Below are 126345 nucleotides of genomic sequence, written 5' to 3'. Positions count from 1 at the left end.
ATCATATAGTTTGTAAACAAACCTCCGCCCGTTTGGAATGAGAAGTCATGAATGTATTTTACCTTTGAGTGCCCTTGTTTGCCGTCTATCTCTGTCGGAACCAAGCCTTCTTAGGAAGGAAGGAGGAAGTTTGGCCTTTCAACGGCACGTTGTAAGGTTCAGGACGTATCTCTTCTACTATTGTTCACTTTGGAAGACAGCCAGCTGTGTCGACGATTCCCCTTGGTGAAGATAGTCAGAGAATATGGGGATTTGGGGATTTGAATGGGGCCATGGGGCCATACTTATTTTCCACCATAATTTGCAAATTAATTAATTAAAAATCCTGCAATGTGATTTTCTGGATTTTTTCCCCCCTCATTTTGTCTGTCATAGTTGCAGTGTACCTATGATGAAAATTACAGGCCTCTCTCATATTTTTTAAGTGGGAGAACTTGCACAATTGGTGGCTGACTAAATACTTTTTTGCCCCACTGTATATATACAGTTTTGTAACAATGTGCAAATGGTTAAAGTACAAAGGGGAAAATAAACATAAATATGGGTTGTATTTAAAATGGTGTTTGTTCTTCACTGGTTGCACTTTTCTTGTGGCAACAGGTCACAAATATTGCTGCTGTGACGGCACACTGTGGTATTTCACCCAGTAGATATGGGAGTTTACAAAATCGGGTTTGTTTTCAAATTCTTCTTTTTTGAATATCTTTAAAAAAATATTATTTATTACAAAAAACAAAAGGAAGGGGTAACATTAAAGTATTAGAACATGAAGGACAAACAATACAGCATCAGTACACTATCAAACATGCATCAGTCTTTCCACAACAGAGCCATCCTTATGTGTGAGGGTGCGTGTGCATGAAAGTGATATAAAATCTATGTCATAGTTTCCTTTTACATGATCACAATCTTGTGAAACCTGAACCCTCCAAGATCCCCCCACAGTTCCCCAATAGCTGTCCCTCAACCATTCGAGACCCCTCCCACAGTCCCCCCCCCCCCCCGAAGAAAAAATAAATAATAATAATTCCATTCCCCACCCCCAAGAACCCCCCAATGCACCAACAACCAAGAGAATGAACTAAAGAGAAACAAGAAAAGACAGAAGAAAACAGCAAACAACAATGCAAAACAATAAACAATAATAATACATGTGAAACAAAGGACAATGTATATGTTTGTGTGCATGTCTGGCATTAGTACATGTATGTGTGTGTTCTTGTATGTGTTTATTTGAATGAGAGTGTGTGTATATGTAACAGTTTAACTTTAGTCCGTCCCCTCGCCGGGCTCGAACCAGGGACCCTCTGCACACATCAACAACTGCCTGCCACGAAGCATCGTTACCCATCGCTCCACAAAAGCCATGGCCCTTGCAGAGCAAGGGGAACCATTACTTTTAAGGTCTCAGAGCGAGTGACGTCACCGATCAAAACGCTATTAGCGCGCACCACCGCTAACCAGCTAGCCATTTCAAAGTGGAACGTTTTGTCCAGGAAGTTATCTAAAAGGGATTTAATTTGTTGTTGCCTTTTTTGGTAGGTTTCCACACTACATTCCTTCCAGCTACAGCATTTCTTAATATTATTCAATTCCTTTGGCTTTGATGCCTCATGATTGAGTATTGCTCTGTTCAAGTAGACTGTGATTTTGCTGTGGTCTGATAGGGGTGTCAGTGGGCTGACTGTGAACGCTCTGAGAGACTCTGGGTTGAGGTCAGTGATAAAGTAGTCTACGGTACTACTGCCAAGAGATGAGCTATGGGTGTACCTACCATAGGAGTCCCCTCGAAGTCTACTATTGACTATTGTCATGACGTTGCCCTCTTTGGGTACAGCAAGCCCCATCCCCCTCTCCCTGCCTCCTACACACAGGCTGCTGTGGTCAGAGAGAGGTCGTAAATTCCCGAGGAGATGATCTCCTCATGGCCACACTATAGAGACAGAGTGAAGTTTCATAGAGAACAAAGGAATTTCTTCCACCTCACAGAACTTGAGGTCCGAACAACATTTATGTTCCGGAGAAGGTATAAAAGATTGGTGAAGAATCCGTTTGGTACAAGTTTGTAAAACTCATGAGAGACGGTGCGACCACATTACCATAACACTGTTTATATAATAGCCTCAGATATGAGGTTTACATCTAATTGTTGTATAAGATGAATGAGTCAGAATGATACTGTTTGTAAAATTGTGTAATGTAATTTTGGACTGTTTAATGAAGGAAACTCCAATTCCCTTTTGAGTTTAACTAAATCAGAGGACCGCCCATGAGCCCAGTTAGGGTCGGACAACTTGCCTAGTTAAATAAAGGTAAAATAAAAATTTAAAAACCAGAGAGGTGATGGTGGAGGAGTTTCCTACCAAGTTGTTGTGCTTAGCTTATCTGTACAAAGATGAAAGTGAAAGCTCTCTCTCTTCAGTACAGGCTTGAGGGGCAGATTGTTCTGTAAAAAATGTGTAGATATGTGTATAGGACATTCTTGTGTACAATATGTTTGGTGAATTTTACAGCATGGTTATGGATTTAAAACAACAAGACCAGTAAAGGTAATAGGAGATCTCAGTATATTTCACTTTCCAAACTAGACACAACACTCCTGTTTTAAAACAATGAGGACTGGAGAAAGAGGAAGTGATGTTTGTATCTGTGTGATTGAGAAAAAGAGAGATTTTTATGAATAGATGGTGTAATTATGTAAATATAAAGTTTTTATATTATATTAGTCCAAAGTTCATAGTAAGTCACCATGCTATAATTGTGTATCTGGGACAACAGTACAGGCAACTATTGAAAATGAAATGTGTTTGTGGTTTTATTTTTCTTTATGTGTAAATGTGTGTCATTGGAATAAATGTGTTAGGAACATGAGGAGTTGTAGCTGAGTTTGTGTCTGTGAGAAAAAGCTCTACTGCTCCACAGTGACCTCTCCCTCTAAACATCTCCTTTCATTATATAACCCATTTAACCTAATCAATCACAATGCTGAAGAAAAAAACACTTTTTTACTTCACAGGCTTCCAGAGAAATTAAAGTTGTACTTATCCACAAATAAGTTACATGATTTATCCAGAGTGACTTACCGTACAGGAGCAATTAGGGTTAAGTGCCTTGCTCAATGGCACATCGACAGGTGTTTTACTTAGTTGGCTCAGTGATTCAAACCAGCAGCCTTTTGGTTACTGGCCCAATGTTCTTAACCACTAGGCTACCTGCCACACATTTGTGACCAATGGGAAAATACAGGGGCCCTAATTTATTATATATATTTAATTATAGCAGATTATTTATTTTTTCTGAAGATTTAAGTTGAGTTGGGTAATGGATATACTTGATCAAGATGATCTTACAGAATATTTTACCATTGCCTTTACACATGTTTAAATCAATGATTTTTACTGTAGAATGCCATGTGTAGACCGATAAACTGAATTAGTATAATTGAACAACTATTTAATGTCAATAGGTGTGTTTAGTATTTATTTCACAAGGATAGACCTGGTTTATCAGAGTACTGGGACATAGCCACAGGTGTACACCTGGCTTTTATGGGTATTTGGGCGGAGATATGGAGGTGTAGATCTGGTTTAAATTAGTATTGGGACTCAGTCAAAGGTGTAGACCTGGTTTGTACTGGAACTGAGGTGCAGGGGTAGACCTGGTTTACAGTTTCTGAGTAATCAGGTGTCAACATATTTAGACTTGGCTTTGTTGATTAATTGGGTTCAAGCACACAAATAGGATCTGAAGTATAGGTGTAGGCCTGGTTTGTATGAATATTGGGGATGAAATGCAGCAGTAGATCTCTATATTGGGTTAGACGTGCAGGTGTACACCTGGTTTGTATGAATATTGGGGATGAAATGCAGCAGTAGATCTCTATATTGGGTTAGACGTGCAGGTGTACACCTGGTCTGTATGAATATTGGGGCTGAAGTACAAGTGTGGACCTGGTTTGTATAAATGTTGAGGCTTGGGTACTGGGGTTGACCTGTTTTATATGAGTATGCCCATGGATTTACCTGGTTTAAATGAGTAATGGGGTGTAGAGATACACAAAGCTCATACAGGTAATGGTGCTGGATGGACGTCTATTGCCCATTCAAATACTTTTAGGCAACAACTTTAGTGGTAGGGGGAAAAAAGTGAATGGGGCTGGGGCACATGTCTTATACCACTGAACTATGAGCCCATCTATGAAATGATTAGTGTATACAGGTCAGAGGTCACAAGACTAAGAAATGCAAATAACAGTGTTGGGGTGTAAATCGAATAGATGGAAATAGGTTACTGTTGGTCAATTGGATAATACGGGCCTAAGGAAAGTGGCTAACAGCGCTGAGGTGAATTGACAAAGGAACTGGGGTCTTAAGTAGCAAATAGGGCATTTAGGGCTAAGATATGGGTGTAACGGTACTTAATTGTACACATGTGGGTGTTAGGGTTAGGTCATGGGGGTAACAGGGCTGGGGTGTGTGGGTAATTGGGTGTACTGTAGGTGTGTGGGTAAGTGGGCTGAGGTACTGTATACACAGTGCCTTGCGTAAGTATTCGGCCCCCTTGAACTTTGCGACCTTTTGCCACATTTCAGGCTTCAAACATAAAGATATAAAACTGTATTTTTTTGTGAAGAATCAACAACAAGTGGGACACAATCATGAAGTGGAACGACATTTATTGGATATTTCAAACTTTTTTAACAAATCAAAAACTGAAAAATTGGGCGTGCAAAATTATTCAGCCCCTTTACTTTCAGTGCAGCAAACTCTCTCCAGAAGTTCAGTGAGGATCTCTGAATGATCCAATGTTGACCTAAATGACTAATGATGATAAATACAATCCACCTGTGTGTAATCAAGTCTCCGTATAAATGCACCTGCACTGTGATAGTCTCAGAGGTCCGTTAAAAGCGCAGAGAGCATCATGAAGAACAAGGAACACACCAGGCAGGTCCGAGATACTGTTGTGAAGAAGTTTAAAGCCGGATTTGGATACAAAAATATTTCCCAAGCTTTAAACATCCCAAGGAGCACTGTGCAAGCGATAATATTGAAATGGAAGGAGTATCAGACCACTGCAAATCTACCAAGACCTGGCCATCCCTCTAAACGTTCAGCTCATACAAGGAGAAGACTGATCAGAGATGCAGCCAAGAGGCCCATGATCACTCTGGATGAACTGCAGAGATCTACAGCTGAGGTGGGAGACTCTGTCCATAGGACAACAATCAGTCGTTTATTGCACAAATCTGGCCTTTATGGAAGAGTGGCAAGAAGAAAGCCATTTCTTAAAGACATCCATAAAAAGTGTTGTTTAAAGTTTGCCACAAGCCACCTGGGAGACACACCAAACATGTGGAAGAAGGTGCTCTGGTCAGATGAAACCAAAATTGAACTTTTTGGCAACAATGCAAAACGTTATGTTTGGCGTAAAAGCAACACAGCTCATCACCCTGAACACACTATCCCCACTGTCAAACATGGTGGTGGAAGCATCATGGTTTGGGCCTGCTTTTCTTCAGCAGGGACAGGGAAGATGGTTAAAATTGATGGGAAGATGGATGGAGCCAAATACAGGACCATTCTGGAAGAAAACCTGATGGAGTCTGCAAAAGACCTGAGACTGGGACGGAGATTTGTCTTCCAACAAGACAATGATCCAAAACATAAAGCAAAATCTACAATGGAATGGTTAAAAAATAAACATATCCAGGTGTTAGAATGGCCAAGTCAAAGTCCAGACCTGAATCCAATCGAGAATCTGTGGAAAGAACTGAAAACTGCTGTTCACAAATGCTCTCCATCCAACCTCACTGAGCTCGAGCTGTTTTGCAAGGAGGAATGGGAAAAAATGTCAGTCTCTCGATGTGCAAAACTGATAGACTGATAGAGACATACCCCAAGCGACTTTCAGCTGTAATCGCAGCAAAAGGTGGCGCTACAAAGTATTAACTTAAGGGGGCTGAATAATTTTGCACGCCTAATTTTCAGTTTTGATTTGTTAAAAAAGTTTTAAATATCCAATTAATGTCGTTCCACTTCATGATTGTGTCCCACTTGTTGTTGATTCTTCACAAAAAAATACAGTTTTATATCTTTATGTTTGAAGCCTGAAATGTGGCAAAAGGTCGCAAAGTTCAAGGGGGCCGAATACTTTCGCAAGGCACTGTAGACATTGCGGCTGAGGAATAGGGGTGAATGTATTTTCATCTTATTATAAGCAGAGCATTGTATGTCACAATTGTGACCGAGAATAAAACATACTTTTTTACCTACTTTTCAATAAATAAAAAATAAGCAAAATGGATTACATGTTAGGGTTACTGGTGACATAAGATTTGCATAGTGGCATGCCTGGGAAAGATTTGGGAACAAATGGGATAATATCACTCTAGATAGTAGCATTCCCATTCTTCTAAGACATATTCATGTATATATACTTTTCTCCAAATGAATATGTCTGTCTGGAATTGTGTGTGTTGCATTTCAGAATTGACATGGTCCTGGTATGTACTGTTGTATGTATATTGTAGTTTTTATTCAGCTGTGTTTATAAATGTACTGAGAGGATTCATGTTCCTGACAAAGGGCAGAGTGAGTCTGAACACCCAGAATCTGGAGAGAGGCGACGTGTCTCTGGGGCTGAGAGACATCAGGTGGTCAGACAGAGGAGTCTACATCTGTCAGGTCATCTATGGAGAACAGGAGGAGGAGGCTGCAGTGGGTTTAAGGGTCAGAGGAAGTAAGTGTTCTGTAACTCCAGTAATGTTTATAAACACCTAAACAACAACAATAGCAACCAGCGTCTTTCCCTGTACAGAACACTCCTACTTTATCATGTAGGTAGGAGTTCAAAGTCGGAGTTACAGATGAATAGACTAGATGAATTCTGAATATCAACTAGTTAGAATGCATATTACAATCATTTGAGCTTTGTCCTAAAAGCATTTGAACCAGTTTAACATTACTGGTCACATCCCTTGATTGTCATTAGTAATGAATGTGATGAACACTCACACCCCTCTGATGTATATCACATCACTGTGGTATTTGATTGGATAATGTGACAGATGGGGATTTGAAGGTAATGAGAATAACTAACACATTATGTTTCACATGATCATTATTCATGACTCTCCATCTTGGATAATCAGCACTAGGTTAGTAATAACTTATTTGTCTTTTTTGTTGATTGACAACCAATAACACAAGACAAGGAACAGACCAGCGTGTTAATCTGATACTCTAAAGAACAGCAGTGTGTCTTCTTCAAGATTTCTAAGTAAATATGGTTGTTTACATGTTTCGGCACTTGTCCCAATTGTTTCAATGGTAGCTTTTATTATGATGAATATCTAGAAAATATTCTCCTGAATTGACATACTGCAGCCTTCCCACAATATGTCTGCCATAGAGCTCAACATTTCACAGTCCAACATTAAAATGGAATCAGCTTGAATTAAGTTTGATGTTCTATTATGAAGCACTCAGTCATTCTCAGACTGCTCACAGCACTGCTGACACCCCTTTCCATTGATGCACATCAGTAAGGAATGTGACAGTCATTCTCAGACTGCTCACAGCACTGCTGACACCCCTTTCCATTGATGTACATCAGTAAGGAATGTGACAAACAGCCATTCCAATATGTTGTATGGTATTTGACTAAATTATGTAATAAGACAGAAATTGGATTGAATGTAACTATAATTATATGAATACATTTTGTTTTTCATGACCATGATTCATGACTCTCCATCTTGGATAATGGATGATCAGCACAGAGAGCAGGTGAGTAATTACTTATTTGTCTGTTTTGTTTATTGACAACAAATAACACAAGACAAAGAACAAGACCAGAGTGTTAATCTGATGCTGTAAAGAAGCACAGGCCTTGTGAACAGCAGTGTGTCTTCTTCAAGGCTACAAATTACATCAGTTTCTTTACATTTATTAATACTCTCCCCAAATGTTCTCAAGGTAGGTTGAATTATGATGATGCAAAGACATTCTTCAAATTATACTGAATGTACAGTACATACCATAGAACCCTGCCTCCTGCCACAATAAACAGTATCTGCCATCGAGCCCAATGCTGGTCTTCACAAAAAATGAAAATAATTCATTTGAACAGAAATAGGCCAATAAAAATAATAACATTATTAATGAAATTAACCAGACCTCATTGGTGCCCACAAGGGAGGGTTGAGTGACAGGAGAAATCTGATTGGTCCTGTTTGTTCTGTATATAGTGATGTAGTCTACCACACAGAACTCACCTCTCTGTTTTACACAATCGACTCAGGTACAGTGTATTTACAACGTGAGACCCAGGAGGACAAGTTGAAAAGTGAGGGATCAGCTGGCGAACTTGGTAAGTATGAGAGAGTCTGGAAGAGGGAGGATTGGTTCAGGGAACATGAGGGATGCCATTTCGATTTTCAGACGTATTCATTTGGAAATGTATCAAATAGTCAATAGATCAGCCGATGATTGGTTCAACTGAGATAACTGTTGACTGTAGAACAAAATAATTGTACCACCTCCATCAAATGATAATGTGCCTTTATAGGCATACTATTGAATGAATGAATTCATGAATCAAACAACCAATCCAATATGTTAAATGCTCTCTCAGAGTTGACAATGGAAAAATAATGAAAAGAGATATTAAGACAGGAGATGAGGAAACCACTAGAGGAGAAAGACACACACCTGGATGATAGGACCCAGGAAGTGAGAGAGACGGAGAGACTCCTGGAGGGGAAGAACCAGATAATGGGACAGAGGGAGAAACTATTAGAAGAGAGAAGCAACTAAATGATAGAGAGATTCAACTAGAGGCAGTTAGAAAGAACCTGCAGAACAAGAACAGCCAAGTAGAGGAATTTAGAGTTCTATTGCAGGAAAAAGACCTTCACCTAGAGGGCAGGAACCACAGACTGGGAGAGAAGGACAAACTACTACAGGAGAGACAAACGACTACAGGAGAGACAAACTACTACAGGAGAGACAAAAGCAGTTAAAGGAAAGAGACAAACAGGTGGAGGATGTCAACAATGAAAATACTGAACTGGGTATGATTATTCCAACCATTAATACATTTAGCCGACTGTAATTTCCTCAATTCTCAGGTTATTGTAGACACTCCGCTGTCTAAAGTCTTTAACATAGAATTCAGATCTTAGTCCTCCTTTGTTATTTCAGCTCAACAGATATGTGATGTGAAGACTGAGGTAGAGAGACTGAGAAGACAGACCTCGGCCCAGATGACTGGTAGGTGAGATGCACAATATGTGATACTTAGCATTAACATTTCACAAGAAACGCAGACCTACCCTTAAGTACTGTAGGTATATGTGCCTTCATGTGTCACTGAGGTAAATTTTCCCATTCTAAATGGTTGTTATTAGATTTTTTAGAACATGGGGAGACACCTCAGATACAGGTTCCATACTCCCAATCAGGAAGAGACAGAGCATGGATTGTCCTCCACTCAGAGAGTTATCAATATTGTCCTGCTTTCTCCTACTGTTTCCAGTCTATAGTGGACTATCCTTCACTTAGTGAGTTATCAATGTTGTCTCAAATTAACATCAATCTTGATTTTCACGATATTCTCCAATAATTTATATTTTACTATGATGTGTAATGTATTTGTAGCTGTTCTGTCCTATGTTTTTTAATGTGTCTCTGATGTGAGTGTCATGGTGACCATGGGGGAAGACAGGTCAAAATAATGTCTGGTCCTGTCTACTGTGTCAAGAGAAGGAGGGGAGCGAGGTCTGTAAAGATCTTGATGAGACTTATGCCAGAATCCATAACCAATGTAGATTATTGAATGTGTGTTATGATTTGTATGAATAATGACTAAATGATTTATACATTTAATGTAGAACTAGAACTAACAGAATTCTACCGTGTCTTTCTATAATGATAAATAATGTTTGTTCATAAGAAAGGAATGTGTGTGTGTGTCGAAAGAGAACGAAGAGGAACGTTAACCCATGTTTGAACCGACCCAGCTATAACTCTGGGAGATAGGACAGGGAGAGCCCCTCCAGGTTTCTCCTGTCAGCTGAGTGGTAATAAACTGTGGTGGGACTTCGGGAGAAAAAGAGAGAATCCAAAAGTTACTGTGTATGTACTGTATATCACAAAGGTGAGTACACACCTCACATTTTTTTTTAAATATTTTAGTATATCTTTACATGTGACAACACTGAAGAATTTACACTTTGCTACAATGTAAAGTAGTGAGTGTACAGCTTGTATAACAGTGTAAATTTGCTGTCCCCTCAAAATAACTCAACACACAGCCATTAAAACCTCTTACAGCTACCCCCCGACTTTTTTCAATTTCCGCCTGAAGACATACCCAAATCTAATATTCTGCATATTCTTGGTTTCATTTGAATGTGAATTGAATGTAGGAGAATATAACACAATAGATCTGGTTTAGATAATACAATGAAAAAACCATACGTTTCTTCATTTTTATTGTTGTATCATTATCTTTAAAATGAACAAGACAAAACAAACATTCAGATAGGATGATGGGGACAATTTCAGTGAAAAACATAAGATGGCAACATAACTTCCAAAATGAGTGTGCTACATGACATTTATCATGAAGTCACCCAGGTGTCCCACACAAGTAGCCCAAATGTACCCAAGTGGCCAAATTGGTGAAGTTATACATTTTGAATGGAATAACTATATACAAAATACCAAAATGGTATTCTAACACCCCCCCCCCCCCCCCCAAAAAAATGGAGAAAAAAACATGAAAAAAATGTATATACATTTACAAAATAACAGTTTCAATATTTGGAAGACCCTCAGTCTTGTGCTGAGGGACACAATATTGTGCTGCTGATGCCAGGTGCCATAGCAGTCTCTTTCTGCTGTATAGCAGAGGGTCACCAAGCATGTGGTGCAGGTGATGGGGGACTTCATTTTGCAAAGAACACAGCGACGCCTCTATGCTGTGCCCTTTTGGCCGTGAGGCACATCCATGCTTGCAGAAATACATTTGGGCAGATGAACACCACTTTTGGCAGGAGCTGGATAAACCAGCTTCAGTGGGGGATGGACACCTTGGCACTGGGGGCTCCCATTCGGAGTTAGTGTCACTGTGAAAGAAAATGTTCAGTTAAAATAGTTTCACATATGAGCACTGTATCAACAGGTATAATAAACAGATATACAGTGGGGCAAAAAAGTATTTAGTCAGCCACCAATTGTGCAAGTGACCCTCTTTACGCCGGAGTATACTACATGGGTTGGTCTTCCAACACATAACCATTACATATTGCCGTTTACCTCAGCTCATTGGCTATCCACCCAGCTAGATTTCAAGACTATCAGTGGTCATTGGGTTAAAATACAGTCAATCAACGAAACAGAGGTCATATCACTGGTGCACAGTGATGTCATTACTTGTTGTCTTCAAATCAGTTTATTTTAGTCAATATGTCCCGCGAAATGACCCATCAAGTTTGGTTGTGTTACAAACAAACCAGTTGATTGCAATGAAACCAAACATGACTGGAAAAGTCACGATTAGTGTTTGTATTTACATCGAATGTGTCTGCGAAAATTGAATGAGACGGAATTCACGACACAAGCAGTTCACAAAAATGTTTCGTGTTAGGCTATAAAAATGGATTTTATCAAACAAAAGACCATTCATTGTGTAACAGTGAGCATTGGGATTGCAAACAGAGGAAGATCGTCAAAGGAAAACAATTTATTTTATTGCAGTTTGTGATGTTGTTACGCCTGTGCTGGTTGAAATAGCTTTTTTTATGGGGCTCTGTCCTCAGATATTTGCATCGTATTCTTTCGCAGTAAATCCTTATTTAAATCTGACAACGCAGTTGGATTAGCAAGATTCTAGGCTTTCGAAACAGGAGACACTTGTATTTTCATGAATTCTTAATGACTATTTATGTAGCGATCACCGTATGTTGTCGAATTTAATCCCGCTAACGGGTTCGGTGCGCAGAGAGGTTAATGTCTAAACCGCTGGCAACAAAAGTGAGTACACCCCTAAGTGAAAATGTCCAAATTGGGCCCAATGTCTCAGGCCTGCCACATCTGTTGACTCATCCAGCTGTAACGCATATAATCCAGCTGTAACGCAGACCAAAGCACAGCATGGAATCGGTTCAACATTTTTTTATTTTAAGGAGAACCGAACAACAAAATAATAAAGAATAAACAATACGTGACGTTCTGTAGAGCTCACAGGCATCAACACAAAAACAAGATCCCACAAAAACAAAGTGGGAAAAGGCTGCCTAAATATGATCCCCAATCAGAGACAACGATAGACAGCTGCCGCTGATTAGGAACCATACCAGGCCAACATAGAAATACAAAAACTAGAGTACCCACCCTAGTCACACCCCGACCTAACCAAAGTAGAGAATAAAAGGCTCTAAGGTCAGGGTGTGACAGCAGTAATTGTTTCAAAATATCTCCTGCCATGTCACTGATACATCCTGAAACAGTGTTGTTTGATGAAGATATTGTCTGTATGTGTTTTTGGGCCTTTTCCCCCAGCATTGTCCCAGCCATATCCATGGCAGCAGGAAGAATTAAGTCCTCCAAAATAGTATGGGGCTTGCCTGTCCCAGCCACTCGGTAGCTCACCATATAAGAGCTTCTAGCCCCTTCTTATTAATGGTATCTGTTGCTTTTATTCATGTCTTACTACTCAAAAGTTGTGTTTATTCAAGCTCAAAAAACTTCCATGGCTTATTTTTTAAATTGTCATGGTTAGTTTCATAATGTCTACCCATGAGTGAAGGGTTCCCTTTAGAGAGTAACGGTTAATGTGATTGGATGTTAATTATTTAACTAGACTACCTGTATTTGACATTGTGTTGTTATTTCGCTGAACACTAGATTGTTTAATTTTATTTTTGGCAGTGAATCAAGTCTATTCAGGCGAGACAAAAACCTCACCCAAATGGAAAATATAAATGTACTGTTTGAAAATGTGAAGATTTTTATGTACCCATGGGTACAGTACTCACTCATGGACAGACAGTTCAAGATTCAGAGATCACAATGCATGACTGATGAGTAATACATATGTTATTATGGTCTGTTAGTTGATCCCATTACCCAGTGGGTAGTAATCAGTGTTTTGGATATTCAGTGCCTTGCAAAAATATTTGTCCCCCTTGGCGTTTTTCCTATTTTGTTTCATTACAACCTGTAATTTAAATTGATTTTTATTTGGATTTCATTTTCATGTCAAAATAGTCCAAATTGGTGAAGTAGAAAAAAAAAAACGTGTTTCAAAAAATAAATAAAACATTTTACCATATATTTTCACCTTTTGCTATGAATCCCCTAAATAAGATCTGGTGCAACAAATTACCTTCAGAAGTCACATAATTAGTTAAATAAAGTCCACCTGTGTGCAATCTAAGTGTCACATGATCTCAGTATACAGTGGGGCAAAAAAGTAGTTAGTCAGCCACCAATTGTGCAAGTTCTCCCACTTAAAAAGATGAGAGAGGCCTATAATTCTCATCATAGGTACACTTCAACTATGACAGACAAAATGAGAAAAAAAATCCAGAAAATCACATTGTAGGATTTTTTATGAATTTATTTGCAAATTATGGTGGAAAATAAGTATTTGGTCACCTACAAACAAGCAAGATTTCTGTCTCTCACAGACCTGTAACTTCTTCTTTAAGAAGCTCCTCTGTCCTCCACTCGTTACATGTATTAATGGCACCTGTTTGAATTTGTTATCAGTATAAAAGACACCTGTCCACAACCTCAAAAAGTCACACTCCAAACTCCACTATGGCCAAGACCAAAGAGCTGTCAAAGGACACCAGAAACAAAATTGTAGACCTGCACCAGGCTGGGAAGACTGAATCTGCAATAGATAAGCAACTTGGTTTGAAGAAATCAACTGTGGGAGCCATTATTAGGAAATGGAAGACATACAAAACCACTGATAATCTCCCTCGATCTGGGGCTCCACGCAAGATCTCACCCCGTGGGGTCAAAATGATCACAACAACGGTGAGCAAAAATCCCAGAACCACACGGGGGGACCTAGTGAATGACCTGCAGAGAGCTGGGACCAAAGTAACAAAGCCTACCATCAGTAACACACTACGCCGCAAGGGACTCAAATCCTGCAGTGCCAGACGTGTCCCCCTGCTTAAGCCAGTACATATCCAGGCCCGTCGGAAGTTTGCTAGAGAGCATTTGGATGATCCAGAAGAAGATTGAGAGAATATCATATGGTCAGATGAAACCAAAATATAACTTTTTGGTAAAAACTCAACTCGTCGTGTTTGGAGGACAAAGAATGCTGAGTTGCATCCAAAGAACACCATACCTACTGTGAAGCATGGGGGTGGAAACATCATGCAATGGGGCTGTTTTTCTGCAAAGGGACCAGGACGACTGATCCGTGTAAAGGAAAGAATGAATGGGGCCGTGTATCGTGAGATTTTGAGTGAAAACCTCCTTCCATCAGCAAGGAAATTGAAGATGAAACGTGGCTGGGTCTTTCAGCATGACAATGATCCCAAACACACCGCCCGGGCAACGAAGGAGTGGCTTCGTAAGAAGCATTTCAAGGTCCTGGAGTGGCCTAGCCAGTCTCCAGATCTCAACCCTATAGAAAATCTTTGGAGGGAGTTGAAAGTCCGTGTTGCCCAGCAACAGCCCCAAAACATCACTGCTCTAGAGGAGATCTGCATTGAGGAATGGGCCAAAATACCAGCAACAGTGTGTGAAAACCTTGTGAAGACTGTCATTGCCAACAAAGGGTATATAACAAAGTATTGAGTTAAACTTTTGTTATTGACCAAATACTTATTTTCCACCATAATTTGCAAATAAATTCATTACAAATCCTACAATGTGACTTTCTGGATTTTTTTTTCTCATTTTGTCTGTCATAGTTGAAGAGTACCTATGATGAAAATCACAGGCCTCTCTCATCTTTTAAAGTGGTAGAACTTGCACAATTGGTGGCTGACTAAATACTTTTTTGCCCCACTGTATATACTGTATTCTATAATATTCTACTGTATCTTAGTCTATGCCGCTCTGACATTGCTCATCCATATATTTATATATTCTTAATTCCATTCCTTTACTTAGATTTATGTGTATTGTGTATATGTTGTGAAATTGTTAGATGTTACCTGCTAGATATTACTGCACTGTCTGAGGTATAAACACAATCATTTCGCTAAACCCGCAATAACATCTGCTAAACACGTGTATGTGACCAATATAATTTGATTTGAACAGTGAGCTGGTCTCTCTCTTTACCTGCCACGCAAGCACTCACGCACACCTACTAATACTCTAGGACAGCAGTTTAAGAAGACCAGAGGAAGTGATGGAGCCTCAATCTGAATGGAGATGTCCAAATGACTGACAGGTGAGGATTAAAAGAGACATGCAGTAACCTTCTCTGACCAGAAGATGTCTCTGTTACAACACCAGAGGGGCAGGAGGAACCATGAGGAGCATAAGAGTAGCAGTAGACCATTCAACCTGATTCCAACCCTTTTTGATTTGGTAACCAAACAGACAGAGAGAAATACAAGTATTATGTTGCTTGTTTTACTATATAGAAAGTATATATATATGTTACTTCAGTCAATATTTTATTAAATCAGTATCAATAAATTCCATGTCACTGGTTATGTTGTACAGTAGTAAGCACACTTCGGATTACTTTTCTGTCTGAAAAAAATACCTTGATTCTCCCAATAATGCATGAATAATGTTGTAACTTTTCTTTTACAATGTATCTAGGATGTCCCCTTTCAAATGTTATGGTTATTTAGTGGAGCTTTGTGCTTTGAGAGGGCTGTTTTTTCATCAGGAACTGTGGCCCTTAGCATTCAGGGAGGGAACAGTCAAAGATTGGCTATGGAAAAGTTAACCCTGTATTGTTTGGCACTACAACAGTTGGAAATGGTATCACACAGGAGGATGATATAGTTAAACACACTGTAAACCAATCAAATCAAAATCACTTATTGTGATCTTTACATCCAAATACTGTCAGACACACGGCCACTAAAGCCTTGTTTATAGCTGGTGCTAGCATGTGTGTCACGCCCTGACCTGTGTATTCCTTGTTTTCTTTATATATTTTGGTTAGGTCAGGGTGTGACATGGGTGATGGGTATGTGTTTTTGTGTTTTTGTACTTTCTAGGGGTTTTGTAGGTTTATGGGGTTGTTATGATGGATGTTAAACATTTATGTACATAAAAGTGTCTTATTGAAAGTTGAAAGCGTACATTATTCTTAATCTAACTGTACTGTTCAATGTACAGTAGGCTTTACAGCGAAAGCATGCCATGCGATTCTTTGAGGACGGCGCCCCACATCTAAATATTTTTCCACCAGCACAGGTTTCATAAATTCACAAATAGCGATGAAAAATTCACTTACTTTGAAAATCTTCCTCTGATTTGTCATCCAAAGGGTCCCAGCTATAACATGCAGTGTAGTTTTGTTAGATACAATCATTCTTTATATCTCAAAAAGTCTGTTTAGTTGGTGCCATCAATTTGAGTAATCCACTCGTTCAACATGCCAAGACAGGAATCCGAAAATCTACCCTTAAACTTTGTTTCAACAAGTCAAAAGACGTTTCTATTTAACCGTCACATACCCTGAAATGTAATTAAACTATAATATTTAATAGGGAAAGAAGTATGTTCAATAGGAAGGTGATATTAGCAGGTGCGCGTCCTCTTCATCACGCACGCATACACAAATTTCCAAGTCTCTGTCCCTGTAGTAAAACTGATATTTCTTACTTGTTTTGAAAGAAACAAGCCTGAAACATTAAACAAAGACTGCTGACGATGAAGGGCAGGAGACAGGTTAAAGAAGGATTTTTTAAGTCTTGAGACAATTGAGACATGGATTGTCTCTGTGTACCATTCTGAGGGTGAAGGGGCAAGACAAAAGTTTGAAGTGCCATTGAACGATTCCAGGTTCCAGGCGCACCGGTTTGTAATGCTTTCAGCACCTTGTAGACTCCATGCCCCGACGAATTAAGGCTGTTCTGAGGGGAAAAGGGGGTGTGCAACTCAGTAGTAAGAAGGTGTTCTTAATGTGTTGCACAAATTTCAATCAAAAGTTTACTGAAGATGTGATGTCAGAGAAACAATTACTTCTGGTTATTGATTACAGAAGTTTAAGCCTCAGCTGTGTTACTTTAAATCGATAGATGATAGTATTATGATTAGGTTGTTATAATAATGTTATAAAAATGAATAATTTATTAATCAGGAACAATAGTCAACTACTAAAAACACATGTTGAAACTGTGGAAGCTGAACAACTAAAGGTCCTTGATTCCTGTTTTTGAAAAGTTGGACAAGCTGTTGCTAAAACATATCCTGGGGAACACACACACACACACACACACACACACACTCACTCCAATATTTGTTTAACCACCTGTTTCCTCCATGTCAATGCTTTTAACTACATAAAAGTGTGCCCTGTGTGTGTGTGTGTGTGTGTGTGTGTGTGTGTCTGGAGCCTGCTTTCCCAAAAATAATATTCTGTCACTACAGCAGGTCAACAGTGAGGGCCACAGACCCTGGCCATAGTGGAGCCACTCAGTCTCACATCAGAGAAACACACACTGAGAGAGGCTGTTGGACTAACAGCTATACACACACATTCTCTCGCTTCCTCCCCTTATTCACTGGAATCCTCAGCCACTCTGCTGGTTGAACACAATTATGACAAGCTGTTCCAGGATCAACCAGCTACAGATAGAGAGACAGTGATTGAGCAACTCCATATGGAGAAACAGAAACATGCATTCAGTCACCCAACCTATCTGATATCCACTCAAACGAATGTCAGACACTGGTTGTTGTTTTGATACGGTCTCATTCCATCTCACTACACATCATGGAGATTGAAGCCAAAACGCAGGAATCCTCTCAGAGAGAGACATGGGGAAAGAACAGTCCTGTTCCTCTCAGCCTCAGAGAGAGACATGGGGAAAGAACAGTCCTATTCCTCTCAGCCTCAGAGAGAAACATGGGGAAAGAACAGTCCCATTCCTCTCAGAAAGAGACATGGGGAAAGAACAGTCCTATTCCTCTCAGCCTCAGAGAGAGACATGGGGAAAGAACAGTCCTATTCCTCTCAGCCTCAGAGAGAGACATGGGGAAAGAACAGTCCTATTCCTCTCAGCCTCAGAGAGAGACATGGGGAAAGAACAGTCCTATTCCTCTCAGAGAGAGACATGGGGAAAGAACAGTCCTATTCCTCTCAGCCTCAGAGAGAGACATGGGGAAAGAACAGTCCCATTCCTCTCAGAGAGAGACATGGGGAAAGAACAGTCCTATTCCTCTCAGCCTCAGAGAGAGACATGGGGAAAGAACAGTCCCATTCCTCTCAGAGAGAGACATGGGGAAAGAACAGTCCTATTCCTCTCAGCCTCCGAGAGAGACATGAGGAAAGAACAGTCCCATTCCTCTCAGAGAGAGACATGGGGAAAGAACAGTCCTATTCCTCTCAGCCTCAGAGAGAGACATGGGGAAAGAACAGTTCTATTCCTCTCAGCCTCAGAGAGAGACATGGGGAAAGAACAGTCCTATTCCTCTCAGCCTCAGAGAGAGACATGGGGAAAGAACAGTCCTATTCCTCTCAGCCTCAGAGAGAGACATGGGGAAAGAACAGTCCTATTCCTCTCAGCCTCCGAGAGAGACATGGGGAAAGAACAGTCCTATTCCTCTCAGCCTCCGAGAGAGACATGGGGAAAGAACAGTCCCATTCCTCTCAGAGAGAGACATGGGGAAAGAACAGTCCTGTTCCTCTCAGCGTCCAAGAGAAACATGGGGAAAGAACAGTCCTATTCCTCTCAGCCTGAGAGAGACATGGGGAAAGAACAGTCCTATTCCTCTCAGCCTCAGAGAGAGACATGGGGAAAGAACAGTCCTGTTCCTCTCAGCCTCAGAGAGAGACATGGGGAAAGAACAGTCCTATTCCTCTCAGCCTCAGAGAGAGACATGGGGAAAGAACAGTCCTGTTCCTCTCAGCCTCAGAGAGAGACATGGGGAAAGAACAGTCCTATTCCTCTCAGAGAGAGACAACAAAGACAGAGACAGATGTCATTTCCAACGAACTCAAATTGTTTGAAAGTTTTCTAATCAAGGTGGATAGAAATGTTCTTCTTTTCTTAGTAGTCTGTATGGCGCCAAGGAGGTACAAGTGTCAAAGACACATAAGCAACGATACAGTTGACAGGAGCCCAGTATTTTGTATTGACGCATATATGTTATGCGTAAAGAAATGTAGGCCTATGTGTGCACTGAGTGTCATGGAACGAGAAATGCAATTTATGATATCAAGCTTCTGACCCCATCCTAATTAGAAATATTGTTGTTTAGAATAATAACCAAGCATAGCCTCCCCTCCCCTCCCCTCAATAAAGGCAGTTTATTTTTGTCCTTCCCAATGTAATTGCCAAATAGCAGTCTCTCAATAAAGGGGTTTGCTCGTGAGACTGCTTTGAAATTAATATGAATGACCATAGCTTATTAAAAGATCAAGTTTGGGAGCAGCAACACAGTGAGCTGACATCCTCTTTTCATCAGTATTCTAGCCAGCTCCCCTTATTATTTTGGATGTGTGTAAACGCCTCCATAGTCTACCTTAATATTATATGCCCACAGGGAGCAATTATGGTGTTTGACCAGGGGCGCAACTTTCAATGAATATGGGGGGACTGTTTGGAGTGTCTATCTGATAGGATAAAATAAATAAAATAAATAAATAATAATAATTATGTCCCCCCCACTTCTAAAACCAAACTTGTGCCCCTGTGATTATTCACTCTCCCCACTGGGCACAGACATCAATTCAACTTCCATTCCACTTCGGTTCAACGTAATTTGTTTGAAATTATGTGGAAATAATGTTGACTCAACCAGTGGGTCTTTTTAAGCCTTATCAATAGTACATGTAATCCTGCTTATTGACAACCTTAGGCATGTCCATTGCATAGACATGGCAGACATAATGCAATTTAAAGTAGGCCTAGCCCTTATAACAGTTGGAATGCTATGTTTAACAAAATAATTCCATATTGAAGTCATGCAATTAGGTTTCTTATAATTTTGACTGCAAACATGTTAAACATGTTTAGCAATGATGGGATGTGCCTACATACAGTTTGTTATTTTCTTTCTGTAGGTAATTTAACAAACTAGGCTGTAACCGGCTAACATTCAAATTGGAGTTGATGACAATGCAATATAAAAGACTGTAAATACACAACGTCAAGCAACTACATATTTAGCTTTGAACCACGTTCTGATTGGCCAGTGAGAGGTCAAGTCTCACCACAACTCCAACTTGTTTATTAATCAGCTACTGTGCCCATAATTCTGGTTGTGAAATTATTTGTAAAAATTCCGACACACACTCACAGTGCTAAGATTTACCGTTGTGTTAGGTTTGTTAAAATGGAGCCCTTAAGGGCCTCCCGGGTGGCGCAGTGGTTAAGGGCGCTGTACTGCAGCGCCAGCTGTGCCACCAGAGACTCTGGGTTTGCGCCCAGGCTCTGTCGTAACAGGCCGTGACCGGGAGGTCCGTGGGACGACACACAATTGGCCTAGTGTCGTCCGGGTTAGGGAGGACTTGGCCGGTACGGATATCCTTGTCTCATCGCGCACCAGCAACTCCTGTGGCGGGCCGGGCGCAGTGCACGCTAACCAAGGTTGCCAGGTGCACGGTGTTTCCTCCAACATATTGGTGTGGCTGGCTTCCGAGTTGGAGGCGTGCTGTGTTAAGAAGCAGTGCGGCTTGGTTGGGTTGTGTATCGGAGGACGCATGACTTTCAACCTTCGTCTCTCCCGAGTCCGTATGGGAGTTGTAGCAATGAGACAAGATAGTAGCTACTAACAATTGGATACCACGAAATTGGGGAGAAAAAGGGCTTTAAAAAATATATATATAAAAAAAATAAATAGAGCCCTTAGTGTGTTGTGTCAGTACACCAATGTGGATATGTGTTAAGCTACTGTACTTGCAGCAGAGCTTTTGTCAAAATACCTTGTTGGAATGAGCTCTTTGCCTTGGAGATGCTATTAGAAGGAATGTGGTTTTCTTTACGCTAGTCTGCTTGGGTCAATAGTAAGTATTTATGCTGCAATAGTTTATGTGTCGGGGGGCTAGGGTCAGTCTGTTATATCTGGAGTATTTTTCCTGTCTTATCCGGTGTCCTGTGTGAATTTAAGTATGCTCTCTCAAATTCTCTCTCTCCTTTTCTTTCTTTCTTTCTTTCTTTCTTTCTTTCTTTCTTTCTTTCTTTCTTTCTTTCTTTCTCTCTATCTCTCTCGGAGGACCTGAGCCCTAGGACCATGACTCAGGACTACCTGGCCTGATGACTCCTTGCTGTCCCCAGTCCACCTGGTCGTGCTGCTGCTCCAGTTTAAACTGTTCTGCCTGTGGCTATGGAACCCTGACCTGTTCACCGGATGTGCTACCTGTCCCAGTCCTGCTGTTTTCAACTCTCTAGAGACAGCAGGAGCGGTAGAGATACTCTGAATGATCGGCTATGGAAAGCCAACTGACATTTTCTCCTGAGGTACTGACCTGTTGCACCCTCTGTCACACCCTCTACAACCACTGTGATTATTGTTATTTGACCCTGCTAGTCATCTATGAACATTTGAACATCTTGGCCATGTTCTGTTATAATCTCCACCCGGCACAGCCAGAAGAGGACTGGTCACCCCTCAGAGCCTGCTTTCTTTCTGGCCTTTCTAGGGAGTTTTTCCTAGCCACCATGCTTCTACAGCTGCGTTGCTTGCTGATTGCTGTTTTAGGCTATGGTTTCTGTACAGCACTTTGTGACATCAGCTGATGTAAGAAGGGCTTTATAAATACATTTGATTGATTGATTGACTGATTGATTGATAATGCCTGCGCTCCCAAGTGGCGCAGCAGTCTAAGGCACTGTGTCTCAGTGCAAGAGGTGTCACTACAGTCCCTGGTTTGACTCCAGGCTGAATCACATTAGGCCGTGATTAGGAGTTCCATAGAGCGATGCCCAGTGTCATCTGGGGTAGGCTGTAATTGTAAATAAGAATTTGTTCTTAACTGACTTGCAAATAAAGGTTACATTTTTAAAAATGCCATCTTTTTGTGGGCACTAACTCCGCCATGGTTCATTGGTTAAAGCCTATGGGGAAATGAATGGAGTTGTTGTAGGGTTTTTGTATAAACTCAAAAATATGGTCTGTGGTTAACACAGGTTTAGGAGATCCTATATGTTTTGTACTATGAGATAATCTTCATCAGCTAAAGTCACTTTTTGTGAATTTTTTTGAATTTATGTAATTTAAAAAAGCACAAAAACCACATAAAGACTTCTAATTCATAAAGGTTATGTTAACTGACTGATAATATCTCACAGAACAAAACGTATAAGATCTCCTAAACCTGTGTTAACCTCAGAACTTATTTTCATCGTTTATCCCAAAACCATATTCTTTCTCCATTAATTTCCGCCATAGGGACGGCCGAACGAACCAGAGGTAACTCATTTCCAGGTTTTAGGACAAGCTGGCGAGCTTTATGTCAGCTGCAAATTGGCCCAGAGTCTCCTGTTATTTGACACTGAGCTCCAACGTGAATTTCTACAGGCCTAATAAGAGCAGAAGATGGATGGCCCTGCATACCGGTACTATCCCTATGAACCTGGAAAGCTGCATACCCAGCAGAGCAGTGAGTCACAGTCAGCACTATAGTGATATTACTCTACCACTGGCAGGTCCATATAGGACTGGGCCTCGCCTCCATCTCGTTGCAATCTGCTCATTCACACAGAACACAAACCGTAGCTGAGAATCCAGCTGATGTATTGGAAAGCCATAGAACTATACAGAGGGATATCCTCTCTCGATGGACAGATAGGGTGACCACATTGTGAGGGAAAGTCCTGCATTTTGGCCTTTTGTCCCACGACCAAACAATTATGTCCCAACACATTCAAACACCATTAATTTACAAAAAAGGTTGATTAGTCCTGTATTTCAGTCAGACATTCCAACCTGTCTCTTTTGCAGCAGAGAGGAAGAGGTGAAGCGAGAGGTTTCACTCGCCAAAATCTGTCCAAAATAAGCCCAATGCGTTTCCGTGGGCTTATTTTGGAACTAAACTTGTCGCCTGCCTTCCCGCAGGTGACATCCGTGAGCTTCTCGTCATTATATACATATCTCTATTTGCCTTCACGCTCCGCTTTTGACAAGATATACAGTACCAGTCAAAAGTTTGGACACACCTACTCATTCAAGCGTTTTTCTTTATTTTGACTATTTTCTACATTGTAGAATAATAGTGAAGACATCACAACTATGAAATAACACATAAGAAATCATGTAGTAACCAAAAAAGTGTTAAACAAATCAAAATATATTTTATATTTCAGATTCTTCAAAGTAGCCACCCATTGCCTTGATGACAGCTTTGCACACTCTTGGCATTCTCTCAACTATCTTCATGAGGAATGCTTTTCCAACAGTCTTGAAGGAGTTCCCACATATGCTGAGCACTTGTTGGCTGCTTTTCTTTCACTCTGCAGTCCAACTCATCCCAAACCATCTCAATTGGGTTGTGGTCGGGTGATTGTGGAGACCTGGTCATCTGACGCAGCACTTCCTCACTCTCCTTCTTGGTCAAATAGCCCTTACACAGCCTGGAGGTGTGTTTTGGGTCATTGTCCTGTCGAAAAACAAATGATAGTCCCACTAAGCACAAACCAGATGGGATGGCATGTTGCTGCAGAATGCTGTGGTAGCCATGCTGGTTAAGTGTGCCTTGAATTTAAAATAAATCACAGACAGTGTCACTAGCAAAACACCCCCACACCATCACACCTCCTCCTCCATGCTTCACGGTGGGAACCACAAAGGCGGAGATCATCCGTTCACCTACTCTGCGTCTCACAAAGACATGAACCAAAAATCTCTCATTTGGACTCATCAGACCAAAGGACAGATTTCCACTGGTCTAATGTCCATTGCTATTGGTCCAAGCAAGTCCTTTAGTAGTGGTTTCTTTGCACAATGGGACAACTATGCATTGCCTCATGGGTCTCCCGGTCAGCTGTAACACAGCCTGGGATTGAACCCAGGTCTGTAATGACATTTACATTTTAGTAATTTAGCATACACTCTTATCAAGTGCAACTTAAAGTAGCAAGTGTAGACATTTTATCTCTGGTCCCCCATGGGAATCAAACCCACAACCCTGGCAATGCAAGCACCATGTTCTAACAAATGAGCTACACAGGACATCTTGTGATTGTGGTGCCTAAGACTGCTGAAGTCTTAAGGGTCTCTCTTCCAAGCTTAAAAGGATAAACATTTACATGCAACACCATGGGCCAGAAAAGGTTGAATACAGCACGAGTGAATGAGTTCTTTACATCTTTGTTAATTTACAATAAAACAGTTTTTTATCCGTGTTGACGGGCTCTTTGTTTAAAAGGGGAAACTCTTTTGTCGCACTTCCCGTGAGTGCCGCTATCAGCTGGAGTACAGGGAATAATCTACACCGGATAAAACGCAGGACAGAGGAGGTCAGCACTGCGGTGGGGTTGATTTGGATCAAATTCATTTGGTAAAAGAGGTGAGTTTGGATTTTACATTGTAGCGAGTTTTCTATAGTGTCAAATTCTCAATAATATAAGCTAAGCTAATGTTGGCGCAAGCGTCTAACGACAATAACAGAGTTATAATGGTTTGTTAGGCTAATATTATTGAATATTGTAAGAGCATTTATCATTATCTGCTTATATGCCCCCTTTATTTATCCTACAGTTCTGACTTGGTGTACAGGAAAAATACTGTAAGAACGGCCCATGTTCTGAATTCTGCCGCTCGTCATCCCCTTATGCCATAATTTGTACATTTCAATTGTCAGTAGAAACCACATTTGTTTAAGAAAGTCAGCCATATCAGCTATGTTTTTTTAAAAGGCAGTAATAAGGCTGAATGAACTGTTTCGTTGCCAGACAAGGCTCCACTGATAGGCAGGTATAGCAGCGGTAAGGATTCAGTCCATGGTACTGAAAAGAAAGCTCTGCTGTTGGGACAGCTTTATGTAGGACCTAACAGTGTGGTACACGTTTTGTCATTGTTACAGTGCAATTAATGTATTGTTTAGTGTTGTATAGTGGCTTCGCTGGCATGCATTTACAAAAAAAATGTATGTTGAGTTTGCCACACCAATATATATATTGCCACACTCCATGCTCATTAGTTGCGTCAATATATTTTCTGCTCACTCAATCTGGTTTTCAAAGTCTCCCTTCCTAACTGTTTTTCACTTGCTGAAACCAACCAAAAATGGTACCATGGCCAAGTATTCCCAGATGTTCATATAACAGCCAACATTTGGTCTCTCGTTTCTGTACGACCAAATTTTGCACGAGGCAAAGGATTAGCCTATAGGCCCCTGTCAATTATTTTCGGTGCAGCGGAAAGGGGATTTTTTGCTGCCCCAAAAAATTATGAATGAAAGGTGACACTGTCCCGCAAAATCATCCCTTTGTCCCGCATTTGGGTATTTTAAATGTGGTCACTCTATACCAGTAACAATTTTAGTATGTAAATCTTGGTGGAGCAAACTCAAGAAGATGCATGCCAGCAAAGCCACTACACAACACAACATTAAACAATACATTAATTGCACTTTAAAGGCCACAAATGGTGCCCACAAACTGTTAGGGCCTAAATAAAGCTGTCTCAACAGCAGAGCTTTCTTTCCAGCACAATACAGTGAATCTTTACCACCGCTACACCTGGCTATCAGTGGAGCCTTGTCTGGCAGCGAAACAATTCATTCAGCCTCATTTACTGCCTTTTTAAAAAACATAGCTGACATGGCTAACCATATCTCCCTGGCATATAACATAATTTATGCAGCAGCATATAAGGACTCACCTTGTGTGCGGCGGTCCTTTGTCAGCAAATTTAGTCATCAAAAAAAAGTTTACAATTGCGAGTTGGATGACCGTTCAAATCGGATTTTTCCAGTCTGGCCTCCCAGTTGCAATGCTTGCGGTTAGCCACTGTCACCGATTCCTTCCAAACAACTCATTGTTGAATGTGCGATATCCAACTTGTTGTTTATGTCCAATGGCTGATATGTATTATCTATAATTTATCTTCATTATTTATCTTCACATGACAAGGATTATAAAGGATTTGCCAGTAGATTGTCTACTTGGTTTATGATGATGATGGCTAGCTAAGATTTTGAAAGTATGATGTTCAGCCCAATCAAAGCTACTGTAGATGATTTGGAAGTGATTTTATTTTATTTGTGGCCTATGACCTTGAGCCTTCTCGGAAGGGCACTTCTAATGTAACTCTATGGCAGCCCCCAAAGGGCTCACATTCTTTATGTCTACCCTTACTAAAGGGGAGGGGGGGGGGGGGGTAATGTAGTGTCCCCATGAGTGACAGAACACTGAGCTAATCACGGTGCGATGCTGAGCCAATCATAGTGCAATGCTCTTATTTTCTGCTGGCCAGCCCCACCACAACAGAAAGCACTGAGCTAGGCTGAAACACCTGCATTTGGAGCTGCCTGTTTGCATGTGGCTTTATTAACTCAATGATCCTCCCCAAAAATGACATTTTTTTGCAAACTGATATGTGACACGCATTAATGCCAAAACAGGCAAGCCCCCCCCAATTTAAAAAAAGATGACGTCGCCACTGCCCTATGCACAGAATATGAGTGTTCAACTTCTGGGTCTATGTTCTTGCCTGGTGGGAGATGACGTCAGTTTATACAGTTCAACAACAAACAACATGCACGGAACTGTGACATGTATTTATTTTCTTACAGTAAGCAAGGACAGTCATAACATGTATTCTATAATATGTTACTGTAGAGTAGGCTGAGGTGGGAAGCAGAGACAAATGCAGTATGTTGGAAGCCATAGTGACTATAGCAGTTTGGATGAAGATCAATCCATTCTAGTGGACATTCATTTAGAGAGTTGTGACTGGATAGAGCCAGTCTAAACAGGCATTGACTTGTACTTGTATTTAAAGTGCGAACGAGTAAACAACAGTTTCTAGAGGACACCAGGTATGTCCAGAGCACTCACAAACACATACATCCACACCCACACAACTGTGCACACAGACAGACATAGACAACCACACGAGTGCACAAACAAGTACACACACACTATAAATCATTTATTTAAAACTTTATCTCTGCAGACTATTGTTGAGCTGCAGTAAACAGTCATGTCAGTTAAAAAAAATATACAAAATAATGCTAAAAATAAACACTGAACAGAACATCTAAAGAGAACAGGTGATGGACACCTGCAACATGCTTCTTCTGATCCTCATATTCACAATTCTGTCCATTTATGTGTGCAAACAGCAGTACAGAGGAAAGAAAAAACAAATTCATTCATCATCTCAATATTTTTGCCTTTCATTTGAACATGTAGGGCACATCTTATTTATTTATGGTACGATTCATAAATATAATCTTCCATATAACCAACGGTGGACGATGCACTCGAGAGATCATTCCGTTTTGCTTTGAGAAAAATGGTTAATCTCCTCAGCATCTGTCTCTGGTCACCTCTAACACGACCTGACAGAGGAGGCAATCAGTTCATCAGCTGCCCAAACCCTCCCAGACAGACAGACTGTGTGTCCTCTCCCCAGCTCCCAGCCCAGGGCAGCTCGACCCAGAACTCGCCGGCTGAGGCTCACTCAGAGTTTCACAGCCTCATCGGGGTTGCTCCACTTGGAAAATAAAAACTCTTCTTTGATGAATGGGATTCTGGTGAATTAAAACCATCTGTTCTGAAATCAGCGTTCAATGTCAATGTTGTGTGTTGTGCAATAAAACACAGCAGCATATTTATGCAAACAAACCCTCCCACTGTGTGATCCAGTCTGCATGTGCTACATGAAAGTACCTCAAATACACAAGAAAAAAGGTACTTGACATTAGAAAGCCAAAACAGTCAGGTGAAATCTAATCTGTCTTGTTCCTGTTGTTTAAGATTCCTTTGCTCATAAATAATGACATTCGGAGGACGACACAGTAACAACGTCACTGCAGTTCCTAGGATAACAATGTCTGTACCAACAAAAGAACTGTACATTTTCCTGAAACTGTCTTTAGCTCTCTGCAATCGGAACATACAAAGGGACAACACAACACAGTGTTTTCTCTTAGTGGGTGTTTTATGAAATTGGTGACCCCAAGCTTCTCCTGTCATGATGACGCATGCTGACACAGGAGGCAGCACTCAGGGCAAGGTGAGGGTACAGTAGGGTACAAAGATTTGTCAATAAACAATGCTGGCTCTGACCATTCACCTCTCACAGTAGTGCAGAGCCACATTTGTGGATACAACCTTCCCCCCAAGCTTCTCTCCAACACCCCACGCCTCCAGCTCCAGCTTATCCTCATCCTCTTCTCCTTCCTCCTCCTCCCTCTTTCCCCCCACCTCCTCTCCATACAGGCTGGGTTCTTCAATAGAGGTCTCCAGGGTATAACTACTATAGGCCTGCACCTCACTGTACTCATAGATTGTGGGCAGGCTACTCCGGAGGCCGAAGCGTCTGCGCAGGGCCACTAGGAGAGGCTGTGGCACGGTGAAGATGTCCACGTTGTTGCCCAGGTCCACCCAGGCCAGGCTGGGGAACTGCAGGGGGTTCTTCACCATCTCCGTCAGGTCCTTCAGCACGCCCACCGTCAGACGGTTGCCGTTGATGGCCAGGGTGGTGAGTTTGGGCATGGAGCCCAGGTGGGGTAGCAGCAGGCGCAGGCTCTCATCCTGCAGCTCGGTGAAGCTGAGGTCCACGGCCGACACAGAGTCGCCGTTACTTCGGAGGTAGAAGGCCACCCGGTGGATGTCTCGGCCAGACAGAGGGATGCCAGACAGGTTGACCACATCGTTGGTCAGTTTCTTCTTCAGTGTGGTTTTAAGACTGTGAAAGGAAAGACCAGAGACTGTTAGAAACTACACAGAGAATAGAATTGAAAAGCCAATATTGTTGATATACAATATACATGATAACAAAGCTGAGACCAAGCATCCTATATTGGCAGTTAGGTATCCTCTAGCGTACAAAAACAAATTATCTTAACTTAATGATCCTGTCTTTATCGATGTACAGAGAGCCCTGTTATGGGGGGCTATGGATGTTGTTTAACTTGACATGGGATCAGAGGTCCCACTGCAACCAGGCAGTAAAAACAGATTATAAGGGAACTGGGAGAATTGTTTTAAGAAGTGTTTTTGGTGAATGTTATATATTCGTGTGTGTTTCTCTCTCTCTCCCTCCCTTCTTCCTTCAGAACAGCCCAAAAAATGCCAAATGTCACTTTCCACAGGGCACGGCTGACATTGGCTATACTGTCCCTTTTCCACAGAGCTGTCAGTGGGCAAAGAGGCATCAAACTGGCACTACCGAGAACATGATTTACTCAACTCTATCTCTGCATATAGTAGAAGAGCAATCTGTTTTAAAAGAGGATGGGATCTGTGCTGATGGCAAATTAAGAATATGGCATTTAATGATCATACCAATCTTCAAATGACTGGACTAGTGAAATAAAAAATAAAAGTGTATGGAGAGTTCCAAGTGTATGGAGAGTTCCAAGTGTATGGAGAGTTCCAAGTGTATGGAGAGTTCCAAGTGTATGGAGAGTTCCAAGTGTATGGAGAGTTCCAAGTGTATGGAGAGTTCCAAGTATATGGAGAGTTCCAAGTGTGGTGCTACTGGACCTTTGACACTGTCATGGTGAATAATCACATCCCTCACTAGCTCTGAGACTAGGCAGAATAGAAGCACTAAACAAAAACCTGCTCCCTGCCATAGTCTGATTAAAAATTCATTTAAAAGCTCCGAGGCAGCTGTACCGTGCGGAGGTGGCACTGGAGTGCAGGACTCTAGATGTGCCATGGAAGAATATGTTATGGATTTGGGGAGAGGGTTGAGCTCCTTTCTCTAGCCTCCAGTAGGCCATTACAGTAGGAGGAAGTCAGGGGGAGGAAGTCTTTAAAACAATTGACAATGACAATGTGGGAATGGAGAGAGATTTACATACACACACAGCATTTCTGTAGTCCGCTGGGAGGATGTACTAGGTTACACTCCAGACGTGTATACATTAGCCCTTCTCTCTTTTTAGCCAGTCCTATTTGCCTGGGGGTTTGAACCCCCTCTCCTCTTAGTCAGTCCTGTTTGCCTGGGGTTTGAACCCCATCTCCTCTTAGTCAGTCCTGTTTGCTTGGGGGTTTGAACCCCCTCTCCTCTTAGTCAGTCCTGTTTGCCTGGGGTTTGAACCCCATCTCCTCTTAGTCAGTCCTGTTTGCCTGGGGTTTGAACCCACTCTCCTCTTAGTCAGTCCTGTTTGCCTGGGGTTTGAACCCCATCTCCTCTTAGTCAGTCCTGTTTGCTTGGGGGTTTGAACCCCCCCCCTCCTCTTAGTCAGTCCTGTTTGCCTGGGGTTTGAACCCCATCCCCTCTTAGTCAGTCCTGTTTGCTTGGGAGTTTGAACCCCCTCTCCTCTTAGTCCGTCCTGTTTGCCTGGGGTTTGAACCCCCTCTCCTCTTAGTCAGTCCTGTTTGCCTGGGGTTTGAACCCCATCTCCTCTTAGTCAGTCCTGTTTGCCTGGGGTTTGAACCCCATCTCCTCTTAGTCAGTCCTGTTTGCCTGGGGTTTGAACCCCCTCTCCTCTTAGTCAGTCCTGTTTGCCTGGGGTTTGAACCCCCTCTCCTCTTAGTCAGTCCTGCTTGCCTGGGATTTGAACCTCCTCTCCTCTCCCCTCCTGCTCCTAGGTTGTGTGGGAGCAGGAGCTTCATAAATGGGCTGCCTGTGGTCCTCACATCTGTCAGCCTCTCTGCTCTGGAGCAGCCAGGGAAAGGCCTGCAGCAGCTAACTGGAGCTCAGATTTGTGAAGTTATTGATTCCTCGAGTGGGCTATAATTCAACTCCCTCTCTCTACTTCCTACTCTCGCTTTCCCTCCTTCCCTCGATCACCATCCATCCCGCTCTCCCTTCCTCTGCAATGCCAGTCTGGGCTGTTTCAGGTTATTTTGCTCTGTATGTTGTAAGATCTATTTTTATCTTGCTACCCTTTTCTCTCTAACAACCCCTAAGGATTAGAATGGCAAGCTGATTTCCCCACAGAAATATAAGGTGTACTCTGCACCACCTCTATATGGTCATTAACGTCATTGGCATTGACTGGTTGCTCCTTCACTCTCCCCTCTAAATGCCAGGGAGCCCCATCTGTCTCTCCCTAGCTCTCCTCAGCAGAGTGGCTCTGGGGCTTTTGCTTTGTGCAAGATCTGCAAGATGTAGGCTACACTTTCTGAGCCAACAGAGCCATGCATCAACTTTCGTTTTGTGTTGTTCTGTATTTTGGCAGCTTGAGGGCTCAGAGGATGTGGGTATTTCCCAGTTCCTGCTGGAGCAGCCTGCTTTCTCTCCTCATTGTGTGGGCGGAAAGAGATAGGAAAGAGAGAAGGGGGAGTAGAGCGAAGGGGGGATAGGAAGAGAGAAAAAGAGAGTACAGAGAAAGAGCGAGAGAGCGAAAGAGTGAGAGAGAGAGATAAATAAAGAAGGAAAGAAAGAGCCTGTTCCAGTTCGACTGCGACGGGGCGTGTGGGTGGTGTAGGGCAATATTCTCTGTACTATTGTTTTAATGAGGCTGAGAAGCAGAGACGGTCTCAGACCGCCATCCAAATCCACTGCCTCCTAGCAAGGTGGGCAGAATGCCACCCACAGGCCTCCGCTTGGTTCAGACTTATGGGCACAACCAACCTTTCTCACTGCCCGTTACCATGAAAAGATAAAATAACTACAAATGTCTTCTCTCTTGTTCTAATTTAATGCACCCACTTTGCCTGTGGCCAGCAGTATCATTTTACTTGGACCTGCAGTTTCTACAACATAAACAAAGGACTTCAAAGGCAGCCAGATTCTGTCTGCATAATAAGCAAGATGCATCTCAAGAACACTGAGCTTTTCCTGTATTAGGTCTCATTTAACAGCAAATGAGCGAGGGATATCCTTCTATCCACTCCAGCAAGAGGGATTTGATTATGCAGCACAGGAACCTAAATGAGAATGGAGTCCCCTTTGTAAAGATATTAGCTGGTTAAGTCCCTTATTTAGGGGACTTTGAGCAGTTCTGAACCGGTTCCGGACAACATTTTTGTGTACAGAGCTCTCTGGTTGTCCCTCATCTCATGCCGCTCTCCGCTTTCAGCTGAGATGCAGTATGTGAAATCTGACACCTCATTTACATAGGGAGCGACACGTCACATTTTCTGGCATAGCCAGACAAATGATCGATTTCCTCTGGCTGTGAACCTTGCAGCTCCGCTTGCAATACTGCATATGAAAAGGAGCCTAGCGATTACAGATAAAGTGGTCTCATCTCGCTGTAATGTTCTCAGATGGATTTAGAGCTCACAACATGAAGAACTACCAAATAATTTAGTCAAATTGAAACAAGACCACTTTCTCTTGGTCACAGAGGGATGAAATCCCTTTGTGCTTAAAGCTAAAATTATATAGAGTCATCAGCCATTTGAATGGCGAGAGATGGTGAGATGTTAGCATGTCTTGGGGGTATGATCTTTGACCCTCTTCTCACTCATCCTTATTCACGATTCATTGAGGATTATCCATAATCATGGTAGCATTCACATTAATGTAGCAGTGTTTAGAAACATATTATATTCTTATTTACAATAAAAGTGACTACAAAATTACACAATACATTATTTACGATTCATTTCTATTGGGCACAACATAATCTGAAACACAACCAACATTTCTGCAGTTTGCTGGGAGGATGTACTACAGTGGTTTGTCCTTTAAAAGTTGCAGCGTACTGCGGCACAGCTTGCATGGTGCCGCAGAATTCTATGGCACATTATTTAAGTGCCAACTACTGGTAACATTAATGCTAGTTAGTGCTAGTTTCACCACCAGAGGGCATCTTTGAGAAGCATTTGATAGCCTTCAAATCAAATCAAATCCAATTTATTTGTCACATACACATGGTTAGTAGATGTTAATGCGAGTGTAGCGAAATGCTTGTGCTTCTAGTTCCGACAATGCAGTAATAACCAACGAGTAATCTAACCTAACAATTCCAAAACTACTACCTTATACACACAAGTGTAAAGGGATAAAGAATATGTACATAAAGATATGAATGAGTGATGGTACAGAATGGCATAGGCAAGATGCAGTAGATGGTCTTGGGTATGTAAACATTATATTAAGTAGCATTGTTTAAAGTGGCTAGTGATATATTTTACATCAATTTCCATCAATTCCCATTATTAAAGTGGCTGGAGTTGAGTCAGTGTGCTGGCAGCAGCCACTTCAATAGTGGCTGTACTAGAGAATTTAAAACCTTTTTTGTAAGAACATAGTATATGGGACTGATTTAAATAAGTTTTGCTTAATTAATTTGATTCAAATTATTTTGTTTCTAACCCTCTGGGTTTCCATTAGGATAGATCGGAAAATATGGCACTGTATAACGTGACAGTCGGGAGTAGGCTACAGTACTTGGCTATTTAGATAAAGAATTGTTGTGCGGGCATGTGGGAGGCCGGGTTTCAATTCCGTGACGCGGAGGAAGGACTAGGCTGTCCTTGTAAATAAAAATGTGTTCTTAACTGACTTGCCTAGTTAAGTAAAGGTTGCACTAAGAGCATAACATTTATACACTCTAATTTTATAATTGTAGTATAACCAATATTCAAACAGAGATTCAGTGAAAATAAAAAATCTCATTGATTTATCAAGACCAGCAGACCAAACAGTGCTAAAATAGTTGAAGGCACGGTTATCTGTAGCAACACATTTTGCATTGCGATGTGGTGACGGGGGCTCCACTCCGGAGCCCCCGTCCACAAAGTATCAAAATACAGAGAGGTGCTGGTAAAGGTATATTGTCCTGCTAATAGCCCTAAATGGGCTATTATAATACATACATGGGGTCCATAACTAAATAAACATTGTTATTTTGAAAGAGTATTTTTATCATTATTTCATTAACAAAAGCATAAAGATGCCATTATTAGTTACATTGTTTTAGTTTGAATGTGCGGACTGGCACTAAGCACAGCGGAAATGTTTCCCTAGTCAGTGCCACTATTAGTGCAATGCCCCTTAAAGTGTTGCTCTGTGCTAGCAGTGTGGCGGGGTGGGGGTCCACCCTCCCTCCCCCTCCCTTCCCCATGGGCTAGGTCTGTCTTCTGTGCGCGGCTCTGTGGCCCATCCCGTGCCCCCTGCCCTTCTGCCTTGAACCTTGCGTGCTTTCAGTGGATACAGCTGGAGAACTGCAAGGCAAAACCATTGTGCGCCACTCGGGAGCCATGATATATTGTCCTGCTAATAACAGGTGTCACGTTCTGACCTTCATTCCTTTGTTTGTCTTTATTTAGCATGGTCTGGGCGTGTGTTGGGGTGGGCAGTCTATGTTCGTTTTTCTATTTCTGTGTTTGGCCTGATATGGTTCTGAGGCAGCTGTCTATCATTGTCCCTGATTGAGAACCATATTTAGGTAGCCTGTTTTCCTTTGTGTTTTGTGGGTGGTTATTTTCTGTCTTTGTGTGTCTGCACCAGATAGAACTGTTTCAGTTTTCAATTTGTTGTTTTGTTTTTGAAGTATTCAGTTTCATTAAAAGAAAGATGAACACTTACCACGTTGTGCTTCGGTCCAATCCTTCTTTCACCTCTGAATGCCGTTACAACAGGGTTAATCATAAATCTGTGAAAATATCCAATGGGCTTTTATATAATTCTAAATTAATAATAATAATAATCGCTTTGTTTAAAAAATAACATTATTTCGGAGATGATTTTGTTTTCAAATAACGGAAAATGAGTGAGAAAAAGGCCATGCGGTGAGACATTGTTACTAGTTTGTAAATAAAGCCAGTTTGTTATTTAGAAGTATTTATGCTAACATCTCACCATTACCAATAACAGAGACGCCATTCATGTAATCATTGCGTGCTAGGAATATGGGACCAGATACTAACATTTTGTGTCAATAATTTGGAACCCCACCGTGTTTTTATTACTTCTGAAACAAATGTCTTTCTCTGAGCAATTAGTATAAACAAATATAACTAGAAAGCACTTCAATAATTTCAAGCCCTATTTTGTTGAATAGGGAGAAAAAAAATCATACGATTTTCACATTTTCACTGTGTTCTTGAGCTTCTGTCCTCAAAAGTGACTACACCTCAGCAATTCAATCTTTGTTCCTGTTCCCAAGAAAGCTAAGGTAACTGAGCTAAACGACTACCACTTCCGTCATCATGAAGTGCTTTGAGAGACTAGTCAAGGACCATATCTGGCAGTATAAGCATTACTTGGTGTTGTTTACGGCCCTCTCATGATAACAAAAGGATTGGTTATGTCTAATTATGTGGAAATATACATTTTGATATTACATTTAACAGGTTAACATTTAACAGCTGCTCTGGCTGATTGCCTTTCATAGCTGTTCTTTCCTATAGGAAATAATCCTCTTTTTAATATGGATGTCTATGGGCACTCATTCTCATTATATGACAATCTATGTTATCTATTGAGGAATAGGGCTGTAGAGTCTACGGTAAAATATCCTCAAACACTGGTGTATAAAGCTGAGATGGTAGGCCAGAACTAAAGATCTTTATCAGCTTCAAAAGCTCTGAACAAACAATCCATTCAGTGAAATAGGGCGAGGCCATCACCTGTGATTTAGTGTCAGTTTAAACAGATCTGGGTTGAGATCATACAGGCTAAGTTATGGCAACATCCATTTCAAGACCTGCCGCCACAAATCCAGAGATTTACAGAGCGGGCCGCGACAGCACAGATAGCATGACGTCAACTCATGTCTCAGCCAGAGGAGCTCTCTTCATGCAACCCCTATTCCCTATTTCAGCACACATCAGCATTCATGTGAATTTGTATTCAGGATGTTGGTTAGCATGTGTATTTGTGTACTGTGTAAGTGTTGCTTTTAAACTCTGGTGGTTGAGTTCATTCTGGTGACTTAAAACTCTTCCTGGCTGTGGTGATAGCAACTCCAGTAAAGACCTTAGCGGACCCATTGATTTATTTCTTTACCTTCACCCTTTCTCATCCTCTCCTTTAATCTCTACCACTCTACTACTGTCTGTCAGGGTAATTTTAGACCCATTGAGGCTAATGGCTATGTTCAGTGTAGCTGCTCTCCTGGTGGACAGAAGGTAAGTGGTCATAAGTGTTGGCCTTCTTTGTCCCTCCCAATTATTTCTCCCTGGGAAAACCCTGGCACCACTTAACTCTCTCAAGGTACGCAACCTATCTTGAAATGGGAAAGTTGGGGATGAACATTTCTGTCACCACTAAAAACTTGATTTGGAAAGAAATGTGGTGAACTTTTACCAGACACTTTTCGCACAACACCTAAAGCGTCTGGGGGTGGGTGGTGAGTGATAAATGCAAATGTCGAAGGAATCTTGAAATCTGTCCAACCACATAGAATACACATTCCCCTTCATCTACCCCCATAAATCAGCATAGAGAGCCTGGGAGTAAAGTTATAGTGTTTCAGTGGATATAGACTAATTCCTACTGACCAGTTTTTGTGCACTTCAATATCCAAATCTACTCTAAATGGTGGGATGACTCAGTCTCATATGGTAAATGTAAGGACTTACAGAAACTCACACTTAGTCATTTTTTTTAAACCTTTATTTAACTAGGCAAGTCAGTTAAGAACAAATTCTTATTTACAATGGCGGCCTAGGAACAGTGGGTTAACTGCCTGTTCAGGGGCAGAACGACAGATTTGTACCTTGTCAGCTCGGGGGTTTGAACTTGCAACCTTCCGGTTACTAGTCCAACGCTCTAACCACTAGGCTACCCTGCCGCCACAGACACTCTTATCCAGAGCGACTTACAGGAAAAATGTGGGTTAAGTGCCTTGTTCAAGGGCACAGACAGATTTTTCACCTAGTCGGCTCAGGGATTCAAACCTTTGACCTTTTGGTTACTGGCCCAACACTCTTAACTGTTAGGCTACCTGCCAGCGTAGCAGGTCACTCCAGCAATATGCTCGAAAAGGTGCTCAGGCATAAATAATATGCACTATGTGAGTCTCTCAGGGAACTGGGTCTAACTAGGTAATACTAATTAGAATCATCCAGGCGGTTACACTTCAGCTGAGCAACGCAAAGACACATGTCAGCCGAATTAAATAAAGGCACTTGAGAAATATTGGATGTGGATGCTATCCCAGAGGCCCGGTGGATCCAGCTGGATCAATGTCTGCTTCATCAACACTTTGGTCCTGAGTCATTTATTCAGGATATGGGTATCACATGATGGACGGTCTGGGTATCTGTATTATATATGGGTATTATTTATTTAACTAGGAACAAATTCTTATTTTCAATGATGTCCTAGAAACAGTGGGTCATCAGTGGCAGAACGACAGATTTGTACCTTGTCAGCTCAGGGGTTTGAACTTGCCAGTTACTAGTCCAACGCTCTAACCACTAGGCTACCCTGCCGCCCCATTATACATGATGGATGGTCTGGGTATCTGTATTATACATGATGGATGGTCTGGGTGTCTGTATTAAACATGATGAATGGTCTGGGTATCTGTATTATACATGATGGATGGTCTGGGTATCTGTATTATACATGATGGATTGTCTGGGTATCTGTATTAAACATGATGGATGGTCTGGGTATCTGTATTATACATGATGGATTGTCTGGGTATCTGTATTAAACATGATGGATGGTCTGGGTACCTGTATTAAACATGATGGATTGTCTGGGTATCTGTATTATGCATGATGGATTGTCTGGGTATCTGTATTAAACATGATAGATGGTCTGGGTATCTGTATTAAACATGATGAATGGTCTGGGTATCTGTATTATACATGATGGATGGTCTGGGTATCTGTATTATACATGATGGATTGTCTGGGTATCTGTATTAAACATGATGGATGGTCTGGGTATCTGTATTATGCATGATGGATTGTCTGGGTATCTGTATTAAACATGATAGATGGTCTGGGTATCTGTATTAAACATGATGAATGGTCTGGGTATCTGTTTTAAACATGATGGATGGTCTGGGTATCTGTATTAAACATGATGGATGGTCTAGGTTGGCTGAGCCTTGTGAGAACCAGGGCTTTCTGCTAACTAATCTATTCTTTCAACACCAAACCAGGTATGGAATTCTCTCGTTGTTCTGTATGTTGTTCTTTCTTTCAGTCTGTGTCATGTATATTGGCGAGATAGGGCACAGATTCCCAGGCCAGGGTGGTTTTAAAAGGGGACACCACAGAGAAGCTTTTCAGAGTGAAAATATTTGACTACATTTTAGTACTGCTGCTGGGCCCGTTGCACAAATGGATGTGCATGCAGTGATTTAAAACTTCGCCACAGGGCCTTGGAAGCTAACATTCAGCAACATGTTTGGTTTGAGCTAAGCTATCATTCCGATTGGGCACGCATATGAACATACACACACAGGCTTTCACCCCTAAACCCACCGCTAAGTAAGTCTCTTCCAACAGCCTCTGAAGGAGTCCTATCCTCCCACCAACCCTTCATGATTCAGCTCTATGAGACCCCCCAGGCTTATCCACAGGTGTATGCCAGGGTTGCTTTAATTAGCCCAGAGAAGGGCACTGAGGTCTCAGAGGGAGGGGAGGAGCAGACTGTATCAGTGCCAACCAACGCCTCCTTCCCTCCACTAATACGCCAATCAGCCACTTCTCATGGGCCCTCCTGACACCAGCACGCCACCGGGTTCCCCTAACAAAGGCTGGAGTGGCAGCTCAGCTCAGTGTGCAATGACACGCATCACAACACAACAACTTGAGGGATCAGAACACAACATGAAGGAACACACGTACAATAACACAATTCCAGGTAAAGCAAAGCCATGAACTATAAACCGTAATAACCTTTCTCCCACACTCGCTGTTTCCCTTGCTCTCCTGCCTAATAGGATATACTGTATCTGTACTAAGTTCACAAAGGTTGTTATTTCCATTGAATGTATAAAGTGAATCATTAATAAAGTGAATAATTGACAGTTGCTTACTCAGTATCTGGAGCTACAAAACCCTGGATCATTGTTATTCTAACTTCCGCGACACATATAAGGCCCTCCCCCGGGGGGATTTTTGGAAAAGCTGACCACGACTCCATTTTGTTGCTTCCAGCCTACAGACAGAAACTAAAACAAGAAGCTCCCGCGCTCAGGTCTGTTCAACGCTGGTCCGACCAATCTGATTCCACGCTTCAAGACTGCTTCGATCACGTGGATTGGGATATGTTCCGCATTGCATCCAACAACAACATTGACGAATACGCTGATGCAGTGAGCGAGTTCATTAGAAAGTGCATCGGCGATGCTACACCCACAGCAACGTTTAAAACATTCCCAAACCAGAAACTGTGGATTGATGGCAGCATTCGCGCGAAACTGAAAGCACAAACCACTGCTTTTAATCAGGGCAAGGTGACCGGAAACATGACCAAAATACAAACAGTGTAGCTATTCCCTCCTCACGGCAATCAAACAAGCTAAGTGTCAGTATAGAGACAAAGTAGAGTCACAATTCAACGGCTCAGACACAAGAGGTATGTGGCAGGGTCTACAGTCAATCACGGATTACAAAAAGAAAACCAGCCCCGTTGCAGACCAGGATGTCTTGCTCCCAGACAGACTAAATAACTTTTTTGCTCGCTTTGAGGACAATACAGTGCCACTGACATGGCCCACTACCAAAACCTGCGGGCTCTCCTTCACTGCAGCCGACGTGAGTAAAACATTTAAATGTGTTAACCCTCGCAAGGCTGCAGGCCCAGACGGCATCCCCAGCCGTGTCCTCAGAGCATGCGCAGACCAGCTTGCTGGTGTGTTTACGGACATATTCAATCAATCCTTATCCCAGTCTGCTGTTCCCACATGCTTCAAGAGGGCCACCATTGTTCCTGTTCCCAAGAAAGCTAAGGTAACTGAGCTAAACGACTACCGCCCCGTAGCACTCACTTCCGTCATCATTAAGTGCTTTGAGAGACTAATCAAGGACCATATCACCTCCACCCTACCTGACACCCTAGACCCACTCCAATTTGCTTACCGCCCCAATAGGTCCACAGACGACGCAATCGCAACCACACTGCACACTGCCCTAACCCATCTGGACAAGAGGAATACCTATGTGAGAATGCTGTTCATCGACTACAGCTCAGCATTTAACACCATAGTACCCTCCAACTCAATCATCAAGTTTGCGGACGACACTACAGTGGTAGGCTTGACTACCAACAACGACGAGACGGCCTACAGGGAGGAGGTGTGTCAGGAAAATAACCGCTCGGAGTGTGGTGTCAGGAAAATAACCTCACACTCAACGTCAACAAAACAAAGGAGATGATTGTGGACTTCAGGAAACAGCAGAAGGAGCACCCCCCTATCCACATCGACGGGACAGTAGTGGAGAGGGTAGTAAGTGAAGTTCCTCGGCATACACGTACAAACTGGATTGGTCCACCCACACAGACAGCGTTGTGAAGAAGGCACAGCAGCGCCTCAAGAAATTCGGCTTGTCACCAAAAGCACTCACCAAAAGCACTCACTGCCTGGTACGGCAACTGCTCCGCCCACAACCGTAAGGCTTTCCAGAGGGTAGTTAGATCTGCAAAACGCATCACCGGGGGCAAACTACCTGCCCTCCAGGACACCTACACCACCCGATGTCACAGGAAGGCCATAAAGATCATCAAGGACAACAACCACCCAAGCCACTGCTATCATCCAGAAGGCGAGGTCAGTACAGGTGCATCACAGCAGGGACAGAGAGACTGAAAAACTACTTCTATCGCAAGGCCATCAGACTGTTAAACAGCCACCACTAACATTGAGTGGCTGCTGCCAACATACTGACTCAACTCCAGCCACTTTAATAATAGAAATTGATGGAAATTGATGTAAAAATGTATCACTAGCCACTTTAAACAATGCCACTTAATATAATGTTTACATACCTTACATTACTTATCTCATATGTATATGTATATACTGTACTCTATATCATCTACTGCATCTTGCCATCTTTATGTAATACATGTATCGATAGCCACTTTAAACCATGCCACTTTATGTTTATATACCCTACATTACTCATCTCATATGTATATACTGTACTCTATACCATCTACTGCATCTTGCCTATGCTGTTCTGTACCATCACTCATTCATATATCTTTATGTACATATTCTTTATCCCTTTACACTTGTGTGTATAAGGTAGTGTCATGTATTGTCATATTATGTCTTGTTCCTGTTCTTTCTCTTCACTCCGCCTCCCTCTGCTGGTCGTATTAGGTTACCTTCTCTTCCTCACCTTCCCCAGCTGCTCCTCATCTTCTCTAACTACCTCGTTCACCCTTTTCCCACCTGTTCCCTTTTTCTCTCTGATTAGGTCTCTATTTCTCTCTCTGTTCCTGCTTCTGTCTTTGTCAGATTCTCGTTTGAGTTTCTCATGCCAGAACCAAACTATCGTCTCGTCTGCTTCACCCTTGTCCTGTCCTGTCGGAATCTGCCTGTTCATCTGATGCTACGTGTGATCAGGTACCTCTGTCCTCTACGACCCGCGCCTACCCAGAGAGACCAGCAGTCTGTCGCCGCTAACCCAGCTATTCTCCTCTCCCGCCGGAGCAGGGTTTTTTTTTGTTAAGAAGAAGGACGGGTTCCTGCGCCCCTGCATAGATTATCGAGGGCTGAATGACATAACAGTGAAGAATCGTTATCCGCTCCCTCTTATGCCTTCGAGATCCTGCAGGGAGCCAGGTTTTTCACTAAGTTGGACCTTCGTAACGCTTACCATCTCGTGCGCATCAGGGAGGGGGACTAGTGGAAGACGGCGTTTAACACTCCGTTAGGGCACTTTGAATACCGGGTTCTTCCTTTCGGCCTCGCTAACGCTCCAGCTGTCTTTCAGGCATTAGTCAATGACGTTCTGAGAGACATGCTGAACATCTTTGTTTTCGTTTACCTTGACGATATCCTGATTTTTTCACCGTCACTCCAGATTCATGTTCAGCACGTTCGACGTGTCCTCCAGCGCCTTTTAGAGAATTGTCTTTTTGTGAAGGCTGAGAAGTGCACTTTTCATGCCTCCTCCGTCACATTTCTCGGTTCTGTTATTTCCGCTGAAGGCATTAAGATGGATCCCGCTAAGGTCCAAGCTGTCATTGATTGGCCCGTCCCTAAGTCACGCGTCGAGCTGCAGCGCTTTCTCGGCTTCGCAAATTTCTATTGTCGTTTCATCCGTAATTTCGGTCAGGTGGCAGCTCCTCTCACAGCTCTTACTTCTGTCAAGACGTGCTTTAAGTGGTCCGTTTCCACCCAGGGAGCTTTTGATCTCCTCAAGAATCGTTTTACATCCGCACCTATCCTTGTTACACCTGACGTCTCTAGACAGTTCGTTGTCGAGGTTGACGCGTCAGAGGTGGGCGTGGGAGCCATTCTTTCTCAGCGCTCCCTCTCTGACGACAAGGTCCACCCTTGCGCGTATTTTTCTCATCGCCTGTCGCCGTCGGAACGTAACTATGATGTGGGTAACCGCGAACTGCTCGCCATCCGCTTAGCCCTAGGCGAATGGCGACAGTGGTTGGAGGGGGCGACCGTTCCTTTTGTCGTTTGGACTGACCATAGGAACCTTGAGTACATCCGTTCTGCCAAACGACTTAATGCACGTCAGGCTCGTTGGGCGCTGTTTTTCGCTCGTTTCGAGTTCGTAATTTCTTATCGTCCGGGCTCTAAGAACACCAAGCCTGATGCTTTATCTTGTCTCTTCAGTTCTTCAGTAGCCTCCACTGACCCCGAGGGGATTCTCCCTGAGGGGCGTGTTGTCGGGTTGACTGTCTGGGGAATTGAGAGGCAGGTAAAGCAAGCACTCACTCACACTCCGTCGCCGCGCGCTTGTCCTAGGAACCTTCTTTTCGTTCCCGTTCCTACTCGTCTGGCCGTTCTTCAGTGGGCTCACTCTGCCAAGTTAGCCGGCCACCCCGGCGTTCGGGGTACGCTTGCTTCCATTCGCCAGCGTTTTTGGTGGCCCACTCGGGAGCATGACACGCGTCATTTCGTGGCTGCTTGTTCGGTCTGCGCGCAGACTAAGTCCGGTAACTCCCCTCCTGCCGGCCGTCTCAGACCGCTTCCCATTCCCTCTCGACCGTGGTCTCACATCGCCTTAGATTTTATCACCGGACTGCCTTCGTCAGCGGGGAAGACTGCTATTCTTACGGTTGTCGATAGGTTCTCTAAGGCGGCTCATTTTATTCCCCTCGCTAAGCTCCCTTCTGCTAAAGAGACGGCACAAATCATCATCGAGAATGTTTTCAGAATTCATGGCCTTCCGTCAGACGTCGTTTCGGACAGGGGTCCGCAATTCACGTCTCAATTTTGGAGGGAGTTTTGCCGTTTGATTGGGGCTTCCGTCAGTCTCTCTTCCGGCTTTCACCCCCAGTCTAACGGTCAAGCAGAACGGGCCAATCAGACTATTGGTCGCATCTTACGCAGTCTTTCTTTTCGTAACCCTGCGTCTTGGTCAGAACAGCTCCCCTGGGCAGAATACGCCCACAACTCGCTTCCTTCGTCTGCGACCGGGCTATCTCCTTTTCAGAGCAGCCTCGGGTACCAGCCTCCGCTGTTCTCGTCTCAGTTCGCCGAGTCCAGCGTCCCCTCCGCTCAGGCTTTTGTCCAACGTTGCGAGCGCACCTGGAAGAGGGTCAGGTCTGCACTTTGCCGTTATAGGGCGCAGACTGTGAGAGCCGCTAATAAGCGTAGAACTAAGAGTCCTAGATATTGTCACGGTCAGAGAGTTTGGCTCTCCACTCAGAACCTTCCCCTTAAGACAGCTTCTCGCAAGTTGACCACGCGGTTCATTGGTCCGTTCCGTATTTCTCAGATCATTAATCCTGTCGCAGTGCGACTTCTTCTTCCGCGATATCTTCGTCGCGTCCACCCGGTCTTCCATGTCTCCTGTGTTAAGCCCGTTCTTCGCGCCCCAGCTCGTCTTCCCCCCCCCCCATCCTTGTCGAGGGCGCACCTATCTACAGGGTCCGTAAGATTTTGGACATGCGTCCTCTGGGCCGTGGTCATCAGTACCTAGTGGATTGGGAGGGGTACGGTCCTGAGGAAAGGAGTTGGGTTCCCTCTCGGGACGTGCTGGACCGTTCGCTGATCGATGATTTCCTCCGTTGCCGCCAGGTTTCCTCCTCGAGTGCGCCAGGAGGCGCTCGGTGAGTGGGGGGGTACTGTCATGTATTGTCATATTATGTCTTGTTCCTGTTCTTTCTCTTCACTCCGCCTCCCTCTGCTGGTCGTATTAGGTTACCTTCTCTTCCTCTCCTTCCCCAGCTGCTCCTCATCTTCTCTAACTACCTCGTTCACCCTTTTCCCACCTGTTCCCTTTTTCTCTCTGATTAGGTCTCTATTTCTCTCTCTGTTCCTGCTTCTGTCTTTGTCAGATTCTCGTTTGAGTTTCTCATGCCAGAACCAAACTATCGTCTCGTCTGCTTCATCCTTGTCCTGTCCTGTCGGAATCTGCCTGTTCATCTGATGCTACGTGTGATCAGGTACCTCTGTCCTCTACGACCCGCGCCTACCCAGAGAGACCAGCAGTCTGTCGCCGCTAACCCAGCTATTCTCCTCTGCTGCTAAGAAGGGGACTCTAACCCAGCTATTCTCCTCTGCTGCTAGAAGGGGAACTCTTCTGTGAATATCAGAAGGACTTTATGATTTATTTGTCGCCCTCTCTGCGGGTTGTTTATTTTGCCATTATATACATTTGAAGAGGATCTATGTCTTACCTGTGTTTTGACATTAAAGGACTCTGTTTTTGTTAAACCGCTTTTGGGTCCTCACTCACGTGCATAACAGGTAGTAGTTGTGGAATTGTTAGGTTAGATTACTCGTTGGTTATTACTGCATTGTCGGAACTAGAAGTGCAAGCATTTCGCTACACTCGCATTAACATCTGCTAACCATGTGTATGTGACAAATAACATTTGATTTACAGGTGTTAACTTCTTGCTCCTACTTGAGACGCAGATGTCTCAAGTAGACACCTGGAAATGCAAATGCGCTACGCTAAATGCTAAATGTACTCGTTAAAACTCAAACGTTCATCAAAATGCACATGCAGGGTATTGAAATAAAGCTACACTCGTTGTGAACCTAGCCAACAAGTCAGATTTTTTAAATGCTTTTCGGCGAAAGCATGAGAAGCTATTATCTGATAGCATGCAACACCTCAAAATGCCTGAATGCGACGTAAACATAGATTTAGCTTACACAAAATGCAGAAATAAAATATAAAACATTCATTACCTTTGACGAGCTTCTTTCTTGGCACTCCTATATGCCCCATAAACATCACTATTGGGTCTTTTTTTCGTTTAAATCGGTCCATATATACCCAAAATAGCTTTCTATGGAAGCTGTGTCATTCAGAAAAAAACATTGTTTTTAAACGCTGCGTCATTTTTTAAAATTAAAAAAGTTGACGATAAACTTTCACAAAACACTTCGAAATACTTTTGTAATCCAACTTTAGGTATTAGTAAACGTTTATAATCTATCAAAATGATTACAGGGCGATGTGTATTCAATAGCTCCTCGTCTTCAAATCAATGGCTGCCAATGTGCACATTCAAAACATCCTGGTGGAGACCGGAAGAAATTGAATCCAGTTAGTTGGATTTACCAAGAAAAAACTCCCTGGAAAATGATGACAATGGCGACATCGTGTGGAATCCGTAGGAATTGCATGCAGGTCCATAATTAATTTTGTGCCCTTTTAACAACCCATGAAAGTGACGCATGGAAATTATTTTTAGCTTTCAGAGAGCAGTTTTTCTTGCGTTTTTCGATGAAACACACGATCTGTTATAGTCACAGCCGTGATTTAACCAGTTTTAGAAACTTCAGAGTGTTTTCTATCCACACATACTAATCATATGCATATACTATATTCCTGGCATGAGTAGCAGGACGCTGAAAAGTTGCGCGATTTTTAACAGAATGTTCGAAAAAGGAAGGGGTAGACTTAAGAGGACATATTTCTGTGAGTATGTATTCTACACTCTTAGAAAAATCTTGTGCTATCTATAACATAAAAGGGTTGTTTGGCTGTCCTCATAGGAGAACCCTTTGAAGAACCATTTTCTGGTTCCAGGTAGGACCCATTTGGGTTTCATGTAGAACCCTTTCCATAGAGTGTTCTACATGGAACCCAAGAGTTCAATCTGGAACCAAAAAGAGTTATCCTATGGGGACAGCCAAAGAGCCCCGTTGGAACCCTTTTTTCTAAGAGTGTATGAAAAAACAAAAACTATTCCAGAAGTTTATTATTTGCCATGTTTTCAGTTTCCATGGAAAAGAGTTTGCGTTACATAACTGTAACTGGACACCAGGAAGAGTCGCTGCTGCTTTATCCTGATAAAATACTGAATACTAAATCATGGAAGACTGCGTGCCTGTCTGCAATGTCAAGGCCCGGTTATGAAACCAACATTAATGTGCAGCGTTGCAAAGGGACACAGTGGTGCTTGATGGTAGTTGGGAGGCAATGGGGATTTGCTCTGTGTAAACGTCAGACCAGGCAGCAACAAAAATACTCTTTGATTCATTCTTCAGGTTTTCTCTCCCTCCATATTTTCCTGTAATCCCCAATGTTTTTTTCTATGCAAGGCCCAAATCAAAAGCTCTAATATCAGATCAATATGTTTTCACAGATATAATCAATGGATCACAACCACAGAGAATGTGGATATCCTCATTTAGAATTTGGCTAACAGAGCAAAAATGCTGTAGGTAATCAAGGTCATTCTTGCAGGTACATGTGGTGTGGGAGAGCCCTACCACTCAGAGGGGAGTATGTGGTGTAGATGTCTCCCACACTATCTCCAGAGGTAGTGTGGGCGACATCTCTTCAAGAGAGATTTGAATCTAGATCCGTCTCTTTAGACTACACAAGTATCTCTCCTGGACTTAGTTTGTGTCGTCAAAGAAGTGTAGTGTAAAGAGGCCCTAAGAATGCTGGGCTCATTGGGAAATGTGCCATTCATTATGGATAAGGACCATGGATGACTCCTTAAGTTTCTCTACAAGGTGGAGGCTAGACATTTGTTTAACAATTATTTTACCAGGTAAGTTGATTGAGAAAACATTCTCATTTACAGCAATCACCTGGTGGAATAGTTACAGGGGAAACTACAAACTGGGGATGATTAGGTGACCATGATGGTATGAAGGCCAGATTGGGAATTTAGCCAGGACACCAGGGTTAACACCCCTACTCTTACTACAAGTGCCATGGGCTTTTTAGTGACCATAGTGAGTCAGAACACCTGTTTAACGTCCCATCCAAAAGACAGCAACCTACACAGGGCAATGGGATATTTTTTTTAGACCAGAGGGAAGAGTGCTTCCTACTGGCCCTCCAACACCACTTCCAGTAGCATCTGGTCTCTCATCCAGGGACCAAAACTGCTTAACTTCAGAAGCAAGCCAGCAGTGGGATGCAGGGCGGTATGTTGCTGGCAAAGAACAATGAGAGATTGATTGGATCACCTAGCGTATACAAGAAACTAGACCGACTACTTAATCTATGAGAGGAGGAGACTTTTATACCCAATCAAATGCGTAGGGGAGGGACAACATGAGGCAATGTTCACAGATAAGGTACTTACAATGACATACCACTCTGTTACCTGCTAAGACATTTCCCTTTTTCATCCTCTATTTCATTCTAAGTAAGCATTTCACTCGACTCTAAAAGGAAGTCTATATTTAGATGTATATTTTCCTCCCACATGTTGTTTACTCATTTCACCTCCTTTTCTCACCTTGAGCATGTCTCTCAGGTTATTAAAGGGTCAGGAGGGATGAGTCAGAGTTGTCATGACCTTTTTGTAGAGAGACCTCAGGGGATGCCTGCCGAGACTCCCTGGAAATAGTTTAAACACATTGAAACAGCCAACACTGGGGAAACAGGCAGATGAGTGATGTAAATAAATAAATGAAGTAGAAGTGCTTCAGTATTATGAACAACTTTGTCCTAGACTCACAAGTCTACTGGAGTCACTGAACAATGGTAACGACACAACAGGTAGTGGTAGCAATAGAATGACAGAACGCTGTTGTGCTCCTGAGCAGGGTAGCTAATTAACCTGAACTGCTTGAGTAAACCAACGTCAACTTGTATACAATACTGCATGCTTAGCTGAACAAGCAAGCCAATGAAAAGCATACTACAATGTCCTTGTGAGTGTATGAGTGAATTCAAGGGACAAAAATAGGCAAGAAAGACCTATTAAGTTACATTGCATGGGATGTGCAAAAGTAACCTTGGCAGTATCTTTTTCTTCGCACTGTATCAAGTCGTTTCACACCTTTGGATCAGTGTGAAATTGACAGTCAATCAAACGGGGCTTGACACGTGCTGAGTTGACTGAAATCCTACCTACTCCACCTGCCTTGGATAAACCTGTTACCTCATGTCACAGCCAGAGTGTATGTGGAAGTGTCTAGATGTGTGGGTGCAAAGGTTTGTGTGTGCAAAGGTAAGAGTGCCAGCAGTGTGCTAGGGATAGCAGTGAGGAACAGGCTGTCAAATGGTTGGTACTATATGTAGCCGTGTCGTCTGATTCTGTAGCCTGTGTCTGGGTCAGATATCAGAGCCCTGGTGGACAGCCTCACGTGTAGCAGACAGATGGAGTCAGAGTGGATATATTCACCCACATGCACAGCTGTTAAGACCTGTGCGAGGTCAGTACAGGTGCATTCAAGCTGGGACCGAGAGACTGAAAAACAGCTTCTATCGCAAGGCCATCAGACTGCTAAACAGCAATCACTAACTCAGAGAGGCTGCTGCCTAGATAGAGACTCAAATCACTGGCCACTTTAATAAATATATCACTAGTCACTTTAAACAGTGCCACTTTAATAATGTTAACATATCTAACATTACTCATCGCAAATGTATATATTGTACCTTATACCATCTATTGCACTTACCCTATGCCGCTAGGCCATCGGTCATCCATATATTCATACAGTTGAAGTCGGGAGTTTACATAACCCTTAGCCAAATACATTTAAAGTTTTCAGTTTTTCATAATTCCTGACATTTAATCCTAGTAAAAATTCTCTGTTTTAGGATCACCACTTTATTTGAAATTTCAAAATAATAGTAGAGAATGATGCATTTTAGCTTTTATTTCTTTCATCACATTCCCAGTGGGTCAGAAGTTTACATACACTCAATTAGTATTTGGTAGCAGTGCCTTTAAATGGTTTAACTTCTTTGGGGTACCCCCTTCTTCTCAATTTCCGCCTAAAGACTTTCCCTAATCTAACTGCCTGTATGTAGCTCAGGCCCAGAAGCAAGGATATGCATATTATTGGTATCATTTGAAAGGAAACACTCTGAATTTTGTGGAAATGTGAATTGAATGTAGGAGAATATAACACAGTAGATCTTGTTGAAGAAAATACAAGGAAATAAACATACGTTTTCTGTTTTTTATTGTTGCTGCATCCTCTTTCAAAGGAACAAGAACAGCCAAACATACAGATAGGATTCTGAGGATGATTTGAATGAAGAACATAAGATGACAACATTAGTTTGGCAAAGTTTTAGACAGGTAACTTCAAAAATGAGCGAGCTACATGACATTGAGCATGAAGTCACCCAGGTGTCCCACCCACACAAATGTACCCAAATGTACCCAAGTGGCCGAATTGGTACAGTGATACATTTGGAAGGAAAGAACTATATAAAAATACATAAATGCTATTCTAACACACCCCCAAAAAATATATATTAAAAATATTAAAAATAAATAAATAATAATAATTAAACATAAACAAATATCAAGGGTAACTATTTACACATTTTCTATTTACAATATTGTCAAGACCCTCAGTCCTCTACACAATATTGTGCTGCTGGTGCCATGACCCATAGCAGTCTGCTGTAAAGCATAGGCTTACTGAACAGGTGGTGCTGGTGATGGGGAATTTCCTGTGACAAAGGGCACAACGACGCCTCCCTACTGTGCCCTTTTTGCCCTGAGGCACATTCATGCCTGCAGAGTGGGCAGGTGAACACCACTGGTTGGAGCAGAAGGGACAGAGGTAGAGGGGACAGAAGGTGCTGCAGTGGACTTGCTGTAGCTAGCAAGCTCCTGGATGAGCAGCTCCCTGAAGGCTAGCTGTGAGATGGGGGGCTGTCCACAGCTCTTGGCCATTTCCTTCTGGAGGATGAAGGCATTCACCACAGCAATATCAATGAAATTATAGAAAAATGTCTTGTACCATTTCATGGTCTTGTGGACAACATTGTAGTATCCTATCAGTGCATCTGACAGGTCCACACCTCCCATGCCCTTGTTGTAGTCCTTCACAGCAGCTGGAATGGGGACATTTTTTGTGGTCTATGCCCCGCTACCGTCCTTCACACGCCTGACGACGTGATCGCCACTGAAGGACTTGTGGATAGTTGTGCACATGACCACCTCTCTGGTATCCATCCACTTTACAAAGAGCAGGCCATTTTCACGAATCCATCGCATGGTACCCCGCTCAGCCCGCTTAGGCATGTCGTTCACCTTTGTTTTTGGAAAGCCCACTCTGTTGGTCCGAATGGTGCCACAAGCCCACACATCGCGCTTCCTCTGCTCTGTAAACAGAATAGGGCTTGTGTAGAAGTTGTCCACAAATAGTTTGTAGCCTTTCCCCAGCAGTTGAAAATCCAATAACTCCATAACGGAATCAGAACTCTGTCCATTACCGGTAGCAAAACTGAAAGATTTATCTTCCTGAAGCAACTCCGTCTCGCTTTCTCTATAAATATCCTCAATCATTTGGGTTAAATCTGTATACCTAGACTTTGTTTTAGCATTTCCTGATTTATTCGCCATAATTTAAATATATAAACTTGCCGAAAATGCTATTGACTCTGTACTGCTATGCGTAACACTCGTGGCTCCGTCAAGTAGGATTTGCAATGGCGAATGAACTTATTTTACGGCAGAGTTTACAACAAAGGCTGGTCTTCGAACGTATAACCATTACATATTGCCGTTTACCCCAGCTCATTGGCTATCTTCCAAGCTAGATTTCAAGATGATCAGTGGTCATTGGGCCAAAATACAGTCAATCAACGATAGACCGGTCCTACCATTGGTGCGCAATGACGTCATTGATTGGTGTCTTCAAATCGGTTTGTTTCGGTCAATACGTCCCGGGGAAAGAACCATCAAGTATGGATGTGTTAATAACAACCAGTGGATTGCAATGAAACCAACCATGACTGGATAAACGTTTGTTTAGTGTGTGTAATTACCACGAACGCTTCGTCCAAAGTTGAATGAGATGGAAATCACGACGCAAGCGGTTTACAAATATTTCGTGTTAGGCTATAAAAATGGATGTTATCAAACAAAATGAACATTCACTGTGTAGTTAGGACACTTGGCATTGCCACCAGAGGAAGATCTTCAAAGGTAAGCAATTTTTTTTTTTTTGTTATTTCTGACTTCCGTGACGCTAATGCTTGGTTGGAAAATGCTAGTAATACTTGTGTGTGCGGGGTGCTGTCCTCAGAAAATCGCATGGTTTGCTTTCACAGTAAAGCCTTTTTGAAATCTGACACAGCGGCTGGAATAATAAGACGTTCATCTTTTAAATGATGTAAGATACATGTATTTCCAAGAATGTTTAATTTAACGAATGGTGTATTTAGAATGTTAGCGCTCTGCAGTTTAACCGGATGTTGGCCTGGTGGGACGTTAGCGTCTCACCTACCATAGAGAGGTTAACTTGGGTCAAACGTTTCAAGTAGCCTTCCACAAGCTTCCCACAATAAGTTGGGTGAATTGTGGCCCATTCCTCCTGACAGAGCTGGTGTAACTGAGTCAGGTTGGTAGGCCTCCTTGCTCGCACACGCCTTTTCAGTTGTGCCCACAAATTTTCTATAGGATTGAGGTCAGGGTTTTGTGATGGCCACTCCAATACCTTGACTTTGTTGTCCTTAAGTAATCTTTGGAGGTACATCCACAGGTACACCTCCAATTGACTCAAATTATGTCAATTAGCCTATCAGAAGCTTCTAAAGCCATGACATAATTTTCTGGAATTTTCCATGCTGTTTAAAGGTACAGTCAACTTAGTGTATGTAAACTTCTGACCCACTGGAATTGTGACACAGTGAATTATAAGTGAAATGATCTGTCCGTAAACAATTGTTGGAAAAATTACTTGTGTCATGCACACAGTAGAAGTCCTAACCGACTTGCCAGAAATATAGTTTGTTAACAAGAAATTTGTGGAGTGGTTGAAAAACGAGTTTTAATGACTCCAACCGAAGTGTATGTAAACTTCCGACTTCAACTGTATGTACATATTCTTATTCCATCCCTTTAGATTTATGTGTATTAGGTAGTTGTTGGGGAATTGTTTGATTACTTGTTAGACATTACTGCACTGTCGGAACTAGAAGCACAAGCATTTCGCTACACTCACATTAACATTTGCAAACCACCTGTATGTGACCAATACAATTGTATTTGATTTGCTAACAGCAGGACAGCCATAAAAGCACTCAACGCCAGTATCTTACTCTTTTAACCATTCACATAAAGCTAATAATGCTTTCTATTGAGCTGCTTGGATAACCGTTGGCCCATGCAGCTGATAATGCTTCTGAATGATGAGTTTAGTGTGAGTGTAGTACCATATAAAGTTATAAAAAAGAAGTATCAATTGGGTTAGAAGTAGAAGTAGTATTTATTTACTGAGCATGCACACACAGCATAGAGCATTTAACTCATATCCACTGACGTCCTTTATAACTTCAAACCCTCATCAGCTAGTACTGAGCAATACATTTATTACTACATGGGGAAGGTTGACTAACGGTATCTACTAAATTGGCTGCAGGCAGGGCTTCTTCCTATTTTTACTGAGCTAGATTCATCATTGGATGTCGTTATTAAGACCTCAGATGACGGCGTCAGTGATTGCCTGGAAGTAAAGATAAGTAATGAAATAACATCTGCTATATGAGCGAATTCTCCTCCGATTGTGCTGGAAGAGCAATTTCAGGGTATTAAAGAATATGGAGTTGATTAATTTGAAATCCAATGCAGATGTAGAAAAGATTATAAACATGTTCAGGGGGACTCAGTCATTTATTATAAGGAGGACACAATAACATGCTATTGCGGACTTTCAACTCTCCTGGGACATGATTCCAAACAATAAAGGACAAAACTGGCTCTGCACCTTACACAGTGTTCTAGAACTGAGCTGACTGAAGTAATACATTTTATGCATGAGCTCTGAAACGAATACAATGGATTCTATTCCTTCTCTTCTGTGAAAATAATGACATTTTCTGTGGCTGGAAAGCATGCTACTGCACATGTAATAAGTATTTTCTTTCCTATACATGAGAGAACAGATCTATAGCTGTAACCTATTTACTGTAAGACGAGGTGGGAGGAATGAAAGAAACACAGGGGTTCTAATGGGTAACCTTGTAGTGCCCCCCCCCCTCTCCCACCCACCCACCCTCTCTCTTTCTTTCTCTTCCTCTCTCTTCGCTCTCTCCCTCCCTCATCTCTCTTCTCATCTCTCTATGACAGAAGGTTTTCTCTAGAGCCCCAGCTCAGACCGCATACTTGCTCTGTTCTCTCTGTGAGGCAACTGTTGAACAAAATGGACTCTTAAAAGAAAGAAAAAATAGAAAAAGATCGATGTGAGAAAAAGGATTTTAAAATAGGACCAACCTGAGGGAGCGAGAGAGAGGGAGCGTGAGAGAAACAGAGAGAGAGAGAGAGAGTGAGAGAGAGAGTGAGAGAGAGAGAGTGAGAGATAAAGAGGATAACAGAGGAAGGATTACTCAAAATCATAAAGACATCAATTGAGGAAAAGCATCACTTTAAGTAAAGTATACCCATTATCAAACATCGTTAAATACCTATTATCATTGGAACAGTGAAACCCTTATGAATTCTAAATGCTAAAGTCTGCTAAAGTCTTCTGAGATGTTTCATTAAGCCTGGAAATGTACTTGAATAGAAATGGGTTGACGGCAGGGTTTCCGTTAGAAAAATGTGGCGCTGGATATTTGCCCAGCAGCATTTTCATTTACCGCAAACTTGAGAAATCTACCAGACCCATATGCATTTGGTGCGTAACCTGATTAGGGCGTTCATCCAGGGTGCTCAGAATAACAAAAATCACATTTAGATTATGGTAATTCATATGAACAGGACATACAAGTCGAGGATGCAACGATGTGCGATACTTCTTACCGAATTCTGATGTACACTTTGAAGATGTTAGAATTCCTTTCCACATTTACTTTTCCCCAGCCAAGAAGATGAGTAATGAACAGCAAAATCACTAGCCTATGTCAATCTACTATCCCCCATAGAACAAAATCGACCTATTCTATTGGTCAGTTTGTTGAGAAAGAAATAGCCTATTCCAAACAGACTCTGGAACAGTTGTGGGACGATAGTGCCCAAATTCATACAACCAGAAGGCCTAGTTTACATATAAAATATTAAAAAGCAACAAATCTGATGCAACAGATCAGAACGTTTAGCTTAAAATGTTGATAAACTATACTTTCTTCACATTATAGCTAAGCACAGCGATGCACACTGCAATGTTTGTTCCATAATGCAATTAGCGGGAAAACACCGTGCATGTGAGTGGTTTCATGTGACAGAGATTTCATTGGGAAAGAGGGGAGATCTAATATGCAACAACTAGCATCTTGCTGCTAATAGGACTAGTATTCTGCCTTTGGCTACAAGACAATGAAAGAAAAGTTGATATTAAATCATTGTCCACGGATATGGTATGACTTTGGCTAGGTTACTTGAAAGCAAGGTAAGACATGCCTCATAATAAACACAGCAAAAAAAGAAAAGTCCTCTCACTGTCAACTGCATTTACAGTGCCTTGCGAAAGTATTCGGCCCCTTGAACTTTACAACCTTTTGCCACATTTCAGGCTTCAAACATAAAGATATAAAACTGTATTTTTTTGTGAAGAATCAACAACAAGTGGGACACAATCATGAAGTGGAACGACATTTATTGGATATTTCAAACTTTTTTAACAAATCAAAAACTGAAAAATTGGGCGTGCAAAATTATTCAGCCCCCTTAAGTTAATACTTTGTAGCGCCACCTTTTGCTGTGATTACAGCTGTAAGTCGCTTGGGGTATGTCTCTATCAGTTTTGCACATCGAGAGACTGACATTTTTTTCCCATTCCTCCTTGCAAAACAGCTCGAGCTCAGTGAGGTTGGATGGAGAGCATTTCTGAACAGCAGTTTTCAGTTCTTTCCACAGATTCTCGATTGGATTCAGGTCTGGACTTTGACTTGGCCATTCTAACACCTGGATATGTTTATTTTTGAACCATTCCATTGGTTCCATTCCATTCCAGTATCTCGGACCTGCCTGGTGTGTTCCTTGTTCTTCATGACGCTCTCTGCGCTTTTAACGGACCTCTGAGACTATCACAGTGCAGGTGCATTTATACGGAGACTTGATTACACACAGGTGGATTGTATTTATCATCATTAGTCATTTAGGTCAACATTGGATCATTCAGAGATCCTCACTGAACTTCTGGAGAGAGTTTGCTGCACTGAAAGTAAAGGGGCTGAATAATTTTGCACGCCCAATTTTTCAGTTTATGATTTGTTAAAAAAGTTCAAAATATCCAATAAATGTTGTTCCACTTCATGATTGTGTCCCACTTGTTGTTGATTCTTTACAAAAAAATACAGTTTTATATCTTTATGTTTGAAGCCTGAAATGTGGCAAAAGGTCGCAAAGTTCAAGGGGGCCGAATACTTTCGCAAGGCACTGTATTTTCAGGAAACTTCACGTGTAAATATTTGTATGAACATAACAAGATTCAACAACTGAGACATAAACTGAACAAGTTCCACAGACATGTGACTAACAGAAATTCAATAATGTGTCACTGAACAAAGGGGGGGTCAAAATCAAAAGTAACAGTCAGAATCTGGTGTGGCCACCAGCTGCATTAAGTACTCCTCATGGACTGCACCAGATTTGCCAGTTCTTCCTGTGAGATGTTACCCCACTCTTCCACCAAGGCACCTGCAAGTTCCCGGACATTTCTGGAGGGAATGGCCCTAGCCCTCACCCTCCGATCCAACAGGTCCCAGACGTACTTAATGGGATTGAGATCCGTCGCCCATAGGCGACGTTGTTGCCGGTGATGTCTGAGGACCTTCCTTACAACAGGCCTACAAGCCCTCAGTCCAGCCTCTCTCAGCCTATTGCGGACAGTCTGGGCACTGATGGAGGGATTATGCATCTTTCTTTTGGTGTTTTTCAGAGTCAGTAGAAATGCCTCTTTTAGTGTCCTAAGTTTTCATAACTGTGACCTTAATTGCCTACCGTCTGTAAGCTGTTAGTGTCTAACGACTGTTCCACAGGTGCATGTTCATGAATAGTTTATGGTTCATTGAACAAGCATGGGAAAAAGTGTTCAAACCCTTTACAATGAAGATCTGTGAAGTTATTTGTATTTTCAAAGAATTGTCTTTGAAAGACAGGGTCCTGACAACGGGACATTTCGTTTTTTGCTGAGATTATGTATTCAAACGATTCAGTATATGTTTTCAAAATGCATACTGCCTCCAGTTCATTGCAAAGTGGTGTGTGAAGCGCTGATGAAGCATGCCTTCTGTTGCCTATGCATTTGCTGTTTGAGATTTTCCATTCAAAGGCTCTGTATTTGTATGCTGTACGCATGTGATAAATAAGATACATAACGAATATACTGTACACGTGCCAATTTAATTCCACTAAATTATGCAAATGAACCTATACACCAATAAGCATGACCAGTCAAATGTATTTAAAGTACATTGACTGGTATTTCCATCAATGAATAGACTAAAAAGCATCATTTCGCAATTTGATTTTTTTTTCTTCTCCCAGACAATTGGTCGGCACCAATTTTATTTATCGGCTTTTCTATTTTTTTATCGGTCAAAATGCGGCTACTACCAGTTGACGGGTTCCATCGCAGTATGGCTGAGGCTGTCTGGCTGGGTAGTTAGTTAGGGTTGAGGCAGTGAGGAGAGAGGCTGCCTGGCTGGGTAGTTAGTTAGGGTTGAGGCAGTGAGGAAAGAGGCTGCCTGGCTGGATAGTTAGTTAGGGTTGAGGCAGTGAGAAGAGAGGCTGTCTGGTAAGAAGGTTGAGGCAATGAGAAGAATAACGGTTTACAGCGAGGAGCCTGCTGCCAGAGCAGAGTCTGCTAATGAACACAGTGGGAGAGCCAGCCTCGTTATTGTTGACACATCTTTTGAAACGTTGCAACAAGGAGACAGGCTAGGAGGTTCGACTGGGGCTGTCAAACATCTCACAAACTAGTTTAATTGCTCAGGGAGATAGAAACACATGTAGATCATTAGATTGTTTCCTTCCTTCTTCCCCTCAAATGCACCTGCTTGGCAATTAGAGCTGGAGAGCATTTGCAGTTCTGTCTATTCTTTACACAGCGTTTCTCGAGCTGAATCTGTCTGATATTTTATTTCATTAAAACCTTTCTGTTATTCATTATGATTGATTTGTTCATTTATTTCTGGGTGAGATAAGTCTACAGCACCATGGCAGTTGTCAAGCTGTGCAGTGAGGCGACAGTACACTCCCCAAGAAACTGAAACTGACCAAGTGAACATGATATCCTGCCCCCAAAAATAGGCTACTACACAGGTCTATATTACAGGACCCCAATACAATAACTTATTAGAATTTGTGGCAGCTAGTGCTGCTGTATAATTATCTAACACGAGGCTCTCCAAACGTGTTCCTACCATCCTCCAGGTTTTCACTCCCAACCCTAATTTAGGGCACTTGCTTCTACAAATTAGCTGGTTGATAAGCTGAGTCAGGTTCATTACAAGTGGGGTTGGAATGAAAATGTACAGAAGGGTAGCTCTCCAGGGACAGGGTTGGAGAGCCCTGATCTAGCACATTAAATCCTAGCAGGTATTGTACAGTAAAGCGCCTTAGCCCAATGTCAGGAGTGACTTATCTCTGACACACACTGAACACGAGACTGTCTTGTTTTAGAGATGCTAGTGAGTTTTGAAGGTTCTAGGCCATGCGTACCGTATCACTGCTCTGATGTCAGTTTGCTGTTAGCTGTTTATTTGTTTGCGTTGGTGTTATGGCAGTAGCTGTCCCGGTGTGTGGATGTGCAAACGGGCAGACGGACGGACTCACCAGGCCTGCGACTTCCTCCTGGGCACGCTCTGTCTCATCCACTTGGAGTGAGGGGTCAGGTGGAATATCAGCTGTCTGCAGATCTTGTCGGACGACTTCAGCGTGTCCTTCTCCTGTAATACACACATATACAAAAACACACAAACCCACACACTTTAATCTCTTCTGCTGGCGGCTACAGCTGAAAAAAGGCCTCAAAAGGTTTCAAAGGGCTTAAAAAGTGTCTGGCATTCAAATAGAGGAATAATCAAATGACTGCTCTATTTGACTTTCTGAAGTGAATTAATGTAACGAAAACATGATTATTTTCCTTTCCGACATCATGAACAACTGAATTTGACCCCTTTGTTGAGAATTGGTTGATGTACATTGTATATGTAAAAGTACATATCTTTACTAAATCATATCCAATCGAATGACCGTGTCCATAATATACAGTGCTGAATATCTTGCAAGAGATTGAAAACTCTTAGGAATGTGTTTACAACAAATGCACCTGTTGTTCTGATTTCAAGGTAGTCTTAACCACATTTAGCACAATAGGTAAACTTGTGACTCCATAGAATGAATTTATACATTTAGAAGCCAAAGGCAGAACCTCTTGGATACACATATTTCAATGGACCATTGTATCACTTACGGCCTTGTAACCCCTATTATGACACATTGAGCTGTGGAGAGGAGGCTGTTTACTTTGTTCCTAGAATGTTGGTTTAAAAGGTAGTTATTTATAATTGTCTGATCCCCTTCACTTATCACTCTACAAACAATCCAACCTTTTGACTGCTTTCACCAAATGATCTCAAGGCTCTTCTCATTTGTCCATCCAACATGGTTGCCTCAAGCATTTTATACATAAAAATATGCTTTAGCATCTCTGTCAGTCTCCCTCTCTTCTCCTCCTTGGTCTCGCTCCAGCTCTTTCTCCCTTGCTTTTTCTCTCCCCCCCCCCCCCCCTCTCTCTCTCTCTCGCTCTCCCTTCCTCTGTCAAAGACTTTAAACGGATTGGGTTGAGCAGAGCAGGGTAAATCTAATTAATGGTACAACACAACAACAAGAAAGAGGCAATGCAGCAAAAGAGAAAAAAGACAGGGGCAATTTACTTCAGGCGATTAACCATTCCCACTCCTCCCACTCTGTGTGGCACAAAACATGCCTCATACACTTCAAACCTTCCAGCGTTTCGTTTCAGGCAATGAAATGACAGTGAGAACACCATTACATTATTTGTTATGTTAAATCTTGGTGGGAAAGGGGTTAACTGAATGGAAGTAGTCGTAGACAAGCTATTGACTCTAATCTGGAAATAACATGTTCTTCTCTTTGATGTGAATTCGGGCATTGTCAACATGGCATCTGTTTAACATTGTTCAAAACATGTTTTTCACTCAAATTCAAACACGATTCTGAATATTCAAAGACTTAGACGACCACAAGGCTCGAGTTAGATATACAGTTCTATAGCTGAATGCACATTAATAGTAATGAAGCAGTGAAACGTTTTGATGAGTTGTTGTTTGCATTTGATTGTCAATCCCTTGAAGCATAGAGGTGAAGGAGGAAGAACCGTGACTGGACCTGCAGCTGAGGCCCTGAGGCACAGCAGACCAACTCACTAAATCCCTGTCACATTTCACCACCCCCTAGGCATACCACGTAATTTCAAGATAATTATGTCATTTTTTGGTCGAGACGTTCATCAATGAGACTACAACATATATACTCCCACTCAAAAAGACAGACAAAAGTTTGTTGAATTTCCAGTGTGTTGTCACTATTGCAGTCAACCATCTAAAAGCACAACCAAATTCCAATGGATAAACAATGTCAGATTTCTGGTTTAATGGTCACCCACATATCCATCACTGCACTTTCAACCATTTAAAAGCACAGCAAAGTTCAAATCAGATATTTGTTTATTTATACAACAGTTTAATGTGTTATCACTGTGCTTCTAATAGCAGAACCAAATGACCTGGATTGCAGTTGAGATTACATGTGATCAATGCCGTTCGAAATTCTGTGCAGATTATTACAGCAATTGTGAAGATCTCCACTGACCTGCGATGACCTATGCATGCTGTCTTGAACATGCACGCCTTAGATGATTACATAAGAAGAAATGTATAGTAATCTCCAAATGTGACCATGGATGTGTTACTTATTTTAAGGTTGAATGTTACATTAGCTTGTAGTTTGTCTTAACTTTAGGCCATTTACTGTATTAGCAAAAGTAATATTGAATTGTGTTTGGTTGACAACGCAACATTTCAACATCATGTCTCCATCTCAACCAAAAATCCAAGTTACAGAATAGGAATAAATCTAACGAAATCAAACTTTAAATGCACTTTAAATCAAGTTGGATTTGAATTACTCCTATTATTTAACTTAGATATTGGTTGAGATGGAGACATGAATCCAACATATCAATTATTAATTTGTAGACAAACTGGAATTAAAGCCAGACTAAGTCAGTGGAACAGATGGAACTATCCAAGCAGAAGATACATCTCCTTCAAATGTTGATATTTGGTTGCGTTGACAACCAAACACAATTCAATATCACTGAAAATCATAACATTTGAAATCAGGGGTTTAAACCCTAGGTTTATTGTATTGTTTTTTTGTTGTTGAATTCTGGGTTGAATTGAAACAATAGCTGTTGATGACTTTGCAAATGCCATATAGGCCTAAATAGCATCATTGATGTTTTATGAGTGATAAAGGGCGCTTTCACACATCCCCTTATGATCCGTTTCCTGGACCGTTTGGTACCCTGATTCACGCTATAGAGCATGTGTGAAACGCAAACGAATCCTGGACCTGCGTGAGGAGTGGGTCCAAGATCCAGGACAAAAGTACCAGGTATTGCGACATTCCCACTCCTCCCACTCTGTGTGGCACAAAATATGCCTCATACACTTCAAACCTTCCAGCGTTTCGTTTCAGGCAATGAAATGACAGTGAGAACACCATTACAGTATTTGTTATGTTAAATCTTGGTGGGAAAGGGGTTAACTGAATGGAAGTAGTCGTAGACAAGCTATTGACTCTAATCTGGAAATAACATGTTCTTCTCTTTGATGTGAAAAGTATACTGTAGAATTCTCACAAAACGCTTCAGGAAACCAAACCAGGGTATCAAATGTCATATGTGAAAACGCAGTATGATCACATTTCATTTGACCTGGGTAAAACCCTGGATGGGAGGCCAAAGGGTAGCTGTAGATAGATCAATTCTCCAGCACAAGGTGCTGCTGAGCTTATTCTTTTTTTATTCTGATTGTGGATTTAATGTTGAACATCCCACGTTGTTTTAAAGGTACAAATGTAACATATTTTATTTGTCTATGTTAAAATTTGGTTACCACGATGACACATAGATTCTATGTCATTATACGTTGACAAATTACGTTGCATCAACGTTGATTCAACCAATTTGTTCCCAGTAGGAAGCCAGGCGGTCACAGCGGAGAACACCCCTGCCAACCCCTCATGACCCACTCACCCCTACCAAAAAAACTAAAATCCAATACACACCATCCTAGGTATGCTGCCCTTATTAAAAGATCTGATTTCAAAGTAGCCTTTTTTCAAAAGTATTTTTCATAATCTGTTAAAGAGAAGAAGTGCTTAATAGTTCAACTTTTCTATCTACTGTATTTCACAATGTGTTGCTAGATCTCTCTGGGCACCAGTTTAAACAAGATGAGCCTGTTAGCTGGGCACAGCTGTCTGTCTTTGTTATTATTGGAAAGTGTGCCCCTTCCCTGCATATTCCTCTGGGAAGCCATTTATTGGGAAAAGAGCTTATCAAAAGATGCCTGGTACATCTTTAAAGCAAGGGAAAGGTCAACCACATCAATCTGAGAGATTCAAGATCCCAGTAAATTCATTTAGACTAGAAGATGATGAAAACAAAGTCTTTTAGGAAGGAGAAAACACTTTTGGCTGAAAACTCTATATGAAAACTCTATATGAGCTATTGTCTGCTTAATTTTTTCTTGGCAGTAAATTCATTATTTTAGATCAATTGTACACTATTACCTATTTTCATGCAAGTGAATACTGAAGAAAAAGTAACAAGCAACAGAAGATACTGTGTTGTAAGTTGTGTACGTTGTTGAAATGACACAACACTGTGACTGACCTACTTCTGGCCATTAGTTATAAATAGGTGCCGATGTCTCGGGCACCCCAAGAGTGAACACGTGCACACACACAGGAATCGTTTAGAGACTAATCTTAACGACTGTATGGATACTGGCATCAGTTGGAAGGCTGGAACCAAACCAAGTAGCCTAGCAGTCACATTTCAAAAAGACTGACCGTCATGTACATGCTCTTGAATTGACCCTTGCAGCTGTGGATTCCTAAACGTTCTATTTTCTGTGCCTGATCTCATTTGATGTTCCCTGACAACAGCACGGCTGAGGATGTCGAGATCAACAGCCAGACGGTACGATGGGCTTACCCTCTTTGGGCACTGCATGTCTTTGGCCAGGCTGAGCAGGAGCTCATGGGAGATTGGATCCACCAGGTTGAGAAAGGCTGCATTCTTATAGAGGATATCATTAAGGGATGTTCCCTGGAGTCCCAAGTCCTGTGGGAACACAGAGAAGGAGAGAAAAATCAATCATCTGTGTTTCCTTTCAATCATTCCAAAGTCCAACAGAGCGTGAATTTCAATATTTTTTAAAGTGAAAGTCATGAATCGTTAGGCATTAAACTGACATGGCGTGGACTGCTTAATGGTTAACAGAATGTATTTACATAATAATTTCATCATCCACTTGCCTCATGATGTTCACTTTTCAAGCCGAGAGGATTTTACAGTAAGAGTGTCACATGGGACAAGGCACAGGGAGGGCTGGGATGTGGCATGAGGGGTATGTGGGGTTAAAGCAGGACAATTTCTCCCAAAATAACATTCCAACAGATACATAACAACTAAAGTGATGTGCTGTACCGTCATTCACCCCTAAAGCCCTGGGTCTTTACACATACAACACTGAACACACTCCAGTTATCTAAGAACAACCTCTAAAAACACCATGCAGGCACTTAAGAGAGAAACGGTTCAAGTCTACAGAAGTCCAGTTCCTCACCGTCTTCTCTGGAATTCAAATGGCAGGCGGGTGTGATGTGCAGACTGGTTTAATAACAATGAGGAATGAGAAAACATCCCCAGAGGTTGTTCTTACTAGTATAATCTGCAGGGTGGCTGCTATTTGCAGTGACAGTGTAAATATATTGAGGCAAAGGAATCTGCAAACTTCCGGTAATGCTCTGAGGGCTGCTGCTGGTGAGGGATGTCATCTCGGAGCCCGAGTTAGAGAGGTAAACGCTTTGAGACACATCAAAGGGTCTTCGACGTAGCCCTCACCCACCTGCCCTACCGAGGAGGATGACATCAACCAAACAGACACAGCAAGTCCTGAAACAAATTAGCTGAAACCGCAGGCAATATGTGAAGGAGAGGCTCAAAAACAAAACCCCACCACAATGAAAGGTTAAGACGGAGTAGAGCAGAGGACAAAAATGAAATTTGGAAAATATTTCTCCTCCTCTTGCTTATAACTTGGTTTGCTAATGTGTTCAGCGTCAAATATGGGGGCTATATAATATCAAGAAAAATTATACTAAATATTATTTTCTCCTCCTCTGTTCTACAGTACGTGCAAAGCTGCTGTAAATCTGTTTACTTGCTGGACATGCAACGTGAAGATAGTATCAGGCGAGGGCTTAGTGCTATACATGTAAGCTGCTGTAAAGAGGCTGTATAGGAGGAGGCTGGGGACTCTATGCTATGTTAAGCAGAACCTACAGTCTGACAGGCCAAACACTGAAGGCTACAGTGAAAGCTCTGAGGCAAATTCCCACCAGCACTTTCTCCTCCTCCTCCAGCTTTCTGGCTGATTTATTACACTTGAGCTCTCTGGGATTCCCTGACTCCGGGCCATTCTCCAGTGCTCCCTTTATGACAAGGAAACATACCCCAACAAAATACAGTAAACAAGTCCCAAACAACAACAGCATAGAGATAGGCCTATATAGTAGATCATTTTCAAATGAGTATGTTGAAAATGTGTTCAATCATCAAGTAGGTCAACTATGACCAATTTTGTGTAATATTGGAAGAAACCCAGCAGTCATCAGCCTTGAAGAAAATGCCATGGTTCTAAATCTATTACAGTAGGTATGTTTTTTTCTCTGGGTACACAGTAAACAACATTGTGTGATGTCTGCATTGGTGTGGCGGCTCAACACTGCATGGGTTAATCTGACAGAATAACTGACATGCCACTGCGTCTCTCATGTTCCACCATCTCTGTGTGAAGGGTGTTTCATTTTGTCACTGACAGTGTGTCTGCGTCGCCGTCTCTGCATGAAAGTTGTCTTCAGATCACTCCACAAAGCCTGTTCCGTAGGCTGCCTGCATATCTAATATGATTGCTGTCTTTTCAACCAAGAATTGAGTGCTGAGAGTTTGGAATTTGAGAACACCCATCCCACATCCACAGCTCATTAGGAACCTATTAAAACGTATTGCATAGAGCCCCACAACCAGTCCCGGAGTCTGTTGCCTGCTTTGAGTTTTCTTTGACAATTTGACAAGTGGGATTATTAGACATAATAATCCTCTAAAATTGCTCACATCTAACACTTGCCTTTCAAAAACTATGAATAAAAGGGAATAAAAACATAAAACACTGTGACACTTTCTGTGTTCTGAAAGAGTACATTTTCATACACCCAAGTCTTTAATTGTGGATGAATGGCAGAAGGCTACCAAATCATTAGAGCAAGGAATTTAATGTAACTGATTGTGGTGCAACATAGAAGAGGGCAAGAGGCGTAATCTCCACACCAGTCCAATTTGGCCTCTATATGAGAGATGTATAATATAGACGTTTAATATCCAGTGGGTTCGGAAAGTAGTCAGAAGCCTTGACTTTTTCCACATTTTGTTACTTACAGCCTTATTTTTAAATGTATTCAATTATATTTTCTACCTCATCAATCTACACACAATACCCCATAATGACAAAGCTAAAACAGGATTTTAGAAATGTTATCAAAATAATAAAAAAACAACAACTGAAATATCTCATTTGTGACTCATTTCAGGAAACTAGGCACGTCACGACTTGTCACGCCCTGACCTTAGTTATCTTTGTTTTCTTTATTATTTTGGTTAGGTCAGGGTGTGACGAGGGTGGTATGTGTGTTTTTTCCTTGTCTAGGGTTTTTGTAATTCTATTGGGTTTTGGAATGTCTAGGTATTTGTAGGTCTATGGTGGCCTGAATTGGTTCCCAATCAGAGACAGCTGTTTATCGTTGTCTCTGATTGGGGATCCTATTTAGGTTGCCATTTTCCATTTTGGTTTTGTGGGTTATTGTCTATGTGTAGTTATTGTCTATGTGTAGTTATTGTCTATGTGTAGTTATTGTCTATATGTAGTTATTGTCTATATGTAGTTATTGTCTATGTGTAGTTATTGTATATGTGTAGCATGTCAGCACTTGGTTTATCATAGAGTTTTGTTGTTTTGTTAGTTTGTTTAAGTGTTCTTCGTTAATTAAAGAAGAATGTATTCTTATCACACTGCGCTTTGGTCTCATCGTTACGACGAACGTGACATGACTTCACAGAAGCACCATTTCAACGTAAACTTTTTTTTAAATGTAAAATGAGTTTTTTGGCAGAAATGCCTTCTGGAAAATATGAACTATCATGTTCCTTAATAACAAACTTGTAAATACGAGAAAAAAAAGGTTAAATTAAGAACCTAGATGGGTTAGCCACAGAAACACGAGCCTAGATGGGTTAGCTACAGAAAAAGACAGCAGCCTTCCCGCTAGCCATGATTGGCTGAGATAATGAGTGGGCTGGACATGCGAGAGATGAGTTTGGATTGGTCTGACATGTAGCACGCTCCTTTCTACAACACAGCTGGCCAGTATGTGTAAGTGATCCTTTTTAACGCTGATTTTTTGAACGATTTCACGTAGTACAACTGCATAAGTGTTGCTCTTCACTTTCTGGAGGACTGAGTTTTGAAATCAGTGATTAGAGTATGATAGCTAAGGAGATAGATAAAATGATGGCGTTTGATTGCGAATATGCAGACAGAGTCGAAAAGAGAACATACCGAAGGCTGTTGTATAAAACACCTGTCTCCAGATTACATCTTCAAACTAAGGGCTACCATGACATCCGTGACAGAGTGAGAAGTGTCCATTCCATTCATGCATACGGGTAAGATAGTGTAGCTAGCTACATTTTCAGATATTACACATTTCTAGTTTCGTCAGAAAGTTGTTTTAATTTCAAGTTAAAGTGTACTGTTAGTTAGCTAGCTAACGTTAGCTGGCTGGCTAGCTATCTAATGTTACGTGTAAGATCTGTGTAGTAATAGTATTTGTATCTCAGAGCCACTTGCATTGTTAGTTATAGCCTAATGTTAGCTAGCTAACATTGAACCCGGTTGGTTAGCTCCCTGCAGATTCATGCAGGGTAGTAACATTATGAGTTGGGATTATGGTTCACTGTTTAGCTAGCTAGCTACATGTCTAAACAAAAGACTCTGCTATGCTAGTAACTATTTCAATAGAATGTTTATGATGTCACTGCGACAACTGTCGATTGCTGTAGCTGGTCAATTCTTGCTATCTACTTCGATTTCAGAGCACTCTCATCTGATTGTGCCAGAGCGCAGAGTAACTGACACATTTACGAATGCTCAACACCCGTTGAATATGGCCGGTGTCAGTAAACGTTGGAAAAAAGCGTAATTAAATTGTTGCCAGCAGCACAGTTGCAATCACCAACGCTCTGAATAACATAAAAACAGCCAAAGCAGCTCTGCTAGTGCGAGTAAAATGGTGAGCTGTTTTCTCATTTGTGTCTGGAAATAGGTAGCAAACTAGCCAACGTTAGCTTGACTGCTGTTAGATCAGAATGCTCGGATCAAACTCAGTGTGCGCTCTGAACGCTCTGAGAGAAAAACACACTGAATTTAGGAACAGACAATCTGACATCGCTCTGAGTTTACAAATGGCCAGAGCACACTCTGGCACTCCAGGTCAAATTTACAAACGGTGTGTATATACGTAGTATAAACCAGCCTTTAGTCTTAAAATCTTTGGTTGTTTAGTACATAGCCTCACATGTGAATCCTTAAAGAGATGGGTGGAGCTAAAGCTTAAGAGGGTGTGAACGATGCTGAATGGGTGTAGACAAAGAAGAGCTCTCCAGTAGGTACCAAAAGACCCATGTTCTTAAAAGAGAGGTTACAAATGTGTCAACTTTCAAAGCAGAATTACTTTCCCAAGGTTCCTCAACTGTAGTGTATGATATACAGTATGTAAATAAGGTATTTCTGTATTTTTATTTGTAATAAATGTGCAAACATAAAAAAAAAACTTTTCACTTTGTCATTATGGGGTATTGTGTGTAGATTGATGATGAGAAAACGTAATTCATAAAATTTTAGAATAGGGCTGTAAGATGACAAAATGTGGAAAAAGTCAAGATGTCTGAAAAATTTCCGAATTACCTGTACATATGTATAATACATTATTGGTAGGTAGCCTATTCCTTAACATCGAACTATCAGGAGAAGTGGCCCCTCACATTATGTTTCAAACAACGGTGACTCACTAATGCTCTCAAACACAACTGAGGTAGTAAATTGACTATTAAGTCTCATTCCAATGGTCATTTTACCTAGCCTTTTATAACCTCAGGGGCACTTTAGTATTTGCTTCCTGCATCACTAAACATATTCTGTGTTAATGCTTTTAATCTTAATGCCTGCTTGCTGATTCCTTGTTTACTGGCGAACATAGAGAAAAGTCCAAAGTAATTAACAATAATAGCCCAGAAGAGAGATTGGAGATGGAGATAGGAGTCCGGTCTCATTGATTCCTCTGTGCATCTCCTCTGTGTAATGACTTCCTGTGTGCAGTGCTGTGCTCTGAAGGAGACATCAGGCATGCTCCAATATCATCCACCATCTCAAGTAGATTAAAACCTTATTAGACCCAGGCAATCCCGAAGTGAAAAACCTGAAATTCATTACTTTCATTTATCTGCTTGCTCTGCCCTCATTTAGCCTCACATTGAAGTGTTTTACCATTTTATTTTCTAGACAACCAGGGCTAAAAGTAGAACACAAACCAATTTGACATAAACAGTTGCATTCATGAGTTTTATTAACAAATGTAAATCTAAAAATAAGGTCTGCCAAGCAAAAACCTGATAGAAAATAAATGTATAAGAATGCTGTAAGTACAGAAATTGTTGGATAAGTTGGATATTTATTTCCAACTACTCAGTGACAACTGTGTGGAGTTTGTGATATTACAGTATTGTTACAGTGGGACTACATGTGTGTCACTCTACACCTCCTGTCCTGAGTATTTCTCACTACCTTCTCTAAAAGGACACCACTAGCCGCCTAGCTAGCTTGCTATTGCTAGGCTAGCATTCCATAGGAGCAGTATAGAGAGATAAATAACATCTACAGTGCCCCTAAAAAAAAATGTGTGTATATATATATATATATATATATATATATATACTGTTTATACACATCTACAGTACCAGTCAAAAGTTTGGAGACACCTACTCATTCAAGGGTTTTTCTTTATTTTGACTATTTTCTACATGGTAGAATAATAGTGAAGACATCAAAAGATGAAAGAACACATATTGAATCAGGTAGTAACCAAAAAAGTGTTAAACACATTTTTCAAAGCAGCCACCCTTTACCTTGATGACAGCTTTGAACACTTTCTCTCAACCAGTTTCATGAGAAATGCTTTTCCAACAGTCTTGAAGGAGTTCCCACATATGCTGAGCACTTGTTGTATGCTTTTCCTTCACTCTACGGTCCAACTCATCACAAACCATCTCAATTGGATTGAGGTCGGGTGATTGTGGAGGCCAGGTCATCTGATGCAGCACTCCATCACTCTCCTTGGTCAAATAGCCCTTATACAGCCTGGAGGTGTGTTTGGGTCATTGTCCTGTTGAAAAACAAATGATAGTCCCACTAAGCGCAAACCAGATGGGATGGCGTATTGCTGTGGTTGCCAAGCTGGTTAAGTGTGCCTTGAATTCTAAATAAATCACTGACAGTGTCTCCAGCAAAGCATCCACACACCATTACACCTCCTCCTCCATGTTTCACGTTGGGAAACACACATGCGGAGATCATCTGTTCACCTACTCTGCATCTCACAAAGACAAGGCGTTTGCAACCAAAAATCTCAAATTTGGACTCATCAGACCAAAGGACAAATTTCCACCGGTCTAATGTCCATTGTTCGTGTTTCTTGGCCCAAGCAAATCTCTTCTTATTATTGGTGTCCTTTAGTAGTGGTTTCTTTGCAGCAATTCAACCATGAAGGCCTGATTCACGCAGTCTCCTCTGAACTAGAGGTCGACCGATTAATCGGAATGGCCGATTAATTAGGGCCGATTTCAAGTTTTCATAACAATCGGAAATCTGTATTTTTGGACACCGATTTGGCCGAATTTTATTTATTATTGTTATTTTTTTACACCTTTATTTAACTAGGCAAGTCAGTTAAGAACACATTCTTATTTTCAATGACGGCCTAGGAACGGTAGGTTAACTGCCTTGTTCAGGGGCAGAACAACAGATTTTTACCTTGTCTGCTCCGGGATTCAATCTTGCAACCAGTTAACTAGTCCAACGCTCTAACCACCAGCCTCACATTGCACTCCACGAGGAGCCTGCCTGTTACGTGAATGCAGTAAGAAGCCAAGGTAAGTTGCTAGCTAGCATTAAACGCATCTTATAAAAAAACAATCAATCAATCATAATCACTAGTTAACTACACATGGTTGATGATATTACTAGTTTATCTAGCGTGTCCTGCGTTGCATATAATAGATGCAGTGCGCATTCGCAGAAAAAGGACTGTCGTTGTTCCAACGTGTACCTAACCATAAACATCAATGCCTTTCTTAAAATCAATACACAAGTATATATTTTTAAACCTGCATATTTAGTTAATATTGCCTGCCAACATGAATTTCTTTTAACTAGGTAAATTGTGTCACTTCCCTGGCAACAGAGTCAGGGTATATGCAGCAGTTTGGGCCGCCTGGCTCGTTGCAAACTGTGTGAAGGCTATTTCTTCCTAACAAAGACAGCCAACTTTGCCAAACAGGGGATGACTTAACAAAAGCGCATTCGCGAAAAAAGCCCAATCGTTGAACGACTGTAACTAACCATAAACATCAATGCCTTTCTTAAAATCAATACACAGAAGTATATATTTCTAAACCTGCATATTTAGCTAAAAGACATCCAGGTTCACAGGCAATATTAACCAGGTGAAATTGTGTCACTTCTCTTGCGTTCATTGCACGCAGAGACAAGGTATATGCAACAGTTTGGGCCGACTGGCTTGTTGCGAACTAATTTGGCAGAATTTTACATAATTATGACATAACATTGAAGGTTGTACAATGTAACAGCAATATTTAGACTTAGGGATGCCACCCGTTAGATAAAATACGGAACAGTTCCGTATTTCACGGAAAGGATAAACGTTTTGTTTTCAAAATGATAGTTTCTGGATTTGACAATATTAATGACCTAAGGCCTAATTTCTCTGTGTTATTATGTTATAATTAAGTCTATGATTTGATATTTGATAGAGCAGTCTGACTGAGCGATGGTAGGCAGCAGCAGGCTCGTAAGCATTCATTCAAACAGCACTTTCATGTGTTTTGCCAGCAGCTCTTCACTGTGCTTCAAGCCCTGAGCTGTTTGTGACTTCAAGCCTATCAACTCCCGAGATTAGGCTGGTGTAACCGATGTGAAATGGCAAGCTAGTTAGCGGGGTGCGCGCTAATAGCGTTTCAAACGTCCCTCGCTCTGAGACTTGGAGTAGTTGTTCCCCTTGCTCTGCAAGGGCCGCAGATTTTGTGGAGCGATGGGTAACGATGCTTCGAGGGTGGCTGTTGTCGATGTGTTCCTGGTTCGAGCCCAGGTAGGGGCGAGGAGAGGGAAGGAAGCTATACTGTTACACTGGCAATACTAAAGTGCCTATAAGGTATTCCAATAGTCAAAGGTATATGAAATACAAATGGTATAGAGAGAAATAGTCCTATAAATACTACATTAACTACAACCTAAAACCTCTTACCTTGGAATATTGAAGACTCATGTTAAAAGTAACCAGCAGCTTTCATATGTTCTCATGTTCTGAGCAAGGAACTGAAACGTTAGCTTTCTTACATGGCACATATTGCACTTTTACTTTCTTCTCCAACACTTTGTTTTTGCATTATTTAAACCAATTTGAACATGTTTCATTATTTATTTGAGGCTAAATTGATTTTATTGATGTATTATATTAAGTTAAAATAAGTGTGCTCATTCAGTATTGTTGTAATTGTCATTATTACAAATAAATAAAAATTGTCAGATTAATCGGTATCGGCCTTTTTTGGTCCTCCAATAATCGGTATCGGCATTGAAAAATCATAATCGGTCGACCTCTACTCTGAACAGTTGATGTTGAGATGTGTCTGTTACTTGAACTCTGTGAAGCATTTATTTGGGCTGCAATCTGAGGTGCAGGTAACTCTAATGAACTTATCTCCTGCAGCAGAGGTAACTCTGGGTCTTCCTTTCCTGTGGCGGTCCTCATGAGGGCCAGTTTCATCATTGCGCTTGATGGTTTTTGCAACTGCACTTGAAGAAACTTGCAAAGTTATTGAAATTTTCCACATTGACTGACCTTCATGTCTTAAAGTAATGAGGGACTGTCATTTCTCTTTGCTTATTTGAGCGGTTCTTGCCATAATATGGTATTTTACCAAATACGACTATCTTCTGTATACCACCCCTACCTTGTCACAACACAACTGATTGGCTCAAACACATTAAGAAGGAAAGAAATTCCATAAATGTACTTTTAACAAGCCACACCTGTTAAAACTTCTTAGGGATCAAATTCCGTTAACGGTATCGATTTGACAACAGCCAGTGAAATTGCGAGGGCGCCAAATTCAAACAGAAATCTCATAATTTAAATTCCACAAACGTACAAGTATTAAACACCATTTTAAAGAAACTTCTTGTTAATCCAACCACAGTGTCCGATTTCAAAAAGGCTTTACAGCGAAAGCATACCATGCGATTACGTTAGGTCAGCGCCTAGTCACAAAAAAACATACAGCTATTTTCCAGCCAAAGAGAGGAGCCACAAAAAGCAGAAATAAAATTAATCATTAACCTTTGATGATCTTCATCAGATGGCACTCATAGGACTTCGTGTTACACAATACATGTGTGTTTTGTTCGATAATGTTCATATTTATATCCAAAAATCTCAGTTTACATTGGCACGTTATGTTCAGTAATGTTTTGGCTCCAAAAAATATCGGGTGAAATTGCAGAGAGCCACATAAATTTACAGAAATACTCATCATAAACTTTGATGAAAGATACAAGTGTTATACATAGGATTAAAGATACACTTCTCCTTAATGCAACCGCATTAAGATTTCAAAAAAGCTTTACGGCGAAAGCACACCATGCGAATATCTGAGTACAGCGCTCAGCCACCAAAACAAGCCATACAGATACCCGCCAAGTTGTGGAGTCAACAAAAGTCAGAAATAGCGTTATAAATATTCACTTACCTTTGATGATCTTCATCGGAATGCACTCACAGAAAACCCAGTTCCGTGGGCCTCCCGGGTGGCGCAGTGGTTAAGGGGGCTGTACTGCAGCGCCAGCTGTGCCATCAGAGTCCTGGGTTCGCGCCCAGGCTCTGTCGTAACCGGCCGCGACCGGGAGGTCCGTGGGGCGACGCACAATTGGCCTAGCGTCGCCCGGGTTAGGGAGGGCTTGGTCGGTAGGGGTGTCCTTGTCTCATCGCGCACCAGCGACTCCTGTGGCGGGCTGGGCGCAGTGTACGCTAGCCAAGGTGGCCAGGTGCACGGTGTTTCCTCCGGCGCATTGGTGCGGCTGGCTTCCGGGTTGGATGTGCGCTGTGTTAAAGAAGCAGCGGCTTGGTTGGTTGTGTATCGGAGGACGCATGACTTTCAACCTTCGTCTCTCCCGAGCCCGTACGGGAGTTGTAGCGATGAGACAAGATAGTAGCTACTACAACAATTGGATACTACGAAATTGGGGAGAAAAAGGGGTAAAATTAAAAAAAAAAAAAAAAAAAGAAAAGAAAACCCAGTTCCACAATAAATGTTTGTTTTGTTCGCTAAAGTCAGTCTTTACGCCCAAATACCTCCTTTTTGTTTGCGTGTTTAGTTCACTAATCCAAATACACAAAGCGCGGGCACTAAGTCCAGATGAAAAGTTTTAAAAAGTTACATTAAAGTTCGTAGAAACATGTCAAACGATGTATATAATCAATCTTTAGGATGTTTTATCATAAATCTTCAATAATATTCCAACCGGACAATTCCTTTGTCAATAGAAAGGAAAGAGAATGACCGTCGTGCTCACGGCCACGCGCGAGACACAACTAATGGCTTTCAGGCTGAGCAATTGTTGAAACAGCTCTTATTCGCTCCCCTTTCACAATAGAAGCCTGATACAACTTTCTAAAGACTGTTGGCATCTACTGGAAGCCTTAGGAAGTGCAATCTGACCCCATTTACACTGGATATTGGATAGGCAATCACTTGAAAAACTACAAACCTCAGATTTCCCACTTCCTGGTTGGATTTTTCTCAGGTTTTCGCCTGCTATATGAGTTCTGTTACACTCACAGACATCATTCAAACAGTTTTAGAGAATTCAGAGTGTAATATGCATATCCTAGCTTCTGGGCCTGAGTAGCAGGCAGTTTACTCTGGGCAACCTTTTCATCCGTACGTGAAAATACTCCCCCTATCCCAAAGAAGTTGGGAGTTAATCAAAGTTTATTCAAGATGACTACCTCATGAAGCTGGTTGAGAGAATGCCAAGAGTTTGCAAAGCTATCATCAAGACAAAGGCTTGCTACTTCGAGGAACCTCAAATATAAATTATATTTGGATTTGTTTAACTTTTTTTTTGGTTACTACATGATTCCATATCCGTGCTTCTACACCTGCATTGCTTGCTGTTTGGGGTTTTAGGCTGGGTTTCTGTACAGCACTTTGAGATATCAGCTGATGTACGAAGGGCTATATAAATAAATTTGATTTGATTTGATTTGATATGTTATTTCATAGTTTTGATGTCTTCACTATTATTCTACAATGTAGAAAATAATAAAAATAAAGAAAACACCTTGAATGAGTAGGTGTCAACTTTTCACTGGTACTGTACATAAAGCACGACAGTATGACAGACACTATGTCATGGGATGTCCAATGATCTTCTATGTAAAATAACCCTTACCTTCTAACGACCATTGTGCGGCTTGTGAGCGTCATAGAGCAAGACAGATGTGCGTGTTTTGTGAGAATCTCAGCTTTTCATTTTCACAAAACACGCACGTCTGTCTTGCTCTATGATGCTCACAAGCCACACGAGTCGTTAGAAGGTAAGGGTTATTTTACATAGAAGATCATTGGACATCCTCCCTTGTCTCACAAATAACACCCCTGTTATTAATCGCACACGCTAATGGTTGGTATCCGCGGAAGCAAAAGAAACAGACAAATCCAATGCAAAAAAGCAGCAGTTTATAGCTCAAACATTAAATGTTTAAAAGGGGTTTGAATCACTAAAACACGCAGGCATGGGACTCAAAAGCGTTAACTCCAAATCCAGCCTTCCCTGAAAGAAAAAACAGCTTATCCACTCATTGAGGAAAAACAGCAGAGCTACAAGAACTACTGTGTTGTTAAAGTGGATCAGTGTGAGTTGATATAGGTTTCATTCCCACCTGACTGGACCAGTGTTTTTATCTAGTGGGCGGTTTTCTTATCAAGTTGCATTGATGTGTTCATTAAAATGATCTATCATCGGATCAAAAGTGTAATGGGTCGACACAGCAAGTGGGAAGAGACTAACTGTCTATCTATGTTGTACAGAATAGATATAGAGATGTCAAACGTTCAGCCTGCTGCACAATCACTATGGAAGCTATAGTCTAGAGTGCCCTGTTAAATTGTGGTTAGGAGTATTTTTAAACTCTCTCCATGTTAAAGTAGTAAGAAATAGATGTAAAACTGTGAGTGTGATTAATCTTAAATCTAAATATTGAATCATTTTGACATTCGTTAAAAAAATGTATTAGGCTAAATTCCCCATGGTAGACAGAACGTCTTAGTACAATCACCACACAAAAATGACAGGAAAAACACATACTTTTTTACCTCAGATTGGTGGTGTTAGTATAAAAGTTTCTAATCATCACAATCTTACAAAAACAAATCAATGTCTTTGGTTTAGTACCAGTGTTTCTGTCTGTAGTGGGACTTTAAGGCCATAGTGGCAAGAAAAAATTATGTATAAATATCTCTGGGCTCACATGAATTTTCAGATTTGAGGGTTAAGCTATCATTCAAATGAAAGCCAACCCCTGTCGCTATTTAGAAACCAATGTGAGGTGTTGATTTCCTTGAAATTGTTCAGTCAAAAAGTGAGTGTTGTGATACCTTATTCGTATTGGCTGTCTGCCGTAAACATTTTTCTCACAGAGATATGAGTTAATAAATGGCTGCAACAGGCTCTCATTTATCTGCTGGTATATGTAGTATACCCAAGTCCATTGAGTTTTGCCTGTTAGAAGAGCGCAAGCGGTACATATCTATGCAGTTTTTGTTTGACCAGTTTCATTGATTTCAATACAAATATTGATGTTTGTGATTAATATGCACACGCTATTGATTACAGTAGAACAAGCTAATTAATTCCAGTCTAGAGTGGCCCCCTGGTAAAAATTGGTGCGAAAGCAGTTTACAAGGTACTAATTTACAAGTGTGATGTGTGTAGGGTAATTTTCCTTGTCTTCAACATATCACAGTTTATTTCAACATATTGATTTTGAATTTGGACATCTAAAACCGGTGTTTTGACACTGGGCTATACATCTAATATTCATGAAAACAGGAAGCAGCCACAGTATCAAGTTAAACTTATGTTTTAGAAATATAAAATATTATTTTAAGATAATAACTACTTAAATAGGTATAAACTACTGAATGAGCCAAAAAAAAGCGTGCTATAATTGTATTGATTTTCATGATATACAGTGTATGTGAAATCGTGATAATATGTTTGCCCTGCCTAATAGATACATAGTATTCTTCAGATAGGGACATATACTGTATGTCAGTGGCATATGGCAGTACAGTACTATTTTGTCTCCTCTGTGGTATATTAATGATGGGAGGGAGTCTTCTCAACAGGAGTTGTCTTGATCTCTGAACTTTAAGAGGCTTTCCTGTAAGATCAATATAAGTGGCTACCCAAGCGCAATAAAACCCACAGCAAGGCCCAGATTCATTAATTACAGACACTGATTTTAAATTCCCACTGTTAGTTGTGTGACAAATCTGTGAAAAGTAAGGACTTGACAAGAGAAGGTGGAGCTGAGCATGTTTTAATTAATGTAACTTCAGTGCTACAGGGAAGCAGATCAGTGCAAGTGTAGCACATGTGGACGTGTGAAACTCAGCCTGAAGTGTCTCGCTGACTGGTAAGACGCTTTAGGAGGGCGGTCTCGTGTGCTAGCAAGGCAGAGGTCCAAGGTTTGAGCCTCAGCGTGAGCTGAATCAGATGTCAGGATGTGGTACTGGCTAAGCAAGAAGTGTGACGTCCTTTACAGTGGTGCCGTGATCCGGATTTACAGTTACACTCAGCTCAACGCTGGGGTCACTGTTGAGTAAGTTTGATGGGTGAATGTAGCGCAGTGTGTAAATAATTCATCCTGAAGTGTCAGTGTGACGTAATTTAGACAAGGTTATGCTTTTTGCTGGTGCTAAGGTTTGATGTGTGGCATGTGGCTCAAATATAGTTCATTAATTTGTGCAATAGACATGACCCATTCTGCATGGCAACACAATCAGGGGTTGGAACCAAAACTTTCCAATCGTAGCGTTCTGAACAGAACCACAATTTTTCCGTTCCGTTCCACTGTTCCGACCAGCAAAATAAAGTTCTGAACCGGTTTGAAGCCCAAAAAAGGAGTGGTTTATATTGTTCCTTTCTGTTCCTTTTAAACCTGTGAAATCTACAGCTTTTTCCATTTAGCTCATTAAATTACTTCACCAATCAGTGTGGATAGAGCAGTTTGCCATGGAACATGCATGCTAGTTGTTTACATACGTGATGGTCAGACAAGTGTAGGGCGCGAGATGCTACTTAAACTTTGAAGGTGGGGAGAGAGCGAGGGGCAGGTAGCCTACACATGCACACACACTGGCAAAGATTATTGTGTGACCAACCTGGTCTCAGAGCATTTTGTATTATTCTGTACGTAAATATGCCCACTCCATTTAGTATATGTTACGTTTCGTATGGTATGTATGAATTTGAGGATATTCATCAACCATTTCGTATGATATCTCACAAATTACAATTCGTATTACAGTATATGTTACGAATTTACAAAATGTACAATATATTACGAATTTGCAAATGTATATTATGTTACAAATTTGCATAATGTATAGCTAGCTCGCTAACATTAGCTAGGCTAGGGGTTAGGGTTAAGTTTAGGAGTTAGGTTAAATGGTAAAGGTTAGGGAAGGATTTAAGGTTGGGCGGTATCCACATTTTCATATCGTCCTTCTCTCACCCAGGGATATATGGTATTACCGGTTTAATACACAGGGGGGCGCCAGGAAACCCAATAAAAAAGCTAATTTGGCATCTATTACCAGAATGCTAACAAAATTTACACAAGTAATAGCACATTTACATGGAGGCTGCTAGCTAAATATGCTAACAAGCCCAAACAAAAATAAATGAATTGCAAAGTCAGGCAATCAAGCTCATAAAGTTTTCATAAATAGGTAGGAGCTACTACCGAATGTCATTTTTTGTGATTTTGGACATTTCCAAGCGAATGTGAACGAGAGACATTGTTCAAACAAACTAAATTTTGACGCATACAGTACTCCAGCAGCATGTCTACACGCTGTGTCTGTGTGGAGTCTGAGTCACAGGCCTGCTCTGCTTGGAAAAGAGGGTGGAGGAGCAGACGGGCCGAGAACAAAGAGGAGAAAAAATGCATGAAAATCAAGATATAAGTGGCAGCTGGTCAAATAACTCATCCAAAGGGCTTTGCCTTCTCAAGCACGGCAGAAAGCTAACAAAATATGATGCTACGTCACCTTATTGATTCAGCCAATTACTTAGATAGCAAGTTAAACTCGGGGTCGTGTTAACACATAATTCTGCGTTTTCCACACAGGATTTTTTTTTAATGCATAGAAAATAGCTTGCTGCATTTTGTAAACACAGATCTAAAAGGCTTCTTATTGTAATTTCTGCTCAGCATCAGACTAATGTTGTGCTTCCCTTGCACTTCTAAACTCGGATGAGAATTCATGACTGAAAATTCTATCAGCAGACAGCGCTCTGACTGATGTGTAGCTACTTGCCTCCAATACGTTTCTCGTGTAGCCAGCCTATATTTCTCTGGTAAAATGCAAGATGAACCTTTTCACATGTACCAACAAATGGGTGTGATCATTCTACAGTGTTCCCTGCAGCGTACCCTCAAACCGGTGTGATTAGAAAGCTTATTTAGAACGTCCAGTTTCGATTGATGCAACCGTCAGCGTTTGAGCTGGCCACACTGTTTTTTCAAAGAAACATTTTTCACAAACACAGTACTTACAAAGTTATGTTACGTGACACCCAGAACGCATTGTAAAATGTCAACAAAAATGGTGCCACACATAGCTGGTAAATAGCTTAGTATTAGCTCATCATAATCAATACAACCTTCAAAAAAGGCGGAACACACCTTAATTCAAACTGTGTTTGAAAATAACATTTGTTAGAAAATCATTTGAAATTGACAAACTGAAAGATAGCCTATTGATAATTATGAGGCAGCGCGTGTTAACTTTCCTGTTGCGCAACAATCACATTTTGGAACAGTGAGTGCATTCTGACATCTCGTGCATAAAACAACTCATGCTGCCGTGACCGTTAATAGATATTTGGAACCCACATGTGAAAAGGTTAACTTTAAGCAAAACATTCACCGTCTTCTTGGTAAGCAACTCCAGTGTAGATTTGGCTTTGTGTTTTAGGTTATTGTACTGCTGAAAGGTGAATTCATTTCAGAGCGTCTGGTGGAAAGCAGATTGAATGTCACGTCTACTCCTGCTCCTCCCCACGGGAGTTCGACGTCGTTGGTTTACTAACCACCGGTCCTGGCAACCCTTCATTACGCATACCTGCGCCTCATCAGGCACACCTGGACCTTATCACTTCCGTGATTACTCCCCTTATATATATATATATCACTCCGTTGTTATTTCCCATCAGGCGTTATTGCTTGTGTTTCCTTGTCAGGCGTGTGTCTTGTTTTGTATCGTTCTATGTTCGTTCATATTAAACTCACTAACTGCACCTGCTTCCTGACTCCCTGCGTCGACGTTACAGAATAATGCCTCACCACATGGAAGTAGTAGTTGATCAAGGCATCTTCCAGATGGTCAACGAACAGGGAGACGTACTTCGCCAACACCACGACCAGCTGGCTCAAATGGGGGCAGCTATGGATGAGATCCTCCGTGTTCTTCAATGTCTCGACGTTGCCAAAAGGGCGTCACCTCCCTCAGGCGGAGGATTCTTTCTTATGTGTCGACCCAGCATCCCAGCCCATCCAGCAGTCCGTCCAGGTCAGCGAGGTCAGTTTGTCCCTCCCGGACAAATACGATAGGACTCCATCAAAATGCCGTGGCTTCTTAATCCAGTGCTCCCTCGATTTCTGCTCTTCAGATGGGAGCCCCCACCATCGAGAGGTCCAAGGTTGCCATGGTTATTTCCCTGCTGATTGGACGTGAGTTGGAGTGGGCTACGGCCATCTGGGAGAAAGGAGAGGAAGAGCTGGATTCGTATGAAGGGTTCATGGCTCTGTTCAGAAGGGTCTTTGACCATCCACTAGAGGGCAGAGATGGAGGTGAGCACTTACTCCACCTATGGCAGGAAGACCAGACCGCTGCGGAGTACGCCCTCATCTTCAGGACAGTGGCAGCATCCAGCGGATGGAATGAGCCAGCGCTCCGCACCCTATTCCAAAGAGGATTGCACGAGGAGATCCAGATGGAGTTGGCGTGCCAAGATAAGGGCACACTCTCTTGGACGCACTTATCGTGATGGCCATCTGTCTGGATAACCTTCTGCGGAAGCGTCGGAAACCATCATCACCGCTCTGCCTCCTTCGTTGACCAATCTGAGTCAGAGCCTGAACCCATGGAGGTAGGGGCCACGTGCCTCCCCGCGGCTGAGCGACACTGCCAGAGACTGGGGCTCTGTCCCTATTGCGGACAAGAGGGGCCACAGGTTCAGCCGTGTCCGGTATGTCCCAACCCGGGGTCCACAAGAGCAGAGGGACAGTCCCGTGATCATCCCTCTCCTGGGTTTGGCGTGAATATTCCACCATCCTCACTTTCCGCCAAACCCTTTCTAGTATCAATATCACTAGCTGGCTGTCCCTCATATATTGTATCTACTGCTCTAGTGGACTCCAGTGCCGCAGGGAATTTCATTGACCAGGCCCTTGCCTCATCACTTAACATCATCTCATACCCGCTCTTCTCTCCATTTCCGGTTCAAGCGTTGGATGGTCGAGCACTGGGATCTGGAAATGTCACACCTGGTGGTGTGAGCGGGTGGGTCCTGGAGGACAGCACCACTCACCCTCACTGTGGCACCAGGAAAGCCTACCCTTTATCATCACTGCACCTACGCACAAAGGCATCCTCATTCCTCTAGTCTCCCTACCGCTCTCCAGGTACCAGGCGGATTTCCACCGCAGTGAGGCGCCCGTGTTCCATCCTGGTGAATGTGTCCGGCTCTCCACCAGGAACTTCCCACTTTGCCTTGCCTGCAAGAAGCTGAGACCCTGGTTTGTGGGGCCTGTTCAAGGTCCTCCAGAGGGTCAATTAGGTGACATACAGATTGCAGCTCACCACTGAGTATGAGATCTCACCTTCCTTTCATGTTTCTCTCCTCAGGCCGATGGTTCCTGAACATCGAGGGAGGTTCCGCCTATGCCGTCAGATCCCTCCTAGACTCCAGACGTTGTGTGGGACGGCTCCAGTACCTGGTGGACTGGGATGGGTAAGGTCCAGAGGAGCGGTGTTGGGTCCCGGTGGACAACATTATAGATCCCAACATTATCCGACATCATCCGGCCCGCTCCTCGCCCTCAGGGCCGTCCTCCTGGAACCGTGTGTCTGTTTACAAACCACCGGTCCTGGCAACCCTTCATTACCCTGATTACTCCCCCTATATAATAGCACTCCGTCTTATTTCCCATCAGGCGTTATTGGTTGTGTTACCTTGTCAGATGTCTCTTGTTTTGTATCGTTCTATGTTCGTTCATATTAAACTCACTAACTACACCTGCTTCCTGACTCCCTGCGTCGACATTACACTGAACCAGGTTTTCCTAAAGGAATTTGCCTGTGCTTAGATCCATTACATTTCTTTTTTTGTCCTGAAAAACTGGCCAGTCCTTAACGATTACAAGAATACAGATAACATGGTGCAGCCACCACTATGCTGAGTGGTACTCAGTAATGTGTTGTATTGAATTTGCCTCAAACATAACACTTTGTATTCAGGAAAAAAAGTGAATTGCTTTGCCACATTTTTTGCAGTATTACTTTAGCGCCTTGTTGCAAACAGGATGCATGTTTTGGAACATTTTTATTCTGTGCAAGCATCCTTCTTTTCACTCTGTCAATTAGGTTAGTAACTACAATGTTCTTGCTCCATCCTCAGTTTTCTCCTATCACAGCCATTAAATTCTGTAACTTTTTTAAAGTCACCATTGGCCTCATGGTGAAATCGCTGAGTAGTTTCCTTCCACTCCGACAACTGAGTTAGGAAGGACGCCTGTATCTTTGTAGTGACTGGATGTATTAATACACCATCCAAAGTGTAACTAATAACTGCACCCTGCTCAAAGGGATATTCAATGTCTGCTTTTTTATACCCATCTACCAATAGGTGCCCTTCTTTGTGACCTCCCTGGTCTTTGTGGTTGAATCTGTGTTTGAAATTCACTGCTCAAGTGAGGGACCTTCAAGATGTGTATGCGTGGGGTACAGAGATGACGTAGTCATTCAGAAATCACGTTAAACACTATTGCACACAAATCAAATATTATTGGTCACATACACATATTTATCAGATGTTACTGTGGGTGTAGCGAAATGCTTGTGTTCCTAGCTCCAACAGTGCAGTAATATCTAACAATTCACAACAATACACACAAATCTAAAAGTGAAATAATGGAATTAAGAAATATAGAAATAATATATATATATATATATGAGTGGCATTGACTAAAATACAGTAGAATAGAATACAGTATAAACATATGAAATGAGTAAATCAGTATGTAAACATTATTAAAGTGACTAGTGATTCCATGTCTATGTATATAGGGCAGCAGCCTCTAAGGTGCAGGGTTGAGTAACAGGGTGGTAGCTGGCTAGTAATGGCTATTTAACAGTCTGATGGCCTTGAGATAGAAGCTGTTTTTCAGTGAGTTCATGCAATTTATGTGACTTGTTCAGCTAATCTTTACTCCTGAATTGATTTAGGCTTGCCATAACAAAGGGGTGGAACACTCATTGACTCAAGACATTTCAGCTTTTCATTTTTAATTAGTAAAAATTACGAAACACATAATTCCACTTTGACATTATGGGGTATTGTGTTTAGGCCAGTGACCAAAAATCTGAATTGAATCCATTTTAAATTCAGGCTGTAACACAACAACATGTGGAAAAAGTAAACGGGTGTGAATGAGAGCATCTGCTAAATAACAACATTTTTCAAATTGATACTTTCTGAAGGCACTGTACCTGAGCCTGAGGCAAGCAATCTGACAAAGCAGTTACACCTTTGCTCTGAGATTATATAAGGGCCAAGCCACTGAATAATTGGAGCAAAGTAAACTATAAAGCTAAGACACTTAATAAAGGTTGACAATGAAATGAACCAAAACATTTAAAGACATACAGTAAATCATTTTAAACGGGAAACCCCAAAATAAGAAGGAACCCAGCCTAACGTAAAAACAAACCTACAGTATAATAATCTAATACTAATAATAGACGCAGCATTTTTACCAGTACATTTGTAATAATTTATCAGGCACTGACTTGAGTGACAACCTGTGGATACTGCTGAACAAGCAGCATCATATTCTGCAGGTGCAGCAGGTGACTTACAGAGAGCACGTCTTATGAAGTTGAGAAGTTAATATTCAGTGTTAAACATTCTCTCTTACCTTTCTAAGCAATTTGAGCACTTCGACTGCTTGTTCTTGTTTCTCTTCTCGGATAAGCTTCTGTATTTCCCGGATCCATGCCACCCGTCTCACGTAGGGGTTGTGGTTGGTCTTTCGTAGCATCCCTGGAAGCTTGTCGGACTTGACCATCAGGGATGTAAACAAGAACTCCCCGCCACCCTTGCCTCCACTCCTCTCGGTTTCTCTGGAGCTGTCATGCCGCTGGCGTCTCCTCTTGGAAAATGTGGTTTCTATTTGGTCCAGACTACTCTGCCTGGTCAACTTAGAACCCATTACTTCACAGAATAATGTTTCACTTGAACAACGGCTCCTTGACACTATGTATCATTAACGTTTGGCTGAATGTAGCCATAACAGTTGCACAGTAGCCTAAACTTGGAAATTGAGTAACGCACGCATGTACTTTTATCTTTACAGTATGAAAACAAAGGGAGAAGATATGAGCAGAGGTTGATAAATGACTATATTCTCTATTATATTAAATATAGAGCATCACACCGTCAGTATTGCATAGCTTTCTATTCGTAATTCGTCTTCAAATAGTTTCCATCGTCTTCCAGTAATAACCACGCACTGCCACAGCAGAGCTCGTGCAGTAATACAATATCACACGGAGCTCGTGGTCTTTGCGTCCAATCAGAACCCGCGCTGCCTAGATCATGGTCGCGCGATTACTCTCTCTTCATACAGGTCCAAGGCTAATTTTGTTGTTTAGCTCACGACGAACTAACTCGATTTGAGAGATCGATGCTTTTACATTTTGTACACACAAAAATGCTTGGTTGTTTGGTTGACCCAACTGCTGGGTTGCAGGCTATGGGTCACTTAGTTGGGCTGTTTTCTTTAAAGACCGCTAGGTTATTGATGCTGGATTATTGAGTAGTGATGTGTCGGTCGTGAACGATTTCTTCTTTTTGAACGACTCATTTTAGTGACTGAGAGGTTTGATTCGGTTTTCCGAGGGACTCGTTCAGTCCTTTGTTTGACCTACTTGGCTGCAATGAATTCTACAGCAGGATTAATTGACAGGTTGTTTAGCAACAAACCCGATGCGTGCGCAACTATGGGTACAAAACAGACATAATTGGCTTAGATTGTTGACAATATGTAAACTATACTTCGTCGCCAATGTTTATTGAAAACATAAATTAATTTGCACAATGAGAACTTGTCTCAAATACATCCTTACAGTTGTTGGTTAGCTAGCTAGCGAATTTTTTGCCATATTATCACATACAAAACACCTCAAAATAAGACATGGTATCAAGACGAGATAAAAAAAAAACTTGCTGAAACGAGCCTCCTACGATTCCCCGTATGGCAGTTTCTTGGCATTGTTGCTACAGTAGCTATCTGGCCATCCAGAATCACAACAACACCCATTGCAGCACACTTATCATTTTCGTGATGTTGTCAAGTAACTTGTCCATGTCTATACTTGTTCCTCTGTGGAGACGTGCTCTGACGGTCAACTGTCTTGTCAGACATATCCTTCAGAAAGTATTATTCATACCCCTTGACTTATTCCACATTCTGTTGTGTTACAGCCTGAATTAAAAATGTATTCAATCTTTTTTCTCACAATACCCTATAATGACAAAGTGAAAACATGTTTTTAGACATTTTTGCAAATGTATTGAAAATGAAATACAGAAATATCTCATTTGCATAGGTATGCACACCCTTGAGTCAATCAAGCAATAATGGTATAAGGCCAGTATACCACGGCTAATGCCTGTTCTTATGCACGACCCAATGCGGAGTGCCTGGATACAGCCCTTAGCCGTTGTATATTGGCCATATACCATAAACCACAGAGGTGCCTTATTGCTATTATAAACTGTTTACCAATGTAATTAGAGCAGTAACAAAATTGTCATACCCGTGGTATACAGTCTGATATTAATTAGCATTCAGGGCTCGAACCACCCAGTTCATAATGCATGTTAGAATCACCTTTGGCATCAATTACAACTGTGAGTCTTTCTGGTTAAACCTCTAAATTCATTACCTGGATTGTTCAATATTTGCACATGATACTTCTTCAAGCTCTGGGTTGATAATTGATCGCATTGTGCAAGAATGAATGCAATTAATTGATTATTGAATGTTATTATGATGGACACAGCTTTGTAGAACCTAAACCTACACAGCCTTTGCTCAACAAACGCAAACTCGAGAACAAATTGTTTGGGGTGCTGCGGTTCACCAATGATTTTGTGCTTATCACCCTCACAGCAGTCAAGCAATGCATTCCGCCAAGAGTCGTTCACAATCTCGTCAAATGTACCAAGAAATAATCATATATGTAGGCCTAGCAATCAACAAATGTACATTGTTTAAAGCATGCTTTTACAAGTCTCAATCACAAATGACAGCTCCAATAAGCCCTTTATGGGGAATGACATGTGAACGAGAGGCTTGTGGAATCATGACTATTTCACCAGTAGGGGGTCCTCAATCAACCAATCAATCCAATGTATTATAAAGCCGTTTTTAAATCAGCAGCTGTCACAAAGTGCTTAAACAGAAACCGAACCTAAAACCCCAGAGAGCAAGCAATGCAGAAGCATGGTGTCTAGGAAAAACTCCCTGGAAAAGACAGAACCTAGGGAGTAAGTAACATAGAGTGGAACCAGGCCCTGAGGGTTAACTTCAGAGCCTGATTCCTCTCTACGTTTCTTCCTAGGTTCCTGCCTTTCTAGGGAGTTTTTCCTTGCCACCGTGCTTCTACATTTGCATTGCTTGCTCTCTTGCTCTCTGGGGTTTTAGATACGCTACTGGTCAAAACTTTTAGAACACCTACTCTTTCAAGGGTTTCTTTATTTTACTATTTTCTACATTGTAGAATAATAGTGAAGACATCAAAACTATGAAATAACATATGGAATCATGTAGTAACCAAAAAAGTGTTAAACAAATCAAAATATATGCTATATTTGAGATTCTTCAAATATCTAACCTTTGCCGTGATGACAGCTTTTCACACTCTTGGCATTCTCTCAATCAGCTTCATTATAGCAAGAAAAGCTCAAATAAGCAAAGAGAAACGACAGTCCATCATTACTTTAAGACAGGAAGGTCGCAAAAACCATTAAGCACTATGATGAAACTGTCTCTCAAGAGGACCGCCACAGGAATAGAAGACCCAGAGTTACCTCTGCTGCAGAGGAAAAGTTCTTTAGAGTTACCAGCCTCAGAAATTGCAACCAAAAATAAGTTCAAGTAACAGACACATCTCAACATCAACTGTTCAGAGGAGACCTTGTGAATCAGACCTTCATGGTCGAGTTCTGCAAAGAAAACACTACTAAAGGACACCAATAATAAGAAGAGACTTGCTTGAGCCAAGTAACACAAGCAGGAAATGTGTCCTTTGGTCTGGAGTCCAAATTTGAGATTTTGGGTTGGTGTGAATTTCCCACCGTGACGCATGGAGGAGGAGGTGTTATGGACTGGGGGTGCTTTGCTGGTGACACTGTCTGTGATTTATTTAGAATTCAAGGCACACTTAACCAGCATGGCTACCACAGCATTCTGGAGTGATATCCCATCCAGTGATATCCCACCTCCAGGCTATGTAAGGGCTATTTTGCCAAGAAGGAGAGTGATGGAGCGCAGATGACCTGGAGTTCAGATGACCTGGCCTCCACAATTCCCTGACCTCAACCAAATTGAGATGGTTTAGAATGATTCTGACCGCAGAGTGAAGGAAAAGCATAGGTGTGTAGGTGTTTTAAAACTTTTGACCGGTAGTGTACATGTCAATCCTCTTCTGGCTGTGCCGGGTGGAGAGTATAAGAGTACATGGCCATTAAGGCCAGATTGTTCTTCTAGATGTTCAAACGTTCATAGATGACCAGTAGGGTCAAATAATAATCACAGCGCTTATAGAGGGTGCGACAGGGCAGCACCTCAGGAATAAATGTCAGTTGGCTTTTCATAACTGAGCATTCAGAGGTCGAGACAGCAGGTGCGGGGGAGAAGAGAGAGAGTGAGGGTCGAAACAGCAGGTTTCGAACAGCAGAAAGCAGCATGACCAGGTGGACTTGGGACGGGGACAGCCAAGAGTTGTCAGGCCAGGTAGTCCTGAAGCATGGTCCTGGGGCTCAGGTCCTCCGGGAGAGAGAGAGAGAGAGATGGGAGAATTAGAGGGAGCATACATAAGATCGCACAGGACACCAGATTTATAGGACTATGGTTATAAACCCCTAGTGTACTCTTTTTTTCACCTTACAATATTTCATGGATTGAACTTGAATATGGCAACTTTCAAGATGAATCAAACCACTGTATATTTGATTCATCAATATATTTGATTCATCAATATATGTCATGCGCAAAGGCTCTCCAAACAATTATTTTATGATTCATACATACTTTCCTAACCCTGAAAATTGCCCAAATAATCTACAAGATCAGAGTATTTTAAATCTGAAATGCTGAAACGGAGACAAATATGCATATATTTAGATGGCTTTCTTTCACAGTTTTCTTTCACCTTGTATTCTGAACCATTCTCTCCCTATATTCTAGTGAGTCTGCTGAGAAAATTCTAATGAAAGGTACACCAAATTCAAATGGATGGCTTTAGATAAATGTAGTGAAAACCCTATTGAAGAAAAACTCCACAAGAAAATCAGTTAAGGTAAGTCTGAATACCAACTACTGAGAAGTGCATAGGAAAGACGTGAATAGGAAATGCGCTACGTTTCCAGTTCTGAATCGGGCCCCTGGAGCCTATGCATATCCCAGTGTTGGGATATGTAAATAATATTGTTATGAATGTTATATTATAATATGTAACGTGCAAAAATATTCAAGAAAAATTGAAATTTGCAGTGTACAAACTTAAAGGTGCTTCATATAGGATATATTCAATTTTGCATTGTATTTTCAGAAAAAATGTCCATAATATATCTGCAGTAACAGTGGAATTATAGTATTTCACGGTATTACTTACCTGCCAGTGTTGTGATTGGGTGTGATATTCGCCGGCGCGGCATCTGTTGTCAAAATGGAAAAGCTGTTTTGACTTTGTGGCTGTGCTATCCAGTGGAAATTAGGTTGAGTGGCCAATGTAGAAATCACTAATTTCCTGGTGAGAAAACAATCATTGAATAGTGTAAGGAATCATTGTATCATCTAAATCGCTGTGAAATATATTTTCAATAACAACAAATATAGTTTTAACAGCTTTTTGAAGCTGGTGGAACAAAACCGAAAGTAAAAGGCTCAAGCACGAGTCTCCACCATGTTACGGGGTAATAGGATGCGGAATAGGGGGAGATTTGTTTTGAAAATAGCCTAGTGCTGTTGCAATTCACCTAGCTTCCACATAGGGGAGAAATTAAGAGAGGTTCTAGGTGTAGCACCTTTAAAATGATGAACAGGAATGACATTTACTCTTACGGGTGGCCAAAAATAATAATGTGAAAGCCACGCCCCTACTAGGCCACGCCCCCTGAAATAACAGATTGATTACATTAAAAAAGACCTAGCTGCTGGGTCGACCCAACTGATGGTAAAAAAAACTGTTGGTTAAATTAACCGTTTGGGTAATCCAAGCAACCCCAACACGTAAAAATAACCAGTTTGTGTTCTGTCCATAATTTACCCAGTGCTGGGTTACCAAATAACCTAAATTGGGTTATATTTAACCCAGCATTTTTTTGCAGGAATGTAAATTGTGATATTAATTATCATAATCCATATTATCACATAGGCTAAGCAATGTACATGTTTTTCTTTTGTTTATACAGTACAACAATGCATACAAAACATACAATATAAAGGAGAATGGAGAATGGAGTGTCTTCCACTCCATTCTCCGTTCTCCGTTTTTTATATATTGTCTTGCAGACCTACAATGCAGACTTTTTTCAGATTCTTTCTCTCTCTCTATCTCACTCTCTTTTTCACCAACCTTTTTATTTAGCTATATGGATATTTCCAGAGTATTACATACTCACATAATATAAATTAATGTTTATTATGAGCCGTGAATCAGGCTGGTAATGAGACTCTCATGCAGTCAATATGTAAAAGTAAAAGAATTTAACTAACTATTGGTTTTCACATTTAATAGGCGAGTTAAACCTAAAGAGAAAATAAATTTGCAGTTACTGTATAATATATTCTACGTGTCAAGAAGAAATAAACCACAATTCTGTTGTGAAATGAGGTGATGTTATGTCATTCTCGAATTTAAAAAATTAAGAATCTATAAAACTCAGCAATATAGGAGTGTTATTAAAGATTTTTATACCATCTCAACCTTTGTTGCACCCATTGAACTTAAACATTAAAACCAATCCAGCTGTGTTGTTCTCAGAAAAGACTACAAGAGAAGAGATCTACAGGCAGTGTACCACCTTTTCATGTGGTAGAATGCTGCATTGGTAATGTGCTAAAAGATAGAGCTTCTAGAAGCACATTAAACATTCAAATCATGGTTGTTAACCTGTTTGAATTCATCTCCAACAACCATTTTGCTTCATGTGGTTAATCTTTCATGTGTGTAGCCAAGCACAAGAGCAGTCTATTTGTTAAAGAGATAATTTGTCCTATTGGTCAGATATCCAGTATCTGTGGCAACAAAACGGCATCATAGATGGTTTTATGTTGATGTTAATTTGTAAATGAATTCCCTCATAAGAGAGGTGGGTCTTATTTTTATGTTTTCTGAATGTTCCTGTCTGCTTTTGCCACAGTACCACCGATGAGGTGCTTTTATGGAGGCGTAGGTTAATGTTTAATGGCATTGTAATAGTTACACATTGAGAGCTATTGCCTACATGGTGCTATGTACTGCTCAAACTTGCTCAGAGGACTGTGAGAAACCCACTGGCAACCAGTCTGTTCCAGAGGCCTGAGAGACACCAAGGTAAGAGAAGGATCTGATCTTTTACTATTTGGGTGATGGATGGCTCAATCGTGGCAACAACAACAACAAAAATGCTATAAAGAGTGAGGACAGGGAATAACTCAGTCTGATTGGTTTGTGTATTTTCATCAACTGCACCTGTGCTACATAAGCTAAAGGAAGTGTCCAGAGATGTTACATGCGTTGAACGCTGTTGCTTTGAAGGCTGAGGAATTTGCATGGCAGTAAATACATAGCACTGAAGGGAGGTATTATCTGGCTGAGAAATTCCAGTCTTTTGTGTTGCTGGTTTAATTTTGTTGGCTGCAGGCAGCACAAGCTTCACAGAGAGGGATGTGCTGCATTACAGTGTGCTCACATATATTGTAGCTACAGTTCTGCAGTGAGGTAGGGTTTGATGCAGGCAACACATCCGCGCTTTTCTAACAATTAACAGGTCTCTCTGTTACTGGGAAACAGTCAAGTCAATAAATGATTCAGTGTCTATATATTTACCAAATGTCCTTAACTAAATAGCTAATAGTGTCAGTCAGTCCTTGGAAAAAGTCTGCATCTCAGTGGAAATATTCTTCCTTAACAATGATGGGTAATTGGTAGCTTATGATATGACATTTGTCAAATAAAAAGGGTTTGAAAACATAATGTGTTTCTATGTTATTTAAAGCATTGCAGATGACAGTATGTAACGATGGGGGTTGTGTATGTGAGTTGTGATCATGTGCAATGGTGAGAGAGTTATGGTCAGCTAGAACGGGTCATATCTTTTGGCAACACTAAATGGGCAGTTTGGTGCGTGGGTGACTGTTCACTGTTGCCCACTGAAGATGAGATGTGTCTGTATGTGAATTTATCATCCTACATTCAACAGTAACTCACCTACACCTGGTGCTAGTATCTACCGATGAATGTGACACAGCGATAAAGAGCATATCATTTTCATCGACTGTTGTTGTTAAAGTATCAAATCTGCTCTGTATTCAACACAGACACAGACATTCCCCATAAATGTTGTTTATTACATGTTGCTTAAAAATGTCAAAATAAAGAAAAATGCTTATCACATGTTGCTTATCATATGCTGCTAATTCAAATAATATAAATCAATAAAACATTTTTTATTTGAAATTCAAAAGTGTTTCTTCAAACACAAAGAGATACACAATAAACCACACCCCCAAAAATAGATGTGTTACTGAATGGGCACAGAACAAAGTTGTTTTTTTAAATCTCTTGTTGGTCAGTCTTGTATAGTGTGGGTTATGACTGGTTGATTTGAAATAGTCACACTTGAAGAGTGCCTGTTTTTTCCCCATTTTACTTTGGCCTACTTATTCGCTCTGCTGTTATTACTTACACAAAGTGTACAAAACACCTTCCTCAATTTGTCGGGGCATGAACTCTCAAGGTGTCAAAAGCGTTCCACAGGGATGCTGGCCTATGTTGACTCCAATACTTCCCACAGTTGTGTCAAGTTGCCTGGATGTCCTTTGGACGGTGGACCATTATAGATGCACATGGGAAACTGTTGAGATTGAAAACCCCAGAAGCGTTGCAGTTCTTGACACAATCAAACCGGTGTGCCTGGCACCTACTACCATACCTTGTTCAAAGGTGCTTACATCTTTTTCAATCTCTGAATGACACACATACACAATCCATGTCTCAACTGTCTCAAGGCTTGAAAATACTTATTTAATCTGTCTCGTCCCCTTCATCTGCAGTGTTTGAAGTGGATTTAACAAGCGACATCAATAAGGGATCATAGCTTTCACCTGGTCAGTCTTCGTCATGGAAAGAGCATCAAAGGGGGACTATAAGATTTTGACTTATGGATCACCAGGAAATTCATTTAGAGATGGTTTCGGATACTAAAGTAAAGATTCCTAAAATCAAGAAGTTGCTGCCGTCAAGAAATTGTTGCAGCTCTATGCAGTACTGTACAGTGCATTCCAAAATTATTCAGACCCCTTGACTTTTTCCACATTTTGTTACGTTACAGCCTTATTCTGAAATTGATTAAATCGTTTCCCCCCCTCAATCTACACAATAACCCATAATGACAAATGAAAACACAGGTTTTTAGCAATGGTGGCAAATGTAAAAAAAATATTTAAAAAAAATGAAATATTACATTTACATAAGTATTCAGACCCTTTACTCTGTACTTTGTTGAAGCACCTTGGCAGTGATTACAGCCTAGAGTCTTCTTGGGTATGATGCTACAAGATTGGCACACCTGTATTTGGGGAGGTTCTCCCATTCTTATTTGCAGATCCTCTCAAGCTCTGTCAAGTTGCATCGGGAGCGTTCGGGTTCAAGTCCGGGCTCTGGCTGGGTCCCTCAAAGACATTCAGAGACTTGTTCTGAAGCCACTCCTGCGTTGTCTTGTCTGTGTGCTTAGTGTTGTTGTCCTGTTGGAAGGTGAACCTTTGCCCCAGTCTGAGGTCCTGAGTGCTATGGAGCAGGTTTTAATCAAGGATCTCTCTACTTTGCTTCGTTTATCTTTACCTCAATCCTGACTAGACTCCTAGTCCCTTCCTCTGAAAAACATCACCACATCATAATTCTACCACCACCAAGCTTCACCTTAGGGATGGTGCCAGGTTTCCTCCAGATGTGACACTTGGCAGTAAGGAAAAATAGTTCAATCTTGGTGTCATCAGACTTGAGAATCTTGTTTCTCATGGTCTGAGAGTCCTTTTGTCAAACTCCAAGCAGGCTGTCATGTGCCTTTTACTGAGGAGTGGCTTCTGTCTGGACACTGTACCATAAAGGCCTGATTGGTGGAGTGCTGCAGTGATGGTTGTCCTCCTGGAAGGTTCTCCCATATCCACAGAGGAACTCTGGAGCCCTGTCAGAGTAACCATCGGGTTCTTGGTCACCTCCCTGACGAAGGCTCTTCTCAACTGTTTCCTCAGTTTGGCCAGACGGCCAGATATAGGAAGAGTCTTGGTGGTTCCAAACGTCTTCCATTTAAGAATGATTGAGGCCACTGTGTTCTTGGGGACCTTTCAATGCTTCAGAAATGTTTTGGTACCCTTCTCCAGATCTGTGCCTCGACACAATCCTGTCTTGGAGCTCTACGGACAATTCCTTCAACCTCATAACTTGTTTTTTTGCTCTGGCGTGCACTGTCAACTGTGGAACCTTATAAAGACAGGTGTGGGCCTTTCCAAATCATGTCCAATCAATTGAATTTACCACAGGTGGACTCCAATCAAGTTGTAGAAACATCTCAAGGATGACCAATGGAAACAGGATGCACATGAGCTCAATTTCAAGTCTCATAGCACAGTGTCTGAATATTTGTGTAATTACTGTATAAAAAATAAATAACATTTTCGCTTTGTGATTATGGGGTATTGTGTGTAGATTGATGAGGGAAAAAAATATTTAATCCATTTTAGAATTAGGCTGTAACGTAACAAAATATGGATTAAGGGAAGGGTCTGAATACTTTCCGAATGCACTATTTCTCCAATATCTATACAGTACAGTGCAAGCTGTGGTGGCAAGTAGCCTAGTGGCTAGAGTGTTGGGCCAGTAACTGAAAGGTTGCTAGATCGAATCCCTGAGCTGACAAGGTAAAAATCAGTTGTTCTGCCCCGGAACAAGGAAATTAACCCACTGTTCCTAGGCCGCCGTTGTAAATAAGAATTTGTTCTTAACTGACTTACTTAGTTAAACTCTTTTGGGATAGGGGGCAGCATTTCCACTTTTGGATGAATAGCGAGCCCAGAGTGAACTGCCTCCTACTCTGTCCCAGATGCTAATATATGCATAGTATTATTAGTATTGGATAGAAAACACTCTGAAGTTTCTAAAACTGTTTGAATGATGTCTGTGAGTATAACAGAACTCATATGGCAGGCAAAAACCTGAGAAAAATCCAACCAGGAGGTGGGACATCTGAGGTTTGTAGTTTTTCAAAGCTTGGCCTACCGAATACACATTGAGATATGGACAAAATTGCACTTCCTACGGCTTCCACTAGATGTCAACCGTCTTTAGAAACTTGAATGAGGATTCTACTATAAAGGAGGGGCTCATGACCTCTTTGAGTCAGTGGTCTGGCCTTGGCCTTGGTCTCATGACCAACAGAGCGCACTGAGCGCACTCCCGACAGAGTTACCTCTCTTTCCAGTGCTTTTCTTCAGACAAAGGAATTCTCCGGTTGTAACATTATTGATGTGTTATGTTAAAAACATCCTAAAGATTGATTCCATACATCGTTTGATATGTTTCTAAAGGACTGTAACGGAACTTTTTGAGTTTTTGTCTGGACGAAGTGCCTGCGAATCATGGATTACTGGGCTGAACATGCTAACAACAAGTGGCTATTTGGACATAAATGATGGACTTTATGGAACTTTATGGAACAAATCAGTCATTTATTGTCAAACTGGGATTCCTGGGAGTGTCTTCTGATGAAGATCATCAAAGGTAAGTGAATATTTATGGTGTTGTTTCTAACTTTTGTTGACTCCAAAATGGCGGATATTCCTCTGGTTGTTTTGGGTTCTGAGCGCCGTTCTCAGATTATGCTTTTTCCGTAAAGTTTTTTTGAAATCTGACACAGCGGTTGCATTAAGAAGAAGTCTATCTTTAATTCTGTGAATAACAGTTGTATCTTTTAACAATGTTTATTATGAGTATTTCTGCAAAATCACCGGATGTTTTGGAATCAAAACATTACTGCACGTAAGGCACCAATGTAAACTGAGGTTTTGGATATAAATATGCACATTATCGAACAAAACATACATGTATTGGGTAACGTGATGTCCTATGAGTGTCATCTGATGAAGATCATCAAAGGTTAGTGATTAATTTGATCTATATTTCTGCTTTTTGTGACTCCTCTCTTTGGCTGGAAAAATGGCTGTGTTTTTTTGACTTGGCTATAACCTAACATAATCATATGTTGTGCTTTCGCTGTAAAGCATTTTTTAAATGAGAAACTATGGGTAGATAAACAAGATGTTTATCTTTCATTTGCTGTACTGGACTTGTTAATGTGTGAAAGTTACATATTTAAAAAAAATATTTTTGAATTTCGCATGCTGCCTTTTCAGCAGAATGTTGTGGAGGGGCTCCGCTAGCAGAACGCCTGCCCTAGAGAGGTTAAATAAAAATACATTTAAAAAAGCTTTGGAAAATTCTCATTAAGTACATCAAAAGGCTCTTATCTGAATTTAAATTGCCAACCAGCTAGATTACATTTTTTTTCTCCAAAAACAACCTTCCTTTTCAAAAGGTAGAGACTACCCTCTCACCAATGGCACATCTGTGTGACTGTTTGATATAAATATGTTTAACTTTCTTATCGCAACATGTCAAAGCTTGTGATTAGCATTGCCCCATGGTCAGAATCAAATTTGATAAAATATTTATGCCTGTTTTTAAATAAATATGCCTCTTTTTATTACATTCTTTAGTCAAGTGAACCTTGCCCTCAGTAAGTGGACCTGGTTTACACAGGCTGACAAATTCAGATATTATGCCAATAATTGGTCTTCTGACCAATCAAATCAGATCTTTTGCAAATATTTAGGCAAAGAAATCAGAGTTGGGATGCCTGTGTAAACCCAGTATCAGAGTTCCACATAATTTATTAAAGAAGTGAAACTTTAGCAAAGACAAAACAATAAACAATAAACTAACAACCAACGAACCGTGACTACAACACTAACTCAAAACATAAACAATATCCCATAACCCACAGGTGGAAAAAATGCTACTTAAGTATGATCCCCAATTAGAGACAATGATAGCCAGCTGCCTCTAATTGGGAATCAAACCAAAACCCCAACATAGAAAAAACTACCTAGAACCCCGCATAGAAAATATAAACTAGACTAACCCCCCAGTCACGCCCTGACCTACTCCACCATAGAAAATAAAGGCTCTCTATGGTCAGGACGTGACAATGCATCATGCAACAATTTCAACGATTTTACTGTTACAGTTCATTTAATGAAATCCGTCAATTTAAATCGTTTAAATAGGCCCTAATCTAGCGATTTTCATGAATGGACAGAGGCACATCCATGTGTGGGCCTGGGAGAGCATAAGCCCACCCACTTGGGGGCCAGGCTCACCCACTGGGAAACCAGGCTCGGCCAGTCAGAATTATTGTTTTCCAACAAAAGGGCTTTATTACAGACTGAAATACTCCTCTGGTTCATCTGCTCTCCGATTGGCTGGTGTCAGACGATCTTGCAGCTGAAGAAGCCAGATGTGGAAGTTCTGGGGTGGCGTGGTTATAATTGGTCTGCGTTTTTGAGGCCAGTTGGACGTGCTGCTCTAAATTATGTTAGAGGTGGCTTATGGTAGAGAAATTAATATTAAATTCTCTGGCAACAGATCTGGTGGACATTCTTGCAGTCAGCATGCCAATTACAAACTCCCTCAAAACTTGAGACATCTGTGGCATTGTGTTGTGTTACAAAACTGCACATTTTAGAGTGGCCTTTTATTGTCCCTGGCACAAGGTGCACCTGTGTAATGATCATGCTGTTTAATAAGCTTATTGATATACCACACCTGTCAGGTAGATGGATTATGTTGGTAAAGGAGAAATGCTCACTAACAGGGATGTAAATACATTTGTGCATATTGAACATTTATAGCATCTTTTATTTCAGATCATGATACATGGGACCAACACTTTACAAGCTGCGTTTATATTTTTGCTCAGTGAAGTTAGGGGAAAAGTGTATCTTGTTGGGTTGATATACTGAAAGGAGTACTATTGTGTTTACTCTCTAGATAAGGTTAGGACACTGTTGAGTAGTAGTAGTATTAGTATTTATTAGGATCTCCAATTAGCTGCTGCCGAGGCAAACAGAACTCAAAACAAAACAAATGAAATAGATGACTGTACATTGCGCTACATTTACATCACAATTTAGTCATTTAGCAGATGCTCCCATCTCAAGATAGCCAGGTGAGACAACCAAGTATCACATATCATTATAATACATAATAGAATACAAAATACATAAAAGTATCTGTGTCTCTTCACAGTCCCCATCGTGCCGATGGGGAGTTATTTTATCTGGTTTTGAATCTGGTTTTAATGCTTGCTTGGGTTATCTCGGGTGGCAGAGAGTTTCATGTAGTCATGGCTTTATTTAATACTGTGCGTTTTCCAGCCTCTGTTCTGGACCTGGAATCTTTGAAGAGACCTCTGGTTGCATGTTTTGTGTGGTACAGATGAGTGTCCGAAATGTGTGCCAACTACTTGAACAGACAGATCGGTGCCTTCAACATATCAACTTTGAGCCAGGAGAGATTGACATGCATGTTACTGACATTCACTCTCATGTTACTACATCTAAGTGCAATACCTGCTGCTCTGTTCTGGATCAACTGCAGTTTGCCTATGTCCTTCTTTGCCACACCTGACCATACAACTGGGCAGTAGGCCAGGTGCGACAAAAATAGGTTGACTGAGATGTGAAGAAAGCAATGTGAAGAAAGCAAAACAAGCCTTATCATGGACAGACCTCTTCTCATTTTAGCAACCATTCAGTCTATATGACATCTTGTTATCTAGGGTTACACCCAGCAGTTTAGTCTCCTCAACTTGCTCAATCACCACATTATTCAATAATATATCTAGATATATATCTAGAGGTTTAGGTTTGAGTGAGTGATTTGTTCCAAAAACGTTGCTTTTTAAAATATATTTAGCACCAGCTAGTTACCCATTCTAAAACTGACTGGAGCTCTATGTTAAGGGTGTCAGTTATTTATTTTAATGTCATAGCTGACATGTATGCTGTTAAATTGTCAGTGTACATAGACACACTGGCTTTATTCAAGGTCAGCGGAAAGTCATTAGTAAAAACAGAAAAACAATAATGGCCCAAGCCTGCTGCCATGCGGTACACCACACTCAACTGTAATTGCATTAGAGAGGCTTCCATTAACGAAAACCCTATGTGCTCTGTTAGATAGTTAACTCTCAATCCATGATAAGGCAGAGGATGTAAATCCATAACACTTAAGTGTTTTCAGCAATAGGTTATTATCAATAATATCAAAAGCTGCACTGAAGTCCAACTAAAAAGCTACCACAATCGTATTATTATAAATGAATTTTAGCCAGTCATCAGTCATTTGTGTCAGTGAGGAGTGAGATTAGTAGTAATGGCATGGTTTCATATCTGAACAGAATGTAAGAATTGACCAACAACTCACACTGTACAATTGTGATGCACTGTCTTTTGCCTTTGCTCATGTGTTTTGCAATTTTGAGAGTACTTTTGTGTGGGGGTGTTTCTATGTGTTTATATAACTCCCTTCATTTGAGATTGACTGTAATATGATGTCCTGTGTTTCCCTGACAGAAAGATGGTCCATAAGTCCATAGTGGTGGGTCTGGTGGTGCTGCTGGTGGCTGCCGTGAGCACCTTCGTGGGTGTGTTCTTTGGGCTGGGGAGCAGGTCGACCTCAAATGACCATTCCTACTCCAGGGCTGCCGTGGCAACTGATGCTGGCCCATGCTCAGAAATCGGCAGGTAAGAACTCTCACGCAAACACATACAGTATATACAGTACCAGTCTCATACATTTCCACACCAACAATTGACTCATTGAAATGTTTTTGTAGACATCCAGACACAAAGATACCGGTTTCAAAGCATGCTGTTCCAAGCAGGCCTAATAACTTTTTCTTGGTCTGAACATATATATGCTCCTGCTTCTGAGTCTATTTATGTTCATCCATCATCTCAAATCCTTCCCATTTTGTCATGATAATTAATTTTGTCTGTGTAAACTGCCTGCTGTTTCTTTATGAACTAGTGCATTTGTATGCAAATTAGGGCCACTGAATATAAACTTTTTTCTGCGTGGGTGTGTCTGTAAATCTCAGAGACACATTGCAAAAAGGTGGCTCTGCAGTGGATGCATCTATTGCTGCCTTGCTGTGTGTTGGGCTGATGAACGCCCACAGCATGGGCATTGGTGGAGGACTCTTCTTCACTATCTATGATGCCAAAACTGGTACAGTCAGAGCCCTAATCCTTGACTTAAAACTACACCATATTTATCTTTATTGATGTCAACAATTCCAACAATGACGCCTGAACTAAAAACAGGAAATGTAAAACCTTGGTGTGATGTTCAAAAGATGATTTTGACTTCCTTCAAAGGAAAGGTAGAGACCATTGATTCCAGGGAGACGGCTCCCGCCACCGCGACAGAGGACATGTTTGGGAATAGCACTCAGTTAGCCAAGAAAGGTAATGTTTTACCAGTTACCTAACACCAGAAAATGGATGAAAGGCGTATTTTTACAATGAGTGATGGCCTTGCGATAAGAGTCAAAGATACAGAGATAAGAGTTGTACAGGAACGTTTGGCAGTAATGTTTGGCAGTAACGTTTGGCAGGAGGGTTGTCCATCGCCATACCAGGGGAGATCCGTGGGTACGAGCTGGCACACGATCGCCATGGAAAATTGCCATGGAGAGAGCTGTTCCAGCCTGCAATCCAGTTGGCACGGAAGGGCTTTCCTTTGGGCAGGGCATTGGCCACTGCTATCTCCAAGAACAGAAAAACCATCACTAGTGACACAGCTTTATGGTAAGAATGCCTAGAGGGGAGACATAATATGGAGTGGTGATCTGAGTTACTGTACAGAGGGTCAAGTTTTCACATGAGGAGATAATCCCCTTTTAAGATGATTTTTGCCCTTATTCCCAAACATGAGAGCTCAGTGTCTCATATGTTGTCTCTGACATCTCTGTTTTTGGTCTCTCTTTAAGTGAGGTGTTTTGTGACAAAAATGGTGCCATCCTGAAGGAAAATGACACCATCACCTTTACTAAACTTGCTGACACCTATGAAACAATAGCAAATGAGGGGCCTAATGCTTTTTACGAAGGCCCACTGGCAGAGAACCTTGTGAGGGACATTCAGTCAGCAGGTTGGCTTCTCCCTTATATCTACCAAATATTAACAAACCGCAATTTTGATTGAATTTCATTCAGGGTCTGCTGGCTGAACATCTTAACAGAAACAGTGTCTTATTGTCTGTTTACCGGTATGTGTTTCAGATGGTATCATCACACTGGATGACCTAAAGAACTACAAGCCTTTTTTGGATGAGAATCCTCTCAATTCTAATGTGGGGGAGTACATCATGTATGTGCCCAACGCCCCAGCCAGTGGCCCTGTCCTGTCCCTCATGCTCAACATCCTGGATGGTAAGTCTTCAACCTGATGACACAGAGTTGTAATTCAACATCAAACTGTGGCTGTTCTATTTAAGGAGGTTTGGAAAAATATTTGAGTCACATTTGGACAGCCTGTCACTCTCGTGCTACAGTACAAATGTATTAGAGATGTGGCAGCTGCTCCAGATAGGAGTAATTAAGAACCAAAGATAATTGTTTTCTGAGCCATCACACCCGAGGCACTCTGCTCTGCAGGCCTGGTGCTCCGTCAGCACTGTTAACTGCGGAAAATGATGCTGAACTGTTCATTACCATTATAGCAGCCCTGGTCTATCTCATCCCGTTACTGTATGCTCCATGTCTCTCTCTTGACCATGCATATTCAGATAGATAACCACCTTCTGTTCGGTGGTGGTGCTGCTGACTGACCAGTAATTGGTGTGTAAAAATACATCTCCTCTTCTCATCCCCAGCTCTGTTTCAGCTTCACATTAATGCCTATTGGATATCTAGTCAATAGAGTACTTCCTCCAGACTCCCTCTCTCTGCTGGTTCCCAGTACAGTAGCTATATAATATGACAGTGTCTGTCAAGGGATTAGATGGAAACTTTATTCCAGAGTATTTAAACGACCTAATTAAACTAAACCGTCTCTTCCTGTGGCTCCTCTGCCTGGCCGCCCCACTTACAGTGGCTCTCTGCCTCTACCGCAAACACTAATCTGACCAATTTACCTCTAATTGGACACAGACGAGTGGTGGGGGAATCACATAACACTGGCATGCCAGGGCCCGCTCAAGCCCTTCATCCTGACAGTTCTCCATGACTTCTGCTACTGCCTGTCAGCTGAAATTCATCAAACAATTCCATTTGGTTACAGTTCTCTTTCGTTTTTTCCCATCCTCTCCTCCTCTATGGCTGTGAGCTAAAACAGTTCTAACACCGAGAGTCTGGAATAGGGAAACAGAATGAACAGAACTTTTATATCGAGAGTAAAACCCTTTGAATGTCAACTTCACCTGATCAAATTGAACGTACTCTATTATTGTTTAATAAATGTAAAGATGGTGCCTATGGTTGAACTGGTTACTGTTTTCAGGATACAACTTCACCTCAGACAGTGTCTCCAGCACTGAGAAGAAGATCCTCACGTACCACCGCATGGTTGAGGCCTTCCGATTTGCTTACGCCAAGCGAAGCATGCTGGGAGATCCAAACTTCCTCAGCATCTCTGATGTAAGTCTCACCCCCATCTTCCCCAGAGTTTATATTCAATAGTACTCTCAATCACTTACTGATCATATTCAATCAACGGCTCATAGTACTGTATGTGTTGGAATGTCATGGGTCAATAAGTTCATGTTCATTGGAGACAGTTAATATGGATATGATTTCAGGTAGGCCTCCGAGCTACAGCAAATAAATAAAGGTAAGAGGGATGCTTGGTAACAATGCCAAAAAATCCAACAAAAGGGCTTGCCAAGAAAAACTTACAGAAGGACTAATTCGAAGTAGAAAGGAGTTGGAGCACTCAACAAAAAAGGCAGGGATTTATTTTTCTCAGCTTTAATCCATTGGATGAGCAGTTACAGGTGACTGACCCAACAATTGCACTCAACTCCTATTTTTAGCCGAGTGGCCTATTGAGACACAACCAATGTGAAATTAAACAATAACAGTGTCAATGGCTAATAATGACACAGAATAATAGTAACAAATATCAGGTGTCTCGTTGATTAATAGGCCCATATCAAAATAAACAAAGGTGATATTTGGGTGTCTGTGAAAACAGTGGCAGAGAGACACAAACAATCATGGCGACATTATGGAAACGAGGACAATGAAAAATCATAGTTTAACCCCTATTCCTGCACCAAAGGAAATACAGATGAGCTTCGTGATTTACATAAATTCACTGAAAACCCACACTAACACATGGTTATATTAAAAGTATTGCACTTTTAATGTAGCCTACATTTGGCCAGCTAATAGCCTGATCATAGATGAAGCAACATTGAAATCCTGTTTTCTTGGTAAGCCCTTTTATTAAACATGCTCACATAAGAGAGTTGATTGGATTATTGATTGAAATGAACTTCTGTCTACCAAGAGACTATTTGTACAGGTGCTATGTTGGAATTTCTGTAAATGCAAACCAGTACAGCTTCATCATTCTAGACTGTTCTAAATGGTTAGTTTTATTATTGGGCATTCATTTGAGACTCATTCTCTTGTCCCCTCGCCTCTTCAGCTCATCCGCAACATGACCTCAGATTACTTTGCCGATGCCCTCCGTCAGAAGATTACAGATGATACCACCCATCACATGAACTACTATGAGCCAGACTACTTTGTCCCCGAGAACCACGGGACAGCACATCTGTCTGTGGTGGCAGAGGATGGGAGTGCAGTGGCAGCCACCAGCACCATCAATCAATTGTAGGAATCATGTTCCAGTTAAACATTTGATTAGAAAAATGAACTGGAGCTAGTCCTCATTATCATTCTTTTCTATTTCCTCCTTAGTTTTGGCTCCAAAGTCATGTCACAATCTACAGGAATCCTCCTCAACAATGAGATGGATGACTTCAGCTCCCCTCTCATCACCAATGGCTTTGGAGTGCCTCCTTCACCAAACAACTTCATCAGACCAGGTAAGGGCTACATGTGTACAGACGCCACACTTTTCAGTTCACCACCCGGCTCTAATAGCAGAAATTGGTACTTGGTGGTGGGTAAGGATGGGCCTAACTGCCTTGTTATCTCTCCCCAGGTAAGAGGCCCTTGTCTTCTATGTGTCCAGCCATTCTCTTTGACAAGAGGAACAACAATGTCAAGATGGTGGTGGGGGGCTCAGGAGGAACAAAGATCACCACGGCAACTGCCACGGTACATCAGGCTACAATGCCCTGTCATTGCTGTGTGAAAGTACTCTAATACTTTCTTTGCATTCTACCAAGTTGTCGTCTGTGACTGAATTGTTGGCTGTTCATTCTGCAGGTGATTCTCAACACGCTGTTCTTTAACTACGACCTGAAGAAAGCTGTGGCAGATCCTAGAATCCACAACCAGCTGAGTCCTAACACTACACTGGGAGAGCCGGGGTTTGACGAGGTGGGTTAGAAGATTGACGACAGTGAATTCACATACTCCACAGTGCATAAAAAGGAGTGTCACAATGAGTAAGCTTTCCTTACAGATGGTGATGGCAGGTCTGGCTTTGAAGAACCATGAGACAGAGTTCCTGACAGCCACAGGGGCTGTGGTTCAGGCAGTGCTGCGCCAGGGAGACCAGCTCCAAGCTGAATCTGACCCCAGGAAATGGGGCTACGCTGCTGGGTACTGAGACCAACCACAGACCCCTGCTCCCAAGAACTGAGGCAAACCACACACCTCTGCTCCCACAGACAGGCTGGCTGATTGGGCTTATGATTCAGATGAAAGCCACCTCTACAATAAGGCTGTGACAATACCAGTATCGCAATATTTTTTCCATGGCAAAAATGAATACACGAATATACATCGGACTCTGGATGACAACATAATGATATTTGTTTCCAACATTAGGGCTGTTTTCCTGAAGAAGTTAATCCGCTTCGCGATATTGGTATCGTCCTGGCCCTACTCTATAGACTATATTACAAACCAAGAGAAAAACATTCAGATTCCTGTCATCTCAGCAAAGACCTACGACCTACAGTATGACCTTAGTCCTCTCTGGTAAGCCAGGGTCACCTTTTTCCCCTCATTGGTGTCATAAGAAAGTGGAGAGAAGCTACCCTCCAACGTCTCCTATCCCTCCAGTGCCTCAGTCTGAGATCCAGATCCTGAGATAGAGCTATTCATTCTCCACAGTCCTCCTCCACTCTGCGGTACTATCTGTACCATCTCAATATTTCTTAGTAACTGTGCCAACACTATATCAATGTTTTTCTTTCACTGCAATCTTTCATGGATTTTCAGTCAGGATTTTCATTTTGAGATAATAGATTATTATAATCACGGTTTGCCTTAAACCAAATGTTATATTCTGTAAAAGAAATATATATATATTATTTGTGTTGCTTTTGAGAAGACATGTTATTGGTTCAAGATTAATAATTCACAAGCCATACCCATATAACAGTTTTATGATGTAATGTTAACAAGACTGCAACAATCTTATAAGCATTGACCAACAATGAAAACACAGGAAGACAGAAACAAAGTTTAAAATAATAACAGAGGGCTTACTTCATGGTTCAATTGTTCTCATGATACGACTGCAAAGTGCAATGTTTGTTTACCATTTGTTAATTTATGTTGGTAAAATACACCATGTAGGCTATACTAATAAATAGATTCGCCCACAGCCTTATTCTAAAATTGATTATATATATATATTTTTTTAAACAATAGAAATACCATATTTACATAAGTATTCAGACCCTTTGCTATGAGACTCGAAATTGAGTTCAGGTGCATCCTGTTTCCATTGATCATCCTTGAGATGTTTCTACAACTTGATTGGAGTCCATCTGTGGTAAATTCACACACCTGTCTATATAAAAGGTCCCACAGCTGACAGTGCATGTCAGAGCAAAAACAAAGCCATGAGGTTGAAGGAATTGTCCGTAGAGCTCCGAGACAGGATTGTGATGAGGCATAGATCTGGGGAAGGGTACCCAAAACATTTCTGCAGCATTGAAGGTCCCCAAGAACACAGTGGCCTCAATAATTCTTAAATGGAAGAAGTTTGGAACCACCAAGACTCTTCCTAGAGCTGAGCAATCAGGGGAGAAAGGCGTTGGTCAGGGAGATTACCAAGAACCCAATGGTCACTGACAGAGCTTCAGAGTACAGAGAGATCCTTGATGAAAACCTGCTCCAGAGCGCTCAGACTGGTGCGAATGTTCACCTTACAACTGGACAACGACACTAAGCACACAGCCAAGACAATGCGGTTTTGGAATAAGTCTCTGAATGTCCCTGAGTGGCCCAGCCAGAGCCTGGACTTGAACCCGATCGAACATCTCTGGAGAGACCTGACAATAGCTGCGCAGTGACACTCCCCATCCAACCTAACAGAGCTTGAGAGGATCTGCAAAGAAGAATGGGAGAAACTCCCCAAATACAGGTGTGCCAAGCTTGTACTGTAGCATCATACCCAAGAAGACTCAAGGCTGTAATCGCTGCCAAAGGAGCTTCAACAAAGTAGTGAGTAAAGGGACTGAATACTTATGCTAATGTGATATTTGAGTTTTTACATTTGCAAACATTTCTAAAAACCTGTTTTTGCTTCGTCATTATTGGGGTATTGTGTGTAGATTGATGGGGGGAAAAAAACAATTTAATACATTTTAAACAAGGCTGTTACGTTAAGAAATGTGGAAAAAGTCAAGGGGTCTGAATACTTTCCAAAAGCACTGTATAAACTACCAGATATCTATTTGCTAAACCACCAACAACACATTTATTGATGATCATTTTTTATCTTGTAAGGCTAAGTGTTACATAACTTTTTCCCCACACGTTTTCAAAAAACTATATATTGCATGTGTTTACTTGATGCATGTTATTTGGACAGTAAACATGAAACCATTATGCCATAATAGCATAGAGGATAACAAGAAAACTAATGTAAACCAAACCGGAAACTATTCTCAGTGGCACCATATCAGGGATATAGTGAATGTGTAGCATAGACCATATACTCTATGACCAAATATAGCAAACAAAAAGGGACAAGGTCTGTCAGAAAATATTGAACCTGTGTCTATTGTCTTTAGCGTCATGTTCTGGACATAGTCTATGTGACGTACTATGAACAACGGGGCAAAGTGCTGCAGAGCTACAGTTTATGACTTTAACAATCATTTCCCACCAACAAGAGTTCAGTAAACGCTCATGACATGACCTCAACAATACTGTCTCTTCTGACAGGGTCATACCACATCTCTCACTGTATTAGTGGAGGGAAAGGACCATAAAGCACTTAAACCTTTGGAGAGCAGGATACAAAAGAGACAAAACCACGAGGCAAAGCTTTTAACAACTATTTTACAGCTTTGGCATGCCCTGGACAGAGAATATGCTGTATTGGAGAGTTGATTAAGGCTTTAGTCAAGCATTTCCACGAGTGTTCAAGATGGTCTGATTCACGAGAGCCTTACTGTCATTCAGCTAAACCTGATGAAACACTCTGCCACATACCAAAGACTGAGCTCCTTTACTCCAAATTATCCCACATGAACACCAGACACCAGCACCTAACACTGGGTAGCAGATTTGCATGTTTTCATAATTCACATCTAGCGCCTGGGAGGATCCACTTTGGAGATCATTACTCATTCATAAGCTCCACTATTGAAACACATCTCATTACTATTGCCTTTGTCTCTGTCGGGAGGGGGGGGGGGGGGGGGGCTGTTCTCACCTCTTTTAGGGCAAACAGAAAAAATAGAACTAATTAGTATTCATCTCAGACACAACATGCTGAAAGTTAACACTGGTTGAAGTTTTAATAGACCTGGAGGGGACCTATATAAATCTGTACATTTGTGACAACAGGCCTTGGTGAGGTCAATTAAATACATAAAAAGCTAGCACAGTACTCTCACAGTATCAACATCAGTGCTCATTACTTTTCACATTTTGGTAATACGTGCCATTAAAGCTTTTGCAAGATTGCACACTATCACTATCGCACCAGAATTCATTCAGCCCCTCTAACCGATTGACTTGCTATTTCAGATGTTGATTCTATTACAATGTACTGTGAAAGGGGGCTGCAGAAAGCCTGTTTTATCTTAATGAAAGTGTAAGTCTCAGAGTATTGCTACTACACTCCAGAGAAGGACTAATAAATGAACTTGGAGGATTGTGTTGTTACATGTTCTGCCTGAATCTGACAGGTCCTTGTGGTCACAGCAAGAGCCCCATGATACCACAGGCTGACAGGCAGTACTGACCTTCTGTTCCCATGTCAGTTCCTTCAGGACCTCACTATACTGTATGTGTACTGTGCAGTAAGTCCTCAAGAACAAATATGCACTGTATGTACTTTGTAAAATGTGAAACTCCATCCATTTGAGTGCCAAAGTGAGAGGCCCCCCAAAAAAGCCCAAACTATTACGTCAAGAGGCACATTTGATTCTTCTTAAGGCTCTTGGACTGTTGGTTTAGAATAAGGCTCTTGGACTGTTGGTTAAATATATAAAGATAAATGAACTATAAAAATACATCTCACTAAAATGATGATCCCCTTGGATCTACTGCAGTGTCCTGAGGCCCACTATTTGGCTGTAGACCTGAGTAAGGGAACACCTGGTCCCGGGAACCTCTTAATGTCCTGGTTTTCTATTGGTCAGTAGCCAGCAGCTTTGCCCTGCTTTCTGCCGTCTGACACAGCTGTGATGCATTTGTCCTCCTTGGCCACAGCATTGACCACGTTGAAGAAGTATGGGTAGTCTGTCACTCTGTGTCCAATTACCTTTAGGGCCTCTATCACAGACTGAAAGCACAGACAGACAGTTAGTTATGGTAAAACAAGCACCACTCGCAATCCTTACCTATTCCACATTATGGTTTGATTGCGATGAAGCAACACTTACACAGTGTACATTTAAAAAATAAAAATATACATTTTTTAGAGGTGGATCAGCTTAATATTGCGGAGAGAATGTTTCTTGAAATTGGTATCTGTTTTTATTTATCAAACTTTCCTTTAACCATTTATGTTCTTTAATACAGGGCTGACATACAAGTTCCTTACTTTTCTCAAATGGTCACTGCTCTCAGGCAGTCAATTGCAGTGACCTTGGCTGTCATTTTCATTGGTTTACTGAGAGGATACGAACATGGGAATTACCTTATCAAAGGCAGGCTCAAAGTTCACGTTGTTGTTGCCGTCAACAAACACTACAGGAGCAGCAATGGCCTCTTTCAAACTCATCCCCAACCAAAGGTGGTTCATGATTGACTGAAAGGAGAGAGAAAGAAAGAGAGCGAGCGAGAGCGTGAAAGAGAGCGAGATGGATGTATTTGATGAGGCCCTATGGATTCCTTTCTCAGTTTTTCAGAAGGTAATGGGTGGAGAAGGAACAGTCAGACTTGTAAAACTGGTAGAAATGTAATCTAGACTCACCAGGGCCATGGCGGTGGTGATCATGCTGCCCCCAGATCCCCCAATTACAAGGGTATTCTTTCCAGAGCTGGAGCTCAGTATAGCTGGAGCCATTGAAGAGGGAGGTTGTTCACCTGTGAGAAATTAGATATAATCATATACACAGATATCACCCATAGACTTATATAATAAGATATCACCCCATGAATACCAGTTAGAGGTTAGACAGGTAGGCCTAAGTGATACATTCATTTAAAAACATTTCATCTACCTGCACTGACTCTCTCTGCTCTAAAACAGAAATCCGCCAGCTCATTGTTAAGGATGATGCCTGTTCTAGGAGAGTAAATCGCTGCACCAAAACTGCGAGGAGAGAAAGAAAGACTGTTTTGTTAGCCAAGTGAAGAGTACACAACTCCAAAAGCTGCAGTGTTAGCTGGTTGGTTTGCCGTCAGGACTGTCCTCCTATTCATATTTAGAAGGAGATTGTGTTCTAATACAGTAGACAGTATTCTATTTAGAGGGATGTAGCTACTGTTCTGTAATGTTCTCTATCTCAGCGAGGGTAGAGGTTCACATTTGGTTGATGGTGCTTGTGACAGAGACTGCAGATCCATCTTCAGCCAGGACTGACACGTGTGTGGTCCCAAAGCGGTCAGGGGAAGGTGTGATGTTGTAGTAGGAGTTGTTATAGGTACGGTTTTTACTGATCAATAACCTGATCCGATCAGCAAAATCTGAGTCCACCATATACGATGCATCCTACATGACAAAAAAATATTTCACAAATTAGTGGGTGAAAAGTACAGAATACACTTAAAGAGAGGCCGTTCTTCTCAGATCCTTACTTTTTTAGGGTTGAAGACAGGATCGCGGACGCGTCTCCTCTGTCCGGTAGCAAATTTAGCTGCCTCAATGTAGCAGTGATAGGTTAGGACCTTCTGGTCCCCCTCCATGGACCTGGGGGTGAAATGAAACCCTGGGAAAGGTCACAAACAGCCATTCAAATCTCTACTACTCGATGAAGGGACATTTTGGAACTGTTCAATGATGAGCTACCACGATGATTTGAGTTGAAAGACTTGAGAAAGTATTTGATCATGCACCTTTAATGATGTTGAGAATAAAGGCAAGCATGGCTCCCCCTGCTGGAGGTGGAGGGATGTGCATCTGGTAATCTCCCAGAGGAACAGTCCAGGCATCTTCCACTCTGACTTGGAATGACTTCAGATCCTCCATGGTTAGGGTCCCACCTAAAATATAATGGGGAACAAAGTATGTCTATCCATGTGAGCAATCCAGACAAGAAAACATAACAAGCTGGAGTTTTCATATACATTTTTGGGGGATATAATTTGTTCCTTCCTTCTTTCTCCCTCTCGCTCTCTCTCATTTACACATACAAACCTCACCCACCTGCTGCTTTTACATCTTGGATCAAGTCAAGTCCAATTTGGCCAGTATAAAAGGCATCTGCTCCTTGTTCTGCAATGGTTTCCATGGTTTCCGCCAGCTTAGGGAACTTCAATATGTCCCCCATGCCCAGCACCGTTTTGTTCTTGTTGCAGAACACCTCACTGGAAGAGGGGAATGCATTCATTATACCATAGCAACCATAAACTGGGAAAAGACAATAGAACAAACATAAACATGCACATGTAGCCAATGCCATAGCCTATTACTTGGATGTTAAGCGACTTCACTGGATTACAGAGATAGAACAGAGAAGTAGCTACCGCCAACAAACATTACATCTCTGTTTACCACCTAATTTCATAAATATCTCCCTTCCTAAGCAGCTTGTGGAAACTCATTAGCATCTCAAATTATCCCTGAGTATATGTGAATCCCCCTGTCCGTCTGCTGGGGTGCCAAGGGCACTTTCTCTATGCAGATCTTGTGCTACTGCTTAGACTTCTGTTCTGTAAGAGGAGGAGAGAGGGGAGGAGAGCGGGGAGCTGAGGGGATACAACCCCCTTTGATGTTAATCCCAGGGCTGGGCTTTAGGAAAGCCTCTGCAGTCTGTCTGTGTATAGTACCGCACAACCATACGGATGAGAACTTGGTCTGAGCCAACAGATAAAGACTACAGCAGAGCAAGTTTATTATTAGCTTCATTGCTAGGGTAATAGGACAGGATATCTGGCAGGATATTTGGACTTCTCTGACTGAGATAAATGCACTTTGAAACAACTTGGTTGACTTTTAATTTGGGAGAATGCCTGTTTTAGGAAGGAGTACAGTTAGAATGAAAACAAATGGAACACATTTGAGTTCCTGTGTGTCAGTGTGAGATGTTGTACTACCAGAGTGATGTTGCTTTCACCAGGTTTTCTATGATTGGGAAGTTAAGGAGGCGTCCCAGGAAGGGCGGCAGAGGGAATCCCTCTCTGGCCAGTCTAATGGTGGGCTCAAACAGCCTGGCCCAGGGCAGCTTCCCATACTGTCTGTGAACCACCTCATACCCACGCAACTCTCCAGGAACGCCAATCCATTGACTACCTACCAGGGGCCACAGAGTCAGAAGAGGCGTAAAGCACAAGCGAGAAGAGACGTGATGCCACACTCCAGGACAGAGAGCAATATTAAAGGGTTACAGAAATGGGCTTGTGGTTTGTTCACATTTGATGTAAGAAAGACTAAAAGTAATTTCTACTTTAGTGGTCTTGGAGTAATTTGAATCAGTTGTTGTCATGCAATGTTTACATATTCATACTGAATACTGATCCTTCCATCAAGCCATTCATTCATTCCTCCACCGATTGGCAAGTCTACCTACCTGTGATAAATGTGACAGATGTGGGACAGCCCTTCAGCAGATCAGCTTTGAATAACTGTGGGACAGTCTCTCTCGAACTGAAGGTTTTCACCTTACCTAAGAATAGATTGATAAAGAGATGTAGAGGTCACACAATTCCACCACAAACATTATTGTCTAAACCCTACACGGTATAGTAACACAGAAGCAAAGAACAGTAAAGAACAGACTCACCAAATGTATCCCTAACAGTAAATATAGAGCCTCCTCCCAGGCCCATGCTCTGAGGGTTGACCAGTGAGGTGCACAACAGAGCTGCAATGGCCCCATCTACTGCCGACCCTCCTTCTAGCAGTATGTCTCTGGAAACACAGCACATATTACAGCAGCTTTTCCCAAACTCGGTCCTCAGGACCCCAAGGGGTGCATGTTTTGGTTTTTGCCCTAACACTTGTAAGGGGAAAAATCCTGTATAACCTCTTTATGCTTGTTTAGCAGAGACAATGTAATGAATTTAATATTTCTTAATGGTTAACTTTGTTATGCACATGCGCTGTAAATGTCCACTGTCTTGTAAGAAGGAGCAGGCATTTTTCCACTTTGACTCTGTGTGGAGATATGAGGTGAACAGATGCTGGCTTGAACAGAGAGGAGCAACAGAACTAACGTTATCACTTGTTTGTGCACTATGACCTCACACACCCGATACACACAGCCACAAGAAGAAAACAAGGTAGCTTACGATGCCCTGGTCTGCTGGGGAGGGGTGGAACGAACCATGACTTAGCATTTTTAGGTCTAGTATATAACACATCAGCATTTCCTGTATCATCGGGCTCTCAACTAATCACCGACGGGGTGGTTCGTTGACCAGCTCCATTATTGCTATAATTAATCAATGTTGTAAGTATAATTGTTTGAAGAAATAACAAAGTCTCTCCTTATTGGTTAGAATTTCCACGATGCACTGCACAGTTGATTTAAATGATCAAAGCTTGATGATTAGTTGATTAGCTGTGTAGTGTTAGGGCAAAAACCAAAATATGCACCGCTTGGGGTCCTGAGGACAGAGTTTGGGATACCCTGCATTACAGTATAACTTCAATGCTCCACTATAAACAATACTTGACAGGGTAACACTGACTGTGTGAACATAGGCTACACGCACACACACGCACTTCACAGCTTCCTGTAGTTGAGTAATTTCACTGAAACTTAAGTTATGTTATGTTCAAGAGAAAGTCAGAATGACAAATCCCATGCCAAGAGGCAAGTTTGGGCCATGCACCATGTCTCAACCCCCAGAGCACAGCTAACAGAGGAAACCGACTATTTCTGAATACCACTCATCATATCTAACACGTTACTTTTATATGGGTCCTTGTTTTCACTTTGGTCGTTTGAGGAAGTTTTTTTTATTTTTACATATGGATATTTTAAATCAGAGGTTTGATCAGGGTTACATTAAAGATGGTCATAATCACTGAGGATGACAAACATTTGCCAACTGATGAATTTGCCTGGGGGTCATTGAATGAAGAAAAAATATATATTTCAGATAGAAAGCAAAGAGGACTCAGTAAAATAATCGAATATGCCTATTTAACCTCTCTCTATGGGAGTAGAATTCAAAACTTTTGAAGACTTTTCTCCTCAGTCTAAGAACACAGGGTCAAGTGAAGCATTCACTGCAATTCTATCTGTTTCTACTGTTGTCTCGCCATTTCCTGTTAATGGAACATCATTTTTGACATGGGCTCACTGGTGAAAAAGATCCTACATCTACAGTGAACATACAGAACAATAAGAACACTGGTTCTTTCCATGATAAAGACTGACCAAGTGAATCCAGATGAAAGCCAGGACCCCTTATTGATGTCTGGTGGGACTTTTCCGGGTCATTAAAATAGGGTCATAAAAATATTATGACTCAGGTATTAAAAGCCTTGTGTCCTTTCTCATTTCCTCTCTTTGTTAAACAACAATAAAGGGGACAGTAATGGGGATCTGAGGCCATGGTGTCATCACACAGCTTGTTTGGTTTATACATGTACATTCAGTGCAAATGTCCCACCAAACAGAAGTATGTCCAACTATAACAGTCCTTACATCCTCTCTCCTCCAGTCAGGTGGTGCATGTTGGGTAATCTGTACCCCTAGAGTGTCTTCATGTCTCATTGTTTGCGAAGGATAAAGATAGTTTCACACAACTGAAGAATGAAAAGGATTGCTGAAGAGCGACAACTTTTGCAGCTGATCGTAATAGTATCTAGCTGCAGCCCCGCAGCAACCTGTCACTAAAACTAGCCTGTCACTATAACCTATAATATCGCCATTTACTGGCTGCGGTTAATCCCTATCACATACATGAGAACTCATTTACATAATTTATCCTGAGCGTTTTAAAGCATGGGATCTAACTTTTTCAACTTCCCAGCCTCCCTTTCCTCTCCTCGTTCCCCAACTCTCTTTCCTTATCTCCTTTCTTTTCAAGCTTCCTTTTCCTCCCTTTCCTTATCTACTTTCCTGTCCTAGCTCCTTTCCACCTTTCCTAGCGCTCTTTCCTCACTTCATTTTTCCTTTCCTAATTTTCTTTCCTGTAATTATTTGCTCGCTGGATGCATCTTGCCAATAGGGGACATATTATGACCTTCAACACAGAAAAGCATGGTGTGTGCTCTACCACTACCTGTTCAGCTAACAAAGCTGAATATTTTCTGTTGCTTGGGGAGCTGACTTCAAGCTTGATTTGATGCTACTTATTTAAGGTCATGGTAGCCCTCACATTAACAAAATGGTAATGCCAAGTTAGGGATTATATCGAAGGAATGTAAAGCTCAAGCCATTGAATACACAAAACATGTCTGTGTGCTTAAAATACATGGGAAAAGTCACAGATAAAAAAACATAACAAATGTTTATTGTAGGACATTTTCTGAATTTACAGACATTGCCGTTGACTGGCACACTTGATTTGTTTTTTTGTAATACAAGTAAAGCTATAGATCTGATCAGTCACAGTTGAATCAAGTCACCTGGGTTCAATGCAATTCAATGAAATGTTCTTCAGCCCATAATCTCCATGACAGACTATCAAATCTCTTAATCCGTTTACAGTTCACTAGTCTACATCTTATATCTCACTGCACCTTGGCTCGGTTGAAAATAAATAGTCTACAAAGATTCTAATGCCTGCAGTAAAGATTGAGTATCCCTGCAATATTGACATTTCAATGTATGTTGTACAGTACAGGATAAGGCACATGGCTTGAACCTGTAGCCTAAAGAGACCAGTTGAGCCATTTTACAGAACCATCAAACACCTGTTTAGACCAAACACCTATTGATAACAGTGAAAACTTCAAATAAGATGTACCTCACAAGCTGTACCTTCTTAGAAAAAAAAGGTGCTTTCAGCTGTCCCCATAGGATAACCTTTTGAATAACTATTTTTGGTTCCAGGAAGAACCCTTTTCGGTTCCATGTAGTACTCTGTGGAAAGGGTTCTACATGGAAACCAAAAGAGTTCTACCTGGAACCAAAATGGGTTCTACTTTAAACCAAAAATGATTCTCCAATGGGGACAGCTGAAGAACCGTTTTGGAACCCTTTTTTTCTAAGAGCGTATCTAACTATGCAAAGCAAGCGTACTCTACTTTACCTGCCAATCTCTGAGCAAAGTTGAGAGTCCGCAGAAACCGCCGCGTTCTTGAAGGTGTCCTCCGAGCATCCTCGGTGGATAAATACATCGAAGGCTATGCAGAGACAAATGGATATTATAGCACCCAATAAACCAATACAGAGACAACAACCAAACTGCCAGGGCTTATATCTGGCCATACTTTCAGGAGTAAAACTTTTCCAAGAGCACTTTCTGCCCAGCGGAGAATGGTATTGTATAGTCCCGTCACAGGGGCGCGTGGTACAGTAGCCAATGAGCCCTCCAATTTATGCACCAAATCCCCCTCCCCCACGCGTAAAAAAAATAAAAGAAATCAGTCCTCAAGAAGTTAAAGTAAATATGGTATTCTCTTGAGACTTCAGATATTAGATGACATCATAGGGAATGTGGCATATTATACATTTCATAGGCTTATCTTCATCCATGTTTTAAACCAGGGTGTTCAACCGGGGGTCCGCAGACGGAAGCACTGCAGGGGGTCCACGAAAAATGAAATAAATACATATATTAGTGTAACGACCCTGGGTTTATAAGCGCGGAAATCGACTCTGCCGCACGAGCATGCTTTTGCGGCACAGTCGATAGCGCGCCGGACCTCGGGCTAGAAGGTCGAGGATTCGAGACCTGCTCCCTGCCTGTTTCATTACATTGGTGTCAGAAGTGATCGGACCTTGCATCCACGACAGTGCGTGTGCTTGGCCGGCGAGCGCGTTCCTGCAAGACGTAAAGTCGCAAGCTAGCGCGAGGACGCGCTCTTTGGAAGGAGGGAGTAGTGTAACGACCCTGGGTTTATAAGCGCGGAAATCGACTCTGCCGCACGAGCATTCTTTTGCGGCACAGTCGATAGCGCGCCGGACCTCGGGCTAGAAGGTCGAGGGTTCGAGACCTGCTGCCTGCCTGTTTCATTACATTATACATATGAATGTCGCTAGCAACAACAGCATAAACAACATTTGATTTATTTACCTACGGTAGAAAAGATGAGAATATATTTTTTTCTAATGATGTCAACTATTTCCTAACTACTAATATTGAGCAAATTATGCTTATTGGAGCCAAGTACACTCACTAGAGTTGGGTTGGGGTTACTGAGGAGTGGCTTCCGTTTGGCCACTCTACCATAAAGGCCGGATTGGTGGAATGCTGCAAAGATCGAAGAAGTTTGGAACCACCAAGACTCTTCCTAGAGCTGGCGACACGGCCAAATTGAGCAATCTGAATGCAGGTGCTTCGACACAGGTGTGATTACTGAGTGAATTAATAAGCAATTAACATCCCATCATGCTTAGGGTCATGTATAAAAATGCTGGGCAGGCCAATGCTTTGGCTACCATGGCTGTGCCCCCATAGGATGTCAACGAACCCATCCACAGGGCACGAGTGGGCACTGAATGGTTTGATGAGCATGAAACGATCATATGCCAAGGCTGACTCAGTCAGCAGTTCTCAACCCAATTGAACCCTTGTGGGAGATTCTGGAGCTGCGCCAGACATATCGTTTTCTACCACCATCAACAAAACACCAAATGATTGAATTTCTCATGGAAGAATGGTGTCGCATCCCTCCAATAGAGTTCCAGACAATTGTAGAATCTATGCCAAGGTGCACTGAAGTTGTTCTGGCTAGTGGTGGCAAACTGCCAAAATAAAGGACGCATCAACATAAAGTGTCTTGAAGTGGCAATGCAGTTTTATAGATATATATTCCACACTATGAGGTTGGAATAATAAAGTGAAATTGGGAAATTGTGATAATGCACTTTTAGGGTAAGAGCTGTTTGAAAAGACTGCCTGACATTTCAGCTTGTTTGTCTGGGTGGGGGTTTTGTATAAGTTAATAGACCACCTCTCTACCAATAACAACTTGTTTTCAGGTCACATATCCCTTCCATTAGGCTCCTCCAATTAGGCCCCTCTCTCAGACCACTCCCAGACAGTCCTAGAAACATCATTGCTTGAGAAATTGCTCTTTGCTAAGAAGCTATGTTTGTTTCTTTTTGACCATTTTAATTGAAAACAATCATAGTAAGGTACTTAATTGTTATCAAGAAATTATGATATTGAGATAAAAATGTCTGCATTGGACCTTTAATAGGGAGTTGGGCCACCACTAGCCAGAACAACTTCAGTGCACCTTGGCATAGATTCTACAATTGTCTGGAACTCTATTGGAGGGATGCGACACCATTCTTCCATGAGAAATTCAATCATTTGGTGTTTTGTTGATGGTGGTAGAAAACGATATGTCTGGCGCAGCTCCAGAACCTCCCACAAGGGTTCAATTGGGTTGAGAACTGCTGACTGAGTCGTCCTTGGGATATGATCTTTTCGTGCTCATCAAACCATTCAGTGCTCACTCGTGCCCTGTGGATGGGTTCGTTGTCATCCTATGGGGGCACAGCCATGGTAGCCAAAGTATTGGCCTGCCCAGCATTTTTATACATGACCCTAAGCATGATGGGATGTTAATTGCTTAATTACCTCAGGAATCACACCTGTGTCGAAGCACCTGCATTCAGTATACTTCGTAGCCCTCATTTCTGCAAGTGTTTCCATTATTTTGTCAGTTACCTGTACTGTATTTTTCTGTTGGACTACTCTTAAATGGGATCTTGACACCAGGGGGAGATGGTGTGTAGCTTTTTAATTGGGAACATGCACAAGATGGTGATCTGCACCTTACAATTTAAGGCTGACATTTTTACAGAGTGATTGTAGGATTTAGCTCAACAAAAATATTTCAACTGAAGTAAATATTGTAATTAAGCCCCTATAATAGTATAATTACAAAGTTAATTGCCCCTGTGTTAACCTAGTATCATTAAAACGAGGGTATCTGCAAGCCCCATGCATTATTTACCATTCAAAAGAACACCCAGAGATGGGGTAGGAGTATGTGTTTTAGCAGAGAGACAAAGGTCTCTGTGATTCTATAAATAGCACTAGTTATTATTCTGCTCTCTTTGCGTCATTCTAAATCTCCACCAACCCCCCTTTCTTACCCACCTCTCCTTTAGTTGTCAGTTTTCAATCCCCTTTCACTTCTTCCGTTAATCGTAAATAATATACCACTTTCTCCTCTCTTCAACACTTAAAAATATTGTTTGCTCTTTTGTTTTTCTGGGAATTTGGGATCTTTTTTAATGAGATGCCAACAAGCATTACTTTAGAGTGTACTTATAAACAGCCAAACAGATGAGTGAGCAAAAATCAGCTTTTCGTCCATTGAGGCGGAAATATAGTTCCGAAAGAATATTTGTCCAATTGAGTCACTCCTGGAGAGAGAGAGAGAGAGAGAGAGAGAGAGAGAGAGAGATTAGAACCTGTGGCAGTGGAGAAACAGAGTACACAAAACAGTGTGAAATAAATAACAAGCTATTGGAGAACTAAAAAATGATTTTAAGTAGAAGTAAAAGTGAATGGTTCATTCAATTATAAATCATGATATAGTACAATATAAACTAAAACCCTCTAAACTAATCAGTAAATTATATTGCAGTAATCATTATTTGTGAGCACATGCAGGCACTTAGTAATAACGTCACTTTCAGTGACAGTGTCTTTTCAACCCATAGATATTTGCTTCTACCTGAGAAGCAAAGTATCAGCGTTCATTCACATTCTGTCCTCATTGTCTGTGCCATAAGCTTGTGTGTGGTTAATTAATAAAACAATGGATAAATGTTTCAGGGGTACCAAACTGTGCCAGGGGACTGGGTTAATGGGGGTGCAAAATGTGGTCAGAGATAAGAGACAGACAGCAGTCTATTGAGCAGTCAGTACTGTTACAGTTTTTTCCAACTGCTTACACAAGTTTTCAAAACTATCTCCTTTTTTTCAAAACTCTACACACAATTCCCAAAACTGCACACACAAAATGCAAAATGCCTCACATCTCCTTCAAAATGTAACACTGCATTCAAAATGCCATAAACACATGTCAGAATGAAGCATTTGCATCAAATGGCAAACACTGCTTTCATAATAGTACATTTTTGGATATACCATATAAACACAGTTGTTCTAAATCTAAAGCTCAATGGTCTTTCATAGGCTTATATCTACATTTCAATACAATGTTATACAGTGAAAGTAATCTGCTGAGAGGGGTAACAAGTACACTGTAAACACCAATGCAATGTAGAAACAGAAAATATTTATTAGGCCAAACATTAATGTTGTATTCAGTAGCATACAACAAAACCATAAACATATGTAAACCAAAGGTATATTCTTTAGAATACAGTAAAGAACACAATTGTGTGTGTGGCGTCCCAAGGGGGCAGTACAGGAATTGGTAGGGGGGGCAGTCACCAGTGCTAAGCTACGCTTCATCTCTTCTCCGGCCTGAGTCTGGCCACGATACTTCGTCCACATCACAAGATAGGTTTTCTCTTGCCAAACATCGAGGGAAGAATCTCCTAGCATGGCGTATCCAACCTTGGACAGAGGCAACTTCTATGTCCCCACATAGACCATATTTGTAATTGCAGTCTCTTGTACATCTGTAAACAAGCGTCCTCGTCCTCCATGATGTCTTTGCCTTTCCACTCTGTACAGAATTCAAACACAGTATGTGTTCAGCATAGGAACTGTAAACAATGTACAAAAAAATGTAGTACAGCATGATAACCAACCTTATTCATTCAATGCAGTGCAGTAAATGGATGGCTTAGAGTTACAAATGTTTATGCAATACTATGAAGTCATACGTATTTTACAGTACATTACTGTAATGCTAAAATAGTCATTAGATAGTTGCATACCTGTTCTCATTTCTGAAGGTTCGAATTATGGACGCCACTGTAAATCGACTCAAATTGGGCTGGACTCTCAGTCCAGCCTCTCTCATGGTCAAATCGTGGTTGATCACATGATCAACAAATTTTGCCCTAATCTCATTAGAGATGCCTCACCTTCCTTCTCTTCTTTGCCCTCGTCCTCTTCCTCTCCCTCCTACTCCTCTTGCTCTCTGTCCATTGTTGGCATCCATTGTTCAAAACAGGTAATCTGACCTTTGACCTATTTATAGGCATATACTACAGTAAAGCAGTGATTGGTTAGTGATCAGTTAAGCTATTAGTGTTTGCACATGTGAGGAGTGTGTGACCTGGTGAATAAGTGTAGCATTTTGATTGGTTGTGTTTGGGAAAGGAAAGCAAGTCACTTCCTGTTAGATTGTTGTGTTTTAGGTAGAGAATTTTGTGTAGTGTTTTGAAAAAAGTGTTTTATGCAATTGACAACTGAGTCAAAGGCTGAGAAATAGCTTATGGTTTTGGATATTTGGTGTGTAGTTTTGTACTTTGAGTGAGAGGTTTCAAAAATCGTGTGACATGAAAAGATGTTGTGTGTAAGCAGTTGGAAAAAACTGTAATAAATGGAAAGCACAATGTTCAGGGCCATACAATTAGTCCATTGTACAGTATACAGCCTACAATGCACTGTACTACAGTATCCATTCTCAGACTTTCTCCTTCCCACTTTCAACAACCTGTTTGCTCTCTGAACTGGCTTATATTGGTTGTGTTTCATCATTTGAAACAGGTTAAATCAATTTTTATTGGTTGTATTCAATCAATGACATATGTTCTCTATTTGTATTTGATTGTGGCCACTTGTGTTTACCAGTATGGACGACATGTGCATTAGAGTGCAGAATGTGTTTTGAGAAAGAGAATGTGTTTAGAGTTTTGCTGAAAAGTCTAAGTGAGATCTGCAAATTGTGTTTTACCATGTGAAATGGTTTAAGGTATTGACCACAGACTACATAATTAGCTAAATGAGTCCAGGCAACTGAGAACTTTGTTCAGCCAATGGGTTTTAGTGTTTTAGCAATTGAGAAAAACTGTAAGAACAAATTCTTATTTACAATGAATTTTCCAAACATGGGCAGGTACTCTGCTGTCCTAGCTTCAGGGGGAAGCTGGTTCCACCATTAGGGTGCCAGGACAGAGAAGAGCTTTTACTGGGCTGAGCAGGAACTGATCCGTAGGGGTTGGACAGCCGAGAGACCAGAGGTGGCAAAACGGAGTGCTCGGGTTTAGGGTTTGAACATAGCCTAGGTAGGCAGGGGCAGTTCCCCTTGCTGCTCCATAGGCAAGAACCATGGGCTTGTCGTAGATGCAAGCTTCGACTGGAAGCCAGTGGAGTGTGCGGAGGCGCGGGTGACATGGGAGAACTTGGGAAGTTTGAACACCAGGCGAGCTGCAGCATTCTGAATAAGTTACAAGGGTTTGATGGCACAAGCTAACAGAGAGTTGCAGTAGTCTAGAAAGGAGATGACAAGAGCCTGGATTAGGACTGCACACTCAAACACAGTTGGGAGGGAGAGGTTGTATGTCTAATTGGGTCTCTATATAAAAATCCTTCACATATGGACTTCTGCCCTGAATCCCTGGGCATCTGCTCTGATTCAAGACCATGGGCATGCAGATGGGTTTGCAAGACTGTCAGGTTTTACTGCAACTATCTGGCTACACAACATAGTTTTTCTTTCATTATGTAATGATGCAATCATGAACAGAAATAGGTTATACGTTTCTTATCTGAAGAACTGCTATTGATAAAGAGCTTCAGATCTACTGTCCCTCACCTGTTGTATCTTTATAAAGGCTTTGCAAAAGTTGCAAAGACAGTTAGTTTATATTGTATTGATTGAATTATAACAGCTACATATAACACCATTATTTTCAGCAAGCACAAATGATCACACAATTTCAACCACTGATAGCACTTCATCTTTTATGAAGGGTTTGTCTTAGTCATGTCACATTTTATTTTACCATTAAAAAAATGTATGCACTGTAAAAAAGGATATAAGGATTCAGTCAAAATGACTCGTTTAAACTAGCCAAGTCAACTAAATTAGTTGAGTTTACCTTTTTTTCAAAAATTGAGTTGACTTCAACTCACTCAAAATGTCAAAACATATTCAATCAAGTTGAGATAGCAAAGAACTGTGTGTTTATTCCACTTAGAAATTCATAACCATGAAGTCAAATCAACTGAAGAAACATAACAGTTGTGCTGACAAAAAATGTCAAGTTTTAAGATAACTACAACACATCAAATAGTCTTAACTTATGAACTCAAGTTGAGTTAGCAAAAAACGATATGTTTATGCAACATATAAATTGAAAAGTAAGAAGTCAAATCAACTGAAGCAACATAACAAATTTTAAATTCAGATGACCAAAATGTACATTTTGGTAATTTAGCAGGCACTTTAATCCAGAGCAATGTCAACATTCAAGATAAACAACCACGTTAAAACGAGCGAGTAAAACATTTCTGTAACGGTTACTTAGCTTGTTGTAGTTAAAGTGGTGTTGGTTAGTCGACATTACTGAGTGCACTGCCAGTTTTGAAACTGGTGAAAATGCTCACACATGAGCAAGAGACAGATGGGAGCATAATGTTCCCTTCTGAAATCATTATTATATTATTTAAAAGATTTCAGCCCAGTTCAGAAATGTGTAATTTAATTGGAAGTTGACACAACTTAAAATTGTAAGGCAGAATTGTGACAAACTTTGGTATGTTGAAACAACTAATAGTGTTGTTTTTCTGACTAGCCAATACTTGTCCTTTCCACCAAGTAATTTGCCAAAACAACTTAACTTCTTGGTGACAGGGGGGCAGTATTCAGTAGGTTGGATGAATAAGGTGCCCTGAGTAAACGGCCTGCTACTCTGTCCCACATGCTGATATATGCATATTATTAGTAGTAATGGATAGAAAACACTCTGACGTTTCTAAAACTGTTTGAATGATGTCTGTGAGTATAACATAACTCATATGGCAGGTGAAAACCTGAGAAAAATCCAACCAGGAAGTGGGAAATCTGAGGCTTGTAGTTTTTTAACTCAGCCCCTATTGTAGATACAGTGGGATATTGGTTATGTTGCACTTCCTAAGGCTTCCACTAGATGTCAGCAGTCTTTAGAACTTTGTTTGAGGATTTTACTGTGAAGTGGGACCGAATGAGAGAGGAATGAGTCAGGTGTCTGGCAGATTGCCACAGGCTCTGAGGTGCGTTCACAAGAGAGTTAGCTCTCGTTCCATTGCTTTTCTACAGACATAGGAATTCTCCGGTTGGAACAATATTGAAGATCTATGATAAAAACATCCTAAAGATTGATTCTATACTTAGTTTGACAAGTTTCTAAGGGCTGTAACGGAACTTTTTGAACTTTTCTTCCAACGTTCGCCTGGACCTGAACGCACTTTTGGATTTGTTTTTCAAACGCCCTAACAAAACAAGGTATTTGGACATAAATGATGGACATTATTGAACAAAACAAACATTTATTGTGGAACTGCAATTCCTGGAAGTGCATTCTGATGAAGATCATCAAAGGTAAGTGAAAATGTATAATGCTATTTCTGACTAATGTCGACCACCCAATATGGCGGATATCTTTTTGGCTGCTTTGTTGTCTGAACGCTAGACTCAGATTATTGCATGGTTTGCTTTATCCGTAAAGTGTTTTTGAAATTTGACACAGTGGTTGCATTAAGGAGAAGTATATCTCTAATTCCATGTGTAACATTATAACTTTAGACCGTACCCTCGCCCATACCCGGGCGCGAACCAGGAACCCCCTGCACACATCAACAACAGTCAACCACGAAGCATCGTTACCCATCGCTCCACAAAAGCCGCGGCCCTTGCAGAGCAAGGGGAACTACTACTTCAAGGTCTCAGAGCAAGTGACGTCACCGATTGAAACGCTATTTAGCGCGCACCACCTCTAACTAAGCTAGCCGTTTCACATCCGTTACGCTCACCTCCCTTTTGACCTCCTCCTTTTCCACAGCAACCAGTGATCCGGGTTAACAGCATCAATGTAACAGTATAACTTTAGACCGTTTCCTCGCCCATACCCGGGCGCGAATCAGAGACCTTCTGTACACATCAACAACAGTCACCCACGAAGCATCGTTACCCATCGCTCCACAAAAGCCGCGGCCCTTGCAGAGCAAGGGGAACTACTACTTCAAGGTCTCAGAGCAACTGACGTCACCGATTGAAACGCTATTTAGCGCGCACCACTGCTAACTAAGCTAGCCGTTTCACATCCGTTACACATGTATAACAGTTGTATTTTCATCAACATTTATAATGAGTATTTCTGTAAATAGATGTGGCTCTCTGCACAATCACCGAATGTTTTAGAACTACTGAATGTAACGCGCCAATGTAAAATGAGATTTTTTTTATATAAATATGCACTTTATCGAACAAAACATACATGTATTGTGTAACATGAAGTCCTATGAATGTCATCTGATGAAGATCATCAAAGGTTAGTGATTAATTTTACCTCTATTTATGCATTTTGTGACTCCTTTCTCTGGCTGGAAAAATGGCTGCATTTTTCTGTGAGTTAGTGGTGACCTAACATAATCGTTTGTGGTGCTTTCGCTGTAAAGCATTTTTGAAATCAGACACTGTGGCTGGATTAACGAGAATTGTATCTTTAAAATGGTGTAAAATAATTGTATGTTTGAGGAATTTTAATTATGAGATGTTTGTTATTTTGAATTTGGCGCCCTGCACTTTCACTGGCTGTTGGCGAGGTGGGACGCTACCGCCCCACATAATCCCAGAGAGGTTTTAAATAAATTTGTTAGCACAACTATAACAAACAGTTGAAGCACATTGATTTGACTACAAGTATCATGGTCACTCAACAAGCTATTAAATCCAAATGTGTCAGTTCCACTTACTCTACTAGGTTGAAGTAACTTTAGATTAAGCTAACTCAACATGAAATCCTGATTGGACTTGTAACAAACTTTTGTAAATTGAGTCAACAAATATGTTTTTACAGTGTGGTAATTGGGTTGAAAGGTGAATGTACAATGTTACATAAGACTTTCAGCTTGAGAGCATCTGTTTACCCTAGAGAGAAAGGGGGCTCACACAGGGGGAGAGGCCAGAGAATGACTGAGGTCACTGGAAAAAGAGCAATCTGCCAACAGGAGTGGTAATAGCCTATTTAGACATTGTGGATGAAAATGAATATATAGAGATTTCTTTTGAGGCCATTGAGCCTCTAGGGTTTCATCAGCTCGATCATTTGAAAATGTTTAGTGTAGGCTAGGTTATACAAGATGTATGGAAAGCTGGGACATTAGATAGGACTGGGGGGGGGGGGAGTTTGGCTTGGAATTCCATGCAGGCTGTCAACTTTCTACTGTGGTAGGCTACAATGGCCTATTCCCAATGGTCCTCGGAAAGATACTAGACAAAAGATGTAGAGGAGAGAAGAGACAATAACTTCCCTGCAGTATGACTCATTATGAAATTGAGAATATTGTGATGATATTAATGTATACAAACCAAAATATAAACGCAATATGCAACAATTTCAAAGATTTTACTGAGTTACAGTTCACATAAGAAAATCATTCATTTTTTTTGTTATAAATTAGGCCTTAATCTATGGATTTCATATGACTGGACAGGGGTGCAGCCATGGGTGGGCCTGGGAGGGTATACGCCCACCCACTTGGAAGCCAGGCCACCCACTAGGGAGCCAGGCCCAGACAATCAGAATCAGTTTTTCTCCACGAAAGAGCTTTATTACAGACAGAAATACTGGTTACACGGGGTCTGCGGTTGTGACCCCAGTTGGATGTGCTGCCAAATTCTCTAAAACGACATTGAAGGCAGCTTATGGTAGAGGAATGAACATTACATTCTCTAGCAACAGCTCTGGTGGACATTACTGCAGTCGGCATGCCAACTGCACCCCCCTCAAAACTGTGTTGTGTGA

The 126345-nt window shown here is 41.5% G+C and overlaps 3 protein-coding genes across 4 annotated transcripts; 1 reads left to right on the top strand and 2 right to left on the bottom strand.

Moving 5' to 3' along the window:
- Positions 1–26883: 26883 nt before the first annotated feature.
- LOC139408735 (leucine rich repeat containing 75Bb) lies at positions 26884–84547 on the bottom strand. Its single transcript, XM_071152990.1, has 4 exons — positions 83922–84547; positions 62953–63081; positions 58476–58588; positions 26884–29036 (listed from the first exon to the last, which is right to left on the bottom strand). The coding sequence occupies exons 1-4, from the start codon at positions 84213–84215 to the stop codon at positions 28418–28420; spliced, it is 1155 nt and encodes a 384-aa protein (XP_071009091.1). The 5' UTR covers positions 84216–84547; the 3' UTR covers positions 26884–28417.
- Positions 84548–90778: 6231 nt separating this feature from the next.
- Positions 90779–104874, top strand: LOC139408733 (glutathione hydrolase 1 proenzyme-like). The gene is made up of 14 exons (XM_071152988.1): positions 90779–90828; positions 99186–99356; positions 99713–99843; positions 99993–100082; positions 100232–100424; positions 100607–100767; positions 100898–101047; positions 102117–102253; positions 103269–103456; positions 103544–103671; positions 103791–103906; positions 104018–104131; positions 104217–104356; positions 104585–104874. The coding sequence occupies exons 2-14, from the start codon at positions 99190–99192 to the stop codon at positions 104739–104741; spliced, it is 1872 nt and encodes a 623-aa protein (XP_071009089.1). The 5' UTR covers positions 90779–90828; positions 99186–99189; the 3' UTR covers positions 104742–104874.
- Positions 104875–105131: 257 nt separating this feature from the next.
- On the bottom strand, positions 105132–116286 carry LOC139408734 (gamma-glutamyltransferase 5b). 2 transcript variants are annotated; one of them, XR_011634316.1, is made up of 13 exons: positions 115541–116286; positions 112114–112241; positions 111901–111996; positions 111428–111623; positions 110538–110698; positions 110228–110374; positions 109970–110100; positions 109699–109883; positions 109393–109484; positions 109143–109255; positions 108867–108977; positions 107526–108509; positions 105132–107422 (listed from the first exon to the last, which is right to left on the bottom strand). XR_011634316.1 is itself a non-coding variant. In XM_071152989.1 (12 exons), the coding sequence occupies exons 1-12, from the start codon at positions 115717–115719 to the stop codon at positions 108363–108365; spliced, it is 1686 nt and encodes a 561-aa protein (XP_071009090.1). In that variant the 5' UTR covers positions 115720–115880; the 3' UTR covers positions 107493–108362. The 2 variants fall into 2 exon arrangements, 1 of the variants encoding a protein (XP_071009090.1); XM_071152989.1 differs by lacking the exon at positions 105132–107422 and having other exon boundaries at positions 107493–108509; positions 115541–115880.
- Between the last annotated feature and the right edge of the window lie 10059 nt (positions 116287–126345).

This window comes from Oncorhynchus clarkii, chromosome 5 (genome assembly GCF_045791955.1).
Source record: "Oncorhynchus clarkii lewisi isolate Uvic-CL-2024 chromosome 5, UVic_Ocla_1.0, whole genome shotgun sequence".
Classification (NCBI taxonomy): domain Eukaryota; kingdom Metazoa; phylum Chordata; class Actinopteri; order Salmoniformes; family Salmonidae; genus Oncorhynchus; species Oncorhynchus clarkii.
This window is presented reverse-complemented; position numbering and strand designations above follow the sequence as displayed.

Excerpts from the sequence above, each read along its gene's own strand:
- LOC139408735 (XM_071152990.1), bottom strand. The coding sequence starts at position 84,215 with ATGGGTTCTAAGTTGACCAGGCAGAGTAGTCTGGACCAAATAGAAACC. Across the intron at positions 58,589-62,952 it reads ACATGCAGTGCCCAAAGAGG|GAGAAGGACACGCTGAAGTC; the intron begins GTAAGCCCATCG and ends TGTGTATTACAG. Across the intron at positions 29,037-58,475 it reads AGGAGGAAGTCGCAGGCCTG|TCTTAAAACCACACTGAAGA; the intron begins GTGAGTCCGTCC and ends TTCCTTTCACAG.
- LOC139408733 (XM_071152988.1), top strand. The coding sequence starts at position 99,190 with ATGGTCCATAAGTCCATAGTGGTGGGTCTGGTGGTGCTGCTGGTGGCT. Across the intron at positions 103,672-103,790 it reads AAACAACTTCATCAGACCAG|GTAAGAGGCCCTTGTCTTCT; the intron begins GTAAGGGCTACA and ends ATCTCTCCCCAG. Across the intron at positions 103,907-104,017 it reads TCACCACGGCAACTGCCACG|GTGATTCTCAACACGCTGTT; the intron begins GTACATCAGGCT and ends TTCATTCTGCAG.
- LOC139408734 (XM_071152989.1), bottom strand. The coding sequence starts at position 115,719 with ATGGCCAGATATAAGCCCTGGCAGTTTGGTTGTTGTCTCTGTATTGGT. Across the intron at positions 112,242-115,540 it reads CTTTGCTCAGAGATTGGCAG|AGACATACTGCTAGAAGGAG; the intron begins GTAAAGTAGAGT and ends CTGTGTTTCCAG. Across the intron at positions 109,884-109,969 it reads CTGTCTTCAACCCTAAAAAA|GATGCATCGTATATGGTGGA; the intron begins GTAAGGATCTGA and ends TTTGTCATGTAG.